General features: G+C 36.0%; 2 protein-coding genes across 3 annotated transcripts in view; one reads left to right on the top strand and one right to left on the bottom strand.

The window, feature by feature from the left end:
* The window catches only part of LOC118010369 (mitogen-activated protein kinase 10-like), a 46672-nt gene extending 43789 nt beyond the window's left edge, over positions 1–2883 (bottom strand). Inside the window, exon 1 of the mRNA XM_035004594.1 lies at positions 2363–2883. Coding sequence (XP_034860485.1) covers positions 2363–2458 — 96 coding nt within the window. The 5' untranslated portion in view covers positions 2459–2883. The remainder of the gene's footprint in view (positions 1–2362) is intronic.
* A 16579-nt stretch (positions 2884–19462) lies between these two features.
* LOC118010368 (mitogen-activated protein kinase 10) lies at positions 19463–108994 on the top strand. 2 transcript variants are annotated; one of them, XM_035004593.1, is made up of 7 exons: positions 19463–19735; positions 76358–76487; positions 80264–80322; positions 81155–81293; positions 82204–82369; positions 94931–95002; positions 108455–108994. In XM_035004593.1, exons 1-7 carry the CDS (start codon positions 19542–19544, stop codon positions 108685–108687), a joined length of 993 nt encoding a protein of 330 aa, XP_034860484.1. In that variant the 5' UTR covers positions 19463–19541; the 3' UTR covers positions 108688–108994. The 2 variants fall into 2 exon arrangements, with proteins under 2 accessions (XP_034860484.1, XP_034860483.1); XM_035004592.1 differs by lacking the exon at positions 94931–95002 and adding an exon at positions 84872–84943.
* Positions 108995–112500: the final 3506 nt, after the last annotated feature.

Genomic DNA, 112500 nt, shown 5'->3' with positions numbered 1-112500 from the left:
TTGTTTAGATTATAGAACACGCCAGAGTTTATTTGCAAAAGTCTTGGCAGTCTTGGCAGAAAATAGATCTTTGAAATTATAGCTTTGCCATGCATTCATAAAGAAAGGTCATTTTACTTTAAATGTATGTTCACATGCAGTAACAAAGGCACTATTTCTAAGGGTATTGCAGAAGGCATAGTTGACCACTGCTTCTAGCATCTTTAGGATCTGTCTCTTCCTAGTTGTGACTTGTATTATACATTTTATAGAGTAATGAATTATCCTTGCCCTGGGGTCAGGATTCCGACCTATTCACTGCAACGTGTCTAGATGTAAAACATGTTTACCCTTGTATAACCAATGATCCCAGTCTAAATGTTAAATACCTGCTTGTTCTTCTGTGCATTAACTGATCCCTTTTCCTAAACCTTCAGGCTCTATCAAATCCTTCCCCTACAATTCACATCTTATGTTGTTACTATCCATTCCCCAGGATGACAATATTGAAATGAGGGAGAAAAAGATCCTAGCCATTTTAGCACCCTAAATCTTATCTTCTTATCCTTCAGAGAAATTTTTCATAAAATGTTATATTTAAAAACTCGCTGATGCTATTCATTAATATGTTGTTATAGATTCTAAACAACTGCCTCTTTTATAGGCAACATAATCACAAGTGAATTACAAATGCAGACTTTATGACTCCAATTAAACTCTGGGCCACCATCCGTTAAAAACAAATTACACCTATTACATTAGATGTAAGAAAAAATAAATACACCACATGATTTGAATGATCAAAATAAATGAGAAGCAACAGTTTCAAATAATTTGTTTGTCTAAAATTTTTATCAACATAACCTACTTTCTTGAAAATCATCCAAAAAAATGTTATACTTACCTTTCACATACATATACATCATACTTTCTCTTACATTTCACTACCTCATTCCACCCCAAGAACATCTTTGAAATTATTTCCCAAGAGTGAGAGACTAAAGATGATTCTATCTTTTACCCTTAAAAATACTAGAGTTTTGTCTTGTAAGAATTGAATCAAGTGACTAAAAATTATAAGCAAAGTGAAATTTCAACATCATTGTAACACTGCCTAAGAGAGCAGATCTTAATAAAATGTCACCAAGGACTATTACACCCCAATTTCCACACTTGAGAGACTCAATTATCACTGGTGTTTTCTCCAAAATTTTTGAATTAGTAAGGATTGGGCTACTATGGAAAGTAGTTTTTTGAATATTATATTTATAAAGTTCTCCCTAATCCTCTCTCCCATCTGTCATCTCTTACTTCTCCAATGAAGGATGAAAGGATAAGAATTATGTCAGTTTGAATTTTGCATCTTGACATGGGCAGGCACACAATGAAACAAAAGGAAGCTGAAACAAAGCAAAACTATGCTCAAGCAAGAATACTTTGGGGTACAAAGAAAGATATGAGAAAACAAGTGAAGAGAGTATTTCAAATAGAATGTTAAAAACCAATTCAACCAAAGTAATTTGAAGTTATTTATGTTAAAAAAATCATTTAGCAGAGTCATTCTAAGAATTTGAGGAGATTTTGATGCTTTGGGGTGAAGATAACATTGCTGATGGTAACATTTAAAAGAGGGACAAAAGGACATTCCCATCAGGAGGCCTATAGAACACACATGGGCAACAACAATAACCCTTTACCTTGGCTCCACACAGAAAAGGAGAAAGGCAAAGACATAAGAAAGAGATTGGACAGAAGATATTGAATGGTTGGAAAGAGAAGAAAAAAAAGTGATGCTTCTGGGAAGATTCCTAAACTCTGCCTAGATTTACAATATGGAGGCTCATCTTACTATGGCAGTGAATTTGGAATAAATCTGAAATACTCTGCATTGGACTACCTAATTTTTCTCATCTAATCCGTGTAAGGTTTCCCGAAGTCACCAATGGCCTGGTAAAAGCTCTATCTGCGAAATGTTTGTAGTGCCCACACTTGACTAATGACAGGCATCTTATCAAGGAAAGAGACGCAAAGCAACTTATTCTCTATTATGATTTCTGCCACTTAGTTTGCCTCAGGAGAGGCTGGGAATTAAACATAAAAAAAGGAGACACTGGAGATGTTAACAATTTAACAAAAACACATGGATGTGTTTCATGGACGGCTAAAGCTTTTTGGACTAAATCATCATCTCTCATGGAAACCCCTGAAAAAGAAAAGCATATAAAATATAGGTGGAAGAAAATAACTCTTAGAGGGGAAGGTAATAACTTTGTGACTTAGGAATCGTATGAAGTCCTTTCTAATTCTCTTGCAGTTTTCACCACTGAGCACCCAGTTACTCTGATTTGTCTGTGGAAGGAAAGTAAATAAGCCTATGCCTTACCGCCTCCACTTCGGCAGGGTCGTACCACACATTGATGTAAGGATGCTGTAAGGCGTCATCCACAGATATCCTTTTTGCTGGGTCAATCACTAGCATCTTTGACAGTAAGTCCCTGGCTTGGCTGGCTGAAACAATGAGTGAGAGAAACAATTAGTAAAATTTTGACTTTGGCAGGAAATTTTGTTGAAGGGGGAGGAAATTAAGAGAACAAAGATAAACTAGTACCTTCCTTCCAAACATCGAGCAACTTTACCAAGTGACTAGGGAAATGTAAAATGAAACAAGGAAATATTTTTTTATTCATCCGATTGAAAAAAATAAAAGATGGTATAATATTTACTAACACCAGGTGAGTTCATTCATGTTGGTGGGAGTGTACATTGATAAATATTTTTACAAGGCAAATTTGGACTATCCATTAAAATTTTAAATGTGAATACCTTATGATCCATCAGTTCCACTTTTAGGTATATAGCCTAGAGAAACAATTGTACATGTTCATGAAAAAAATACAGAAAGGATGTTCACTGCAGCATTGGTTATGGAATAAAAAAATTTTTTAAACAGTCTAAATTTCTATCTAGAAAGCAAAAAAAATGAGCTATGGTACAAATGTACCATGGAATCGTAGTTGGCAGTTTAAAAGAATGAGGTAGATCACATGGACATGTTGTTAAGCAACAAAATGAAGTTGCGAGAATAATCCATAGATCATGATACAATTTGTGTACATCTGCCCCTTCCCAGTAAAATTTCCCTCTCTTCTTATTAATGTATATGTGTATAGAAAAGGTCTGCATGAATAATCAACAAACTGAAAATAATAGTTACCTCTGAGGAGGGGAGAATATATATATCTCATGTAATTAAAAATAAATGTGAAAGAGGGGCGCCTGGGTGGCTCAGTTGGTTAAGCGACTGACTTCAGCTCAGGTCATGATCCTGGAGTCCCTGGATCGAGTCCCTCATCGGGCTCCCTGCTCGGCAGGGAGTCTGCTTCTCCCTCTAACCCTCCCCCTTCTCATGTACTCTCTCTCTCTCATTCTCACACTCTCAAATAAATAAATAAATCTTTAATAAATAAATAGATAGATAGATAAATAAATAAAAATAAATGTGAAAGAATGAAGTTTTTTAAAAAGAAGCAGATAAAGTGGATGTAGATTGCTCATTTTAAAAGCTTTTCTGAGATGGAAAAAGAGGATAAAGCAGTGTCTAGAGAGAGGCAAGGAGATCAGGGGTGATTTTTTGAGGAAGGGAGAGATGATGAAGTCTTTAACAGGAGCAAAAGCTTCAAGGATAGAGAGGAGGGGCCAGATTTGAAAGAATCCATACATCTCAGCAACCATATTGATATGGGTGATCTAGCTCAGTTTTTAAAATACTAAATGTCTACTCTGTGCCAGGGACAGTGTGAGGTGCCAGAGATGCCAAAAACAAAAATTAAATGGTGAAAATCAGTAAGTATAATTATTTCATGACAATGCGAAAAGACACTCAGTTTTCAATCTCTAAAAACATAAAATTTTACAGAAAATACAGTTCCAACCTGATCTGAAAATTTTATGGGGAAAATAACCTATTTGTTCCACAACTCCCCTTAATGGCCCAACAGGGCTATATTTATTCATTTCATTGATTCAGAGATCTCTTTGATTTGTAACTGATTTTATACAGAGAGACACACACACCCACCTCCCACACTCCCATCAAACCCCCATCTTTCTGCTCCTACAAAGTGTAGGGGTTGGAATGGGCTCCTCATCAATAGGGGCATGGACTACAGTAATAGAATTGTTACTCTCTACATTGTTTCTCTCTAAGAAACAATGACCAATACTATTTGAAGGGAACAAAATGAAGAGGAAGAAAAGGTTTCAATTCCTCCTGTCTCATTCTTTTATTTGCAAGTAAACATCTTATGCTCTTTTTAAGTAAAAATAAATTCTTCCCTCTGATTATTCATATAATTCTTTATAATTTACCAGTTTTTATATTAAAATTATCTTAGTTATAAATATATAAACTAGTGTATCATTTGTAAAAATAATAAAATCATAGAGATTGAAAATGGATTAAAAAAATAAATAAAACCAAGAGAGTGGGAATTATGAAGAGTGGTGTTTTATTTAATAGTTTTTCTACAAGTGCTGTCATTATCTCAAATAATTTGATCAGGGCTTTTATCATCCCCATGTTGTTACACTACAGGTGTCTTCATATAAAGGGATTACTTTTGCCTGACATGTCAATTAGCATCATAAAGACATTAAGTTTTTCAAATCTCTATTTGGAGTATTAACTCTTCTTCAATCCGTGTATAGGCAGTGTTGATCTTTTTTTTTTCCCTCTGTCAAAGCATTTTTTATTGTTATGTTAATCACCATACATTACATAATTAGTTTTTGATGTAGTGTTCCATGATTCATCATTTGCGTATAACACCAAGTGCTCCATGCAGTACATGCCCTCTTTAATACCCATCACCAGGCTAACACATCCCCCCACCCCCCTCCCCTCTAGAACCCTCAGTTTGTTTCTCAGAGTTCATAGTCTCTCATGGTTCATCTTCCCCTCCGATTTCCACCCCCTTCATTTTTTCCTTCCTGCTATCTTCTTTTTTTTTTTTTTTAACATATAATGTATTATTTGTTTCAGAGGTACAGGTCTGTGATTCAACAGTCTTACACAATTCAAAGAGCTCACCATAGCACATACCCTCCCCAATGTCTATCACCCAGTCATCCCATGCCTCCCACCCCAACCACTCCAGCAACCCTCAGTTTGTATCCTGAGATTAAGAATTCCTCATATCACTGAGATCATATGATACATGTCTTTCTCTGATTGACTTATTTCGCTCAGCATAATACCCTCCAGTTCCATCCATGTCGTTGGAAATGGCAAGATTTCATTCCTTTTGATGGCTGCATAATATTCCATTGTATATATATATACCACTTCTTCTTTATCCATTCATCTGTCGGTGTACATCTTGGCTCTTTCCATAGTTTGGCTATTGTGGACATTGCTGCTATAAACATTGGGGTGCACGTACCCCTTCGGATCCCTACATTTGTATCTTTGGGGTAAACACCCAGTAGTGCAATTGCTGGATCGTATGGTAGTTCTATTTTCAACTTTTTGAGGAACTTCCATACTGTTTTCCAGAGTGGCTGCACCAGCTTGCATTCCCAACAACAGTGTAGGAGGGTTCCCCTTTCTCTGCATCCCTGCCAACATCTGTTGTTTCCTGACTTGTTAAATTTAGCCATTCTGACTGATGTGAGGTGGTATCTCATTGAGGTTTTGATTTGGATTTCCCTGATGCTGAGTGATGTTGAGCACTTCTTCATGTGTCTGTTAGCCATTTGGATGTCTTCTTCTTCTTCTTCTTTTTTTTTTTTTAATAATGATGCTCACTCCACTGGCTTGTTTTTTTGTTTTTTTAAGATTTTATTTAGTTACTTGACAGAGAGAGACACAGCGAGAGAGGGAACACAAGCAGGGGGAGTGGGAGAGGGAGAAGCAGGGTTCCCGCAGAGCAGAGACCGATGTGGGGCTCGATCCCAGGACGCTGGGATCATGACCTGAGCCAAAGGCAGACGCCCAATGACTGAGCCACCCAGGCGCCCCAATTTGGATGTCTTCTTTGGAAAAACGTCTGTTCATGTCTTCTGCCCATTTCTTGATTGGATCATTTGTTCTTTGGGTGGTGAGTTTGAAAAGTTCTTTATAGATTTTGGATACTAGCCCTTTATCTGACATGTCATTTGAAAATATCTTCTCTCATTCTGTCAGCTGTCTTTTGGTTTTGTTGACTGTTTCTCTTGCTGTGCAAAAGCTTCTTATCTTGATGAAGTCCCAATAGTTCATTTTTGCCCTTGCTTCCCTTGCCTTTGGTGATGTTTCTAGGAAGAGGTTGCTGCGGCTGAGGTCGAAGAAGTTGCTGCCTGTGTTCTCCTTTAGGGTTCTGATGGACTCCTACCTCACATTTAGGTCTTTCAACCATTTTGAGTCTACTTTTGTGTGTGGTGTAAGGAAATGGTCCAGTTTCATTCTTCTGCATGTGGCTGTCCCATTCTCCCAACACCATTTGTTGAAGAGACTGTCTTTTTTCCATTGGACATTCTTTCCTGCTTTGTCGAAGATTAGTTGACCATACAGTTGAGGGTCCCTTTCTGGGTGCTCTATTCTGTTCCATTGATCTATGTGTCTGTTTTTGTGCCAGTACCATATTGTCTTGGTGATGACAGCTTTGTAATAGAGCTGGAAGTCTGGAATTGTGATGCCACCAGCTTTGCTTTGGTTTTTTTTTTTTCAACATTCCTCTGGCTATTTGGGGTCTTTTCTGGTTCCATACAAATTTTAGGATTATTTGTTCCATTTCTTTGAAAAAAGTGGATGGTATTTTGATAGGGATTGCATCAAATGTGTAGATTGCTCTAGGTAGCATTGACATCTTCACAATATTTGTTCTTCCAATCCATGAGCATGGAACGTTTTTCCATTTCTTTGTGTCTTCCTCAATTTCTTTCATGAGTATTTTACAGTTTTCTGAGTACAGATTCTTTGCCTCTTTGGTTAGATTTATTCCTAGGTATCTTATGGTTTTGGGTGCAACTGTAAATGGGATCGAATCCTTAATTTCTCTTTCTTCTGCCTTGTTGTTGGTGTATAGAAATGCAACTGATTTCTGTGCATTGATTTTATATCCTGCCACTTTACTGAATCCCTGTATGAGTTCTAGCAGTTTTGGGGTGGAGTCTTTTGTGTTTTCCACATAAAGTATCATATCATCTGCAAAGAGTGAGAGTTTGACTTCTTCTTTGCCGATGTGGATGCCTTTTATTTCTTTTTGTTGTCTGATTGCTGTGGCTAGGACTTCTAATACTATGTTGAATAGCAATGCTGATAGAGGACATCCCTGCCGTGTTCCTGACCTTAGGGGGAAAGCTCTCAATTTTTCCCCATTCAGAATGATATTCACTGTGGGTTTTTCATAGATGGCTTTTATGATATTGAGGTATGTACCCTGTATCTCTATGCTCTGAAGAGTTTTGATCAAGAAAGAATGCTGTACTTTGTCAAAGGCTTTTTCTGCATCTATTGAGAGAATCATATGGTTCCTGTTCTTTCTTTTGTTAATGTATCACATTGATTGATTTGAGGCTGTTGAACACTGGAGCCCAGGGATAAATCCCACTTGGTCATGGTGAATAATCCTTTTAATGTACTATTGGATCCTATTGGCTAGTATTTTGGTGAGAATTTTTGCATCCATGTTCATCAAGAATATTAGTCTGTAATTCTCCTTTTTGATGGGGTCTTTGTCTGGTTTTGGGATCAAGGTAATGGTGGCCTCATAAAACGAGTTTGGAAGTTTTCCTTCCATTTCTATTTTTTGGAACAGTTTCAGAAGAATAGGTATTAATTCTTCTTTAAATGTTTGGTAGAATTCCCCTGAGAAGCCATCTGGCCCTGGGGTTTTGTTTTTTGGGAGATTTTTGATGACTGCCTCAATTTCCTTAGTGGTTATAGGTCTGTTCAGGTTTTCTATTTCATCCTGGTTCAGTTTTGGTAGCTGATACATCTCTAGGAATGCATCCATTTCTTCCAGATTATCTAATTTGCTGGCATAGTGTTGCTCATAATATGTTCTTATAGTTGTTTGTATTTCTTTGGTGTTGGTTGTGATCTCTCTTCTTTCATTCATGATTTTATTTATTTGGGTCCCTTCTCTTTTCTTTTTGATAAGTCTGGCCAGGGGTTTATCAATCTTATTAATTCTTTCAAAGAACCAGGTCCTAGTTTCATTGATCTGTTCTACTGTTCTTTTGGTTTCTATTTTACTGATTTCTGCTCTGATCTTTATTACTTCTCTTCTCCTGCTGGGTTTAGGCTTTATTTGCTGTTCTTTCTCCAGCTCCTTTAGGTGTAGGGTTAGGTTGTGTATTTTTTTTTTTTAAGATTTTATTGATTTATTTGACAGAGAGAGACACAGTGAGAGAGGGAACACAAGCAGGGGGAATGGGAGAGGGAGAAGCAGGCTTTCTGCTGAGCAGAGAGCCCGATGTGGGGCTCGATCCCAGGACTCTGGGATCACTATCTGAGCAGACAGCAGACGCTTAGCAACTGAGCCACCCAGGCGCCCGTAGTTGTATATTTGAGACCTTTCTTGTTTCTTGAGAAAGGCTTGTATTGCTATATACTTTCCTCTTAGGACTGCCTTTGCTTCATGCCAAAGATTTTGAACAGTTCTGTTTTCATTTTCATTGGTTTCCATGAATTTTTTAAATTCTTAATTTCCTGGTTGACCCATTCGTTCTTTAGTAGGATGCTCTTTAGCCTCCATGTATTTGAGTTCTTTCTGACTTTCCTCTTGTGACTGAGTTCTAGTTTCAAAGCATTATGGTCTGAAAATATGCAGGGAATGATCCCAATCTTTTGGTACCAGGTGAGACCTGATTTGTGACCTAGGATGTGATCTATTCTGGAGTATATTCCATGGGCACTAGAGAAGAATGTGTATTCTGTTGCTTTGGGATGGAATGTTCTGAATATATCTGTGAAGTCCATTTGGTCCAGTGTGTCATTTAAAGTCTTTATTTCCTTGTTGATCTTTTGCTTAGATGATCTGTCCATTTCAGTGAGGGGAGTGTTAAAATCCCCTACTATTATTGTATTGTTGTCGATGTGTTTCTTTGCTTTTGCTATTAACTGGCTTATATAATTGGCTGGGCCCATTAGGGGCATAGATATTTACAATTGTTAGATCTTCTTGTTGGATAGACCCTTTAAGTAGGATATAGTGTCCTTCCTCATCTATTATTATAGTCTTTGGTTTGAAATCTAATTTGTCTGATATAAGGATTGCCATCCCAGTTTTCTTTTGGTGTCCATTAGCATGGTAAATGGTTTTCCACCCCCTCACTTTCAATCTGGGGGTGTCTTTGGGTCTAAAATGAGTCTCTTGCAGACAGCATATCAATGGGTCTTGTTTTTTTATCCAATCTGATACCCTGCATCTTTTGATTGGGGCATATAGCCCATTTACATTCAGGGTAACTATTGAAAGATAGGAATTTAGTGCCACTGTATTGCCTGTAAGGTGACTGTTACTGTATATTGTCTGTGTTCCTTTCTGGTCTGTGTTGGTTTTAGGCTCTCTCTTTGCTTAGAGGACCCCTTTCAATATTTCTTGTAGGGCTGGTTTCGTGTTTGCAAATTCCTTTAGTTTTTGTTTGTCCTGGAAGCTTTTTATTTCTCCTTCTATTTTCAATGACAGCCTAGCTGGATATAGTATTCTTGGCTGCATATTTTTCTCATTTAGTGCTCTGAATATATCCTGCCATTCCTTTCTGGCCTGCCAGGTCTCTGTGGATAGGTCTGTTGCCAATCTAATGTTTCTACTGTTGTAGGTTACGGATATCTTGTCCTGAGCTGCTTTTAGGATTTTCTCTTTGTCTCTGAGACTCGTAAGTTTTACTATTAGATGTCAGGGTGTTGACCTATTTTTATTGATTTTGAGAGGGGTTCTCTGTGCTTCCTGGATTTTCATGCCTGTTTCCTTCCCCAAATTAGGGAAGTTCTCTGCTATAATTTGCTCCATTATACCTTCTGCCCCTCTCTCTCTTTCTTCTTCTTCTCGGATCCCAATTATTCTAATGTTGTTTCGTCTTATGGTATCGCTTATCTCTCGAATTCTGCCCTTGTTATCCAGTAGTTGTTTATCTCTCTTTTTCTCAGCTTCTTTATTTTCCATCATTTCATCTTCTATATTACTGATTCTCTCTTCTGCCTCATTTATTCTAGCAGGTAGCGCCCCCATTTTTTATTGCACCTCATTAATAGCCTTTTTGATTTCTACTTGGTTGGATTTTAGTTCTTTTACTTCTCCAGAGAGGGTTTCTCTAATAACTTCCATATTTTTTTCAAGCCCAGCTAGTATCTTTAAAGTGATGATTCTGAACTCTAGATCTGACATCATACTAATGTCCGTATTCAGTAGGTCCCTGGCAGTCGGTACTACCTCTTGTTCTTTTTGTTGAGGTGATTTTTTCCATCTTGTCATTTTGTGTAGAGGAGAATAGATTAATGAGAGAACAAAATGCTAGCAGAGTAACAATGTCCCCAGAAAATATACTCTAAACAAATCAGAAAAGACCTAAAGCAGTGGAACAAGAAACGGAAAGAGAGAAAAAAGAAAAAGAAAAAAAAGAAAAAGAAAAAGATAAAAACAAAAACAAACAAAACAAAACAACAACAACAACAAAAAACCAGAATGTGATCAAATATGATCAGGCTGGTATATAGATCAGTGCCACACACTAGATTTGGGTGTATTTTGGTCTTTTAGAAGAAAGTGCCTCCCAAAATTTTAAAGAAAGAAAAACTTATATATGTACAAAAATAAGGGTTGATATGATGAAGGGATGGAATATGACTGTAAAGATGGAAATTATAAAAAATTTTATAAAAGGAATTGATAAGAAGTTGTTTGAAAAAAGAAAGAAGAGGATTTAAAAAAAGAAAAAAGAAAAAATAAGGGAGAGAATGTGATCAGGCAGGGGAATAGAAAACACCATATACTAGAGATTTAGGGTATATTTTAATCTGTTAGAAGAAACTATCTCAAAATTTTAAAGAGAGAACAACTTATATATATAAGCCAAAAATATGGGTAATTACTATGAAGAGATAGAATATGACTCTAAAAATGAAAAATAAAAATGTTTTTTTTAAAAAAAGGATTGATAAGATGTTGGTTGAAAAAGGGAAAAAGAAAAATTAAAAAAAAAAAAGACAGTTAAAAAAAATTAACTTTGAAAGACTAAAGAATCATGGTAAAAAAGCCATGAATTCTATGTGCAGTATTCCCCTAGCGCTGGAGTGCTGCCGTTCTCATTGATTGGTAAACTTGGTCTTGGCTGGCTGTTCTCGCTGATCTTCTGGGGAGGGGCCTGTTGCCGTGGTTTCCAAATGTCTCTGCCGGAGGCGGAATTGCCCTACCTTTGCCCCCTCCCGGCTAAGTAATCTGTTCAGGTTTGCTCTCCGGGGCTTTTGTTCCCCAGGAGCTTTCCGTACAGCTTTGGAGGTGGAGAGTGAAAATGGCAGCCTCCCAATCTCCGCCCCGGAGGAGCCGAGAATTCGGGGCCCCGCTTCTCAGTGCGCCCCCAGAGAAAAGCCGTCAGTCACTCCCGTCTCCCCGGTCTCCGGCCGCACTCCGCGCTCGCCCGGCCTGCGACCGCGCGCCTCCACCTCTGGCACCCGACCCCGGGTGGAGTCTCCAAACCCAGCAGATCCCTGCGGTGCACTCCCGCGCAGCTCTTCCCGGAGGAGGAAGGTGAGTCTCCCCGGATCTGCCGCTTGTGGGGTCCCTGCTGGAGGAGCAGGGGCCCGACTGTGCCGCGGATCACGGTTTATGGCCACCCGGAGCTGAGAGCCCGCGCCTGGGCTCCGCCTCTGCAGCCGGCTTCCCTGCTCCGTTACCTGGGAGCTCTGCCACACTCAGGCACCCCCGGTCTTTCTGTGACCCTGAGGGTCCTGAGACCACACTGTCCCGGAGGGTTCCATCCCCCGCTTAGCCACCAGAGTGACGTCCCTCGGCGGAGCAGACTTTTAAAAGTTCCGATTTTGTGCTCCGTGGCTCTATCACTTGCCAGAAGCGGCCGACGGAGGCCCCTCCCCCGCCGTCTATCCTCCCGAATATCACCGCAGATTCACTTCTCCGCACGTCCTACCTTCCAGAAAGTGGTCGCTTTTCTGATGAGAGAGTTGTTGCTCTTCTTTTCTTCGATCTCCTGTTGAGTTTGTAGGTGTTCAGAATGGTTTGATCCCTATCCAGCTGAATTCCTGAGAGGAGACGAAATCCAGGTCTCCTACTCCTCCGCCATCTTGCTCCGCCCCCCCCCCAAGAGAAGGGGATTCTATTAATTCATTTCTCTTGCTTTTTCTAAGCCCTATTCCTATAGCTCACCTTATCGTAAGAAAACCATATTATTGTTCTAAATGACTTTAGCTGACCTAGTGAATGGTTTAGTAAAAAAAAAAAAGCACATGTTTTGGAGTTGAATAAACTTCAATTTATATTAAGTGACATCGCTAATTAATGGTTCCAAGACTGTGAGCCAGTTAACAGCTCTGTATGCCACTTTCCTCACCTGTAGTCAGTGTTAAATACAGTATTTAACAGAATACAAAGTTCACCTTTAGTAAGTAAACAATTAAGACTGCTTCACCTTTCTTTTTCCCCTTGAATTATTGAGAGCTGATGTCATATAAATCATATGAAATATATTTTTATGTCTTTGATGAAAAATATTATACCTACTGCCTGATGTTTGATTCCCAGATTTATTATATAAAGAACTATTGAATATATTCTTCCTGAAGTTAAGTGCTAGAGAAACTTTATCTTTCCTGTGAACTGGTATGATATATTCTATGAGATTAATGTATCAAAACTTGCCACTCATTGTGTTTTGTTGTTGTTGTCATTATTTTTTTCTTTCATCTTGGAAGAATGACACTGTTTTGTGCTCAAGGCAATAGATATTCATAACTTAAGCCTTCTGGTAAAACTGTCATCTCCCAGCCTGCTTTATTTGAGATCTGTTCCTAAACCTGGATTTAATGGTTTTATTGTTCCCGTATCTTTGATGGTGTTCTGCACAAATCAGAATATAAATAATGAATGAAAGAATAAAATGACTTGCTCAAGGTTTTACAGCTGTTACGTACAGAACTAATCCAGGCTTGGTGCTATTTTCAGCTATTTCATTCAAGAGTAACTAAGGAAGCTTAACCTCTTTCTAAACCTTAATGTCTCCTGCTCAGGGACTAACTAGCAGTAACATAGGACAGTCATGCACAAATGAAAATGGAGAGGGAGTACTTGTGGCATATAGCTTATTAAATTTGAGAATAATGCAATCAAGGTTTTGGACACCTACAGGATAAGATCAATAATGTAGGATGTTGTTCTTCTTGAAATTCCATAGCTATAGGCTAGCAGCTAACTGGTGGTGGGGACTCATCACACAAAGCCCTTTCTTACCGGTCTGCAGAACATGAAGTCTTTTCCCAGAACAGATTATATCCAGACTTCCTCTCTAACAAACTGTCTACCAAGCTGCCAGCAGCAATAACGGCTTCTTTTAATTTAGCTTTAAAACTTTTTGGCAGATGGGGGACAGGGAGGAAATTGGTTTGTTTTGAATTTTTGCATAAAAAAATTCTCTTATATCCACATAGAAATAATTATTGATTCATTTAAACACGAGATTAATATTCAGTGGAGGAATGAGTTATTTTAAAAAATAATGTGAATCAATAATGGAATAGACTGTTACAAACTTATAATTATTTTGAACCATATTGATTTTCATAAGTTACCACTGTGGTGATTTATAATTTTTTAATATAATATTACTTATTTATAATTAACATAATTTCTTCTCTGGAAAGAGACTTTCTATTTTGGTGAGCATTTATGAATACCTTTGGGTTTTAGTATAAATTCAATATAAATTGATGATGGAATGTTTATTTTCATGAGCTAATTGAGAGAACGTTAGTTGGATACTATATTATGTCTATGAGAGGGGAAACACTCCCCTGGGAATATGACGTCTGGGCCAGCTAATGAGGTGCTGATACCAAAGAAAGCCACTGTGAAATTTTCGATTCCACATCTTTTGTTTACTTGTTTTGACCTGCATTGTTTCCAGTTTTTGCCTCTCCAACTAGCTCTCTTTAAATGGTGATGTCTCCTGTCTCTTACATCTACTATTTTCTAAAATAGTGCTTCTCTAAGTGTAGAACTTGTTAGAAATATGAACTCTTGGCCTTACCCTAGTCCTATTGAATCAGAAACTTTTCAGTGGGGCTCGGCAATCTATTTTTTTTACGAGCTCCTCAGGTAGTTCTGATCCATTTTAAAACTTCAGAATCTCTACCTCACACTATTGGCCAGTCATGCCCTCCCAATGTGAAAGTTTGGTTCTTCCCTTTTTGGGTTCAGCTCATCAATTCTGTGACCTAAACTAAAAATATGCTAAAACATATAACTGGAGAAAAATCTTTTTAGCATTGATAATTTTTTTATAGTATACTTTTTTTTTTACAAGATTTTATTTATTTATTTGACAGAGAGAGACACAGGGAGAGAGGGAACACAAACAGGGGGAGTGGGAGAAGGAGAAGCAGGCTTCCCGCGGAGCAGGGAGCCTGATGTGGGGCTCGATCCCAGGACCCTGGGATTATGGCTTGAGCCGAAGGCAGACGCTTAACGACTGAGCCACCCAGGTGCCCTTTTTTATCGTATACTTAATGACATACTTTCATAGGAACATTTTATAGGGAAAAGTTTATATTTGAACTTCATAATCATAACAAGGCAGACTACATGGAAATTGAGGATAAAATATACTATATTAAATATGTCTTGAGCTTTTTGAAATTCAGTTTGGATTTGTAAGCTTGGGGCACAGATGAGATCTGGGGGAAGCTTTTCAACACAACATATTTGCTATCAAATTTTTGGTTACAACATCAATCCAAGAAAATTTCCAGTGCTATTCTCTCTGTGTCTTACTGTTTAATGATTAAAATAGCCTTTTCCCATGGGGCGCTTGGGTGGCTCAGTCAGTTAAGCATCCAGCTCTTGATTTTGCCTCAGGTCATGATCTCAGGGTCATAAGATCAAGCCCCACATTGGGCTCCACACTAGGCGTAGATACTGCTTGGAATTCTCTCTCTCCCTCTCCCTCTGCCTCTCCCTGCCCCACTCATGCTCTCTCCCTCTCTCTCCCTCTCAAAAATAAATAAGTAAAAAAAAATAAAATAAAATAGCCTTTTCCCAATTATGTGAGGTACTATCAAGGATGTGTTTTCTAACTTTTAGACTTTGCATAAAGTTACATTCAAAGCTAGGTATAAAGAGGATACTTGAAGAGAAATTTGTGTGTGTGTGTGTATGTGTGTGTGTATGTATGTGTGAATTTGCAAACTTTATAATGATAATTTCAATGTTATTGTGAGAAATTATATGCTTTTAAAATGGAGATAAAAGATCACTAGTAATTTTTATTTTAGAAAATGTGTCAAGTCATTAGATATTTTATTTGAATAGTTTTTTTATTTGTTACTTTTTGACTGGGAATTCTCCTCTTACTGAAAGTTTCCTGCTGGTATAAACTCTATGATTGTTTTAACCATTTCTATCAAACTACCAAGTCCATATATATAGCTTCCCCCCCCAATTGTATGAAAAGTTCTGTTATAGATATGCACTGACAAAAATTACTGGGCACTGCTCAGCAGTGTGAACAATTGCTGAGATGCAATGATATACTTACTCCATTAAAGCACTTGGCCAACTGTTAACCTGTCTCAGTACCGAGACTTTGTAAGTCCTTGAGTCTGGGGCAGTGGGGCTCTTTCAAATACTTGAATCTGAGGTGAGGGGTAATCCTTATCCTAACTAGGACTCTGGTTTCCACTTTGGGTGTGCCATGACCAATGGAATTTGGCAATCCATAAAGACACAAAATGTGTTCCTGATGTATTTGCAGAAATAATCATTTTACTTTTCAAATATGTCAGGCAGAGGTGTAAGTTCCATTTCACAGCCTTCAGGTGATCCTTCCCCTCTATGGTACGGTTCTCAACACACATCAGCATACTTAGAGGGCTTATTGAAACAGATTGTTGTCCTTACCCACAGAGTTTCTGATTCAATAGGTTTGGGATGGGAGTGAGCATCTGCATTTCTAACGGGTTTCCTGGTGATGCTGATGCTCCAGGAAGCACACCATGAGAATGATTGCTTTAATGCTGACTTTCTCAAAGTCAGACTCTCAAATCCTCAAGTCAGAATTACCTGGTTTGACTAGTAATCTTCAGATCATCAGGGCCTATGATGATGGCCTAAATCCTAATCTCCAGGGTGGTGTGATAATGATTTGCCTTTTGTCAAACTCCTCAGGTGCTCCAGGTGTACATTTACACTTGAGAACCAGTTAGAGGGGAGGTCCAGGGATACTGTTAGCCAGAGAAAACACTGATCAAGCCTCCTCTCAAACATTACCAATTTTATACCTGTCAGTTGGCAGCTAGTAGTTGTTTTATACATAGTAAATGAATTAATTTAAAATGAATGAATGCAAGCAATTGGTTGCTATTCCTTTTTGCTTCCAGCACCTTTTCTTTATTCTACTATAGAATATATCATCCATATTTTAACTACTTGTTTACTTGACTGCCTCCATCTAGACAGAGACCTTATCTTTTTCTTGTATCTCCAGTGCCAAACCCAGCATCTGGCACATAATATGTATATTATCAGTATTTGTTAGATTAAATGATTGTAAATGTTGAGTAGAATATCTCTTAGGGTTAGTCTGAAAAAGAGGTTGCGTGAATTGTTAAATTCCCTTGATTTCTCTGAATATACATTAAAATGTTGGAAGAGGAGGGCCAGCCTAGTAGATTCAAGTATAGTATGAAGACTGAGACCACAGCTAGAAAAGCCACAGGCAAGTCTGAAGGAGAGGGTGGTACCAAGATACAGCATGAAGTCAGGGGTCTGGAACATAAAATATCACGTATGTTTGGTATGTATATGCAGTTGAAACAGGTGACATTTCAGAGGTGAAGAGAGTAAGTGGGGGAACGAGAAGTGGATTATGTAGGTTTGATTAAGCTAGTGTGTGCTAGGAATTTTGTGGGTGGTCAGAAATGAGAACATTAAGGGATGTAAAAAAGGATTAGAACACGGCAAATGAAGTCAGGCACTTCATCCATACCAAATTAACCTTGGCAATGAATTCATTGGTAGTCTAGCTCCAGTTACTTTTGTTTGTTTGTTGTTTTTATATTTATTAAATTTTTCAGTTACTTTTTTACCTTTCAAAGTTAGGAAGAAAAAAAAAAGGACTTTTTAATAGGGTTAGTCTGCTGATACACCAAAAAAGCCTAGAGTAGAAATGGACTGTGGCGTGGAGAGAAGTTCCTGATTCTGTGCTTGAAATCAAGGATTGTTTAATACTAATGTTCTTGTTTCTGCTGTAGTCCACACTCATTGTTTAAATTCTAAATCCTGTTATAGTCTCCCTGAATAGATTTACGATGCCCTGTTTTTTTGTGTTTTTGTTTGTTTGTTTTTTAAGATTATATATTTTATTTTGAGAGAGAGAAAGAGAGCATGTGCGTGGTGGGGGAAGGGCCGAAGGAGTCTGAAGTGGACTCCATTGAGCTTGGAGCCCTAGGTGGGGCTCAATCTCTCTACCCTGAGATCACGACCTCAGCAGAAACCAAGAATCCAATGCTCAACCGACTGTGCCACCCAGGCACCCCAATCCTGTTTTTTGATAATCTTGTTTAATTTCGTGTTCCATGCTTTCCGACTATCTCCTGGATTTCAGACCTCTCCTTATTGTACTCATAAATTACCTGAATTTTCAGTCTTCTGTCCAAACAACCTATATTCCTCATCTTTAGTCCATTCTGTTCTTTGAGGTCTGTGTATATTTGTACTGGATTGCTGCCACCATAAGTCTTCTAGTCATAGGCTGGTGCCGGTCATGTGCCTTCCGCTTTAAGTCTGTCATAAGGTCCTTGCACTAGATTCATAGGTTTTGCCACTCACATCCATATAGTACCCACTATACTCTCCTTGTTTATATTACTTGGTGCTGCCTGGTTCCCTTTCCAAGAGCATGTAGGGACAAATTAGTTTGTACTTCTATTTCAGTTTTTTTTTTTTTAAGTATTATTATTTAGAAATGAAATGCCAAAAATTTCTAAGGACAGTGGTTTTATGACCAACCACAGGTTCAGAGCCAAAGGAGGTCTAAATCTTCTTTCAAATTATGTGAGAATCAGATTTTCAGAAGTCAATGTGTATTAAAACCATACAAAGATCCTTTAGTTTAGATTCTGGACTCAGAACACTAAAGGCAGGGTTTTTGTTTTCTTTTGTTTACTAATTAAAGCTTTGGCATAACTTAAAAGTCGTGAGTTATGTAAGAAATTATTCATTGTGTAAGAAATTATTCATGAATGTCCCACTCATTGCAGGACAACCAGCATTGTTTGATAAGCCAACTAAATACAAGCCACATCTCCTACCGTATGGTATACCAAAACATGCCCACAAATCTCCCAGATGTCTAGGAAGAGTTAGTGCCACTTCTAAAGAGAACCATTGATTTAGACTATTCCATTTTCAATTTTGGGGATTGGGAATGAACCCACAGAACATGAGAATGCTCAAAACCTGAGCAAAATCAGCAAAAAGGAGAGGGAATGACCGTTGGGTAGGCATCCACCAGGGTGTGCCACAAGAAACAGGCTAGACAATATTCTATAAGGTCTTTTCTAGCTAGAGAGTTGAAACTATTTAATGTCACAAAATGCGATATAAGTTTGTTTGTATAATCATGGGGATAATGGATATTTACATTACATATATTCATAAATCATGATTCAAAATTTTAAGGACAGATTCTTCAATTGCTAAATATAATAGGTAGAAGAACTTCTCTTAAATATAAAAGATACACAATCAAGATATTTAAATCTAAGCTTGCAAAGAATGAAAAGATGTTATGTGGCATTTTAGAATAATATTAATTTGGGCTAAAATTGTTCAATGTTTAATGTAAGATACTACCATTTTTGGTATTATTGAGAACAAATGAAGTCAACACTATTGAATTCAAATTTACCTAATTAAAAATTAAAACTACACATTATTTTGTATCTCATTTCTTTCTGAGAAAGGGATATAAATAAAATCTCTTATCCTTTCTCATTTGGCTGTTATAATGGATGATCAGGAATCACTTCTGAAGTTTCTAGCATAGTCAATGGGTCCAGTATGTTTGGTAGATATTTGCTTCATAAATAATTAAATGGTTTTAATGAAACATTTCAGAAAAGATTATGTAGATCTAATGTAAGATTATTTTATTATTAATAGTTTTAATACTGAAAACAAATTTTTCTATGTATTTTTCTGAGTTCTTTTACTCTAGATTATCTTACATGGATTAATACATACTTTTTTATATGAAATACATTTATATAATGATAATAGATGACTATGAATTAGTAATCATTAAAAGAACAGGCTTTTCTATATCTTGCTATCATTCTGGTTGTTTGCTTTCTCATGTTTTTGTTGTTCTTTTTGCAGGGATTCGATAAACAAGTGGATGTGTCATATATTGCCAAACATTACAACATGAGCAAAAGCAAAGTTGACAACCAATTCTATAGTGTGGAAGTCGGAGACTCAACCTTCACAGTTCTCAAGCGCTACCAGAATTTGAAGCCTATTGGCTCTGGGGCTCAGGGAATAGTTTGGTAAGTGGAATATATATATTTATTTATTTATTTATTTAAGTATAATTAGCATACAGTGTTTTATTAGTTTCAGGTCTACAACATATTCAACAATTCTGTACATTACTCTGCTCATCGTGATAAGTGTAGTTACCATCCGTCACCAAATGTTATTACAATCTATTCACCCTATTTCCTATGTTGTACTTTTCATCTCTGTGACTTCTTTATTTTATAACTGGAAGTTTGTACTTTTAATCCCCTTTATCTATTTCACCCATTCCCCCCACCCACCTCTCCCCTCTGACAACTACCCGTTTGTTCTCTGTATTTAAGAATCTGGTTTGTGGTTGTTTGTTTCTTTGTTTTGCTTTTTAGATTCCACATGTGAGTAGAATCATATGGTATTTATCTTTCTCTGACTTATTTCACTTGCATTTTTAAAAGGAATAATGCTGTGTATGTCAACTAGCCACAAATACACACACAAACATAAATAAATAGCATGATTTGAGATGGGAAGAATACTTTCTATCAAAGAAAAATAAAATTTCGAGCATTATTTGTAATTCATTACCCATTTACTAAAAACATGTACAACTTTTGCTGGTGACTAGTCTTTCTACTCACCAAAAATGTCCATTACACAACAACCATGGAGAAACAAAACCAGAGGTTTTCTAGCTGTTGCTAATACATTTAGAAAATTGTATTTGGATGTTTTCACAGCAAGAAATGAGGGGATATGTGTTAAGATAACAAGCAAATAGAATTCCCTGCACTCTAAGGAAGTATAAATGATATCTCAAATGTTCCTGTCACTTTTAAAGATCAATATTTAAAATTCAGTTACCTTTTAGAAAAAGTGGTATTTAAAAATGTCTGTTGTATGTTTCCAAAATGGAAAGATTCTGGGCTCCCTTAGTAACCATTAGTTTATGACATTTTTGAGTGGCAATTTGAAATGATGACAAATCAAAACCTGATTACCTGTCATAAAATTCTTGCAAAAGTGATGATATCAAATTGATAAGCATTTATTTTATGTAGTTTTAACTTGCAGTGTAACCACCAAATGTATTTAGTATGAACTTATTAGCATAATAATTTTCAACTTGATGACTCATACCTATAAGTGAAAATTTAGCACCTGCATCATAAATCTGTATATTTACTTATAGAAGATATTTACTTAGTTCAATATATTTATTTATTAATAAATTACTGCTACATTAGTAATGTCCATTTAGAAACATGAACACTTTTAAAGGATGACCTAAGGTGAAATAAACATTATTTAAAAACATTTTATTTACAACTTTTTTTCATTCATTTGATACAATGTAATTTGATGATAGCAATGTGGTAGTAGTAGTGCTCATTATTTTTTTAAACTTTCATTTTATATTTCATAAAAAAGTTTAAAGTCTGGTTCATTTCATTTTTTGTCTTTCTAAGAGTTTTTTTTAGAGCAAAATGGTTCACAGCAATATTGAGAGGAAGGTACAGAGGTTTTCTGTATTCCTCTATATTCCTCCTACCTCCACACATGCATAGCCTCCCCCATCATCAACATCCCCCACAAAAGTGGTACATTTATTATAAATGATGAACCTACATTGATACATCATAATTACCAAAGCCCAGAGTTTACCTTACGATTTATTCTTGGTGTTGTACTTTCTGTGGATTTAGACAAATGTAAAATGATATGTATCCATTATTATAGTATCATACAGAGTATTTCTACTGCCCTAAAAATCCTCTATACTCGACATGTTCATCCCTCCTCTTACTCCCAAATCCTGGCAACCATTGATCTTTTTTTTTTTAAAGATTTTATTTATTTATTTGAGAGAGAGAGTGAGAGAGAGAAAGAGCACAAGAGGGGGGGGCGGGAGAGGGAGAAGCAGACTCCCTGCCTAGCAGGTAGCCCGATGCGGGACTCGATCCCGGGACTCCGGGATCATGACCTGAGCCGAAGGCAGTCGCTTAACCAACTGAGCCACCCAGGCGCCCCAACCATTGATCTTTTTACTGTTTCCATAGATTTTAAAGATTACTTTTATTTATTTATTTATTTATTTATTTATTTATTTATTTATTTATTTATGAGAGGGGGTGGGGAGAGAGAACAAGAGCAGTGGGGAGGAGCAGAGGGAGAAGGAGAAGCAGACTTCCCGCTCACCAGGGAGCCTGAGGCAGGACTCTATTCCAGGACATGGAGATCATGACCCAAGCTCAAGGCAGACACTTAACTGACTGAGCCACCCAGGTGCCCCATTATTGTTTCCATAGATTTGCCTTTTCCAGTATGCTATATTGTTGGATATAATGTAGCCTTTTTAGTTGGCTTTTTTCACTTAGTAATATGCACTTAAGGTTCTTGCACGTCTTTTCATAGATTGATAGCTCATTACTTTTTATCACTGAATATTTCATTGTCTAGTAATGCCACAGTTTATCCATTCACCTACTTTAGGACATTTTGGTTCATTCCAGGTTTTAGTAATTATAAATAAATATCTTGATGCTTTCAATATCCATGTACAGGTTTTTGTGTGGACATAAATTTTAAAGGTTCACTTCATTTTGATAACTGTTTTTTAAAAAACTTTATTATGTTATGTTAATTACCACACATTACAACTTTTTTTTGTTATTATGTTATGTTAACCACCATACATTACATCATTAGTTTTTGATGTAGTGTTCCATGATTCATTGTTTGCGTATAACACCCAGTGCTCCATGAAGAACGTGCCCTCTTTAATACCCATCACCAGGCTAACCCATCCCCAAACCCTCACCCCTCTAGAACCCTCAGTTTGTTTCTCAGAGTCCATAGTCTCTCATGGTTCATCTCCCCCTCCGATTTCCCCCCCTTCATTCTTCCCCTCCTGCTATTTTCTTCTTTTTTTTTTTTAACATATAATGTATTATTTGTTTCAGAGGTATAGGTCTGTGATTCAACAGTCTTGCACAATTCACAGTGCTCACCATAGCACATACCCTCCCCAATGTCTATCACCCAGCCAGCCCATCTCTCCCATCCCCCACCACTCCAGCAACCCTCAGTTTGTTTCCTGAGATTAGGAATTCCTCATATCAATGAGGTCATGTGATACATGTCTTTCTCTAATTGGCTTATTTCACTCAGCATAATACCCTCCAGTTCCATCCACATCGTTACAAATGGCAAGATTACATTCCCTTTGATGGCTGAATAATATTCCATTATATATGTATACCACATCTTCTTTATCCATTCATCTGTCGATGGACATCTGGGCTGTTTCCACAGCTTGGCTATTGTGGATATTGCTGCTATAAACATCGGGGTGTACGTACCCCTTTGGATTCCTACATTTGTATCTTTGGGGTAAATACCCAGTAGTGCAATTGCTGGATCGTATGATAGCTCTATTTTCGACTTTTTGAGGAACCTCCATACTGTTTTCCAGAGTGGCTGCACCAGCTTGCATTCCCACCAACAGTGTAGGAAGGTTCCCCTTTCTCCACATCCCTGTGATCATCTGTCATTTCCTGACTTGTTAATTTTAGCCATTCTGACTGGTGTGAGGTGGTATCTCATTGAGGTTTTGATTTGGATTTCCCTGATGCCAAGTGATGTTGAGCACTTTTTCATGTGTCTGTTGGCCATTTGGATGTCTTCTTTGGAGAAACGTTTGTTCATGTCTTCTGCCCATTTCTTGATTGGATCATTTGTTCTTTGGGTGTTGAGTTTGATAAGTTCTTTATAGGTTTTGGATACTAGCCCTTTATCTGACATATCATTTGCAAATATCTTCTCCCATTCTGTTGGTTGTCTTTTGGTTTTGTTGACTGTTTCTTTTGCTGTGCAAAAGCTTTTTATCTTGATGAAGTCCCAATAGTTCATTTTTGCCCTTGCTTCCCTTGCCTTTGGTGATGTTTCTAGGAAGAAGTTGCTGCGGCTGAGGTCAAAGAGGTTGCTGCCTGTGATCTCCTTTAGGATTTTGATGGACTCCTGTCTCACATTTAGGTCTTTCAACCATTTTGAGTCTATTTTTGTGTGGTGTAAGGAAATGGTCCAGTTTCATTCTTCTGCATATGGCTGTCCAATTTTCCCAACACCATTTGTTGAAGAGACTGTCTTTTTTCCATTGGACATTCTTTCCTGCTTTGTCGAAGATTAGTTGACCATAGATTTGAGGGTCCATTTCTGGGCTCTCTATTCTGTTCCATTGATCTATGTGTCTGTCTTTGTGCCAGTACCATACTGTCTTGATGATGACAGCTTTGTAATAGAGCTTGAAGTCCGGAATTGTGATGCCACCAGCTTTGCTTTTCTTTTTCAACATTCCTCTGGCTATTTGGGGTCTTTTCTGGTTCCATACAAATTTTAGGATTATTTGTTCCATTTCTTTGAAAAAAGTGGATGGTATTTTGATAGGGATTGCATCAAATGTGTAGATTGCTCTAGGTAGCATTGACATCTTCACAATATTTGTTCTTCCAATCCATGAGCATGGAACGTTTTTCCATTTCTTTGTGTCTTCCTCAATTTCTTTCATGAGTATTTTATAGTTTTCTGAGTACAGATTCTTTGCCTCTTTGGTTAGATTTATTCCTAGGTATCTTATGGTTTTGGGTGCAATTGTAAAAGGGATCGACTCCTTAATTTCTCTGTCTTCTGTCTTGTTGTTGGTGTATAGGAATGCCACTGACTTCTGTGCATTGATTTTATATCCTGCCACTTCACTGAATTCCTGTATGAGTTCTAGCAGTTTTGGGGTGGAGTCTTTTGGGTTTTCCACATAAAGTATCATATCATCTGCAAAGAGTGAGAGTTTGACTTCTTCTTTGCCGATTTGGATGCGTTTTATTTCTTTTTGTTGTCTGATTGCTGTGGCTAGGACTTCTAATACTATGTTGAATAGCAGTGCTGATAGAGGACATCCCTGCCGTGTTCCTGACCTTAGGGGGAAAGCTCTCAATTTTTCCCCATTCAGAATGATATTCGCTGTAGGTTTTTCATAGATGGCTTTTATGACATTGAGGTATGTACCCTGTATCTCTATGCTCTGAAGAGTTTCGATCAAGAAAGGATGCTGTACTTTGTCAAATGCTTTTTCTGCATCTTTTGAGAGGATCATATGGTTCCTGTTCTTTCTTTTATTAATGTATTGTATCACATTGATTGATTTGCGGCTGTTGAACACTGGAGCCCAGGGATAAATCCCACTTGGTCATGGTGAATAATCCTTTTAATGTACTATTGGATCCTATTGGCTAGTATTTTGGTGAGAATTTTTGCATCCATGTTCATCAAGGATATTGGTCTGTAATTTTCCTTTTTGATGGGGTCTTTGTCTGGTTTTGGGATCAAGGTAATGGTGGCCTCATAAAACGAGTTTGAAAGTTTTCCTTCCACATTTCTATTTTTTGGAACAGTTTCAGAAGAATAGGTATTAAATCTTCTTTAAATGTTTGGTAGAATTCCCCTGAGAAGAAGAAGTTTTGATAACTGCCTCAATTTCCTTAGTGGTTATAGGTCTGTTCAGGTTTTCTATTTCTTCCTGGTTCAGTTTTGGTAGTTGATACATCTCTAGGAATGCGTCCATTTCTTCCAGATTATCTAATTTGCTGGCATAGAGTTGCTCATAATATGTTCTTATAGTTGTTTGTATTTCTTTGGTGTTGGTTGTGATCTCTCTCCTTTCATTCATGATTTTATTTATTTGGGTCCTTTCTCTTTTCTTTTTGATAAGTCTGGCCAGGGGTTTATCAATCTTATTAATTCTTTCAGAGAACCAGGTCCTAGTTTCATTGATCTGTTCTACTGTTCTTTTGGTTTCTATTTTACTGATTTCTGCTCTGATCTTTATTACTTCTCTTCTCCTGCTGGGTTTAGGCTTTATTTGCTGTTCTTTCTCCAGCTCCTTTAGGTGTAGGGTTAGGTTGTGTATTTTTTTTCTTTAAAGATTTTATTGATTTATTTGACAGAGAGAGACACAGTGAGAGAGGGAACACAAGCAGGGGGAGTGGGAGAGGGAGAAGCAGGCTTTCCACTGAGCAGAGAGCCCGACATGGGGCTCGATCCCAGGACTCTGGGATCATTATCTGAGTGGAAGGCAGACGCCTAGTGACTGAGCCACCCAGGCGCCCGTAGGTTGTGTATTTGAGACCTTTCTTGTTTCTTGAGAAAGGCTTCTTTGCTATATACTTTCCTCTTAGGACTGCCTTTGCTTCATGCCAAAGATTTTGAACAGTTCTGTTTTCATTTTCATTGGTTTCCATGAATTTTTTAAATTCTTCTTTAATTTCCTGGTTGGCCCGTTCGTTCTTTAGTAGGTTGCTCTTTAGCCTCCATGTATTTGAGTTCTTTCCGACTTTCCTCTTGTGACTGAGTTCTAGTTTCAAAGCATTATGGTCTGAAAATATGCAGGGAATGATCCCAATCTTTTGGTACCAGGTGAGACCTGATTTGTGACCTAGGATGTGATCTATTCTGGAGTATATTCCATGGGCACTAGAGAAGAATGTGTATTCTGTTGCTTTGGGATGGAATGTTCTGAATATGTCTGTGAAGTCCATTTGGTCCAGTGTGTCATTTAAAGTCTTTATTTCCTTGTTGATCTTTTGCTTAGATGATCTGTCCATTTCAGTGAGGGGGGTGTTAAAATCCCCTACTATTTTTATATTGTTGTCGATGTGTTTCTTTGCTTTTGTTATTAACTGGCTTATATAACTGGCCGGGCCCATTAGGGGCATAGATATTTACAATTGTTAGATCTTCTTGTTGGATAGACCCTTTAAGTAGGATATAGTGTCCTTCCTCATCTCTTATTATAGTCTTTGGTTTGAAATCTAATTTGTCTGATATAAGGATTGCCATCCCAGCTTTCTTTTGGTGTCCATTAGCATGGTAAATGGTTTTCCACCCCCTCACTTTCAATCTGGGGGTGTCTTTGGGTCTAAAATGAGTCTCTTGCAGACAGCATATCAATGGGTCTTGTTTTTTTATCCAATCTGGTACCCTGCATCTTTTGATTGGGGCATATAGCCCATTTACATTCAGGGTAACTATTGAAAGATAGGAATTTAGTGCCACTGTATTGCCTGTAAGGTGACTGTTACTGTATATTGTCTGTGTTCCTTTCTGGTCTGTGTTGGTTTTAGGCTCTCTCTTTGCTTAGAGGACCCCTTTCAATATTTCTTGTAGGGCTGGTTTCGTGTTTGCAAATTCCTTTAGTTTTTGTTTGTCCTGGAAGCTTTTTATTTCTCCTTCTATTTTCAATGACAGCCTAGCTGGATATAGTATTCTTGGCTGCATATTTTTCTCATTTAGTGCTCTGAATATATCCTGCCATTCCTTTCTGGCCTGCCAGGTCTCTGTGGATAGGTCTGTTGCCAATCTAATGTTTCTACTGTTGTAGGTTACAGATATCTTGTCCCGAGCTGCTTTCAGGATTTTCTCTTTGTCTCTGAGACTCGTAAGTTTTACTATTAGATGTCAGGGTGTTGACCTATTTTTACTGATTTTGAGGGGGGTTCTCTGTGCCTCCTGGGTTTTGATGCCTGTTTCCTTCCCCAAACTAGGGAAGTTCTCTGCTATAATTTGCTCCAATATACCTTCTGCCCCTCTCTCTCTTTCTTCTTCTTCTTCTGGGATCCCAATTATTCTAATATTGTTTCATCTCATGGTATCACTTATCTCTCGAATTCTGCCCTTGTTATCCAGTAGTTATTTATTTCTCTTTTTCTCAGCTTCTTTATTTTCCATCATTTGGTCCTGCATATCACTAATTCTCTCTTCTGCCTCATTTATCCTAGAAGTTAGAGCCTCCATTTTTGATTGCACATCATTAATAGCCTTTTTGATTTCGACTTGGTTAGATTTTAGTTCATTTCTCCAGAAAGGGTTTCTCTAGTAACGTCCATGCTTTTTTCAAGCCCAGCTAGTATCTTTAAAATCGTCATTCTGAACTCTAGTTCCAACATCTTACTAATGTCCATATTGATTAGGTCCCTGGCAGTCTGTACTGGCTCCTATTCTTTTTTTGATGTGATTTTTTTCCATCTTGTCATTTTGTCCAGAGGAGAACAGATGAATGAGAGAACAAAATGCTAACAGGGTAACAATGACCACAGAAAAATATACACGAAACAAATCAGAAGAGACCTGAAACCAGGGGAAAAGAAAGAGAAAGAAAGAAAAAAGAAAAAAAAAAGAAAAAGGTTAAAAAAAAGAATATGATCAAATATGATCAGGTTGGTGCATAGATCAGTGCCACACACTAGATTTTGGGTGTATTTTGGTCTGTTAGAAGAAAGTGCCTCCCAAAATTTTAAAGAAAGAAAAACTTATATATGTACAAAAATAAGGGTAAATACGATGAAGGGATGGAATATGATTGTAAAGATGAAAATTATAAAATAGTTTTGAAAAGGAATTGATAAGATAAGAAGTTGGTTGAAAAAAGAAAGAAGAGGAATTAAGAAAAAAAAATGGAGAGAATGTGATCAGGCAGTAGATGAGAACAAAGACATACACTAGAGATTTAGGGTATATTTTGGTCTGTTAGAAGAAACTGTATCTCAAAATTTTAAAGAGATAACAACTTATATATATATATATATATATACTAAAAATAAAGGTAACTACTATGAAGGGATAGAATATGACTCTAAAAATGAAAAATAAAAAAGATTTTTAAAAAATGGATTGATAAGATGTTGGCTGAAAAAGGGAAAAAGAAAAATTCAAAAAAAAAAAGAAAAGAAAAAAGAATTAAAAAAATTAACTTTGAAAGACTAAAGAATCAGGGGGAAAAAGCCATGAATTCTTTTATTTTTTTTTTTATGTATTAACATACATACATTAATCACCATACATTACATCATTAGTTTTTGATGTAGTGTTCCATGATTCATTCATTGTTTGCATATAACACCCAGTGCTCCATGCAGAATGTGCCCTCTTTAATACCCCTCAGCAGGCTAACCCTTCCTCCCTCCCCCCTCCCTTCTAGAACCCTCAGTTTGTTTTTCAGAGTCCATAGTCTTTCATGGTTCGTCTCCCCCTCTGATTTCCTCCCCTTCATTCTTCCCCTCCTGCTATCTTCTTCTTCTTCTTCTTTTTTTTTTTTTAACATATAATGTATTATTTGCATCAGAGGTGCAGACCTGTGATTCAAAAGTCTTACACAATTCACAGCGCTCACCATAGCACATACCCTCCCCAATGTCTATCACCCAGCCACCCCATCCTTCCCACCCCCCACCACTCCAGCAACCCTCAGTTTGTTTCCTGAGATTAAGAATTCCTCATATCATTGAGGTCATATGATACATGTCTTTCTCTGATTGACTGATTTCACTCAGCATAATACCCTCCAGTTTCGTCCACGTCATGGCAAATGGCAAGATTTCATTCTTTTTGATAGCTGCATAATATTCCATTGTATATGTATACCACGTCTTCTTTATCCATTCATCTGTTGATGGACATCTTGGTTCTTTCCACAGTTTGGCTATTGTGGACATAAAGCCATGAATTCTATGTGCAGTATTCCCCTAGTGCTGGAGTTCTGCCATTCTCATTGATCGGTAAACTTGGTCTTGGCTGGCTGTTCTTGCTGATCTTCTGGGGGAGGGGCCTGTTGCCGTGGTTCCCAAATGTCTTTGCTGGAGGCAGAATTGCCCTGCCCTTGCCAGTCTGGGCTAAGTAATCTGCATGCGTTTGCTCTCGGGAGCTTTTGTTCCCTGCAAGCTTTCTGTACAGCTTTGGAGGATGGGAGTGAAAATGGCAGCCTCCCAATCTCCGCCTCAGAGGAGCTGAGAACTCGGAGCCCCACTCCTCAGTGATCCCCCAGAGAAAAGCAGTCAGTCACTCCCATCTCCCCAGTCTCTGGCTGCACTCCGTGCTCACCCGGCCTGTGACTGAGCATTTCTGTCTCTGGCATATGACCCCGTGTGGAGTCTCCAAACCCAGCAGATCCCTGTGGTGCAGTCCCGTGCTGCTCCTCCCTGGGGAGGAAGGGAGTCTCCCCGGATCTGCCACTTGTTGGGTCCCTGCTGGAAGAGCAGTGGCCCGACTGTGCTGCAGATCATGGTTTATGGCAACCCCAAGCTCAGAGCCCACTCCTTGGCTCTGTCTCTGCAGCCTGCTTCTCTGCTCCAATACCTGGGAGCTCTGCCACACTCAGGCACCCCTGGTCTTTCTGTGACCCCGAGGGTCCTGAGACCACACTGTCCCAGCGAGGGTTCCACCTCCCACTTAGCCACTGGAGCGATGTCCCTCAGTGGAGCCGACTTCTAAAAGTTCAGATTTTGTGCTCCGTGGCTCTATCACTTGCCAGAAGTGGTCAACGGAGGCCCCCTCCCCCGCTGTCTATCCTCCTGAATATCACCTCTGATTCACTTCTCCGCACGTCCTGCCTTCCAGAAAGTGGTCGCTTTTCTGTTCAGAGAGTTGCTGCTATTTTTTCTTCGATCTCCTGTTGAGTTCGTAGTTGTTCAGAATGGTTTGATCCCTATCTAGATGAATTCCTGGGACCAGACAAAATTTAGGTCTCCTACTCCTCCGCCATCTTGCTCCTCCCCCTTGATAACTGGTTTTAAGTTCACTCTCAATGCTTAGTCAATGCAAATGGCAGCAATGCATGGTTGGTGCCCTTCTAAATAATATACTAGCTTTTAAACCTGATTTATCAAATATACCAAAGCCTTTATTGAAATTTACTTAATAATTATCTAATGTCAATCAGTAGTTGCTTTTGCTACTAAAAAATGGAACAGTTTAATATTTTTAACAATGGACCAAACATTTCATTTCAAAGATATTTAAACAGGTAAAGAAATTCTTATTTTTGGTTTTTCTTTATTTATTAGTTATGGTGCAGGTATGAGGTGAACCTCTTCGTGGCACAAAATAATTTCATGGCATGGTAGGCAGAACAATGGTCCCCCAAAGATGTCTAGACTCTAACCCTCCAGAGTCCTTGACTGTATTATTTTATGTGGCAAGAGGGACTCTGTGGATGTGATTAAGGTTAAGGGCCTTAAAATGGGGAGTTTATTCTGAGATATCCAGGAGAGATCAATCTAATCGCATGAAAGGCAGAAGAGTGGGTCAGAAAGATGCAATGGGAAAGAAGAGATAAGAGATTTAAAACATGAGAAAGACTTGCTTTATTGTTGCTAGCTTTGAAGATAGAGGAAGAAGGTCATGAGTCAAGGAATGGGCTATCTTCCAGAAGGTGGGAATGGCTATCAGCTGCCCATCAACAAGAATATAGAGGCTGCATTAGAGTCATGAAACCACAAGGAATTGGAATCTCCCAAGAAACCCAAATGAGCATGAAAACAGATTCTTTTCTAGCACCTCCAGAAAGGAGCGAGTCTGCTAAAATCTTGACTTTAGCTTGGTGAGGCCCATGTAAGGACTTCGGACCTGCAGAACTGTCAGATAATAAATTTGTGTTTTTAAGTAGTTAAGTTTGTGGAGGTTTGTTGTGGCAGCAATACTAATACAGATGGTATAATAAAGATTCTACTGCAGATAAATGCTACAAATCTCCTAGAGCAGCAAAATGAACTATAATGTTTTCAGAGGAAAGAATTTAGGGTGCCTCTGTCAATCCCCTTCAAACTGTGAAACTTCCCTTTTCCTTTCAAACATTTTTTACCCTAGGTAAAATGAGACTAATTGCTAAAGGGGGATAATGTGTGTTTAGGATGGACCAGTATTAATTTGTTTATTAAATATTAGTAATTTTAATTTCCTTTCTACATTACAATATATGTTTATATTTTCTGCATTCTGCTGTATGTCTTTTATACCACGTGGGGAGTGGGAACCCTATTTAGGAGATCATTGTATTTATGAACAACTTTCAAAATGTAATAGAAAATAAGACAAAAAGAAAAAAATTTTGGGGCGCCTGGGTGGCTCAGTCATTAAGCGTCTGCCTTTGGCTCAGGTCATGATCCCAGGATCCTGGGATCAAGCCCCGCATCGGGCTCCCTGCTCAACGGGAAGTCTGCTTCTCCCTCTCCCACTCCCCCTGCTTGTGTTCCCTCTCTCACTGTGTCTCTCTCTGTCAAATAAATAAAATCTTCAAAAAAAAATTATTAAAAAGAAAAAAATTTTATGAAGGAGGAGAGATGGGAAATGGAGAAAGCAGAGGAATTTCTCATTATCTTTCTTTAAGGGAAAATTGTAGAACATATGAAAGTTTTCCTACATCTCTCAGTTCATACTCATTGGGATTGTTTTATTTTCCTTTAAATAAAACTGCCACAGAAAATGAGGACACTAGCGAAAGGAAGCTAATAGATCTTTAATGATTGAAAAATAGAGCCAAAGCAGCATTTTTCTCAAGAAGTTAACAGACTGTACCAGAAACATCTGAAAATCTACTAAAAATTTTGTGATATGTTTTTAGGACATTTTGGGTCTCTATTTCTTCTTGTACAGGGCAGAAATCATCTTAGATCTTTGGTATACTAACTGAGATAGACTTCAATAAATAAAATGTCCTTGAGTAAAATTTTTAATCCAGTTTTACAACAAATTTATCAGCAATTTATCAGTAAGGACACCTGAATTCCAAAATGTTAGCCTTGGAGTTTTTGGGATTATTATTAGTCTTTTGGTTTATAGCTGAGGGAAATAAAGTTAGCAAAGACAAAGATGAAAGGACAGAAATAGGATGGCATATTCCTCTTCCTCATCTTCCAGTTCATGACTCTACTATGTGCACAGACACCACAATTCCAGCACATTCCTTTCTGGACATGAATATGGTTGTCCCTTCCTTGTCCCTCTTTCTCAACCTAGCTTTGAGATATCTTTATTTATCATGACTTAGGCTAATAGTATACTATCTCTCTTGAAGATCTATTCTTGTATGAATTTGTCCTCTCTATCTTCAGCCTTTAATTTAATTTCCTTTTTATTGCCTTTTGTCACTGGTGAGTTTATCCACCTCTCCTGCAGCAAACACACATCCATTCTCAGACATGTTTCTAAAGTCGGGGCACCTGGGTGGCTCAGTCGATAAGTGTCTGCCTTCGGCTCAGGTCGTGATCACAGGGTCCTGGGATCGAGCCCTGCATCAGGCTTCCTGCTCCACAGGAAGCCTGTTTCTCCCTCTCCCACTCCCCCTGCTTGTGTTCCCTCTCTTGCTGTGTCTCTCTCTGTCAAATAAATAAATAAATAATCTTAAAAAAAAAAATAAAATCCACAGACCGTTCCTCTGTTCATGAAAACTCAAATTTGTGTATTTTGAATGTCCCATACAATCCTGAGTATAGTGACTGGGAAAAATTGGAAATTGGGAGTATCTGGGGACCTTGGGCGTGGGAGGCAGACAATCTGAAACAGATGATTCATTTATTTTGCTTTATTTTCTTTAGAACAGGAATAAAACAAAAGGGATGTTTATCATCAATTTTTTTTTTTTTTGCATGTGCCACTACAAAATTTTGTGTGTTTGTGTAATAAGGATTTTGCTTTTCAAGTGCAAATGTTGGCATATTGGTACTTAACGTTTGAAATGGAGTCTCATTTCTACTGTTTCAGTTACCTTAAATTTATTATTGGGTTCTTATACTTTCTTTCCTCTCTTTGGATTGCTTCACTGCTTACTTATTATCAGGGGGAACAAACAGGCGATACTATAATATCTTCAAAAGGAATTAATCACTACTATGCTATTTTTTCATTCACCATGGATGATGGACCAACAATGTCATTACTGAGAATCATTAAATAAAATCTAATGGGAAATATTTTGGAATAAATGGAAATTTTATTCCTACCTCCGAGGAAAAAAAAGAAAAAGATTATCTATTGTAACAGAAAGATACAACGATTGAGCAGGGTCCAAGATGGCAGTGTAGGAAGGCCCTGAACTCACTTCCTCCAATGGACTTCCAAGTCTACACCTACATAAGGATCATTTTCCTCTGGAAAATATCTGAAAACTAGATGAACTGTTCTCTACAGTAAAGGATAAAAGGACCACATCGAGAATGGTAGGAGAGGCAGATACGATCTTGCAAAACCCCACCCCCAGTGCAGCAACACTTAATAAGGAGGGATCTCACCACATAGGCACATCTCCCAGAGGAGCAAAGGGTTGGTGTCCCACACTGGGCACCCTGGCCCATGGGATGTGCACCAGAAAGATGAACCCCCAGAATGTCTGGTTTGGAAAACCAATGAGGCTGATGTCTGGGGATCCCAAAGTGCCATAGGAAACTGAGGTTCACATATTGGAAGGCTCATGTGTGGTCTTGCTCTCCCCAAGATCCAGTGAATAAATGGCAGTTTGAAAAATACCAAGAATATATGTGAGGGAAATTCATTTGCTGCTTTGAGGTGATTGGCTGGAGGGTTGGGGGCAGCTGAGATTCTCCCTGGAGTCAGAGGCACTGACAGATGCCATTGTTATACTCTCCACACCAACTGCTAGCACAAGCAGGTAGGCTTGGACATGGCGTCATGGCTGGAACAGGTTGGGGTAAGAACTTAGAGCACTTGCTGAAACTGGAGAGCACAAGCAGTTGCAACTCTCCCCTGTTCCCTGGCTGGGGTGCACAAGAACAAGCAGTCATGGCATCCTTCCATGTTCTGCCTAAAGACAGTGCGTGCGCTGACAAGGCTCTCTCTTGCTGTATCACTGAAGCCTGCGGGCATGTGTAAACAAGACATTTTCTTCCTGTTTTTCTGAAGCAGGCAGACATACCCCCCCTACTATACTCTTCAGCTGCCTTGCTAGAGCCAGGGGGCATGTGCAATCTACACAGGGGATATCCCTTGATCACCTGACCCTGGTGGCCAAGAGGACTGGAATTCCAGAGCTCCATGGGACTGTAACAACCAGAAAGACAGCTCTTGGCAGGCCACCGCCCACAGGGAGGAACACAGACAGCAGACTGAAACACAACTCCAGTCTTCCTATGAAAAAGGCCTATTTACTTAGCCTGGAGCTTCAGCCTGAAGGACATGTTTCTGGTTTCCCACACATTTGGAGGTCTAGGAGGTGCTCCTAGGGAGCTTAAGCAGGGAGACACCATCCTTGCATACTCCCTTGACCTTACTATAGCTCAGTATGACTTCCCAGAAAGGAGCTCATATACTCTTCTGGAGCCCCCATTGCAATTGTCACCCAGGGGACAGCTCCAGATCTCCTAGTCTGGAGACTAACAGGGATTACAATTGCAGACCCACAGGACTGTATATATTTGCACACTCTAAAGCTGCTGCCTGAGGATTTGGTTTCCAATCAGACTGATATCAGGTGCTAAATGAGATTCTTCCCCTTGGATCACTGACTGAAAACATGGGGGTATATCAAGAATAAATCAGGCAGTTTAGACAATCACAAAGGTTCAAGGGACAACCAAAAGCTAGCGCAAGGTTGAATGAGAAGGATCAAGACTGAAAGAGGTAGCTGTTTTGCCAAGTACATAGAAACACAGAGAGTCAAACAAAATGAGGCAACAGAAATATGTTCTAAATGAAAGAACAAGATAAAAATTCAGAAAAAGACCTAATGATACAGAGATAGGATATACCTGATAAAGAATTCAAAGTAATGGTCATAAAGATGCTCACTGAACTCGGGAAAAGAATGGATGAACATAGTGAGAACTTTAACAAAGAGAGAGAAAACATAAGAAAGTACCAAACAGAAATCACAGAGCTGAAGAATATGACTGAGCTGAAAAATAACCTAGGTGGGGTTCAATAGCAGACTGGATGAAGTTGAAATATGGACCAGCAACTTGGAAGACAAAGCAATAGACTCATCCAGATAGAAGGGCAAAAATAAAAAAAAAATAAATGAAAATAATTTAAGGGACCTCTGGGGCAATATCAAACAGAATAACATTCACATTATAGGGGTCCAGAAGAAGAGAGAGAAAGAGACAGAAAACTTATTTAAAGAAATAATGGCTGAAAACTTCCCTTTCCTGGGGAGGGAAACAGACATCCAGGACCAGGAAGTCCAGAGAATTTCAAATAAAATGAACCCAAAGAGCACCACACCAAGTAATATAATAATTAAATTGCCAACAAGTAAAGGGAGAATCTTAAAAGCATGAAGAGAAAAACAAATTGTTTCATACAAGGGAAACTCCATAAGGCAATCAGCAGATTTCTCAACAGAAACTTTTCAGGCCAGAAGAGAGTGGTACAATATATCCAAAGTGCTGAAAGAAAAAAAAAAAAACACCAAACAACTTTCAACCAAAAATATGCTACCTGGCAAGATTATTATTCAGATTTGAAGGAGAGATAAAGAGTTTTTTAGAGAAGCAAAAACTAAAGGAGTTCACTACTACCAAACTGGTCTTACAAGAAATAGTAAAGGGACCTCTTTAAGCTGAAAAAAGATGGCAAAAATTAATAACAAGAAAACATATGAAAGTGAAAATCTCACTGGAAATGGTAAGAATACAGGAAATGTAGTAGATTAATCACTTCTAAAGCTACTTCAGAAAGTTAAAAGACAAATTAGTAAAATTAACTAAAACTACAATAATTAAGAGACATACACAATAAAAAGATGTAAAATGTGACATCAAAAACAAATTGTCAGGGGAGTAAAAGTGTAGTTTTGGAATGTGTTCAAATTTAAGTTACTATCAACTTAAAAATAGACTGCTATATAAAAAGGATGTTATATGTGAGCCTCCTGGTAACCACAAAGCAAAAACTTAAAGTAAATACACAAAAGAAAATAAGAAAGGAATCTAAACATAACATTAAAGAAATTCATCAAGCCACAGGGAAAAGAGAGAAAGAGAACTACAAAAATGGCCAGAAAACAATAAACAAAATGGCAATAAGCACATACCTATCAGTAATTATTTCAAATGTAAATGGACTGAATTCTCCAATCAAAAGTCAGAGTGGTGGAATGGATCTAAAAAAAGACACACTTAAGGGCGCCTGGGTGGCTCAGTCGGTTAAGTGTTTGTCCTGGGATCAAGCCCTATGTTGAGCTCTCTGTTCAGTGGGGAGCCTGCTTCTCCCCCTCCACCTGCTTGTGCTCTCTCTCTCTGTCAAATAAATAAATAAAATCTTAAAAAGAAAGATTTTTATGCTGCCTATAAGAGACTCACTTCAAATGTAAGGCACACAGACTGAAAATGAAGGGATAGAAAATGATGTTTCATGCAAATGGAAATAAAAAGAAAGCTGGGGTAGCTATACTTTTATCGACAAAATAGACTTTAAAACAGGCCGTAATAAAAGATGAAGAAAGACATTATATAATGATAAAGGGGTCAATCCAACAAGAAGATAAAATAGGTATAAATATATATGCAATATTGGAGCACTAAATATGTAAAGCAAATACTAATGGACCTAAAGGTAGAAATACAATAATAGTGGGGGATTTTAACACTCAACTTATATCAATGGATGGATCATCCAGACAGAAAATCAATAAGGAAACATTGGCCTTAAATGACATATTAGACCAAATGGACTTAACCTATTTATAAAACATTCCACCCAAAAGCAATGGATACATATCCTTCTCAAGTGCATGTGGAACATTCTTGAGAATAGATGACATATTAGGTCACAAAACAAGTTTCACCCCCAATAAGTTCAAGAAGAGTGAAATCATATCAAGCATCTTTTCTGACCACAACAGTATGAAACTAATAGTCAATTACAAGAAGACAACTGGAAAAACTGCAAATATGAAGAGATAAAACAACATGTTACTGAACGACTGTGAGATCATAGAAGAAATTAAAAAATAAATTAAAAATACCTAGAGACAAAAGAAAACAGAAATAAGATATACCAAAATCTAGAGGATGCAGCAAAAACAATTCTAAGAGTTCATAGTATCCACCTAAAGACATGAGAGAAATCTCAAATAAAGAATTTAACTTTTACCTAAAAGAACTAGAAAAAGGAAAACAAATGTAGCCCCAAGTTAATAGAAGGACAGAGATAATAAAGATCAGAGTGGAAATAAATGAAATATAGACTAAGAAGATAATAGAAAAGATCAATGAAACTAAGAACTGGTTCTTTGAAAAGATGAACAAAATTGACAAATTTTTACCCAGATTTATCAAGAAAAAAAGAGAGAGGGCTTAAGTAAATAAAGTCAGAAATGAAAGAGAAAACTCTACCAAAAAATTGAAGAGGTGGGAAACCTTTCAAATTCATTTTACGAGGACGGTATTACCCTGATATCCAAACCAGAGTAGGACACCACAAAAAAAGAAAATTACAGGCCAATATCCTTGATGAACATAGATGGAAAAATCCTCAACAAAATATTAGCAAACTGAATTCAAACAGAGATAGACAAATGTTTCATGACTTCACTTATATGTGAAATTGAAAAAACAAAACAAACAAAGCAAAACCTGGACTCATTGATACCGAGAACAGATTGGTGTTTGCCAGAAGAAAGGAGGGTTGGGGGATGGGCAAAATGGGTAAGGAGGATTAAGAAGTACAGACTTTCAATTATAAAATAAGTAAGTCACGGGGATGTAATATACAGCATGGGGAATATAGTCAATAATATTGTATTAACTTTGTAATATGACAGATGGTAACTGGACTTATTGTGATGACCACTTTGCAATGTACACAAATGTCAAATCAATATGTTGTACACTTGAAACTAACATAATATTGTATGTCAACTATACCTTAATAAATTAAAAAAAAAGAAGAAACAATGATTTTGCTTTTCCATGTGAACAAAGAAGTCCTCTGTACCTTCCTAAGTGGAACATTGTAATCTAGGAGATACTTTTTTAACAACAGTGGTTGGGAGCTAGATGAGCAAATATTTCAGAACATTTTTCCAATCATCAGAAGAGGATCTCATTAGGGTTGTTTCCACTACCCGCTCCAGAACAAGAAAAGAACATAAGAACAAATCAACAGCAGAGAGTTCGCTGTCTTCTCTCACTTCCATCCTACTTTTGCTTGCCAAGCCAAGCAACATTTCTGTTTTCTCTATTTCTTTCTCCAAAGATGATTCAAACTGACAATGAAAGTGGTGGCAAAAGTCAAAACCAAGCTTAAGCAGAGAAGACTTGCCAAGGTTGGTCTGCTCTTTAACTGAAAAGAGTTGATTGTACAGTTTAAATGATAGGAATTAAAACCATATTCTTTCTCTTCTTGGACTTGTTCTCTTTGTCATCTACTTATAATCAACTGATCAGCAGTACCAATCCAATTTTGCAAGGTGATCTTTTACAGGATATTTGTATCAAAGATGAAAGCTTAATACTGACAAAAGCATAGACTTTGTGTGGCTTATTATAAGAACTGTGCCTAGAAAATTAAATATGTAGAAATAAGATGATATATTTTATGTTAACTAAACTTTTATGAATTCCAGTTAGAGCTAGAGGACAGCATTTAATTACAGTTGAAATAATTGTATTGATAAGATGCACTGGAAATAACCCAGTATATTAATTTATCTTAAATTGGATATATATCCATATATTTATATACATAATGAATATATAACCAATATATAATTTATAATATATATGTGTATATATAATACATATGTATTAATCCAATGGATTAATTATCTTAATTTAATATATGCTATTTATATATATATGCGTATACACATACACACAGAAACACACATAATTTCATACATAGAGGTATATATAGTTTTGCTTTTCACAAAAATCTGAAACATCCTTTCTGGTGAATGTCCTTCAGTTAGTGATCTACAGCAATAAGATCCTATGCAGGTAAACAATCTAAGATTTAAGTTGTCAGACATGTTCAACAGAACCTTGGGTGTTCATGTATTCCTGTTTTCTCACCTTCCTTTGATAAGTGGATGTTGGTGAATAGAGTGAGCCTTCCTGGCAGTGTCATTTCATCTTAGTCAAGTTAAGGGTTAGATAGACTAAAGGGAAGTCTAAAATTCCTGTACTAATGGACAGGGAATGAAAACATTCCATAAGTGGGGCACCTAGGTGGCTCAAATGGTTAAGTGTCTGCCTTCCACTCAGGTCATGATCTCCGGGCCCTAGATCAAGCCCCATGTTGGGCTCCCTGCTCAGCGGGAAGTCTGCTTCTCCGTCTTGACCCCCTGTTTCCCCCTACCCCGGCTCATGCTCTCTCTCTCAAATGGATAAATAAAATCTTAAAAAAAAAACATTCCATAAGTAACACTGTGGTTCAGGAAATGAAGTTTGTTACAGCATTTATTTTATCTGGAGGGCCCTTCCTTGGCCCAGCATTTGATGCTGCAGCTATGTTAGCTTGGCACACATGTATAGATACACATGCACTTAAACCTTGTTTATTCCCGGGGCACCTGGGTGGCTCAGTCGTTAAGCGTCCGCCTTCGGCTCAGGTCATGATCTCAGGGTCCTGGGATCGAGCCCCGCATCGGGCTCCCTGCTCAGCAGGAAGCCTGCTTCTCCCTCTCCCGCTCCCTCTGCTTGTGTTCCCTCTCTCGCTGTGTCTCTTTCTGTCAAATAAATAAATAAAATCTAAAAAAACCAAAAAAACAAAAAACAAACCTTGTTTATTCCCAAGTAGGATTTGAAGATGAAAAACATAGATGTGACTTAGCATCCACCCAACATATAAGAAACTTGGGGAATAAGGGATCCCATATACATCAGAGTAGAGTATTGATAATGTGACAAATCAAAACCACTCCCAAAGGAGTCTGAGTTATTGACTGCAGAGCTCCCCATGCCTTAGATAGTGGGGTAGAGAAGGAAAGGCCTTTTCTTTTTGTTGTTTTATTTTTGTTTTTTTTAAATTGTGGAACAGAATTTGGGGCGCCTGGGTGACTCAGTCAGTTAAGCATCTGCCTTCAGCTCAGGTCATGATCCCAGGGTCCTGGAATCGAGTTCCGCATTGGGCTCCCTGCTTAGCAGGGAGTCTGCTTCTCTGTCTCCCTCTGCTGCTCTCCCTGCTTGTGTTCTCTTGCTCATTCTCTCGCTCTCTCTCGAATAAATAAATAAAATCTTTAAAAAAAAAATTGTGGAACACAATTTGAATCTTTGACTTTTCTACTTCTACATAGTACTAGTAGGTAGAATTACTGTGAGTAGGTCAGAGCGCTCATCAAAAACTAAACTGGATACAATGAAGCAACAGAATCAAACACTAAACAAACAAAAATTTGGTTTTTCAAAGACTCGAAAAAATTACTGGTAATAATGCCAAATCAAGTCATATTAGTAAAGCAATCACTGTGCTTGGAAACTTCTTTAAATAATAATAGCCTCTAAGTACTTAAAAATGGTTTATTGTAGGTCCTCTCTTTTTAATGTGCTCATTTTTATTAAGGAAAAAGACACTATTGTGTCCCTACCATATTTAACAGCTTTTCTCATCTTGGTGACAAATTGGAACTATTCCATCCACACACTGATTTAATCATCCTTGAACTAATAGCACAATTTTTTTTTTTTTTCAAAATGGCTGGCAAAGTTTAGGGAATATTTGTAAATAGTACCAGAACAAAAGAGATTGAAACTTGGCAATGTTAGGGTACCTGATGGAAAAATATTCAACATCTGTTTATTGCTAATTATGATTAGGAAGGAAATTAATTAAATAAATTCTTTGAATTCTGTAAAATATTTGCACATTTAAATATTATCGATTCAATTACAGATACTTTAAGAAACCTTATAGTATCATGTTCAGTCTTTTTAGTTATAAATATACTTACACTTCAAGATAATTGGATTTACCATTGTATTTCATCAATGATTGTATTTAACTTCATCTCTAGGACCTTCGTTTACACATCTGTAAAATGGCGATAATATTTATCTCACAGGACTCAAAAAGATAAAATTAGATACAAGAGATTGCCTTAAATCTGGTATTGTCCTGACTTTTAATAGATTCAAGAAAGGTAGTCTTAATGTTACTCTTTTCAACCAGTGGAAAATTGCAAAAGGTCAATTTACATAATTTAGGAAGATGGCTGATTATACCAGCTGCATTATTATCAGAATGTGCATATTATATTCACATTATAGTTCAGAACATGGGATTTAAAAAAATGACTTTACTAGTACTCCATAAGTGAGTCTAGCAAAGAAACATCTGAACTTTTTGTTCCTATCTTGCATTCTGAGCTTCAGTTAACCAAGATTATTTACAAAATTTATACAAGTTTTAAATATTAGTTTTAAAATTTGTAACATGACTGCACAGACCCAGCTAACCATCTTTAAGCACAGACTTTGGATAGAGTTTTGTGGTTATGAGGTTGATGGTATGAAAAGAAATGGGTGAAATCATCCAGAGGATTTCTTAAAGTATCAGACTTCCTGAATAACACAAAAGACACTGGATCAGTGGGTCCCGAATGATGATTTTATTTGGTTTCTGGAAACATCACTCACAGTCCTACTGCAAATTTTTTGAGCTCCTAAAGAACCATTATGCTAAATGATGCAGCTTTAATCACACATTTCCAGTTAGTCCCTGACCAGTGGAGATGATTGCTTTGATCCACATCTGGAATATCAGCATATTTTGTATCCCTGTTTTTTACAATTTAGACCCTTAATTGCAACCTTCTTGATATAAGGAACATTGAGCTTCAAATATTGCCTTTATATTGGTAAGAGGCGTGAAGTTGCCATGGTCCGTATAATAGGACAGAGACTGTATTTTTTCCCCCATATTTTGCCTCTTGGGCCTTTTTGCATGGCACAATCCCCAAATACATACTTCCTGTATTTCTTTTCTTTTTTTTTTAGATTTTATTTATTTATTTGAGAGAGAGAGACAGAGATAGTGAGAGAGAGCACAAGGGGGGAGGAGAGGGAGAAGCAGGCTCCCCACAGAGCAAGGAAACCGACGTGGGGCTCGATCCCAGGACCCTGGGATCATGACCTGAGCTGAAGGCAGATGCTTAACGACTGAGCCACCCAGGCGCCCCTATACTTCCTGTATTTCTTGATTGATGATTAATATTTATGAATATCACGTTTTTTCCTTCATAGAGAAAATGTGGTACTTTGAGAAACTATGGGTAGAAGTTTAATGGCAGAATGCTTACAGGAAAAAAATATTATATATAATCCATATTTCTGTGTAATAACCATTAAGTATGTATGTGTTCATATTTGTAAATATATAGTTGCCAGTGTGATAATTGAAACTGAAGGGTTTGGTAGTTTAAAATCTTAAAAATTGTATTTGATTTTTAGAATGTATTATGGACATTTATTCTGAATCTTGTCATTTTTCAGTAAATTTGTAATTAATATATATCTGTGTAGTAAAAACTGACAGCAAGAGTTTGTAGCCCAGAAGCATTTTTCTTGGCAGAGGGGAAAGATAGTCATTTAAATTTCCATAGACAATTATTTACTTAGAGATGATTGAGTCCTCTCTGTAAATCATGTATTGATAAAAATGCTAATGTCCTTATCAGGAGAAGTAATTAGCAAACACATTTTCTTTCAGTTTCTACTTTAATCCCAAAGATTAAATGGCTAAGTGACACTGATTCTTATTTCTCTTAAGCACCTGTCTTCTAGGGCTTCAATAGATATTTTCATTGCAAAAATAAAATTGGTTTATGGTCTGTGTGCTATTTTTCCAGATGCGTAAATCCTGGTTAATTGCTAGGATTAAAGTGCATCCATGGTTATCTTTTTAAAAAGAAACTATAATTTAAATATAAATACCTAAAGGCTTAATCCTGCACTATCCAATGCATCTTGAAGAGCCAACATTCCTTACAGAAAGGAAGCAAAGTCTTCAGTTAAATTATGCTAAAATAACAGATGGCAATTGCTTTTCCTCAGATTCCAGAAATCATTCTCATTTACTGCTCTATTCTGTCTGTAGGAAAGGTGGCTAAAAACAAACAAACAAACAAGCAAACAAAAAACCAAAAGAAGAGCAGGTAGGTGTTATAAATATTGTAACTAAAAATACTAAGGCTTAGAGGAACTTTTTATAAAGCTCAGAAGGAAGGCACTTGGCCCCTCTCTCCACAGTCATGCTTCTGGCTCATTACAGCATCACATTCTGTTTATAGAGTGAGTTGTCTTGATAATCACGGATTTGAATGCGGGAGCTGAGGACAAAGGAAGACATCTTTTAGTTTAGATATTTGAGTGACAGCCCTATCATTTCCTTGTTCCGCTCTCTACTCCCGGATTTGATAAATTTATTTAAAATATTTGACCTTGTCAAGTGAGTTTCTCTTTACATGTCCAAAGTTATGAATCCAGCATTGAACCATTGCATTTTAAGCTTCTCTGTGTGATGGGGGAGTCTAAATCACTATCAGAGAGGGAATTTAGCCACTTCATTTCACGTGGGGTTTCTTTTATTTAAAGACACCTACTTTAAAGTTCTCTTAGGTATGCTCTTCTTCATCTATATTTACCTTTATTTTTTGTCATTAAAATATTTTCCACAGAAGATTTTAATATGTCCATTCATAAAAATCACGATTTTACTTCCAAACCAGGGAGATACAATGCCAAAAGTATTTAAAATTTGTTTTTCTTTGAGTTCACCTAGGATTGGAAAATATGGTTGGGGAATATGTGCTCTGCACAAGGGCATGTGGATGAAGGATGTGGTGGTTGCCCTCCAGCTTGCCCTCGCCATCCTGCAATGTGCCTGGGAGACCCCTTTACCCAGGGGAGCTGCCTTTTCCTAGTCACACACCAATCACAGGGCTAGTGGCTGATCCAGAATGAATGAATTTTAGATTTCCAGGTGACCAATGAGAGAAACTCAAATGAACTAGCAAAAATGTAAGTTGGAGAATAACTAGTATTGCAAAAATCTAACAAACTTGGAACATTAACTAATTCACTGGCGCGGAAGTTTAAGGTGTCTAAGAAAATGGAAAGAATCGGGGAGCAGAGGAAAATTATAAGCCAAATTGTTGTCACCTTAACATGGTCCCTTTTTCCACCTCCTTTTGCTCCCTGCATCTCCTTATGGGCAGGAGTCTTTCGGGGCCTCCCTGTTTTCTGAGCCTGTCATTCTCCTGCTCGATTACCTTTTTCCTCTTTAGGCTGGAACCGTGAAAATTATTTTCAAAGACAGTCTCAGATGCTCTCTATGTTCTTCCCCTTTGTCCTCTGCAGCTCCCTGTTTTCTAAACCCCCATTCAGATCAGCCCAACCGGCTTGTTTTCTGTGCTGCCGGAAGGCAGAGCTCAGCTTGTGAAATCGCATAATCATGCTGATTTCCTCCATTATAAGTTTATGGGCTTCATCCTCAGCTGGGCCCTTGTTGCTGCTTAGCAGTCCTTTTACTTATGTGTCTCATCAGCTCCCTATCTCATTTCCCATGGTGGCTGTTACAGTCTTTTTACAACCGTCATTGCCAGCTCCCAGCTCCACTTCACCCGCCCCATTTTTTGCAGAAGGCTTTACCTCCTATTTCCTGGAGGAAACAGATGTCCTCAGGCCTGTGAGCTCCCAATTTCCCCTTCCACCTCCTAACTCTGTCTTCTACAGTCTTCTCTGCTTCTCCACAAGGAGCTCCTGGAGAGGGCTTGCCACCCACCTGTGTTCTCAAGTCCATCCCCTCCCTCTGGGACCTATGAGTTTCTCTCAGTCTTGCATCACCTGCCTCTTGTCTTCCAGTACCTTCTCCTCCCATTCTTACGGAAGACTTCCCACTGAATTCTCATGGAAAAAGAAAAGTTATTTAGAATGTTCCTGCCCCTCAAACTACCTCTCTGAGTCTCCCTCATCATCAAAATTCTGAATACGGTAGTCTGACTTTAGTGCCTCTTCATACTATTGAAGAATGAAGTGAGAAATTCTCACTTCATAGACAGTGCCCCAATTCTATCAGCATAACTCTTTGGGTGGAGTAAGATGCTATGGAAAAGGCTACCATGACCCCCTAAATGATTAATCCACTGGCTTCTTTTCATCTCCTATTTTTTACTTCTGTGTAAGTTTGGAAATATTAAGTAACATCAAATTCTTCTTGAATCTGTCTTCTCTTGATTTTCAAGCTGGGAATTTTCAAAATCTGCCCTTTGTTTGGAACTAGATGAACTGGCTGGCACATAAAGTGCACCATAACGTAGTGGTTAAGAATGCAGACTCTGAAACTATTCGACTCTATCCCTGGCTGGGATCCGGGCTCAGTCTTACCAGTGTGTGACCTCAGTAATTTCATCTGAAGACAGGGCTGGTAGAAATATGTATGTACAGAGTTGTTAATTCTAAATGAGTTAATACAATGCCTGGCTTTATTAAAGTCAATACATGTTAGTTTTCTTTAGTGTTACCTGACCTGGATCGTGGCCAGTTTCTAAGGGAGAACTATTTTTTATAGTTCAATGTGCAGAAAGACAGTGAAATAATCTAATCCAAATCTTCTGAAGGCAAGATTGGAATCAAGAGCCTGAGCAGAAGGAGCTAGAGAGGCAGGTACTAATTCCAAATCCTATTGAGAGGGAGATTCTAAGTGAGAGATGGAAGCAGATTTCAAGAACCAGTAAAGAACTGGATCAAAGTGGGGGAAATTTGGGAACAATGGAATGAATCTAGGACATTGTTTACAGAATAAAGTTGTTTACAGAATAAAATTCAGATATTTTAGAATGGCATACTAGTCAATGTTCCGATATGTGCTGGCTGCATTTTTGCTTCTGGTATATATGTGAAGCTATTTCCCCCGACCTGAGATGGTCTTGACCTGTCTGTCATTGTACGTGGGAAATTGCTACTTATTTCAATTTTCAGGTATAAGGTTACCAAATTTGTGAAACCTTAACTCACCTTTCCTACTGCTTAGCAAAAGTAATTACTCTGTCAATGCAGATTGACATAACATGCTTTTTCCCCCTCTCTTTTGGAACTATTTGTATTTTTATTGCTATTTAAGTCTGAGTCTGTTGTTAGATCATGAATCTCCTGGGGACAGAAATCCTGGATAATTCATCCTTATTGTCTCAAGACTTCAAAAATGCCTGGCACATGACAGAAACACCTTAAGTGTTGAATGTTGCATATTAAATCCATCAATACTATAATGTGTATAACTATGTCTGTATGTCCATCTGTCTGTCTACTGTGTATTAAATAAATAATATGTCCCCCTAATTTTGGGAATAATACAGAAATAATCAAAATACTCAAAATAGAGACTAGCATCAGCTCTATGAAATAGATACAAATGCAACTCTTAATGCAATAATTAGAATAATTTTACTTTCTCTAATAATTATGCCTTTAGCTAATCTAAAGAGTGCACTAATAATACCACAATTGATTTTTCAAATTATTTATTAAATGCTGTACCAATTTGTATTTGATCTGATAATACTGAATACCATGGACAAATGGCAAGTTCTAAAAGAACTGTTAAAAAGTACAATTCAAGGACTTGATGCAAAGTCACTAAAAATATTCTTCCATACTTTTGTGTCTAAATGTGAGAGATTATAACATAGTCACTATAAATTAATATTTATGGCATCCATACAGAATGCATTAGGGTTATAAGGTTGGAAAATCAGACATGAATGCCATTGATACAGCTAAAGTCAATGTTTAGAATATATTTATCAGCACGGTACATGTGAGGAACATTACTGGAATAAGGGGAAAATGACTAGGCTTAATAAAGTGAAGAAAATGTAAAATATGGTAGTTGTCTAGATTCATTGTTTATAAACCTGAAATAAAGAAAAGATAAAGAAAAACAAAAAATGTAATCTCATCCCTGAGGTAGCTCATTAATTCATTTTCATTCAATGAATATTTATTGAGTGACTGATTCACATTAGGCAATGTGCTATGTCATAAGGATATAAAACGGGATAGACAGGGTCAAAAATCCTGCCACCTATGTCGTCGAGAGGTGGACATATAAACATATAAATGCCATTGCTTTTCTCGGGCTAACTCCTTCACATCCTTCAATTCGTATACATTAGGATAATTCTGGTGGGTATAATAAATTGACCAAAAAATCCAATAGAGGTTCAAATACAGTAGAAGTTTATTTCTTTTTTTGTCACGTGGGGGAGAGGTAAATAACTGGATAATGGGAAGGTGCCTCTCCATTCAGTGATGTGAGGAGCCAGGCTGATGAAGTCTCTGCCACATTCACTTGTGGCTTCCAAGTTCTCCAAATAGCAGATGGCTTTAAAAGCATGGAGAACCTTTATTAGGCAGTCCCGGAAGTGGTGTGCTTCCCTTCTGCTCACATTTCACTGGCTAGAACTCAGTTATATGGCCACTTCTAACTGTATAGAAGGCTTGAAATGCCATCTAGCTGTGTGGTCAAGATGAGGAGGAGAATAAGATTTGGAGTCTTTGCCCTTGCTACATGTTCATCATTCCCCTGAATCCAGGGTCAGTGCTGCTCTGACATGTTTCTACATTGCCCGGTACTTTCTTTGTCAAATCATCATCACACTAGCTTTACATTTTCTCATTTCCTACTAGATACATACTCCTTACAGGCAGGAACCATCAGACTTGCTCCCAATTGTATTTCTAAAGGTTAGCACAGCTCCTGACACAGAGTAGGCAGTTAATAGATATTTATTGCTGTAAACTCTTCATCTCTTGGTCACTCCCAAATCACTGGAGTCCACGTCTGTGTACACCACCATGGGAATAGCCCTCGTTGTTACCAGTAACCAAATGCCAAAGCTATCAAAGCCTCTTATTTGATTTGGTACTTACTACTTCACTTTGATACTCTTTTCTTTAAGGTTTGCCTCTGAGTTTTTCAATTTCACTTTTTCAATTATTGTGCAGACTCCTTTTCTGTCAAGTTGGCTTTCAAAGGAGAGCTCTTGGGTGTTAAGTGATTGCAATCTCATGGGTACAGGAGAGGATATGTTTTCAAAAGACAGGAAAGCCTGTGTACCTCATCAGAGAGGAAATGCTGGATGCTGGAGGTGGGTGTGTGGAGAGAGAGTAAGAGAGGGGATGGTGACAGAGATACAGAAACACAGAGAAATAGCAAGAAACAGATGACAGATACACAAAAAGAGAGGAAGAGAGGAGTTGGAGATACACAAGGACACAGAGCAGGCAGTTGACAGACACCCAGAGAAAAACAGAGAGAGAGAGAGAGACTGAAGATACCAGAAAGGGAAAGCATATTTGTTAGAGAACAATTTCTGAGAAAGCAGGAAGATCCTAATGGGATTAGCTTTGAAAAGAGGCAATAATTCTCCATGAGAGAGCAAAATTGAGAAAATCTCTTTTTTCTTTTGTTTATAACGAACTGTGTTCGATATATTGTGTAACATTTCTTCACTAATGTTGCTTTACTCTCAAATAGAGGTAGAAATTTGAATGGACAAAGAAGTCTTTTGACTATGCAGCTACATATGAAAAGCCAGTTGAAAGGAAAAAGTAGGACAAATGTTAGAGAAGAGCATTAGTCACTGAACACTTCTTGCAAAATTGACACTTCTGTGTCTTTGTACTTTGAGGAGGATGAAACTCATTGGTCTAAGTGCCTTATCATTGATACCTTTTCTTTTGGTCAATATGGTAATGGGTAGGGAATAGAAATGTAGACTTAGCTACCATGTCCATAACATTACACCTTACCTAATGGTGTTCATAGGTCTTTGTGTCTTTTATATAGCGTATTGTTAGTTTTTAATATTTATTTTCATTTCTTTTGTCCCAAAAGCAAACATGATATTTCTAGATTAGAGACAGAATATTGTTACAGCAGTAACTGCATCAGTTACCCAAGACCCTTCTCCCCTTTTAGGGCTATGTTATCAAGACCAGATGTTATATGTATATGCAAGGGGGTTTTTGTACTACCAAGAAGAAATTGTGAATCTCAGAGGTTTTTTTTAAAAATTATGTTATGTTAATCACCATACATTACATCATTAGTTTTTGATATAGTGTTGCATGATTCATTGTTTGTGTATAACACCCAGTGCTCCATTCAATACATGCCCTCTTTAATACCCATCACCAGGCTAACCCATCCCCCCCACCCCCCTCCCCTCTAGAACCCTCAGTTTGTTTCTCAGAGTCCATAGTCTCTCATGGTTCATCTCCCCCTCTGATTTCCCCCCCTTCATTTTTCCCTTCCTACAATCTTTTTTTTTAACATATAATGTATTAATTTTTTCAGAAGTACAGGTCTGTGATTCAACAGTCTTACACAATTCACAGCGCTCACCATAGCACATACCCTCCCCAATGTCTATCACCCAGCCACCCCATCCCTCCCACCCCCTACCACTCCAGCAACCCTCAGTTTGTTTCCTGAGATTAAGAATTCCTCATATCCATGAGATCATATGATACATGTCTTTCTCTCATTGACTTATTTCGCTCAGCATAATACCCTCCAGTTCCATCCACGTCATTGCAACAAGAAGATCTAACAATTGTAAATATCTATGCCCCTAACATGGGCCCGGCCAATTATATAAGCCAATTAATAACAAAAACAAAGAACATCGACAACAATACAGTAATAGTAGGGGACTTTAACACCCCCCCTCACTGAAATGGACAGATCACCTAAGCAAAAGATCAACAAGGAAATAAAGACTTTATATGACACACTGGACCAAATGGACTTCACAGATATATTCAGAACATTCCATCCCAAAGCAACAGAATACACATTCTTCTCTAGCGCCCATGGAACATTCTCCAGAATAGATCACATCCTAAGTCACAAATCAGGTCTCAACCAGTACCAAAAGATTGGGATCATTCCCTGCATATTTTCAGACCACAATGCTATGAATCTCAGAGTTTTTATAGGAACTGCTACACAGCGGCCAACTTCTCCTTCTGAGAGATTGGGAGAGAGAGACATCAAATATCCCCAGTATGAATAGATCTTCTCTGAGAAGAGAAAGGAAAGATCCCTCTTTTACAATCCTTTGAAAGGTAAACAAATGATTCTGGGTTTCACCTGCTTTGAAATAAACACATTTCTCTCTGGAAGTCTCTATTTATTCACTCTTTAATTCCAAGATTTGTTCTTTCTTTTTTTATTTTTTTTTTTAAGATTTTATTTATTTATTTGAGAGAGAAAAAGAGAGCATTGGGGGGGGTAGCGGCAGAGGGAGAGCGAGAAGCAGGCTCCCCACTGATCAGAGAGCCCAACTGGGGCTCCTTCCCAGAACCCTGGGATCATGACCTGAGCCAAAGGCAGACGCTTAACCAACTGAGCCACCCAGGTGCCCCCAAGATTTGTTCTTTAGCCAGGTTCCAGTTTTCTTTGCTCAGAAAGTCCTTATGATGCAGAAACATTAAAATACCTCTATGAGGTATGTACCATTATTTACATGAATAATATAAAATTCCATCCTTATAAAATAATAGCATTTCTGGAATCAAATAATCTTATAAAATGGCTATTTAAAAATAATTTAAAAATAGTGGTTGTGTCATAAAAACATTTTGTTTTTAACAACTCTCATTTAACTAGAATGCAAGATCTTTTAATATTTTAATTAAATCAGTTTATAAGTACATGTGGTATGACTATATATACATACTTGTTCTGTGTGCATAAATCAAAATAACTCTTTTAAACACACTAACAGGAAAGAGACCAGTAAAAGAGACCTCTTCACAGAAACCTTGCTAACTCCTATTGTATGTGCTCAAAAATATTTATTACCAACTTAAAACTGGAACACAATAATAGCACAAACAATACAGTTGAGATTCAATGTTATTTTCATCCTATTCTCTAACAAGCTTAGCACCTGATAACTATTTTCCTTGGTTATCAAAATGCATGTCAGAAGAACTTAAACTTTTGCCAATATAAGAACTTTAAAAATATGAATGTCTGTTTCTTCATAGTGTAATGATTTGCCTTGAAGTCAGAACCCACACTGACTTCATTCTATTCCATTGGATTTACTTATTTATTTAGCACCTAGTATGTTCTAGGCACCGTCTAGATGCTGAAGCTACTGTCAGGAGCAAAAGTTGATATGGTTCTCCCTCTCTTCCCAAATTTTTTCTAGTAAATAGGATGCAGTTATTGATATGTGTTAAATAAGATATATCCCTAATAAAGATATACAAAGTACAGTGGCTTACACACTTCTCTCTCCCATAAAAGTCTAAGCTGCTGCATAATTCCAGAGGATAAGGCAATTTTGCTTCACAAGGCGATTCAGAAATACAGGCATCTTGACAATGTTATTCTTGCCTACATGCCAAAGTCACTGGGGTCACATTCCAATTTGTGGGAAGAGATAAATGGTAAGTGGGAAGCAAGTAACCTATCTATAAGGATATGACCCAGAGTTGAATATTTCACTTCTGCTTTCATCCATCATCTTGAACTTAATCACAGGGTTACATCTGGCTGCAAGGGAAGCTGGGAAATGTATTTTCTGCTGAATGCCATATGCCTATCTACTAGGGAGGTTCTTATAACAATGAGGAGGAAGAGGATGGATTTTGTGAAAACTTAAGTCCCCGAAATAGTAAGTTTTCAGTTTCTGGATCTGATAACTGATACCTAGTCCCTTTTGTTGTTCATCTGACTTCAACTTGTGGGCCCTGCTTTAATGTAGGTTTTAGTTCTTGATCCCTCTGATCCCTAGCTGTGTCCCAGCCAGCTGCATTATATGGATTAGGGCCAATTGATTCTCAGGAAATGCCGCAAGGTAACATAAGTTATATGATAAATAGATGGATTAGTGTCCTGCTAGTCTGATGCAATTGTCCTGTCTCCTTCAGCCTGTTTTCCCAAAATCTTTCACACTGTCTGGAACACAAGTGGTACTGAAAAAAAATCTTCATTGAATGAATAATGAACAAATGAATGCCATATGTTATAGTAGTGGCTCTGACTTACGTTCTTTTTTCCCCTTTATTTTACTTTTTTTCCAACTTTGGGAATCACGCTAATGGGGACAGAAAGAGAACCAGGCATAGAGCGTTTAATCTTAGCTCTGAATGTTTTCAGGATAAAAGTTATTGTTTGTGTTTCTCTCATCTTCTGTTTTATAGTTACCCAAGATACTTGAGGACAATCATATACTTAAAAGTATTATAAAAAAGAATACAAATGTCATCTTATTGCCTATTTTACAGATAGAAAACTGGGGTCCAGTTTGCCAGTTGTCATATAAGTTATTCATATTACTTTGACTTTCAGTTCATTGTTCTTTTTAGTATTACATTAATTCTGAATTTTTAGGTGCCCTATAACAGATAGATCCAAGGTTCATAATCAGATCAGCTGCCTTTAAATTAAGTGCGTAGTCTTCTTCCTTAGTAGTTCTCAAAGCTTGGTTCCTTGGCTGCAGCAACAGCATTAGACTTTCCTGGGAACTCGATTGAAATGCAAATTCATGCCTCTCACCTCAGACCCAGAAATTCAGAAACTCTGGGGCCCAAGCTCAGCAATGCATGTTTTAGGAAGCCCTCCAGGTGATTCAGGTGCTCACTCAAGTTTCAGAGCCACTGTCTTGTATTGATAGGACAGCACGCAGCATATATTAAGACATTATTTTATATGATGTAGACACCCATAACCAAAGCTACCAATTATGGAATGCCTATGAAGTGCTACTCTGCTAGATGCTGTATGTACCTAGTCTCATTTAATCATCCCAATAGTCTGGAAAAATTATTACTATCTGTGTTTTATAAATGAGAGAATTAAGGCTTAAAGAGGTCAAATTTCAAGCTCCTCCCCCAAAACCACCAAGATTACATAATTTGAAATTGGCAAAGATGAGATTTTTGAACTCCTATTGCCTAACTCCAATGATCATGAGTTTTCCAAAGCACTGCTTTAAAAAACACACTGTATTATAATTTACTCATTGAGAGGTATGAAAAATAAGAATATTTGACATTTGAAAAATAAAGTTTTCAGGACCATGAACTGCTTTCAAATTTCCTCTAGCTATAATGTGTTCATTAAAATGCTGTTTTGAGTTTGAACAGTCTTTTTTTAGTATTGCTGTATATGCAAAACAGTATTCTGCCAGGACAAAAAATGCCAGCTTTCTTTAAGAAATTTGTTTCTGTTTTTACTGTTTGTAGAACTTGGTAGTGGTCTGGTAGAGATAGATGTGTAACCTTCACAATTGTTGTTCCTCACTGAAAGCCCTGCTTGAGAGTTGCCACATGGGCCTTGAGAAATGGACTTCATCCTGAGTGTATCTGAGAGTCTACATGGCCAGAAATCTCCCAGTTTCTCCAAATGTGGGGATATTGGACTCTGGGATAAATTAGATGCTCTGGATCTCGTAGTTCATCATTACCAAGACTCTGGGGGACTAGTTTGACCTGTCTCTCCTCTAACAGTTACTGATGCATGAAGATACCTGGGTATATAGAACATAGATGGTGAAACCTTAATACACATTCTTCTTAACCTTTTATTTGTTTTTTACCTGTGGAGAGACTGAGTCCTAAATAAACATTGCTCCTTAATAATTTGCCTACAGTGGGTAGCTCTGGTTATTGCTAGAAGGAAACTCTGGAGACTGTTGTCAAATCTTCAGATTTTTTTAGAAAAGCAGGATGTATGTATATCTGCTACACACACACACGTGTGTGTGTATATATGTGTTTGTGTGAAATCTAATATTAAAATTTTAGTTATTTTAACATTCTGTAGGCAAAAATCTACATTTGTGGGCTGGTTATATTCATCACATGTTTACTTTGCATTTTCTGTAGACTTTTGGTGCTTAACCTAAAAATTACTCCCTTCAAGTTCATGTATTTCTTTAGCATTATTATCTGAGTTAATCTTATCATCCACCTGAAGTTCCCTTCTTTTTGAGTCACAGCTTATAGATTAAAGACCAAACAATAAAGAAACCTTGATTTAAAAATCTGACTGGGTTGGCACAATGCCATCAGCATATAAACTAGCTGAGTGACCTTAGAGAGATTACTTACAATCTCTGAGCCTTGTTTTCAGTGTCAATACAGGAGCATAAAAAGTGTCCAGCAATATCTTTGGGTGTATAGTAGATAGTTAATTCCTGTATGTTACCCTCTTTAATTCTGACCAAAAAAATTATGAAAAAAATGGATTTCCCCTCAAATCTAAAGGAACTAGCAATATTTTTTCTTTTCTTTTTTACTCCCAGGAAAATAAAATTCTACAAATAATTTTATAGAAACAATGCTATTCAGGGAAATAACTATAAAAAAATAACATATATATCCTTTATTATATTAGTTAATTTTGGGGGTTGGAATCTTTTACATTTTTGTTAACTAGAATGAAAGGAGAAAACAAGTTTTCAGTATCACTACTTTAGGATTGACTATCCTGTGCTCCAAAAGGGTGGGAATGGATATGGATTCTCCAAAAGAATCTGAGTTACCATTTATCGGCAAAATGTATTGAAATTTGGGTCCATTTTTTGATGCTTCAAGGTAGTGACTTAATTTAGAGTCCTAAAACAAAAGAGCAAAGCAGATAATCTAGCTGTATTATCTAGATCATCAAAAGGATGAAATTTGTATTACTCTCTTAATGGTTTATTTGTAATACCTTCGTAATTGAGTTTTGGTTTTTTTCCATGGAAAAATTAAAATCCAGATGGCTAGCTTTTCTTTATCCTTATTCCATGTCAGAAAGTATAATTGATTTAGAATAAAGTAAAAGCTCATTGATGAACAAGAAAATCTGGATGACTTAAATTCACTACTAAAACCTTTTGCCTTGAGGTTCGTCTTGGTCAGTTCAGGTTGCTGTAACAAACTGCCCTAACCTGGCTAGTTTATAGACTACAGAAATTTATCTCTCATAGATCTAGAGACTGGGAGTCTAAGATCAGGTTGCCTGCATGGTCATGTTCTTTCCTGGTGAGAGCCTGTCTCCTAATTCACAGATGGCTCTTTTCTCACTGTGTCCTCACATGGTGGAAGAGGAAGCGAGTTCTCTCGGGACTCTTATAAGACACTAATCCTATTTGTGAGGGTGCCACCCCTATGATCTCCTCTAATCCTAATCACCTCCCAAAGACCCCACTTCCTAGTACCATCACATTAGAGAGTAGGGTTTCAGCATATGAATTTTGGGGGGATACATTCAGTTCATAACAAGATCTGTGGGGAACATACCCTTAGGCAACCTTCAATGAGTCAAATCCTCGTGTGACCCTCTCCTTTTGGGTGCAGATAGAACAGATAATATTCTAGACAAGTATGGCAAGGTGATGTGATAATCACTTCCTTGATTAGGTGAAGTTATAAGACTCTATCTTGTGAGACTGAGTGGGAGATTTTCCTGCTGGCTTTGAAAAAGTAAGCCACCATATTATAAGTGGGCAATGAACATGTGGCCTCAAGGTGTCCTCTTTGAGCTGATAGGAGCCTCTGGCTGACAGCTAGCAAGGAAATAAGGACCTCTATTCTACAACCACAAGACACTAAATTTTTCCAACAACCATGTGAACTCAGAAGAGAACCTGAAGCTCCAGAATGTTCCTTCAGCCTGCCAATAACTTCACTGTAGCCTTTTGAGACCCTGAACAAAGGATTCAGCTGGGCTATGCATGGGCTCCTAACCCACAGAAACTCTGAGATAAGAAATATTTATTGCACTAAGCCATTAAATTTGGGGTAATTTATTATGCTGCCTGTAAGACTAACACAAAGTCATCTCATTTGCCTTCCTCAGGCTTCCTCAGTTACTTCTTATAAGGGGATGAGATTTGGAAATATGTCAATCATACCTATTCCCATGTCTGGAAGATTTGAGGCAACTGCATGTCTAATGGCTACTGATTCATGGACATGTTAGGACTAGAAGTGTTTTTTGCATTGTTAAACTTTGCAGCAATCAGGGAATTCACAACTTATTTTACTTAAATGCACACCGTATAGTTGGGGTGAGGGGAGTCACTTCTTAACACAAAGCATACTGAGACAGAAATAAGCCCTGTTCAGACAGGGTTTTCAAAAAAAAAAAAAAATGCTATGTACCTGGTTTTGTCCTTCCTCTAACAATCGAAGGGTTCTCATTGAAGGTATTTAGATGCGATAATATCTAGATGATTTGATGGTTTAATGACCTGAGACATGTGCTATATTTCTTAGTATCTTGTTCAAGGGATAAGTATCTCATGTTCACCATGGGACTATAATTTTTATAATTTTTTCTAAGATACTAGTATTGGTTTTTGTAAAGAGTATCCTTTTGGTAAGATGGCTTTGTGATTCCTTCAAGTAAATCTTGGTGATTAACAATGCTGAGACTGACTTGTATATTTCAATGTTTCTTTAGAACATGGGACAAAATCTTATAGAATCTGGGTCACAAATATACTGTGTGATTTTGGATAAGTCAGTTGTTTTCCTTAGGCCTCAATTTCCTAATGTTCCTAATGTCTAAATGAAATGAGGGTGTTAGTTCAATGATTAAAAGTCTTTCTAGTTAATTTCTAGCTAAAAATTCAGTAGGCCATTTGCTATTTGTGGAAATGCACAATATGCTTTTTCTTTCCTTTTGAAAATTGCTGCTGACAAGCATAGTGCTTTGCAAAGTATTTATTGTGCATCTGATATAAAGCAGAGTTGGGGAACCTGGGAAATAATTACCAAGTTTCATATCTCCAGCAGCCAAAGTTGTGTGTGTGTGTGTGTGTGTATTATGCAACAGGATAGAGACTAATAGCATCTTGCAAGATTTGATAATTAATTGCTATAAGCTGAAGTTTGAGTTAGACATTTTTAATTTAAAAATTAAAATTGGCCTGACAAAGGACTTTTTCCATTTTGTGACATGAGTATAAGATTCTGACTAGATAAATTAATTGTCTATGAACTCATAATTACATTTCATAATATACATAAGGAGGGAATGGTTATTGAATGAGAGCTAGGGATGTTTAGTTTGGAAAGAGGTTGACTTTTCAGGGAGATGGAAGAGATCTTCAAATATTTGAAGACACCTGTGAGTAAACTTATTTGGTCTGGCTTCAGAGAACATCATAGAATTAATAGGAGTTGGATTTTGGTTCAATTTAGAAAGAACTTTATCAGAGTCAGGGTGATTCATCAATGGTTGTCTTCCTTGTGAAGGTGTAAGCACTTGGTTACTGATAAGTTTTAAACAAAAGCTGGCTGGATGAGTATCTCTTAGAGATGTTGTATTTTACATAGAATTTCTTCATTTGGTGAAATGTTAGGTGAAATGAACTCTTACGTTTTCTTCCCATACTAAGTTTATGTACTTTTTTGTTACCTTGGAGACATTATTTATAACTTATCAATGCTTTCAAGCAGAGAATCTGCTGCTAGAAGGTGGCTATGGTAATCCTATGTTTAGATTAGAATGGGATATCTCCTTAATTTATCTAGCACATTGTCACTAAGGACTACATCTCAGATGGAGTCACAGTGAACATGCCTGGCTCTACACTCAATGTCTGAACCAAAAGTTCTGGCTAGGTATGCTGGATTCATATATGTTAACACCTACAAAATGAGTTTCTTAAAGTTCATACTCTTCTTTAAACACAGAACTGTAGGTACAGGTCTTCATCTGTTCAGGCTGCTATAACAAAGTACCACAGATTTGGTGACTTATAAACAACACAAATTTATTTCTCACAGTTCTCGAGGCTGGGAAGTCTAAGATCAAGGCACCAGCAGATTTAGTATCTGGTGAAGTCTGCTTTCTGATTCACAGACTCTGCCTTCTAGCGTAACCTTACATGGAAGAAAGGGAGAAGAATCTCTCTGGGGCTTCTTTTATAAGAGCACTGATCCAATTTATATGAGGGCTCCGCCTTCATAACCTAATCATTTCCCAAAGGTTCCACCTCCAAATACCATCACATTGAGCATGAAGATTTCAACATATGAAGTTGGGGGTAGATACAAACATTCAGATCACAGGAGCACATTTCTTCGAGAAATGTCAAATAGTTTGTTCTAGCTATTGGTTGACCCTGTAGACTGTTTTAGCTATGGGCATAGGAAATACTATGTTATGAACAGGACACACCTAGGTTTGCTGGGCCTTAAGCTTATAACATTTGGGGAGAACTTCTTGACCTTCTTTTGGAAAAATCACAAATGTAAAATTCATAATGAAAGCAAATTATTTATTTAGAATAGAAATAAATTACATGAGGGGGGTAAGGATAAATACCACATCTTCTTTGTCCATTCATCTGTCAATGGACATCTGGGCTCTTTCCATAATTTGGCTATTGTGGACATTGCTGTTATAAACATTGGGGTGCACGTACTCCTTCGGATCACTACATTTTTATCTTTGGGGTAAATACCCAGTAGTGCAATTGCTGGGTTGTATGGTAGCTCTATTTTCAACTTTTTGAGGAACTTCCATACTGTTTTCCAGAGTGGCTGCACCAGCTTGCATTCCCACCAACAGTGTAGGAGGGTTCCCCTTTCTCTGCATCCTCGCCAACATCTGTCCTTTCCTGACTTGTTAACTTTAGCCATTCTGACCGGTGTGAGGTAGTATCTCATTGAGGTTTTGATTTGGATTTCCCTGATGCTGAGCAATGTTGAGCACTTTTTCATGTGTCTGTTGGCCATTTGAATGTCTTCTTTGGAAAAACGTCTGTTCATGTCTTCTGCCCATTTCTTGATGGGATTATTTGTTCTTTGGGTGTTGAGTTTGATAAGTTCTTTATAGATTTTGGATACTAGCCCTTTATCTGATATGTCATTTGCAAATATCTTCTCCCATTCTGTCGGTTGTCTTTTGGTTTTGTTGACTGTTTCCTTTGCTGGGCTGCATACTCTTTGAACATGTCTTCCTATGACAATGACTTTGTAATATTATTACCTACAGAGAAAATTAAAAGAAAATTTAGTCTCCTATCATGGTTGGTTGAAACTTATCTTTTATTATTGATAGTTTAGAAAATGCTTTTCATCCTCACAATTCATTACTGATACTGTCATATGCATATTTAGAATTATCAAATTGGGGAAAAACTCTTTCTAATTTCTTTTAAGTATGGGCTGCAATAATGGAAAACATTGTTCACAGATTACCTTCTAGCTTCATATATTTCAAACCTTGTTTCTCCACCACTACCTGTGTAGCTACATACTTCCAGTGTCAGGCAGTGTTCCCACAGTGATATATAACTATACCAGTTATATATATATAGTTATATATCACTGTGGCCCTCCACTGGCTCTCCACTCCCTGTCACAAGATTGGGCACCAGGTGAGTGGGCCCAGTGGTAACAATATTCTCGAAAATCATACGTACACCAGGAAAAGTTGCAATGATTTAAATACATAACTTATTGCAAAACATAACCCACTGAAGCAAAATAAATGTATTCCTAACTAAATTTCCCCTTAGTTAGATTCCCAAAAGATCTGTAGCCACTCCAATTCTACCTGATACAAGGGGAAGTGGTGAAAGGGAAGAGGAGTATAGAGACCGTTGCCTTAACCCCAGAAAATCTAAGTACGAACAGCATAAGTCTTGCTCTTTTGAACCTATATAATATGTAAGCTAAAAAGAATTGGAGTTGAGATTAAGATCAGAAATATTAGGGGCAAATTTTTGTTGAACTACATGACAAAATTAATCAGTTTGACTTCATAGTCCTGAAAATGCATTTTTGATCACTATTATATTCCATCTAAGGTTTCAAAAGTCATATTATCTGCGAATCTTCAACAAGATAAATTTATTTGGTTAGATGCATTTTTCCAATCCAAAAAATATATTCTATTTGGGTTTTCTTTTCAGTAGTCATTAAAGGGCAATATAAAATCATTATAAGAATAGCTGCTATACTATTCAATATTTACCTTGATATGCATCAGCAAAAAAATTACAGAAGAATTTTAAGCTTTATCTGAGTATTAAGGATTACATAAATTGATTATTAACTCAGTACAGATTAGAGTACTATCTTATCTTCCGACTAGAGGTAGAACAAAAATGAGGTGACCATCGGAGTTAAGTTCTAGGTTGGTATTCCATTGCATTCATATTTGATAATCTCTTGTGATCTGGTACACTTCAATTTATTTCATTGCTCTTATCAAATATTGTTGGCTCTGTTTTCTAAGTTGGTATTTCAAAGTCTTATTTCATAATTTAAGTGTGGTATTTTGAGAATCAATGTCAGCATTCACGTAAAATGGTATTTGCATTGTCTCATAAATAACATGATTTAAAAATATTTAGTGGCAAGTAGAACACTTTTTAACATTAACATTTTATGTTGTTGCTGACCTATAAACAGGATTTATGCTGAAACAATTGACTAATTGCATTTTTGGCACAACCTGCTGCCAGTAATTTGATCATAAACTCATGGGGCCTATTCCCCCCCCCCCCATTTTCTACCTTAAAACTGCAATAAAGCTATAATTTATGATGTAGACTGGGGAAGAATTATAGTCTTGTTTTAAAGATACAGCAACTAGTGCAGATGCCAAGATAAAATCCTAGCTAAGTAGATATTTCCCTAACTGTACTTTTTAAAACTGATATATTAGTCTTGACATGCAGTTTGGTTTTTTTAATCTTCAAATTCAATACCACATCCTCCAGTGATAATTCTTTTTGTTTATTATGTTCTCTACTTCTTCTTGACTCCTAAACTTTTTTGTATGCCTGTTAGCTAGATAATCAAAACAACCAGATCTTGTTTGTATGCGTTTTCAATTTTTAAAATGAAGCTAAATTATCTCACTTGAAATTTTTGTTTCTAGAGGGAGCAATACATTGAATATTAGTGCCTCATTTTCAATAATTCTTCAATCACACAAAGACCTACAATCTATAATCTGGCATCATTTCTCTGTTCCTGACTACCCTCATGTACTCATTTTCCTTTTTACGCAGTTTAGATGTTGTGCCTCATATTATATCCCCTATAGAAACTGTCAACTCTCATCTCTTCTCTTCCTTCCTGGCAAAATTCAAATGCTGGTTAAATCTAACTCCTTAGCACTAAGATAGATGAATGTGGCTGGAGAAAAACACTCAGTTGTGTTGACTATTCATACCTAATTTCAAGACCAGCAAGATTAAGTGGATTTTATTACTGTTCAGGATCTTGGGCCCATTTATATTTCTACTATTTTAGGTGACAATTTTATCCCTTCACTCATGCATTAAAACTCTAACATCTTTTTCCCCATCCTCTCACTCAGCTGATGATCTTGCTTCCTATTTCATTGCAAAACTAAAAGCCAACAGAATGACGACCATAACTACCTACATACTGGCATCTGAACTCCATTAATCTGCTTTCCCTGCTGATGCTATGTACAGTACTTCATCCTATTTAAACTAATCCCACACTTGCAATTAGATCTCTCTCCATTTTATCACTTCCAGCAATTATCCTCTTTGGCATCCTCCAGATATCCTTAAAAGTAGACCTTCCACTAGCATCTAGTATTTCCTAATTTTTTAACCTAATATTTTCCATTTGTATTTTATTCCTTTATTTTGTATTCCCCAATATGTTGCAGTTTTTTTAGTATAAGAAACTTAACTTGTACCTTGTATCTATCACAATAAATATTAGCAAGTTTTTGCTTAATTTTGTAACATATGACATGATTTGTTAACATTTAAATTCAACCTCCTATGAAGTCTTTTAGTTTATCCAAATAAAAATATCCAATAAGTCAAAATAGAGACATGGTAGAAGCTCAGTAAATTTCTGTTTTTGAGCAAGTAAAGGGATAAACACCCAATCATCTTAAATGAACTTGAGTTTCAAAAATGAGTATTCAAATTAAAAAAGAAATGCACAATAGAATTCCATTTCCCTATAGTGTTAGCAAAAAGGCAAAGAGAATTATTATTCTTAAAATCCTAGGACACAGAATTTAAGTGTTCAAATGATCCCACTTACATATTAGTTATTCTGTCCCAGAATAAGATAATTAATAAAAATACACATGTGCATGTGCACACATGCATATAAACATACACGATGCTGTCATTTTTACCAATGACACAGGAAGAATCTTTGTGACAAGAGAGTTTTTATTTTTATTTTTATTTATTTATTTAATTTATTTTTTTAAAGATTTTATCTATTTATTTGAGACAGAGAGAGTACAAGCAGGGAGGAGAGTCAGAGGGAGAGGGAGAAGCAGGGTCCCCACTCAGCGTGGAGCCCGACATGAGGCTCGATCCCAGGACCCCGAGATCATGACCTGAGCGGAAGGCAGCCGCTTACCTGACTGAGCCACCCAGGTGCCCCGAGAGTTTTTATTTTTAAATAAGTCTTGTACATTCTGACCTTTCCCTAAACTTGGGCTGCATCAAAAAAAAGAGTACATAAATAAATATCTTTTCCATTTGGTTCTTATGAATGTTGGGTGCCTCATGTTTCTAACTGAACACACATAAAAGCACAAAAGCAGGATATAGTGGGAGGGTGTTAAAACCAGTTGGTCAGGAAATCCATTTGGGGTCAGTAAACAGGTTGTTAATGACACCAACCAACAGGAAGAAGGTGGAGAGTACAAGAGGCGAGCATGCATTTGGGGGTAAAATCAATAGTCATATTTGATTGGTGTGGTATTTTTCACTGGCTGGGCAAAGAAATTCCATTGTGTAGTCTCATAGTGCTAATTTTCTATCACTGTGTAAAATTCTCAGGGATATAGGCTATATGAGGAGAATACTATATAGACCAAACTTGTCTGAGCAATCTTCATGTTTGCTTAAAACAAAGAACAACTAGCACCTGCAGAATTTACTAGTCATTTATCTGGTTTTACCATGTTTATCATAGAAATTGGTCTTATCAAGAACAATTTTGTGATTTTTCTATGCTCTTGGTTTTCAGTATTTCTTGGAAGCTCACTTCTTTTTATAAACACAAGGAGTAAAGCTTCAACAGGAGGGAATTGTGCCCCAAATCTCTCATGTGCTAATTTTTTTGTGAGCAAGTCATTTAACCATTCTGTACCTCAGTTTTCTTAGCTCTACTAGTTCACCAAATTTCTATAAAAATACAGCAAGTTAATGTTAATATCTGCGAGAAAATAAATGCAAATTGTAGTTATTATCATGAAGTGACTTTTCTATTATCAGCTTGCTCAGTTATCAAAGTAAATTTTATTTAACTATTTATTGATCAAATATATAAATGAATGAAATGTAAATTAGAAAGTCTGCAAGCTTAATGAAATATTTGCAAATATATGTAATTTTTGTTGGTAATAAAGATAATAAAAAAATGTAAAAAATTCAAATAGTTCCAGGGAAACTGAAGAAAAATTAAGAGACCTCACAGTGTCACAGCCATATGATATCTGTTACATCTTAATTTTTCAAATGTGTGTTAGTAATGAAAATGTTTAACCTTTTATTTTGAAATAATTTCAAAATTGTGGAAATTTTGCAAGAATAGTCAAAATAACTATAACAAGATTATACTGATATTATTTCATATGGTTTTAGTGAGGCTCAAATGAGTTCATATATATAGAGTGTTAAGAACTTTTAGATACAAATGAGTGGGAGAAAAAGTGCTTAGAACTAATAAATATTGATTGTTGTTGTTAAGCTTCAGTTTTGTCACCTGAGCAATGGGGATAATAAGAGTGCCTGTCTTAATAAGATTATTGCGTACATAAAACTTAGAAGCCCAGGGTTTTCCCAGCCTCAGTTAATGACACCTTATGTTACATACATAATAAAACTTCTTACTGGAAGAAACCCAATCCTGGGTTCTAGGATTGCTTGGATAACATTACAATAAGATCAAAATGGCCTTTACAGAGGTTTTTTTTTGTTTGCCTTTTTGGTTTTGTTTTTGACCTAGAGTCAACAGTTACATCAAGTCTTCCCATTTTGGGTTTCCCTAGGTTTCATATCAATAACTATCAATATGAGGGTGATTCTAGTTGATATTTGCTGAAGCAAATCTGGTCAATTATTTGACACTAGGAAAACATTTATTGGTAGAAGAAAGTATAGTTACAATATTGTTTATAGAAAGTGCTAATAAAATTTTGGTAAAAAGAAAATAGCTTATTTATTAATCTCCCATTTTTTACACTGGGGTCTTTGTACTTCAGGGTGGGGGCTGGGCAGGGAGGGGTGTGGGTGCAACAGCTGGGAATACTCAGAGCTCCATGATAACAAGGCAGGTTGTCCTGGAACTCATGTTTCATGTGAAGACTGAAGTGTTGATGGGGAAATGAAATTTTATATTAAAATAAACACGGATATATATATATGGGGTTAAAATATAGATTTTATATGAATTTTAAAGATGATGTATATGACTTCAAAAATATTTAATAGCTATTCGACTCATGTTTGTAGAAATTCAAGACTTATAAATTCACTCTGTTGTACTATTGGGAGTACTTCAATCATCAATGAGTTTACTTGTTTAACAAATACTTATTTAATGTCAACTATATGCCAGACACTACCATACTCTCAAGGGAAAGGTGAGAAAGACTCTCATTACAGCATTATTTATAATCACCAAGACATAAAAATAACCTAAGTGTCCACTGATGGACAAATGGATAAAGAAAATGTGGTGTGTGTGTGTGTGTGTGTATATGTGTGTTTGTGTGTATAATGGAATATTATTCAGCCATAAAAAGAAAGAAATCCTGCCATTTGTGACAACATGAACTTTGAGGGCATTATGCTAAATGAAGTAAGTCAGACAGAGAAAGATAAATAATATAGGATCACACTTATATATGGAATCTAAAGGAAAGAAACTTATAGATACAGAAACAGAAACAGATCAGCAGCTACCAGAGATGGGGTGAGGTAGGGGATTGGGTAAATGTGGTCAAAAGGTATAACTTCCAGTTATAAGATACATAAGTTCTGGGGATGTAATACATAGTATGGTGACTATAGTCAACAATACTGTATTGTGTATTTTAATGTTCCTAAGAGAAAAGATCTCAAAAGTTCTCATCACAAGAAAAAAAATTCTAAATATATGAAGTGATGCATGTTAACTAAGCTTATTGTGGTAACCATTTTGCAATATATACATTTATCAAATAATCATATTGTGCACTTTAATATGTCAATTATATCTCAATAAAACTAGGGAAAAAATGGTGATCAAGACTCATGTGGCTCCTGCCCTCATGGGACTCACAATCAAGCAGTGGGGCAGGTTTGCTGTTGTTATTGTTAAGCTAACTTTATTCTCACAGCAACTCTACGAGGTTCTATTATTTTATTAAGGCTGTGCTACCGAAGACATTTTCCTATAAGTGCTAAAAATAAGCAGGATTCTTAGACACAAAATAATGTGGGCAGGGATAGCCCAATTTAAATATAATAAGAATGTGAGAATGGTCAGGTATAGATTTAGAGAAGCAAGAACTGGTGCAAGGAGACCATTTAAGGGGCAGTCTCTGTAGTACGTTTGACCCATGGTAATGGAAAGGGAGTTTGAGTTAAGTGGATCAATTTGAAAATATACATTGGAGGTAAATACAGTCCTTCTTTATGGATTGAATATGAGGAGATGAGAGGAGAAAAATTGAAATGACTTCTACACTTGAACAAATCATTGTTTAAGTGAAAGATCAGAGGAGGGCAATTTAAGGCTAAGAGAGAAATCAAAAGTTTGTTCAGTTTTGGGCATATTAATTTTCAGATGTTTTTCAGACATAAAATTAGAGGTGTTCAGTAGACAATCGTATATGTGAATTAGGAGCTTTGGGAAAGACATCATAGCTGGAGTTAATATCTTGGCATCCTGTATAACACATCCATTTAAAAATATGATGCTTAGTGTATTTAAACTTTTGTCCTTTAGCTTATATAATGCCCTTTTATTAACATAGTTAAAGCTAAAGTAAACATTGAGCAATAGCAAATACAATTTCATGCAAAAGGCATGTAGGGGATACAAAGCTAAATCCTTCAGGATTTTGGCCATTAAGGAGCACAACTTTGAGGACAGAAAAAGATGCAGTAAAAGTCAGTATGTAATAAGTCTGCTATAATGATGGCACAAACAAACTGCTGCAGAGATAGAACTCAATTTCATAAATATCAGCCCAAATATCAGAGTAGGGGAAGTGAATAAAAAAAAAGATAAATACTATAAAGAAGTCCCGGGGCATAAACAATAGCCAATGTAAATTCTACAAGGACATGTTGGGAGCTATTGGGCACCATTCATAGTGACCAGTACTACACCAGTCGTCAGGATAGTGGAGTGCAGTCCTAAAGCCAGAAACATTGTGCTGGGGCAGGTGTGGAGGAAGAGAGAGTAGGCTCGTAGGTTGGGCAGTGTTTACTCCTATCATCTGTCCTATGTGCGGGAACCATTTGTGACTCCTGTGAGTCACCTAATGGATCTCATCCATTTTGTAGGTGTCAAGAAATAGTCCCAACCCCTGAGCCAAAGGAACATCTTACTGTCTCTAGTTTGTTAACTCTAAACATAGCACGTTCTTACCACAAGGCCAGTTTGAGAGTCAGCTGTATCGGAGTTGAGTTACTGGCAGAAAAAAAAGAGAGGATGCACTTAATAAACTTCCACTCCTTAGCTAAGTCCGACATCATCCAAGTTCTGAAACTTACCTAGGTTGCTGTGCAGATGTTTAAGGAAAATCTTGTTAGATTAAAACTACTAGCTATAAATCACACTTCAAATGTTATTGCCAGGAAATGGCTAAAGGTGGGAGTGTAGCAGTAACTCCAGAAGAGCAGTTCCTTGCTTCTGCCTCTTCCTTCATGTGGGAGTGACATGCAAAAGCCTCTTCAACCAGGACCCCAGTGGTCATGAGCATCAGGGACCTTATTATTTATCTCTAAGTTGGGAAAATTTTGATAGTGAAAGGACACATTGAAATACATTGATGGTCGTAAAAATAGTGCTATTAAAACTGTTTTAAATTAACTTATTCTTAAGAAATAAACTAAAAATACAAATAAGATTTAAAAATTGATTTATATTGCTTACCTAAATATTAAAAATGTAACATAAGAAAAATAATTATTCTTGGTATAGTCTGATGTATTTTAATCTCTGAAACTTCCTAGCCCTATCTGTCTGTAATACAGTTTCACTGGTATTTTTCTGAAGAAGACATTTTTTTAATGTGATTGTATTATTTTTAACTTTTTGTGAAATTTCTAGAAATCTTCAAAATTGTATGCTGTGGTTACTAAATTTGAAATAGTGACACCTTCAGTATAGATCACAATATTTTTATCTAAAATATTCTCAAAAGGTCTTAGGTACCTGGTAAGAACAAATTCTACTAAATTGAAAATATTCTCAATTCTATTTTATTTTTGTAATGCAATATATGAGTGTTTTAGCCCAAGTTTTCTTTTTCTTTTTCTTTTTTCTTTTATTATGTTATGTTAGTCACCATACAATACATCATTAGTTTTTGATGTGGTGATCCATGATCCATTGTTCTCGTATAACACCCAGTGGTCCATACAGTATGTGCCCTCCTTAATACCCATCACCAGGCTAACCCATCCTCCCACACCCCTCCCCTCTAAAACCCTGTTTGTTTCTCAGAGTCCGTAGTCTCTCATGGTTCATCTGTCTCTCTGATTTCCCCCCTTCATTTTTCCCTTCCTTCTCCTAATGTCCTCCATGCTATTCCTTATGTTCCACAAATAAGTGAAACTATATGATAATTAACTTTCTCTGGTTGACTTATTTCACTTAGCATAATCTCCTCCAGTCCCATCCATGTTGATGTAAAAGTTGGGTATTCATCCTTTCTGATTAGCCCAAGTTTTTTTTCACAAAAACTGTTTCTCCCTTTCATTTAGAGTTCCTTTGCTAATAAATAATTGTATAAGACAGAACTTGTCAAGTAGATTGCCCATATTTATGGTCTTTTTAATGGATTGTCACATTTAGATGCTGAAAAATTATAGGCACTTACAATCAGAATATAAATATCCTGAAATAAGGATCTCCTTCAAATCCTATACATAATATGAATATACCCTAAAATTAGGAACTCTATCAAAATATTATCCTCACAAACTAAGGTATTCTAAATCGTATTTATGGAATTTCAAAGCTAAATGTCTTCTCTTTGAGAACTCATTTTTTGGATTTGATTTGTTAGTTCCTTTCTCACTTCAGTTCATTCCAGAGCATTTCAGTGTACTTTTATTTCCCTAAGAACTTCAAGAGCTGAAGTATTGGGATGCTTCATTTACTAAATACCATGATTAAAGATTTCCAAACGATTTTGAAAAAAAAAAGCATCCAAAATTTAGGCTTATTTACAAAGTTGTTCTTCAAACAGAACTATGAAGGCTGCCAAGAAAATGCTGATTGCCTTGCCTTTATTTTTTTGATTTAACATCAGCATTGTCTCCAAAATTAATAATAAAGTGATTCTCACCCTGTATGTATAAAAATATTTACAAATTTTGGTACCTACAAATTTTATTTTTTATTGATATATAACTGACATATAACATGTGAGTTTCAGGTATATGCAAACTATATTTTGATTTGTAGAATGTTGCAATTTATTTGGACCCAATGTGAATTGTTTTTAGTATGATGATATTTTCCAAAATAATTTGTATATGTGTTATTGAAAAAAATAAGTAATGGGTCTCCAGTGTCATTTTTAACTAAAATTATAAGTTTTTACACTATTGTCAAATGTTTCACCTTGAATTTCCATAAACTTTACTTTGAGTTATTGAATTGAATAGAAAATCAAAGTATTACTGAAAAGTACTGATTTTATATTTGAAGCATTTGATAAAATTATGTAAAAATTTAAATGTTTATAAAATCATTTTTCTGTTAATAGAACACATTAATAGTTTTGCTTAACTTTTTGTATCCCACCACAAAAATATCCTTAGAACTGAAAATGAACAAAACTAATTTAGAAAAACAGATATTTGACCTAAATGAAAAGTCATGTTTCATGAGTAATCTGTAAATGCATCTTTTGCAGGCTCATGTATTAAATCACTATGCTTGGGCACAGTCTTCTTGAAATAATTACTGACTTTGAAATAGATACTGATGGTCCTTTAGGAGAACTATTTTCTGGTTTTCATCTGGTTGTGCCCGAGAAAACACAAGAAATGTAAATTCAGTATATAGTATTTTGATTATATATGTGGTCTCAGTTTTCTTTATTTTTGCCAAAAGGGTTTATTGAAAAGTTAAAGAAGCTTTACTTGACACTAAAAAAGTAAATATAGCTTTATGCCACACAGATGGCAAAATCTGCATACCAAGGATATTCTGACTACTCTCTATGTGCTCTCTGTATGCTTTTTAGCAGATTGACCAGCCTTACATATTTCATACCAAGCCAAACTGTAAATTCCCAAGCTTCCAACTTACCCTATCAAATGGCAGCCTGGCAGCTTTGTGGATTCTGTAGGTTAAAACATGGGTATGAACATACATGGGTGGTGAACTGAATGGTCATTAAGGGCAGCAGGGTGGTCATAAGACAATTTGTCAAATAAAATAAGAGCAAGAGAGACAGTTACCTGCATGCACCCTCTAACCCCATCTCACCGAGATGAAGCAGTTCCTCTCTGGGAGGCTTCAGTTTCTTCTCCAGTGCCATCATCCCATTTTGATTTCCAAGAATATGGTTGCCTTATGTCTAGGGCAGTCATCTTCTTTAGGTTCATCTATTTTTGGTGGTGACGAGTATATTTAGCTGGTCCCATATTCTTCATCAGGATGGTAGGTCTTTGTGAAATGTCCCGTCACTAGTTCACTGAAGGGCTGCCAAGCACTAGTTCAGTTTCTAGTGTTTAGACTTTTGATGCTTTGATGCTGTCTTTGAGGGAGGGGCTTCTGAGCCCCTTGCTGCTCCTGTTTCAACTCTGTTGTCCATTGCATGGTTTTGGTTGGAATCTATGTAACTAGGCTTGGTCATCTAGGTTAGTTTGTTGCATAGGTGAAATGTCTTTACTTGATGTTGAGCTCTGAGTGCAGCTACTTTTGTCCGTAATTGGACCCTGGCTTTTGCTTAGAGAAAGATCCAGGTGAACTTCACAGCTTATTGCTGTGTTTGGCCATGAGTTACTGCTTTTCAAATGTTGTATTCCCCAGAAAATACCCTGTGAGATGGTGACTGCACGCAGGAGATTTATTTGGGAGTGTTTTGGGGGTTAACACCTGGGAAAGGACAAGAGGCACAGAGGCAGAAGTTCCGCTGTGATGCAATCTCAAAGGAAGCCTTCGCTGACCCTACTGGGAGTTCTGAAGATGGAATGAGCCTTCCCAGCTGTCCTGCATTGGGATGAGGTGGCCAGGTGTTTATAATCCCAGGTTCATCAGTCATTGAATGAAGGTGCCATGAAGAAAGTGTAGTCTTTGGTTAAGCAGATCTTTTTGGCTGAAATTATACCCAAAGGGGGTTAAGAGCTGAGGGACTATCTGCTGGCAGCACTCCCAGCAGCTGGTATAATAAGTCCTTTATTCCTGAAGGGGAATCTTAGCGATGCAGCACAACACCTATACTTCCCTTTGATTCACCCATGGAACTCTATCACTGGCTTTTTTACCCCCCAACATGCTGAGAACCAATTTGCAGAAAATCAAAAGTCACAAGTGCCTAGGGCCTACAAGAGTTATAATGTATCCCTGAAAACTGGATATGCCTAATTCTAGACTTTCCATTAGGTAATATCATTAATATTTTTATTACTTAAGTCAGTATTGTTAGAATTCTATTGCTTGTAGTCAAAAGCTTCCCCGACAAAATATAAGCAAACCATTACAGCTAAGCAATTCAATAACAAAAGCAACTAATCAAAAAAATCAACTGTTGACTTTTGATGGGGTGATTAAGGAAGGCTTCTACTGAGGAGATGATATTTGGGCTGAATCCTGAATCACAAGATGGAATCAGGTGAGGATGTGGGAAGAGCCTTCCTGGCAGAAGGAGGAATGATTGCAAAAGTCCTGAGGCGGGGATGAGTTTGGCAGGTTCCCCAACACTGTTCTCCATGGTGGAATCAGTGTGTCCATAGCATCTCTAGGGACTGTAATGTTTGGGCACGAAAGTGAGATATTTGAAGGCATTGGGAAGAATTTTTTTTGGTAGCTTTCTACTAAAGTCCAGGCTTTTGGAAAAGGTCAAATGAGAATGTGGGAAAGAGAAAATAAACAATGAAGGGTGCAGCATTTATCCCAGGATGGAATCTGGCCTGTTGGGCTATTGCTTAAGACATTTAAGATCCTGCAATGATAAGGTTTTTGAAGTATTTAAATTTTTATTTTTATTTTTTAATACATAAAGTTCTCATAAGGCCTAGAGATTTTTTAAATTGTTCTTTTGGCCCATAAACGTGTTAATATGATCAAGAATATTTTAAATGTGAAAGGGAAAAGAAACAAGAAAGATTATTAAATGAATAATTACTTAAGAATATTTGTGCAAGAGGTTGTCTGCAATTGCCAGAAGGAAAAAAACAGACGCTGACAAATATGTAGAGAATAAGAGTTGCCTGCAGAGATGTGTGTGTCCCTGTGTGTGTGTTTATATAAATACTTCAATGAAGTAATCTTAACTTTATAACATCATTAAATGACAGGAGCATAACAACAAAAGGCTGTATCTTTCTTTTATAAATAAACCTGGTAGAAGTGGAAGTGAGTTAGTACTTTCTGTCAAGAAATTGTGGAAAATTTTTAGCAAAATTGTTGGGCAGTTGCTGGAAGTTGCTAGAAAATCTTTGTAAAGATTTACTTCTTTTCTGCATGATGATAAAAGAAAAAAAAAAAAAACTACTGAAAGAAAAAAAGTAAGGTGTTCCGAACCAAGACTCTTAAAAAAAAAGATGACTCAAGAGTAATGGAGAACTTTCAGACATGAATTTGTGACTCTATCACACCACTGATGCCAGTTTGTAGATATATTTGCTAAATTGCTGCCAATAATCACTGAGGAATTATAGAAGATTGGGAAAGATTGTAGTGTCATCCAGGGTTCATGGCAGGAGACAGAAACATTTAAAGTAGGCAAAGATTAATACAGTGCTTGCAAAATCATTGGAAGGCCTGGAGAAGTGGCCTCTAGTCTGGGCTTCTTGGAATGACTCGCAGACATGAGAGAGCTGAGTCACCAGGGGACCTCCCACCTCTGAGAGTATCCTAGAACCACTGAGCTTCCAGTTACAATACATGATTGTAACTGAGATTGAGGAATCATAGAGCTGAAACTGTGCGCTTGTTACTACTGTTGTCACTACTCCATGATGCTGGTGACTGGGCCCTGGTACCTGGAATCCACTGTTGCCTTTGCTTCGATCCCTTTTCTCACCCCAGAATTTGAAGAATGAATGACTGCTTGCAGAAGAAAATTTCACATCTCCATGAGACCTTGCTTGCCAACCAAGAAATGGTAGAAGATGACCACCCTCACTTTTGCCTTACAAATCTCTCATAGTTGCATCTACGTAGTAGGACCTTATTGGAGTCCAGAGCACTAGCTGCAAAAGCATCTGGGAATTGTACATTTAACTCCCAAGTCTCTTCCATCCAAGAAGACCTGATACAGGGTGGCAAATGGGAATTCAGTGAGCCAAACCACAGTATTCCATTCAGGTGTAGACAGGCAAACATTCTTAATCCTTTAAAGGAAAGAAAGAGATTATAAGAGACATCTGCTGAGCTTGATATTGGTCTTAATATTGGTTAGAAAAGACACCCTGTGAGCCATTAAGAAAGGATGTAGCAATCACTGGGAATAAGGGTTCATTAAAAATAAATCATACTGGATAACTTATTAAAGTGGTAAGTAATAGAACTATATGGCCATAATGTATCTAGATTTTAACAAGGCATTTGCCCTAAAATTCTATATCATGGGACAAACTTGGGAAATGTGGTCAAGACTGTGACATAGTTGAATGGATTTGTAATTAGTAGAAAGATTAAAAACTGATGATTTGTAGATAAATGTCCAATTGTAGCACATGCCATAGGAATTTCTATTTTATCCTGACCCACATTACACAATGACTCCAACAAGAAGGCTGATTTTAAAAGTAGCAATAGTCATTGTTTATTAAGTGCTTCCTCGAGATGAGGCACTATAGATACATTATTATCTCTTCTACTCATTGCAATAATCTTGACAGGCTGTTATCTCCATTTAAATGTGAGGAAACTAATACCAGAGAGTGTAAGTGGTTTTCCCCTAGCTCCACATCTAGGAAGCAGCAGTGCTGAGATTCATACCTAACATAGCTTCAAGGAAGAGGTAACAGAGGGAGGGAGAAAACCACAACATTTCTGGGAGACACAGGTCAGAACGTGCCAAGAACCCCAGAGCATGGCATTTTCTCAGCCATTCTACATGAAGTTGGAAGCTGGCCCACTCTCCTGCAGGATCTGGCCGGTATCTCAGGGACTCAAATGACACTGACAAACCTTCACTAAAGGCTCCATAAAAAAAACAGATGCTGATTTACTAAATCATGAGAAATGCAATAAATAGTCAAGCTGGCCAAATATAGGTAATATTCCTGCATGCAAAAATCTGAGGGAGAGCATGATCAGAATGTTGACCCCAGAAAATAGAATCAGCCTCATAAGGGTATGCTGGTCAGAAGGCTGTCTACAGTCTCTGCCAATCACAATACAGATGTAAACATCTGCCTGGCTGACTGGATCCCTGGATCTACATGGAAGGACACTTCTTCAATCAGACAGTGCCATAATTTGCCTTTCTGATTCTGTTCTAGGCCCACATGACTGATTGCTATTCTTTCTTTAGATAATTTAATGACTTCAGCTAAGTTGTTTTGGCCTAAAATTTATTCTTTCTTTTTAAGGTGACTGTTTCAATTGATTTCCTAACTTCAGAAGACAAGTTGTATTCCTGTGTTTCCAAATTCACTGTGGTTCTTGGGCACTACTGAAAAGATGTAGGTCCTTTTGACTCTTTCCTTTACCTGTGCTGCCATTGGTAGGTTAACAAGAACAGAAGAATCAGTGCTGACATGAAGAGTTTGAAAGCAGCACAGGTTTTTAAAAAGAGAGTATTTTTAATTAACATAGGCTCACTGTGAGTCAATAGTGTGTGATATTGTTATCAAAGAAGTCAAGACAGACTTAGCTGTATTAACTGTGTCAACAGAGTGAAGGAGCTAGTGAATGAACGAAGAAGTTGACAGCTCTACCCTAATCTTCAGTGACACTCCATGCCTAGACTAGCAATGTTTATTTAGTTCAGGATCCACATTTTCAGATATCAACAGACTGGAACATATTCAGAGGAAACTGACCAGATGGTGATAGGACCTGAAATCACATTCTGACAAATGGTGGTAGGACACTGGTGATATTTAGCTTGAGAAAGAAAAGACTTAGGGGAAAAATAAGAAAAGCCAAGAGGTATTGGGTACTTGCTTATAGATTAGGCCAAGGATTGTTTTTAGTCCCTTAATGGATTTCAGATATTATGCATTTACCATAATGGAAAAGTGGATACTCTTATTTCGAGAGTTACTCTGGTAGGCAGAGAAAGTCAGTAGAAACCACAGAGACAACTTTGCTTATTAGAATGATGACATTTCTAACTCTCAACAACATAATGAGCTGCCTCAATAGTAATATATCATGTTTTTGGAGATGTTCAAGCAGAGACTGGCCAAACATTTTATGGAGATATTTTGGAGGAGAATAAGTATTAAATGGAAGAATTAGTATTAAAAGGAGGCAGGGACCAGATGAACTATAAGACCTTGTCCAAACTTATCCTGCTAGTCTATCATTATCTTACAACACAGTAACCCCTTTTTGATCTTTTAGTTTAGTGGCATGAACACTGAATGGTTAATGCCACTTCCAATTCAGTAGATCAACTGTAGGGGACACTGATTGCTGCATTCCTTCCTGGCAATTAAGACAAAATCCAAAACCATCTGAAGATGTAGGGAAGGGGGTGCAGAAAATCTGTGAATGAGTCATTAGGTATAATGCAAAGAGGAGACTCACTTCCTTATTTGATCCCCAGACCCATGTATTCTGTGTGTGGGAGAAACAGTACTGTATATGGATTTCTTTCCAAAGTATAGTTAATTTTCACTCTCAAATAGTTTGAAAGCTTCAAATGTTAGTAGCATTCATTTCCATCTCTGTATTTAAATGCACTTATTTATGCTTCTAAAAACCCTTTGATTGCATTCCTTATTTTGAGCTTTGTTATTGTTAGTGTGCACACTTCAGCATCAACCAACATGTACATTCATGGCAATGAATGTCATACCTTAAAATCTGGTTCCTGTAAATGGGAAAGAATAATGTTCACTTAATATAACCAAAAGACAATGGAGTTTTATAGCTAGAGAAAACCTAAATATCACATATTATTAGATGAGAAATTCAAGCTCAGAGAGATTAAATGACTTGCCACATTCACGTGGCTGGACCAGTAGAAAGTAGAGCACTTTTCTTTTTTTCTTTTGTCTCCCACTCAAGGAGGCAATTATATGCTGAGGTTTTTTGGCAAGATACTCTTCTTTTTTGCTTTTCCTAGCAAGTAGAATGGTTTGATACTAGTAACTTCTGGATCTTTATTTACAGCCTGATTGGCATGTGACCTGAGGAGGAAGTATCAGAGTAGGATTCCAAAATAGTATTTTCTTTACCCATATCAGTAGGCAGAAATTCTAAGGGCTTCTTTGTTCCTAATTCTGGATTGCTCTTGGATCTCTGCAGTGCTGCGTATGATGCTGTTCTTGACAGAAATGTGGCCATTAAGAAGCTCAGCAGACCCTTTCAGAACCAAACGCATGCCAAGAGAGCTTACCGGGAGCTGGTCCTCATGAAGTGTGTGAACCATAAAAACGTAAGTTGTTTTTTTTAAACCTCTGGCAGTGGGAGGTTGTGAGATTGGAGAAAGAAAATCCATGTGCCAACTTGAATAGGAACGGCTTTCTTTACTTTGTCATTTCTGCCTGTTAAAATTGTTTATCCTTCATATGCTACATTTGATTTCATTGTCCTCATGATAGCTTTCTACTTAAAACTCATCTAAAAACCATATGGTGTAAGAGGGGATAAATTTAATAGATATTTCCTGCTCTGAAATTAACCATATTTGGTTATCTTGCTCCAAATTAACCAGAGAGCTTCATACTTTTTCCAAAGTAATAAAAAGCAAACAAATACAAAGCCAAAAAATATCCTACAGAACACTATATTTCTTTGTAATTTGAATTTAATTATTAGCAGGTGAAAATTTTTATCCCCTTTTTCTTTTAGCTATAGTCTGGCGGTGGCCTTCAGATGTTCACTGTGCTTCAGCATCTTGTTTTTTTGTCAGGTTGGGCCTATGTGCAGGAACATATCTGCAAAGCACATCAGGACAGGATCATCAAGAGCATTTCTCATGGCAACTAAGTGGGGTATACCATTATAGGACTTTCTTCAACTTCAGGGTATAAGCTTCTTCCACGGCAGACAAAGGCTTCTGGAATTCTTTCTATGCTCCCATTCTTAGTAAGGCTACATGAGAGAGAATTCGTTATTTCAATAATAGCTATTATTAATAAAGAATTTATAAATATAGTGCATATAATTTATTACATATAAATATATAATGAAAATCAATGATAAATTATTATAATAAAACTATAACAATAGCTGTCATAACTCCCTGCAAAGTTTTTCTCAAGCATGAAAATCACACAGGATATATGAAATTATCAGTGCAGTTTTATAAACAAGTGAATTTGTCATGAGGCTAACCATCTCTCACTAAGAAGAAGCAAATGTATGTATGAGAGTTTAGTTGGAAGATATTTGAAATACAAATATGTGGATTGTTTCTCCAGTGACAGTGTTTCTCTTTTCCTCTATTATTCCAATGACTTTGTGATTCAGCCATTTGACACATATTTGTTAAATAAATGAAATGTGCCCCATGTATAGATCTGATGCTAAGATTACAGTAGTGGAGATAACAGAGACTAATCCCTGGCCATGTGGAGCTAATGTTGTACTGGGTGAGAGAAAAAGACCATCTGAAAAACAGGCAAATGTAGAGAATGTCAGATAGTGATAAGCACAATTAGGGAAAACAAAGTGAAGAAGGAAAATTATTCTGGTCAGTGCTGGGTGGGTGGGTTTACTTTTTTAAAACAGATTGAGCAGGAAGGGTCTCACTAAAGAGGTAAATTTTATGAAGTATGTACCTATCTCTAATTTGGCCATGCAAAGAACATGGTACTTCTAAAAAAGAATATATAAATGATGGAAAGGATGATTCATAAGAAAAGTCATTTTACTAAAGCAGTTTGTTCTTTCACTATGTTAAATAAAGGCAGGAACGAGATTAACCACATGGCCAATGCAATCTATTTTTAAGATAGCAGAGAAATGAGAAATCCCATGGGCAAAGGAAAATGGATAGATGCAAGCGATGAAGCAACTGTATGGGAAATTTTGATAGCTTGTGTTTTCATATATTTATATTTCCCTGGTCTTCCTTCCAACCCCCATAATGCAATAAATACATTGTAGAGAAATTCCCATGTACTTGGCGAATTTGAGGGAATCATACTCCCTGTTCTTGACTGAAATGTGGAGGTTCACATTTATGATACCTAAAAAGAAGTTCCCAATTGAAAGGATTATCTCTAAGTGGCTTTCTACCTGCTCCCCCCTTTTATGTGTGTATGTCCATGTGCATGTGGTGTATGTCTATGGAAATAAATTTCTGGAACTTGTTAACAGAGAGGAAGTTCACTTAAAACCAAATGTAAGTCCCACATTAGTACTTCTAATACTAAGTAAAAGCAGTCAGAGTGTAGAACTCTGTAAATGCTGTGGAAAGTAAAGTAAAACAGTGAAGTAATCCCAACTAAATCTTTAATAATAGAGAAGAGAATCCATTTAGAAAATGAATGCTTAATTCTAGGAAGTGATAGCTAATGTGATTGTGGGGCCAGGACAAACATTGCTTCACATCTGTATTTTAAGATGCTGGAATAAAGGAACTGAATTAGATTCCTGCATGAAATTGTTGAACCAAAACGGAAATACCTGTGATGCTGTGTTTCTTTCTTTCTTTTTTTTTAATATTTATTTTTTTTATTCTTATGTTAATCCCCATACATTACATCATTAGTTTTAGATGAAGTGTTCCATGATTCATTGTTTGTGCATAACACCCAGTGCTCCATGCAGAATGTGCCCTCCTCAATACCCACCACCAGGCTAACCCATCCTCCCACCCCCCTCCCCTCTAGAACGCTCAGTTTGTCTTTCAGAGTCCATCGTCTCTCATGGTTCATCTACCCCTCCGATTTCCCCTGCTTCACTCCTCCCCTCCCGCTACCACCTTCTTCTTCTTTTTTTTTCCTTAACATATATTGCATTATTTGTTTCAGAGGTACAGATCTGAGATTCAACAGTCTTGCACAATTCACAGCACTTACCAGAGCACATACCCTCCCCAGTGTCTATCACCCAGTCACCCCATCCCTCCAACCCCATGGTTTTCTTAATATCACTATTGCCATATATACATTGTGTGTATATAATATATATGTAAACATATTGCATGGCCTTGTAATTTTTTTTGTCAATAATTCCTCAACAAATGAAAGCTACATGTGGCCTAAAGCATTCCCTAGACTTGACTGCATTTCTCAGATATTTAAAATCACTTCATATGTTTCCATATCACTTACAAAATTTACTAAAATTTATTAATTCATAGTTTAAAGATGTTTAAATCTGAAACTTGTACTTACCCAGTTTTTGTGAAATTGTTGCATCTATCCTGTGAGTAGAAGATTGTTATCCAAATTTTTTATTTTTATTTCCTACTGGCACATTAGTAGAGAATATTTAGCTGAAAGAACATCTTGAGTTTTCTATGTACGCAGTATATTTGGTAATGTGACAGAGTTTTTTTTTTTTTAATTTACTTATGCTAGAAGGTAAACTTCTTTGCTACTTAATATATAAAATAACCAAAGCAGGAAACAAAAAATTTAAGAAACAAAATTTCGATAACTTTTAAAATACATTTTCCACTAAATTTATTATTGATATCATCTAGCATATACCTTTTCCTAACATATCATTATAGCATTAGTTTAAATAATATTTGTGTGTGAAATAGAAGCCAAAAAACTAAAGTAGCAACAGACAAAAAAATCTCAAATTAGAGCACTACCTTGTTCATTTGGAGGAAAAACATGACCTTGCTACATCTTGTTGGGTATTTTGCTGCTGCCCATTTTTCTTACATGGCTTTTCTTCTTTTTTTGCTTATTAATTACATTACAACTCTGTATTCTACCAAGGAGGATCACACTCTAAAGCAATATCTCAATTATATATCTTCTTTGACTCTTCCTTCTGCCTAAGAATTTGAGCTTTTTAATTATATTTAACCTGAAGACATATATCATGTGTCCTTTCTGAATACACTTTTCTATGTTCTGTGAGACAGTTCTAGAAATTTTTTTCCAACTTTTCTATTTCTACCATAACACTAGTGTATGACTTTGAGTTGGGTTAAACACTTGTTTAAATATGCTTTTTGAATAATTTGTTCTCTCCTTTTTTCTTTCTCTCCTTCCTCTGTCTCTTCCACTGTTTCTTTTCCAGATTATTAGTTTATTAAATGTCTTCACACCCCAGAAAACATTGGAGGAATTCCAAGATGTGTAAGTAACAAAACTCATGAAGGAAGAGAGAACACAGCACTCAAAAAACTCAAGGGAAATTGACAAAATCAATGGATGAAATCCCTTGTAGAGATTAAAGGGAGATAAGAGCTAACAGTAAATGAAAGGGATCTGGTGATAGGACAGAAGGTTCTGTTTCTGGTGTTACTTCCTGGAAAGACACTTCTGCATCTTTCTGGCCTTCCGGTGCTTGTGCTTTATTGTCCAATGTTCTTGGTTCAATTAGAGAAGACTTATTATTTATTATGTATTTTTTATTATCAATTGACTCTGTGAGCTTTCTAGGATGAATCTATTCACTTTGAGAAATAAATTATAAGAGGGATATGTTAAAAATCATCTTAAAATCTTTATCTCTGTTTCTGTGGTGCCTTTGATTTTGTGCAAAAATAATCTATCTAAAAGTATAGTGACATTAACAGAGGAGAGGAAGTGGATCCTAGTACGTTGTCTTATTTGACACCGATACATTGCATTTAATAGAAGAGGCTATTCTGATTTTTTTTCTTATTTGTAATCATAATACTCAAGAAAGAACTCAGGGAATTCAGGGAAAAGTGAGGACAAGATGAAGGTAGAAAATATAGGGGCAGGGAGAAAAAAGAAAACATATGGGCAGGAACCACACACTAATAAATGCTGCTTCTGCTAGTCACCTTGTGGTAGAGTTACCATGGCTAACATGTTAATTGAGTCAAAGGTAGAGCTGGGAAGTTTGGAAGACTTACATATTTAGGCGGGGATTCTGACCTCTTTGAAGGACTTCACAGATCTTGTGATTTGGAACTAACCTTGTGGATTTACCTTCCAGTTACTTAGTAATGGAACTGATGGATGCCAACTTGTGTCAGGTGATTCAGATGGAATTAGACCATGAACGAATGTCTTACCTGCTATACCAAATGTTGTGTGGCATCAAGCACCTTCACTCTGCTGGAATTATTCACAGGGTAAGAATACCCTCTCCAGAATTATAATTAAGGTGTTTTTGGAGAAGAGAAAGAGCAATTGTAGGTTATTTTCTTTATGTAGGAAGGGTAGGTTGAATATAATGTACTTCTTCATTTCTTTTAAAGATTTTATTTATTTATTTGACAGAGAGACACACAGTGAGAGAGGGAACACAAGCAGGGGGAGTGGGAGAGGGAGAAGCAGGCTTCCCGCTGAGCAGGGAGCCCGATGCGGGGCTCGATCCCAGGACCCTGGGACCATGACCTGAGCCGAAGGCAGACGCTTAATGACTCAGCCACCCAGGCGCCCCTTCATTTCTTTTAAAATAGAATTAACACAAAGTCCACTAATGTATAGAAGAAAATTTTAGCTACACTGTAGCTGATTTTGTTTGCATTTTGTTTCAGCTCTTTGAGAGTCCACTTCTGAGAAGCCTCATGTTTTCTAGCCCCTTGATTGGCAGAGGTCATATGTGTAGCTGGAATAAGACTGTTCGTTTCCACAGCTTGTTTCTGGCAGCATTAAGACAGCTGCCCTGATCTGCTCTTCTGTCAGGCCTAGAAATGAAAAATAAGCTGAAAGGTTTATGTTGCCACAAGGAAAAACCTAACAGATGACAATAAATGACATGTTATTTATTCTAAAACCTCTTCCCAAGATGATCCTAAATTGTAAAATTCATAGTCCAATTCTCTTCTGGGCTTAAGAAGTTTTTGAAGATATCTTAAAAATATCAAAAAACCATTGTAAACTTCTTTGGGGCAGTAATCATTTGCTTCATATAGGGCTTTGCAGTCAAGGGGGGCCCTCTCTGTACTATTGCAAGACTGCCATATTGATTGAGTAGATAGAAATCATATGTTCCATTTGCTGCTGGCTTTTAATTTCTTCTCTTGTTCCTACCGTCAGGATTTAAAACCAAGTAACATTGTAGTCAAGTCTGATTGTACATTGAAAATCCTCGACTTTGGACTAGCCAGGACGGCAGGCACAAGCTTCATGATGACTCCTTATGTGGTTACACGTTATTATAGAGCCCCCGAGGTTATTCTGGGAATGGGCTACAAGGAGAATGGTAAGGAGGCTTCTGCATAGCAGCCACAGAAACCATGAAGAAAATGTGTATACATTTTAGATGGTCAAGGGCAATGTTCTCTCTCATGTATATGAATATATATTTTTAATAGGGCTGCCAACTTTCATATTCAGAAGGTTTTAAAAAATAATACTAGGAAGAATCACTCATAAAAAATGTGAAGGATATTTCTTAAAGTAAGCTTTACTACAAGAACACTAACATGTTATGGCCAAAAAGAACTGTGGATGGAATCTGATTAAACAGTCAAGCAGGTATTGATTAGCACACATGCTGTAGATTTTGAGACAAATTGCTGTTTGGGTTGGAGCTTAGCTCAAAGTGAGTATGAAAACAGGAAGTAGTCTGTCTGTTACATTTAGCCATTTGGCTTCATGGCTATCTTAGATTGATGGCTCTAGTCCTAGGAAAAGACAAAAAGATGTCATAAGTCCTTTGAGCAAGAATCTTACAAATGCTCAAAGAATAGTCAATTTAGAACAATCCAAATTGTTCAAGTTAGATAAGAGTTTCTTTAATGCTTTAAATTGCTCTGTGAGTAATATTTAGGATAGCAATTACCTAGTAAATTTTTATAAATTCCAAATCATGGAGAAAATATTAAATTTTATATTACTCATTTCATTAAAAAATCTAGTATTCATGAACATTTTAAAAGAAACGAAAGAATCTTCAAAATGTATTACAATTTGATTTTATTAAAGACTTTATAAAACACTTATTAAATGCATTGCCATTTATTATTTTGAAAAGAATACCTCTAACAAGTAATGTAGCATATTAAAAAATATATCTAATAAATTTAAGAATTAAAATAGTTTTAAATTAGGATTGTATATATATGATCAATGTACCTTGCATGGTTATTTTATGTTTTATTCTATTTAATTCCTAGCAGTCTATTTTTATAAATTTTATAAAAATAACTATCTGTGTATTTTTATGTGCAGGTGCTAAAGGGTAACTTTATGAAAATTCCCTGGCCACCAAAGTTTTAAAAAATTTCATTGTGTACTTTCAGATTAGAAGAAGGCCAATACTTCTGTGTATTTGTGCAGAGGAAAGGGAGAAGTCAGCTCTTAGGAAGGTCAGGTTCACTTTGGAGAGCGATGGCAGGATTCTGTTACCTTTTAACTTGGAATAGGCAAATCTAATCCTCTTCCCAAGGTATAATACCACATATAACTTACTTGGAAAAGAAGATATTTGTATACATTTTTCACAGGTTATTTGTAAAAATTCAAAGGGGAACCAATTTAAAAAAATCAAGAAATCAAGGCTCTACAGAGGTCTGGGGGTAGGGTCTGAATTTGCCTATTATGGAGTTACGGATCTTAGCTGCACAAATGCATGTAATTTCTTCCCTTTTCCTTCCCTCACCAGAAAAGGTTGCAAGTTACTGCCTTAGTGTTTTCACTTCTCTAGATCTGTGAAGGTATAACTAGCACCCTTGTGCTGCCCTCTTGCCTATGAGTGGAAGGTTATCATGCAGAAGAACCCGCTTGTTCCTCCATCAGGCATGCCCAGCTGTCCTGTGCACCTACCCCGCCTTCCTTCCCCAAGGAGCATTTCAGCCTAATGTTTTTGCCCCAAAGTTCCCTTGGTCCTTACTAAAAAGCAAGTTGGAAGAGGGTAAAGACTGGTAAGAGAAGGTGAACATGTTTGGTTAACGAGTATGACAATTGAGAAATAAACAAAACAAACAAACAAATAAATAGAACAATTTTTGAACACCTTTCATACTTTTTTTTGCTTTACTCCCAGATGACTCCTTTATACATGTGTTAATTGATCATATCTTTATTCTTGAAATACTTCAAATAGAAACTAAAACTGATGTTTATTTACAAGGATAACTTCTGAAGGAAAAACTAAGTCCTGAACACCAGGGATTCCAATACATCTGCCTTTAAACCACGGTTTCAGCTGTTCCCTAGTTTCTTGGATTTGCTTGCATATACCTTGTTTTGAACCAACCAACCAACTAACCAACCAACCAACCAACCAACCAACCAACCAAACAAACAAACAAAACCAAAGAGAACAAAAGAGTAGTCTCTTGTTGCCCTATTCCACATAACTGAGTGGAATAGAAAATGGAAACAGCCACCCCTCCAGGTTGATTAAAATTATTTTTGCTACATCCAGCAAATGGTCAAAAACCCCTATGTCTTTTAGCCGCAGCCTGCTATGGAAATAATTTTGGTGTAGCTTCTGTGTTTCCATGTCACCGCTTTATGGCACTACAAAGGCAATCTAAGGTACCCATAAAGTAATTTTTAAAAATTAATTTGAGTTCTCATACTAAACATTGTTAATGTCATATTACAGTGCTGGTTTTCATTTGGGGGTGACTTTTGGTGGGAGACAAAAATTGTACCTTCTAATCAAACTGTTCTTTTTCCTCCTCCTTCAGAGATCAATTATCTTAGTTAACTTTACTTTCCTCCCTTTTCTTCACTTCCCTCTCTCCTGTTCTAGTGGATATATGGTCTGTGGGATGCATTATGGGAGAAATGGTTCGCCACAAAATCCTCTTTCCAGGAAGGGACTGTATCCTTGTACCTTTTGCTGCAGCTTTACCTGTTTTGTTCTCTCTCCCTTTAAACACATAATGATTTTACCAGGAGAGTAAAGATAGAAGCAAAAAGTTGGGTAAGTGGTATAATTGTGATTGAAAAACGAAGTGATGATTTATATAATCTGACCAGTACTGAATCTACCTACTGCAATGATTTGTTTTAATTAAAATTTCAATGGGCTTTTTTTCTTTAAATTATTTTCTTGTCTGTAACTCAAAATAGCAATGCTATTTTTTTTTCATAAATAAGAGAGGTCACCAAACCCCAAATTATTAAAATATCTTTATCTTTATAATTAGCAAAAGAAGTCACTATTTGCAAGTATTTTCCATCTTTTTTCTAAAACCATTTTATGCTTCTACAACATTTAGGCATAATAATTTCTCTCCTTGCTGACATCCTAAGCTTCTTTCTAGAGTTTCATTGATTTGAATTACACTTGACACTATCCAGTCTTAAATAGGTCAATATAGCATATCCTCCTTACAACATGAACTTCCACATTTAAAAATCATAATTATTATGCAGATTGCCAGAGATTAGCTGGGTTTAAAATAGGCTTGGAGATATGACTGAGACCCAGATAATTGCTTTTCCAGTGAAATTTAGAATTTGAAGAAGTAGTGTTTATTTGAGTTCTACCACTAAGTCCTGTACTAGATTCCATCAGGAATTTCTTGGAGAGATATCTATGATTTAGAATTATTAAATGAGCTGGCATATTTCTGAAATGACAAAAAGTTCATTCTCTAACAAAGTCACATATTAGTGTTTGTAACATATAGGTAATAAAGTTTACATATTAATAGAGAATATACTTTACACATATAGAAATACCCTGCTAACACACAATCATGCAAATCTATGTACAACAGTTGCCAACTTTAACAGTGATAATGCAAGATTGAGTTCAGTATATTTATTATATGTGAAATTTTTTTAGAAACTGCCAGTAAATATGTGGTCCATAATTCTATTAAATATTGTATCTGATTAATAAGAAAGCTCTATTAAGGAACTCTTTTATTATATAAGAAAGATTATGGTTGTTATTTAGTAGACTCAATGAGAAGTTTATACCACCATGAGCACTCATTTATGTAGGTATTTATTTATTCTGCTGGATATCAGTAAAATATTCTCTAAATTCCAATAGTAAAGCAAGAGTAATGACATCTTCTAGAACTATACTGTCCATTAGGTAGCCACTAACCACATGTGGCTATTCAGTACTTAAATTATGACTAGTCTGAATTGAGATGTATTTTATGTGCAAATGCATACTAGATTTTGAGGATATAAAAAGAAAGCATATAAAATATCTCAATAATTTTTATATTGATATTAAAATGATAATAGTTCATTTTACTTTTATTTTAAATTATTTACATTTTGAGGATAAATTATATATCCAAGGTAGTTGATTTGAACACTATTATAATTCACATTCATATGTAAATGTACTGATTTCATATAAAAGTAGAAGTGTGTGTATGTATGTATGTGTATATGCTTTTTTCTTTGGGGTATAACATATTTCAGACCAAAAAAAAAGGAACTTCTCAATCAGTACTCAAAATGAAGTTGCACAGCTACATCTTTATAATGCACTAGTTAGTGGAAGATAAAAAGTCACAGAATATCTCATTTTCGTGTGGTGTTGTTATAGGTCACTTGTTTCTATGTGCCATGGTTCTCTGAGATCTAATATAGCTCTTCATTTGTCAGGATTACTTTTATCCTATTTTAGCAGTATTAAATTTAAAAGCAAATAAAATTAGAAAAAGCCAAAATACCCTTCAGAAAAAAAGGCAAACAAAAATAATAGCATCATATTGGTAATTCTCTATTCTTCCAATGATTGTTTTCTTGGAGGCCTTTTTTCCCTTTTATTATGGTTTATTTCAGGAAAATATTTGGAACTGAAAGTAAATTGTGCTAAAATCAATACATAGAATATATATCCTTGATAAAAGTGATCCTAGAAATTGAATAAACTGTAACACAAAAATTTAGATTGTGATAAGGATTTGCATTCGGTATTCCTTTATCTCGGTGATGATCATATAAGATAATGGTCTTTGATAGCCTACTGCCATATATGATAATGAGCCTGCATACAAACTTAAAAGTCAATGGAAAAGTTACGTAAAGACATTTATAGTGGAAAACATCTTGCTTAAGTTAAATTTTACTTAAATAGGAGTAAATGATTTCCAGATAAATCATGTTAGAAGAACTGCCATCTTTCCAAAAATGTTTCCATTTATATTTAAATCCTTAGTTCATTTTACTTATAATTAAAATTATAATTTAATGTCTTAAGTCATGACCACATTTAAAAATTAAACTGTAGTATCCCTAATAAAGAATGGATTACATGTACTCAGTGTTTTTGAGTGGAATTGTTTCATTAATCTTTACATGAAGTTATTATAAGTTTATGATTAGAGCTTCCCACCAACAATCGAGAGATCAGAGCATTGAATTAACTTCACTAACCGTGATGATCAGATACAAGTTTCGGGGTTGATGGAGTATTTATGGAGAGAAGAATCATACCAATATTTTAGCATATTTGAAATGATTCCAGCATTTAATGGAAGTAATATCAAAGTGTAACATATGCTAATTGACTTCTTCCAAGATTCTTCAGAGACATAAAAAAAAAAGCAATCATAAGTTCCCTTGACTTTCCCTTGTAATTATTCAGAGTAATTTCTATTAAATTTCTCTGAGGCTGAAAAATTATATGATAATACTCTATCATCATAATCAACATTATTCCTCTCTCCGACAGAACTTTATAATGTTCTCTTTCTTAATCTGAACCTACAGCAAAAATAGTAGAACACCTTGACAAATTGGGAAATTTCATGAAATTATTAGTGATGACTGAAGTTTTAGCTATTTGCCTGCATTAAAACTGTCTTTGCATTTTGAGAAACACTGTGTGGGTTTCTTAGCTATTGATATGATCCAGATGATATCACAGGTTAGTTTCTTGAGTATGAAAGTGTTGGCAAAATACATACATATATATGTATTTGCTTTTCCATTAATTAATTTGCTGATTTTTTAATATCCAAAGGATTATTTATAAAATATTTGTTTTTATTGTGTGAATAGTTTAATTATACAAACATACACTATTACACACTCGATTTTTATTACAGTGTTATGATTAAAACCTATTTCATAGGCTATATTTTGACATATAGTATTACTAAAAATTCTTCGGCCCATGACAAATTTCAAGTTAGCAGTAAATATATGAGGTCCATTATTTTCTTTAGTCCAACGATAATAAAAGAGGTATCAGTCACTTTGCATTTCATTCAGATTTTGTTTCCTTCAACAATAACTTATAGTAAAGTTATGCTTTCTTAGAAGTTGTGTTTTTCTTTAAAGGGATATTTAGTCACTGACTCCCTCCCGCACCCCAAGCCTCAACTAGGGCATGCCATATTCTTGATTACTGAAATTTCATAATACCAGTAGAATTTTCATATAATACAAATTCTTTCCTGAAGCCTACTTCTTTTAGATATGTTCTTTTTACCTTTTTTCTTCCATTCTACTTCAAATGGCAACAGCTTCTTTGAGCAAGCCTGTGAAGTCCTTTATCTAGAGCTCTTGGCCAGAGTTCCCTGGACCTGGGTGATATTAAAAAGAGGCACACTGCATTCATTTGAAATTGCTAGACCTCAAGTATATTATCTCCAGTTAAGGCTGGATCAGACTGCTAAAATAGCCCCTTTTTCTTTTCCCTCTGAAGACATGAGAAATTTCAGTTAGGATGAAAAGTGTATACATATAAACTTGCCAAGGAGCCAAGTTATTAAGGAACAGATAAACGATTTGACAAAAATATGTTTGAATAAATAAAGAAAACATCCTCAAATTTAATAAATGTCATATCTTTTCTAAGCTTGAGCATTAAAATTAGGAATAATCAAAGTAAAGTGAATAAAAATTAGAGGTGTGGATTATTATATCCATCTAATATATTCTCACTCTTTACCTCTTTGAAATAACCATGCTTACTTTCTAATAAACTTTTGCAACTAATACATTACTATAGTCTGAGTCTTTTACCTAATATTAAGGTAATACAGTATTATCTCAAACCATATATGATTTATGACTTTAAATAAAGGTGTGAAGTAAAACTTCAGGCATTCTTTCATACCCATAAGCACTTTGCAGATGATCATTAACATTAAAAAAAATAAGCCTTTTCACCTTTATTTCTTTATACTTGTTTAAGAGAATATATTTCACCATTAATTTGTTTATTACTCTTTTATTATTATTTTGAGAAAATCTCAGTAAGACAGGAATCACTAGAGTGGGAACTCCAGATCGAAGTGATCTAAAAAGATGGAAGGAGGACAGGATTATAAGAGGAAAATCCCTCTCCCGGGAAGTTGAGACTAGGCCAGAGTACACCAGAGGGCGGGATAAGGCATGATGGTCATAAAAGGAGTTCAGAGAGATAGATTGCAAGGGAGCAGCAAACCAAGATGGACTTCCAGGGTGGAACGGAAGGCAAGAAATTGAGGAGCTGGGCCTTGACCCCTTGATGTCTCAGAGAGTAGCTACTGAGCGCTAGCATTCACAAAGCTCCACTAGGACTACCCAGAAGTTCCCTGTCTCCTGGAAATGCATACAGAAAAGTTTAAAAGCATGTTATTTTTCCCTATCCCTCTATAGTTCTGTAGGCAACGTACTGAGTGATTTTTTTTTTTAATTTTTTTTTTTAAGATTTTATTTATTTATCAGAGAGAGACTGAGAGAGAGAGAGCACATGAGAGGGGGGAGGGTCAGAGGGAGAAGCAGACTCCCTGCCGAGCAGGGAGCCCGATGCGGGACTCGATCCAGGAACTCCAGGATCATGACCTGAGCTGAAGGCAGTCGCTTAACCAACTGAGCCACCCAGGCGCCCCTGAGTGATTTTTTTTTGTAAATGAAGTGAAATATTGAGGGGGAAGACTACAAACAATAAAACACATTCTTCAGTCATTACTATGATATTCCACTGAAACTGTCCTGGCCCCAGGTGGCCCTTAGGACAGAGTTCGTGAACAGTGATACCTACTGTGTGCAACACTCTTTCTCCCTTCCGCAGTCCAGTGAAGGTCAAACTTACACTGGAATAGGGCTCCAAGAACTGGCTTCTGGTCCTGTTCTCTTTGGTCATGTGACCCCCCCTAAATTTTAATTTACTTTATAAAATACCTCTTCTCCCTATCTCACAGGATTGCTGTGGTGATAAAACATTAGAATTTTACACACATGCACATACCTATAAATACCCTCAAAGCTAAGAAACAATATTTATGTTATAAAGTTAATTAGTTTGGGGACACTCCAGCCCAAATAACCTTCAAATTGAATTAGATAAATAAAAAAAAAAAAAAGAAAGAAAAGAAAAGAACTAAAAGGCTACCTAGAATAAAAAATTTCTATCAAAGGATGAGAAACAAAAATTATCTGTGAATTAGACAACAGTAAAAAGAAAGAAAAATGAAGTTTGCCACTCACTAAAATATTTCTGGAACCTGATGTACAGAATGAAGTGAAGATACCAACACTGGTAATACTATGAGACATCTGGAGCCGGTGTTTGCTGTTTATTGATCAGAACAATGAAAAGGGAAAGGAAGAGTTTAAAGAAAACACATTTTTCAACATTAGGATTTCTTCGAATTACTTATTTCTATACACTACAGAATTACATGGATTTTGAAAGATGACATTTAAAACATTGGTGCAATAAAAAAATTATTTAGGTCTTTTTTATGGCAAAATATTTTGTAAGTTTATTAGTCTATTGTTTTACTTGTAATTTAATATGAAGCTAAAAGTTTTTACAGCTTTGCTGTAAGTTCCAATGGATTTTTTCTGTTTTGTAAAAAAGCAAATCAGAAATATAAAGTGTTTTAAATAAAGGTTAAAAATTAATAATATAATGACATAGAAGTTCTAAAGCAAGAAAAGCAAGTTGAATGGGTAGCCTCAAGGAGAAAATCTTCCTTTGATTTCCTGGCATTAGAATATGTAACATTCCATAAATGTTATTTTTCTTATTTAGATTTACATGTGCAAAATATATATGTTTCTTTTATAATTCCATTTTTTCCACTGAAGTTTAAAACAATATGCTCTTGTTAAATATCTAAATTTATAACTTTTGAAACAAACTTTCCAAAGAAATGGTGTTACGATGTTAGAAAATCATATGAAATCTTCTTGCTATTGTATTTTGAGGTATGCTTTGAAAGAAAATTTATCAAAGCACATTGTCTGAATCCTATGCCAAGTAAAGATATAGTTAGGTGCGGGAGAAAAGCAATGTGGTCTCACAGTTGTGTTACCAGAGTCACACAATCTCCTAGATTGGGAGACATTTGCCAGGTTGCTAGATAGAAATTCACATAGTCCAAAAAATATTTCACTGTAGGTTACAACCCAAGCCATTGGACAGAAAGTGGAAATAGCAATAGAATGCGTTCTTTATTTAGATTTACGCTGCCAGAGCCTACGTTATATCATTTCTATCTCTTGGCTAGAACAGGAAAAAAGATAACTTAGCATAATTTAATGCCTGACAAACGATACGATGACACTTGAGATTTTCTCACTTAGAAAATTAATCACCATAATTTAGTAACACCAAAACTTACTTAACATCCCTTCTAGGGAAAATGCCTCAGTTTCCGAGTGTCACCATTGCAAACGAATTTCCTTTCTGCCTATGGGGATACTGATGATGGGAGAGAAAATATAATAAATCAGAATCATAAAAACAACCAGAATTCTCATTGGGCAGCATTAATGTACAAAACTCTAACAGAGACCCAAATATTATATCAGGCAGTCTCAGAAAGCATCAAAATCCAGTTTTCAACAGTAATCGAATTTGCTGATTTCTTCTCAGGTCTATGCACGATTAGTATTCATTGGAATATCTTGAAAATCTCATTAAATAATCTAGTCTCCTTGCTAATAAGCCGATATGTATATTAGTTGGGAGAAGGCTTACCACCAACCCCCACCTCCCTGTTCCAACAAGATTTAGTATCAGATTCTTTTATTACCTATTTCCTGTTTTAGTTGTGATGAATAATTCACAAAATCTGGTGCAATGAGTTTATCTTGAGAAATAATCTTGTCTTGAGTATATGAAGATCCATATAAATGTGCATATATTCCATGTTTGTAATTCATAATGATAGAGTGTATTATTTCTAGGCACAAGGCTTAGCACTTTGGTGGTATAAGCATGGAGAGTCTGTAGGAATAATGAATAATGGGTAAGGTTAAATGGGAATGAGAAATTGGAAAGGCTTCTAGGGTATTGTTACTCAGAAAGGTTCTTTAAAATAGAGAAAACAGAATTCATTATATTAATCAGTAGTTCAGATCTAGGGTTTTTATCTCTGCATTATTTTTATGAAAAGCTTTATGATCTATTAAGGCTATTTTGGGTTCGGACATGAAGATACATTTCCAAAAAATGGTTTCCTTTTACTTTGAAATATCTATATCCAGCAGAGCCACACAAAGGAGAACTGGAAGATAGGCCAATTATTCGTACCAATTATTAAACCAACAACTGTCTAGAACTGTTTGAGACTGAAGCAACATAAGGACTAAGATTCCATTTAGATCACCTGTTGTTATTGTCATTGCCATTGTTTAAAGGCATATATGAGGGAGTGAAAGACAAGGGATTTTAGTCTGAAAGATGAAAATTTGTCAGTTTTAGGAAGGGAGTGGCAAAGGATCATAGGCTATATTCACATAAGTTAAGATTATTACTTAGATGAGGAAGCAGGGCAATTGCTTTTTAAATAATGGAAAGAAGTTCCATAGAGACAGCTGTGATCGAATATGTGGAATGCCTTTTTAAATGGTTTTAACAGTGAAAAGATCACCCAATGTACTGTGAGTTTCCCTCATTAGAAAGATCTCTTTATTGCATCTAAATATAATATTAAACAAATGTTAAATAAATAAAACTTTCCAGAATATATTTAATTCCAATATATAATTCATACTTACTATGTACCAGGCAATGTACAAGGATCTTTACCAGGCATAATCCTTTCAAATCTCTTTTAAAAATTTTACATGATAAATACTATTTACCATCCACATTTTAGAGGATGAAGTTTATATTTAGAGAGATGAAGTACCTTGACCAAGGTTATAGAGTTAAAAAGCAATGGGGTTGGTTCTGCAGCAGAAAAAATGAGTATCTGCCAGAGATCATATAGAAGAGACTTTTTTTTTCATTAAATAAAAAACAGAAATAGATGCTTTCTAACTCCCAGATACAAATACTCCCAGATTCTGTTTGTGGCAGAAGCCACCTTTTCCAAGTGTTTGAATGGGTACAGGCAAGAGAAAACCCTGCTTATTGAGTTTTTATCTCCCTGTATTTTTTTGTCTTTGTCTTCCACAATATCTATAAAAATAGATACACTGTAAATAGCAACTTAGACTGGTCACTTTGGACAGTATGATAAGAAAACTTGCAATTCCAAAACAAATGCATTTTCAGAGATCTTTTTTCTTTTTTCCTTTAATCAAAGATTCTCACAATACCAAATCTTGTGAGACAGATATTATCCATAATTACAAATGCATTAATAATAAAGGGATGCACAACTGTTTGCTCTATCTTTCCCTGATATTTTTGCATGTCACATGCTTTCCTAAAATGGAAGCAAAACAAATTTGCTTCTCTTGGTTTGCTTATCACCTTCAAAGCTGTAACCATTTCTTTGCAGTGATCACTCTGTTCAGGTGTTAAGTCATAAGGAAACTTTGAGTGAGATTTTCACATTGGAAAGAATCTCATGAGGAATTCTTTAAGGTCACTGCTAAATTACAAAATGTGATTTGAAGAGTAAGTGGAGCAAAATTAGGGTGTACTGCTATTTTAATGCCTTTTCCTATTTGCTCCCCCTCAACATCCTTTATTCTTCTAGGTTACCTTCCCCCTTAAGAATGACCTATCTCTCTTTCTGACTTTTCAATAGGAACACGTGAGTAACCAAGTATAGTTAAAGAGAGAGATTTTACTTTCTTGCTTCGCCTTTTCCCATTTTGCCCCTCCCTGTGTACCCTCTGCCCTAGCTTACTGGTTTTAAGTTCTGGATGATAACTGGCAATAGCAGAGAAACTATAGTAATTTTACCTTGAATTCCAAGTTTCTTTGGATTCATAGTCTGAGAAGTGTCAGCTCTTTAAATCATGTTCATTTCATGTTGAACCATCCCATTTTGAAAGCCAGTATTTCTTACCATTTTAAAGCAACCATGTTTATAAGAATAAGACAAGGCTTCCTGTTTAGAAACACGCTCCTTTGATGGGAGTCAATGAAACTGGGCCAGCATATTTCAAACATTCATTCTTGAACTGGCATTTCACTTCCAGAAATTTATTCATATTTATAAATAAGAGTAAATGTGTTTTGTAAAAGAAACCCTTTCTTTTGAGGTTGCTGGCAGCTCAGCTTTTTTTTTTTTTTTCAAATATGGTATATGAAAGAATAAAAAAGAAACCATTTGCATGTTTCCCATATTAAGACAATCTAGAATAATTTACAGTACAAAACAGTAGGATTCTAGTAGATGAATGCAAATTAGACCTTTTAAATCAGAAACTAAGTTAATCATTGAATTATAATTGCAAAATGATAGTATCATGCATTAAGTAGCATTGAGTGGCACTGTAAGTTCAGTTGCATAGCAGAGAGGGCCCTGACATTCTTGTGTTCTCCCTATTTCGCTGTTTTAAAACACTAATGATCATGAGACTGGCCTCTGAGCCAGTCAGTGGAAGGTCAGACCATTGCTCTATGGCATGGGTAGCCAAGTGTTTTCACTTATTCGCTGTTCTATTCCTATCTTCTTGTTTATCTTCATTTCATTTTTGTTTTCAGTTGACATGTGGTCAGTAGGGTGCATCATGGGAGAAATGATAAAAGGTGCAGTGCTGTTTCCTGGCACTGATCGTATCCTTCTTAGCAGCCAGTGGTCTCTGTGGGTGTCATTCTCAATCAATTCCCTTTGGTCTCAAACACAACACTGCTGATGGTATATATTCACCGCCTTTAGAGGGGTTCGAAGTGACTCCAGTGTCAAATATTTACAGCTGGCATCGTGGTAGTCTGACCTTGTCTCCTAGCTCGATCTTATGTGGATAATACAAGTATCAAATATGAAATATTCAGCACGCTTTCAAAAGGCCTGCCTTAAAATTCAGTCCTATGAAACTAATAACAGTGCTATGCGCCTCTCTATTTTTTTTTTTTTGAAGGGGTGTAGGTGTTTTAAAATTAAGTTATTTTCATAGCTAGGTAATAAACAAAATATTTCAGTTTTAAGACTGGAGATTTATGCTTTCAAGAAATATTCACTTGACATGGAAATCTTTAATCAGATTTATTTTCACCCTCAAATATGAAATAGGTTTATATTAACACATATTCAGAAAGCATGCATATGAATTTCATTTTTAAATTGACCAACTTCTTTTAAAATTCTTTTTGTCATTTACTTCATTTCTAGGAATAATAGATCCAATTCCTGTTTTTATTTTTTCTACATTATTAACAAGTGCAAAAATTAAAACCTCATTAGTTAATAATGATTATATAAAATATCTGAAAAAACAAATTTCTGTCACTTGAGTAAGTAAAACTGATCTTCTCTTAGGCAGCTAATAGTTAGCAAGTAAAGATTCCACAGGTTCTTCAGTATTAAATAGATACAGACACTGTGTTATTGGTATATGGATATGTAATAATTTATTTTCTTAAGTTAGTTAAATATTCTACACTCAGTCACTTATGAAGATACTATGTCTTCATCATATTAAGGATAAAACCTCTGCTTAAATGACTATGATTTAAAAATAAAATCAAACCTATAATAATGGGGTTTTAATGTATAATTAAAGTAAACCTAATTACTAATATAGTGTATCCTAACCATATTACGATTAGCTATTTGCTTTGGGGAATAATATATTACTTATATGGATATATATATAGTTTCATACATGTACTCTCTGTATGTATTAAAGGACCAGTTTGGGAAATGACTGAGTTAGGCGCTCAATTAATTTTTGTTGAATGAAAGAACTGACCTAAAAAGTTTTATTTAGTAAAAATAAAGTTACATTGTTTTTACTTCTATTCTTTTTTCTACTCTTATTTATGACACATTTATTTTTCAAGTTTTTCTGTCTATATTGCAGTTTTGTCTTCTACATATACATTTTATTAAATAACATCAATAAATTTGCCACATTCATGTTTATGTTAATGGTGTTTCAAAGTCAGTTGGCTTGATAAAAACTAAATTCCTTCAGATTTCTAAGAAACAGGATTTTTTTAATTTCCAAGGAATTTTAAACTTTACTTTGGTCTTTGGACATGAACATGAAACAGTTCTTAAGTTTTGGCTAATTTTATGCATTTGATGAAAATAGACTCAATCTGTTAACTTTGTACTCTGCTTTTTCAGTTCATTGTGGTGACTGAAATGATTATTTGCCACCTCTAAATTAAAATGGTTGATTTTCATTACTTTCCTCTCATTTTCTTTTTAAAAAATCAAATCAGATTTCCACAATGGAGTTATTAAGTACAGATTAATATTTCTTAGAATCCATTTTTGGGGAGAAGTTGATTGGATATCATTTCTTTTTATTTTTTTTTTAAAGATTTTATTTATTTATTTGACAGAGACAGAGACAGCAAGAGCAGGAACACAAGCAGGGGGAGTGGGAGAGGGAGAAGCAGGCTTCCTGCTGAGCTGGGAGCCCGATGTGGGACTCGATCCCAGGACCCTGGGATCATGACCTGAGCCGAAGGCAGTCGCTTAACCAACTGAGCCACCCAGGCGCCCAATTGGATATCATTTCTAACTTGGGTATTAAAATCCCTTGTAAGTAAAGCTTTAGGCTGCTACTAATGTTAAAATCTCATAATAGATGCCCTCTCAATGACTGAGCTTGATATTTTTATATTGAGTTATTTCTGGAGTTCTTATAGGAATACACTTGTAAATTTCTTGAAGGGCAATGCTAATTATTTTCTAAAATGGCTCCTCTGAGTGTAGGATGTGGTCTTTTAATGATTTCAAACATGTTGGTTAAAGTTTAAATCATTCTTTTTCAAGTAAAAAAATTATGAACACTGATTATCATAAGGTTAAACACTTAAAATGCAAGACAGATTATTTTTAAATTCCCTATTATTAGCAATGAGTTCTCTGAAGAGGCAATAAAATTGTATCTAAGTCTATTAGTTAAATAGAACCTTTAAAATGGGGTTAGAGATATATAATATGTATATTATACATCCATACAATACATCATAAGAAGTCATGTTATTTTAACATATCCTCACTTATATGAAGGCATTCTCAAAATAAATGATTGCTAGAAATCCTTGCAATATGTGCTATGCATGTCTTCTTAATATATAAACCAATTCAACAGCAAAACTTAGAATATTAATAAGGCCTTATCCCCTTTATCTATGTCTAAAAAATTTCAACATGTTATTTTTAGCATTGAGAAATTAAGATAGCTAAAAGCAGTTTTTAAAATGTTATATATTTATATGCTACTTAATTAGTAAATGTATTTTTAAGTATATATTAACTGAATTTTTTCAAATCAAATGTTTTTAACTCTACAGAAGAATCAGAACTCAACTATTAAAATACATTTGAGAGATCTAATAAATTTCATCATAGCAGAAATTCTTACTTTAAAAATTGCAAAATATTTTGTATTATCAAGTGAATTAATATTGAATATATAGCTTTTGAAGATCAATAAAGTGAATACGCATTATACTATCACTCAGATTAAAAAATAGAACATTACCAATATCTTTGAGTCTTTTTGTGTCTCCCCAGTCATATCCTTCACTCTCCCCAGAGGTCCTAAATACATATTTTTACAATCTTCTTGACTTTCTTTATATTTTACCACAGGTATATTTATCTCTAAGCAGCATATAGGTTTAGATTTATATGCTTTACATATTGCACAAGACACATTATTTTGCTGCTTGCTTTTTGTTGAAGTTAACATTAAATTTTTGAGATTTGTTCATGTTGATCCATTAGATAGTTCATTCATTTTCATTGCTGTAAAGTATTGCAGTCTCTGAATAGTCCATAGTGAGTTCATTCTCCTATAAATAGACTTTGGAATATATTCAGTTTTTTTGTTTTTGCTTTTGCTTTTATGAACAATGAAGCTATGAATATATATCTCATGGGAGATACATGGGAAAGGAGCACATGGGAAAGGGTTTGGTTTTTTTTAATGATAAATGCCTGGGTGCATAGGGGTGCACATTGAAAACCTGACTATGTAACATCAGATTGATTTCTAGAGTAGCAATATATAAATATAACTTCTACTCCACATTGTCACCAACTCTTGGTATTGTCAGATTTGTTTTTAAATTCATTACTAATCTCTTAGATATAAAATACTATTTCATTGGAGGCTTAATTTATATTTTCTTAACTACAAGGGGGGCTAAGCATCTTTTCTTATGCTTATTGGCCATTAGTATTTTCCCCTTGGTAAAGTTTCTTTTTTAAAAACATTTTTTATTGTATTTTTAAAAAATTCATTAGTAGGAGTTCATTATATATTCTGACACATATTCTTTGTCAGTTTTATGTGTTGCAAATAGCTTCTCCCTGTATTTAGATTATTTTCCCATTTTATTTTATAGTATTTTTTAATTTGGCCATCTTTTTTTTAATAGTGCATGTATTTTTATGTCTTAAGAATCCTTTTATGCCTTTATATTCTCTTGTAATTTTACTATGAATGTTTTAAAGATTAATCTTTTACATTTAAACGTTTAGTTCACTTGGAATTGATTTTTGTGTTTGGTGTTAAAGAGGGATCTAATTTACTTTATTTCAGTTCCATTTATTGACCAGCTTATTTTTTCTTTCTTTTTTTTTTTTTTAAAGATTTTATTTATTTATTCATGAGAAACAGAGAGAGAGAGAGAGAGAAGCAGAGGGAGAAGCAGGCTCCCAAGAAGCAGGGATCCCGATGCGAGACTCGATCCCAGGATCCCGGGATCATGACCTGAGCCGAAGGCGGACGCTTAGCCATCTGATCCACCCAGGCGCCCTAGCTTATTCTTTCTTTAGTGGTCTATAAGTCTTACTGTCATAAGTTTCCACATATTGAGGGAGAAAGTATTAGATTCTGAGCCCTATATTTTGTTTCACTGGTCTGTTTGTCTATATTTATACCACTACTACCCTTTCTTAATACAAATGTATAATGTATACATATATCAGGTAAGGTAAATATCTCACCTTTTTTGCCTTCTTCAGAAGTATCATAGCTATTAGTGAATCATTGCTTTTCCGTAAACATTTTAGAATTGGCTTGCTAAGGGGCGCCTGGGTGGCTCAGTTGTTAAGCGTCTGCCTTCGGCTCAGGTTGTGATCCCGGGGTCCTGGTGTTGAGCCCCGCATCGGGCTCCCTGCTCAGCAGAAAGCCTGTTTCTCCCTCCCCCAAGCCCCTGCTTTGTATTCCCTCTCTCACTGTGTCTCTCTCTGTCAGATAAATAAATAAAATCTTAAAAAAAAAAAAAAAGAATTGGCTTGCTAAGATTCCTATTGGTATTTATACTGGAACTGTATTAAATCCATAGTTCAATATGTGGGACATTGCCTTTTTAATTTGGGTAATTTTATCTTTCTGCACAAAATGATCTTAGCACAAACTAATTTAGGTCATTACTGTACCAATTTAAATATGCTATCTGTGCCCAGTATTTTAGTTCTTTTTCCTTAGCCTCATGAATTGACAATATTATTATAATATTGCATACAGTTAGCGTTTGTTTAGATTCACCTTTATATGAAAGAATTCTATCATTTTCTCAGCTTACCACTACTTCTTGCAATTTGGCCCTTTATTTTAAGATTATTTTTCTTTTTTCAACATTAAAAATCAGGTTTATTTTTCCACATCAACAACAAATTATATGAAAATAAAAATATGAATATAATGTCTCATAATAATATCAAATCAAATCAAATAGACTTGGTTTCCAGTTCTACATGTAAGAAGCTTAGAAGTCATCTCTCCATTCTAACAAGAAGTAAAAAAGCTGAACAGATTGAAAATCATCAACTCTCTTGGATCTGCAAAAGAGGGAAAGACACAGAGAAAGCTACTGCCCCCAACCAAGAGAAACAGGCAAATATAGGGATCCATGTCAAGGGTAGAAATATCTGGACTGTAATTGACAAATTTCTAGAAACTCACTGTGAACAACTCTCAGATTTAAAAACTCCAGGGAGAGCCAGTCATGTGGAACCATGACATGGTTAGATTTACCTCCAGGGACTTGATCAGTTTCCTACAGAAAATACCAGGGAAAAATTGTCTCATTTTTCCCATAGTGGGAAGGGAAAAGGAACCATTTTGAAATATACCAGAACACTCTGTTTTTCTTATTTCTTTTTGTCACCTTTATTAAGTTTTTAATTTTAATTCCAGTATACTTAACATACAGTGTTCTATTAATTTCAGGTGTGCAATAGAGTGATTCAACAATTCTATACATTATTCAGTGCTCTTCTTGATAAGTATACTTTTTAAGTCCCATCAACTATTTCAGCCATCCTCCCTCTCCCTCCCCTCTGGTAACCATCAGTTTGTTTTCTATAAGAATCTGTTTCTTGGTTTGTCTCTCTTTTTTTCCTTTGCTCATTTGTTCTGTTTCTTAAATTCTACATATGAGTGAAATCATATGGTATTTGACTTCCTTTGACTTATTTCGCTTAGCATTATACTCTCTAGCTCCATCCATGTCATTGCAAATGGGAAGATTTCATTCTTCTTATGGCTGAATAATATTCCATTGGATATACCACTTCTTTTTATCCATTCATCTGTTGATGAACATTTGGACTGCTTCCATAATTTGGCTATTGTAAATCGTGCTGCAATACATGGGGTGCATGTATCCATTTGAATTAGTTTTTGTATTCTTTGGATAAATACCCAGTAGTGCAATCACTGGATCATAGGGTGGTTCTATTTTTAACTTTCTGAGGAACCTCCATACTGTGTTCCATAGTGGCTGCACCAGTTTGCATTCCCACCAATAGAGCATGAGAATTCCTGTTTCTTCACTTCTTTGTCAACACTTGTTTCTTGTGTTTTGTTTTAGCCATTCTGACAGGTGTGAGGTGATTTCATTGTAGTTTTGATTTGCATTTCCCTGATGAGTGATGGTGAGCATCTTTTCATGTGTCTGTTGGTCATCTGTATGTCTTCTTCAGAGAAATGTCTGTTCATTTCTTCTGCCCATTTTTAAATTGCTTCTGAGTGTTGAGTGGTATCGGTTCTTTATGTATTTTGGATACTAACCCTTCATCGAATGTTTCATTTACATTTTCTTCCAATGTAGGTTACCTTTTAGTTTTGTTGGTTGTTTCCTTTGCTGTACAGAAACTTTTTATTTTGATGTAGTCCCAATAGTTTATTTTCACTATTATTTCCCTTGCCTCAGGAGATATATCTAGAAAAATACTGCTATGGCTGATGTCAGAGACATTATTGCCAGTGCTCTCTTCTAGGATTGTATTTTTTTTAATTTTTTTTTAATTTAATCTTATTATGTTATGTTAATCACCATACATTACATCATTAGTTTTTGATGTAGTGTTCCATGTTTCATTGTTTGCGTATAACACCCAGTGCTCCATTCAATACGTGCCCTCTTTAATACCCATCACCAGGCTAACCCATCCCCCACCCCCTCCCCTCTAGAACCCTCAGTTTGTTTCTCAGAGTCCATAGTCTCTCATGGTTTGTCTCCCCGTCCGATTTCCCCCCTTCATTTTTCCCTTCCTACTATCTTTTTTTTTAAGATATAATGTATTATTTGTTTCAGAGGTACAGGTCTGTGGTTCATCAGTCTTACACAATTCACAGCGCTTGTTATGGTTTCAGATCTCACATTTAGGTCTTTAGTCCATTTTGAATTTATTTTTGTGTGTGGTATAAAAAAGTGATCAGTTTCATTCTTTTGCATGTAGCTGTCCAGTTTTCTGAACACCATTTGTTGAAGAGACTGTCTTTTCCTCATTGCATATTCTTTCCTCTTTTGTGGAAGATTAATTGACCATAGAATTGTGGGTTTATTTCTGGATTTTCTATTCTGATCCATTGATCTGCTTTGGTACCATACTGCTTTGATTCCTATAGATTTGTAATATAACTTGAAATCTGAGATTGTGATACTTTCAGTTTTGTTTTCATTTTCTTCTTTCTTTCTTTCTTTCTTTCTTTCTTTCTTTCTTTCTTTCTTTCTTCTTTCTTTCTTTCTTTTTAGAGAGAGAGAAGGAGAGGGGCAGAGGGAGAGGGAGAGAGAGAATTTTAAAATCTTAAACTCAATCTCACAACCCTGAGATCATAATTTGAGCCAAAATCAGGAGTTGGGTGCTTAACTGACTGAGCCAGGTGCCCCTGTTTTTCTTTTTCAAGATTGCTTTGGCTATTCAGGGTCTTTTGCAGTTTCATACAAATTTTAGGATTGTTTGTTCCAGTTCTGTGAAAAATGCTATTGGTATTTTGATAGGGATTGCATTAAATCTGTAGATTGCTTTTGGTAATGTGGGCATTTTAACAGTATTTGCTCTTCCAACCGATGTGCATGGAATGTCTTTTCAGTTTCTCTGTGCTGTCTTGAATTTCTTTCATCAATGTTTTATAGTTTTCAGAGTACAGGTCTCTAACCTCTTTGGTTAGACTTTTTTCTAGGTAGTTTATTATTTTTGGTGCAATTGTAAATGGGATTGTTTTCTTAATTTCTCTTTCTGCTGCTCATTGTTAGTGTATGGAAATACAACAGATTTCTGTAGGTTGATTTTTGTATCCTGTGCCTTTACTGAATTCATTTATTACGTCTAGTTTTTTTTGGTGGAGTCTTTCAGGTTTTCTATATATAGTATCTGTCATCTCCAAATAGTGAGTTTTCTTCTTTTTTTACCAGTTTGGATGCCTTTTATTTCTTTTTGTTGTCCGATTGCTGTGGCTAGGACTTCCAGTACTATGTTGAATGAAAGTGGTGAGCATGAACATCCTTGTCTTGTTCCTGACCTTAGGGAAAAGTTCTCAGTTTTTCACCATTGAGGATTATGTTTGCTGTGCATCTTTTTTTTTTTTTTTTGTATAGGGCCTTTATTAAGATGAGATATATTCCATCCAAACCTACTGTGTTGAGGGATTTTATCATGAATGGATGTTGTAATTTGTCAAATGCTTTTTCTGCGCCTATTGAAATGATCATATGGTTTTAATCCTTTCTCTTATTGATGTGATGTATTTTGAGATTATTTTCTTATTCTAAAGAATATCCTTTAAAAGTTCGTTCATAAAAATCTTTGATGATAAAACTTTTTTTTTTCTTTTTGAATGGAGTTCCCTTACTTGACAGATAGTTCTGTTAGATATAGAACTTTAGATTAACATGTTATTTTCTTCCAGCATTTTAAAGATACTATTCTACTGGCTTTTTGTTTACAGTATTCCTGGTGAATAATTAGCTGTCAGTCTAGTAGTCATCTTTGGACATCGTCTGTCCTTTCTCTCTGCTTTCATTTAGGATTTTTTCCTTGGTCTTTGGTTATTTCCTGTTTCTTTACCATGTAACTTGGTGTGGATTTCTTTTTTCTTTCTTTCTTTCTTTCTTTCTTTCTTTCTTTCTTTCTTTCTTTCTTTCTTTCTTTCTTTCTTTCTTTCTTTCTTTTTTCTTTGTTTCTCTCCCTTGGGACTAACTGTGTTTCCCAAATTCCAACCTATCTACAGTTTCTGGAATTTCTCAGTTTTCATTTCTTTGAATATTTTCTCTCTTATTCTTTATATTATCTCCATTATAAAACTGTGGTTGAACTTAAAGTAGACATTCATTTATTCAACAAATATTGTTGAGCACTTACTATGTGCTGGACACTTTTGTTTCCAGGTATTTATCAGTAAACAAAACTGACTGAAACCTTGTCATCATGAAATTTACAATAAAAAGTACTGTATTAGAAGGGATTGTGACTAAGGAATAAGAGGGTTGAAGTGCTAGGATGATGAAACCAGAGAGGGAGAGAAACCATAAGAGACTCAATCTCAGGAAACAAACTGAGGGTTGTTGGATTGGAGGGGGATGGGAGGGATGGGGTGGCTGGGTGATGGACACTGGGAAGGGTATGTACTATGGTGAGCACTGTGAACTGTGTAAGACTGATGAATCACAGACCTGTACCCCTGAAGCAAATAATACATTATATGTTATTTAAAAATTTAAGAAAAAAAAAAAGAGGGTTGAAGTGCTAGGATGGGGGCAGAGATTGTCTCTGTTTGTTTTTTTTAATTTAAACATAAAAAGTTTTGTCAAGTATGCCTCATATGGCATGTTTTCTTGATCTCATATAAACCTGATTGTCCCTTCTTTATCTCCCTTTAATATAGTGTTATGCCCAGAAATGGATTTAATCAAAGCGTCTCAAAGAACAGACTACAGTTTTCCAAAACTCCCCTTAAATAGAATTTTATATTTCTGTTAGTGTTAGTTGTTTTTATTACCTCCTTTGTTTAAAGTCATTGTATTTACCAATTTTAAAAGGACTTTGATATTTTTCAGCTATAAAATACAGATGTCACATTAAATTATCTCCAAGGCCTCTTCCCAGTTTCAAAATGCAGGTAGAGTCAGATCTAGCATTTATGAGGCCAGATTATCATACAGCTTGAGGACGGTATTTTATAAAAACAATAATTTATTTATATTACAAATATCAAATTAGATAGAGTCTTGTAAGGGTTTTGTGCAAATGAGAGGCCCCAAAGATAAACCTTCAATAGCTTAATAAAAATTCTACTGTTGTGACAACATATTTATATATATTGGATTTGCTTATATGTGAAATGTCTCTCCATTTTTTTGCTTTGTAAGGAAATATAGATTACAGTAATAAATAGACTTATAAGACAAAATGGATTGTACTGAGATCTGTACACATCATGCTTCAAATATCAGCCTTTGGATATTCTATGTCCTATAGTATTCCATTCACATCTGCTACCAGTGACCAAATAGCCTTTACTCAAATTGTCAGTTTTAAGTTTTTTAATGTGTTTTGGCTCATAATATTTCTTCTTTCTGTGCTCATTTATAATGAAAATAAATGTTAGTTACTATTATGCATTAAGTCACTTATTCATATTTCATGTTACCAGAGTTTGAGGGGGACTTTTGAGAGAAAATTAACATTTTCAAACAAAAAGAGTAAAAGAATTTTAAAGTAACAAAACAGCTCAAGACATAACTATAAAAAACTGGATCCAGAACTCTGTAATATATATATTTCTATCCTCATCTTTAAAATTGTCCTCAGAAGTAAGAGTTCTTTTGGAGAGCAAATTTTACATAGAGAAATATGGAGTAATTACTGAAATAAATTATCAAATATTTTGAACATTATATTGAATAGCTTTTGTATTCTTTATAAATGTGATAACACACAGGCTGGAATCTCTAAATATTCAGATCCTTACTCAACATAAAAATGATACTTATGAATCATCATTTAAAGCAAATAAATCCTTTTACAAAAATAATTTTAGCCATTCTTTGAAAAAATATGTTCTCAACACATAATCATAAAAATCTAGTTAATATTTGATGTATTTTTAAAAAATATGATCACTGTGGAAATCTGATAATTCAAAAATTCTTTTAAAATATATCACTTTATTGTCTATTTAAAATATTAATAAAATTTATTATCTTATGTGTGAATATGTTGACTGATAAACTAGGAATAGAGTTTCAGAGACATTCTTTAGGGCCCAGGACAAGCATACAATCAATTTTATGGTCAGATGAAAGCAATTTCTACCACATCAATTCCAAACTTGCTCTTTTCCTTACTGGAATCATTGGAACAAGCACTGGACTTCGAGCCAGAAGATATGACTTCTAATTGTGGCTTATATTTGGTTAATTATGATTATAAAGAAAAATCATGTGGTTAACTAAGAATAATTGAATATAGTTGTTCATATTGAGATCCTCTGAACATCTGGAAAAGAAGCACTTTCTACTTAAATATAACTATTCATGTGTACAGGAACAAAGAACTTGAAATGGATCGGTTAAAATAAAGGCACACACTTTTAAAGATGACTATACCACATATTGGCAGTTAGAACATTCAACTACTACATTGACAATAATAAAGATTCTTGTTTTCCCTCTTTTTGTAAACCATTATATCTAGGACCATAGTAGTGTTTCATCTAAAAAGCATTCTGGAAGCACACTGAATGCTTCTATAGACTTTAATTATAATTTGTAAAAAGAAACATTTTGACAGTTCTTGTTTAACAACTTCCAGAATATTTGACTCTCCTTAAACTTCATTGTAAAAATACCATGGAATTATCTTGGGAATGCTATTTTACAAGCAATTAATTTTTTACTGAATAACTTTGTAACTCTAGCTAAATGTAACTAGAATATAAAGTGTGTTGGGAGTATTTTCCAACTTTGCTAAATGACTCCTTTATGGAAAATCTGACAGCTTCTTTGCCCTAATTTTTAGTTTGACATCAGGTCTTCAGAATTTGAAGGAAGGATGACCAATGATTAAATGATGGTTTGGTAGGGCATGATAACCTAACTGTATTAGAGAGTAGACCTCTTTTCATAGTTTATAGTGTAAGCATGGAGATTTATTTAACCTTAATTAGTGTTTTCTATTTAAATATCTCTAAGTAGTTACAGTTTACCTATGTCCATAGTACTAACATAAGTTTTTGTCTAAGAATAACCTTTAATTCTGACCTTTTGTTATCTTCGTTTCTTTATTTCTAATGAGTCTAACTTACTACTATATTCTCAAGCACGTTGTAACTTAGATGAAATTTTATTGAAACATGTTCTTGTTTAATTGTTCCTACTGTTTTGTAAAGGAATATTCTTCAGTTTTTCCCACCCATCCTTCATTTTTTAATATTACACAATCATATATTTTTTAACCTAATAACTAAGAGGCTGTGTAATAATTTAAATTTTATTCAGCAAGATTATAAGGGAGATAGAAGAGGATTTGCAAATTAGCTTGATGTTATCCTTGTTCAATCTTTTATCTACTTGTATTATATATTTATTTTGTTAAATATAGTTAATTTTGTCTTTTGTCAGGACTACTGATCTTTTTAGTCCAATCCTACTGAATAGCTAGGGGTAAAGATTTTACAGATCTCAATTGAGTAATACTATGGTTAGATCCCTGAACTGTTACAAATTACAGTAGCAGAAATGAATTAATTAACACTAAAGGATAGAGTTGTAGAAAAATAAACAATGTAAGAGAGAGCACCGCCTGTGTTATTGTATTTAAGAATAATTTCTAAGGCGTCTATCATTCATTGACACACGGCAAGGAAATCTGTTTGAAATCAACTTCTTCCAGTTGTTTTTTCATTCTCAAGGCTCTGACCTATCAAATATTAATGATAAATGAAAAAATCTCAATCAGGAGTATATCTGTCAAAGATCCTCTGTCAAAGATCCTCAATTTTGGCAGTATCAATTTTCATAGAGAAGTAATACTTTCCTGTAGAATTCCCCATGCTTACTGTACTTTTGAAATACATACACTTGGATGGAAATCTGTTGTCTTAAGTTGAACAACCTATATTTATCCTCATACCTCATTGAAAGCAATATTCAGGAATGCAGGGCATTACTAATAGAAGTAACAAAAATAGGTATGAAATTGTGACTACTTTGATTAACTAGAATTTTTTAAAGTCTTCGATGAAGAATAATGAGTTATTTTATTATCAAAAATTATCCTGATCCCATATTTAATGCATTAGTAACATGAACAGATGAAGTTTCCTAGAGAAAGGGAGAAAAAAATTTTTAAAAGAATTTTTAAAAATGTAAATGAATCTTATAAGGTATTTGTCATTTTTAGAAAATAAATGATTGAGGTAATTTTAGGATAAAACTATTACTTTGTGTCATATTTTTTCTCATTTAAATCACATGGTTATATAGAAGCTTATCTCAATATAAGAAATTCTTCTGCTGTTATTTAAATACCTTTTTATCTTTACAACTCAAGGACTATTTCATGATATCCTATTTTGTTAAGTAATGTTAATTCCCCAAAAGTGCATTTATGCCACAAGTGAATTTAAAATTCCAAGAGGATTCACTGCCTGACAATTCTGGTTTTATATTTTCATCCTTTTTTGCTTATTAAACTCCAATTATGTTGGTGATTGCTCAGGATTTGGAGAAGCAGTTAGTCTCCCAACTAGTGAAAGGCAAGACCTAGTAGATCTGCACTTTTTTTGCCCTTAACTCTTCAATTCTCAGATATTGACCAGTGGAACAAAGTAATTGAGCAACTAGGAACACCATGTCCGGAATTCATGAAGAAATTGCAACCTACAGTAAGAAACTATGTGGAGAATCGGCCCAAGTATGCAGGACTCACCTTCCCCAAGCTCTTTCCAGATTCCCTCTTCCCAGCGGACTCTGAGCACAATAAACTCAAAGGTATGCCCATCAGGGACAATTTCAGAACCACTGTGCGGGTGATGGACTAAACAATGATAGAGTCAACTGATAGAGACACCTCTCTTTAACTTGAACTATCAATTTAAGGAGTAGTTTTTAAAGACTTTATTATTATTATTATTATTATTTTACTAAGAACATGTGGTCAAGGATTTTAGAATTGTGTGGATATTCAGAGGGAAAGATAATAATAAAAGATGTGACAGTGGTATGGGTTAACCTTGTCATGAGGCTTATTTGGAATCTCAAAATTCTTTTGCAGTATAACTCTAAAAGACCAATGTGATACACATTGAAGTCATTGTTCCAATTCTTTTTATTACCTGGAGAATATTTTCAACACAGTTTCTTTGTTGTAAAATCTTGGAGATGCAGGTGTTTGAGTTTTCTTTTATTTGTATTTTATGGAATGTTCAACCACCATTTTTCATTTTAGAGTGACAGATGAGATTTAGTTACACATTTTATATTCAATAGAAATACTTTTATTAATAAGTAGTATTTCTAGTACTATGTCTGTAGTTAAGAACTTCAGTAACAAATCTTAGTTTCTTCACCTACAAAACTTGGCTAAAATGCCTTAGTCATAGGATTAGAGACAAGGGATAAATTCGGCAATGTTTAAATATATACTATAAATAATATTCTATTTCTTATTTTAATTTAGACTTTAGAGAATATTTAGAGAAACTGATTTTGAAACAAATTTAATGTTTTCCCTTGATTGGGCTCAAATGCTGTCCCTCAAAATCTGTGTAAACCTGGACAAATTATCTAATCTATCTATACCTCCTTTCACAAATGAAAGGAGAAAGTGTCTACCTTAGGATCATTGGGAGGATTAACTGAGGAAATATTTTGTCAAGCACTTAGAACAATGCCTGACTCACAGTAAATACTCAGTTGCTGTTAGACATTTTTAAAAAATGTAATAATTATTATTTAAAATGTAACTATATTTATCAAAAGGGAAAAAGGACATATGCTTTTGAAATTTTACCCCAAATGTTCAGTGGGTGATTAACTACAGACTTAACTTATGGTCATAACTTATAGCTAATACAGACTTAAATGAGACAGAGAAACTAAAATGTGGTTCTATCTCCCAGGGTCTTATCATCCCCAGACTTCCATCTCGTGGGTTTTAAGTGTGCAGCATTGTTACTGTGTTCACAACAGTTTTATTGCAGAGTTGGGTTTCTTCCTTCAGTTGACTCCACAGTCAATGGCAACAGACTAAATGATTACCAAATCTGCTGCTTTTAAGATCAACAATGCCTAGAGTGGGAGGAGCAAGATGGCGGAGGAGTAGGAGACCTAAATTTCATCTGGTTCCAGGAATTCAGCTAGATAGGGATCAAACCATTCTGAACACCTACGAACTCAAAAGTAGATCAAAGAAAAGAATAGCAAGAACTCTTTGAACAGAAAATCAACCACTTTCTGGAAGGTAGGACATGCGGAGAAGTGAATCCGAGGCAATATTCGGGAAGATAGACCGCGGGGGAGGGAGCCCCCGTCAGCCACTACTGACAAGTGATAGAGCAGCAGAGCACAAAATTGGAACTTCTAGAAGTCTACTCTGCTAAGGGACGTCACTCCAATGGCTAAGCAGGGGGTGGAACCCTCACTGGGACAGTGTGGTCTCAGGACCCTTGGGGTCACAGGAAGACTGGGGGTGCCTGAGTGCAGCAGAGCTCCCAGGTATCAGAGTGGGGAAGCCGGCTGCAGAAACGGAGCTGAGGAGTGGGCTCTGAGCTTGGGGTTGCCATAAACCGTGATCCGTGGCACAGTCGGGCCACTGCTCTTCCAGCAGGGACACAACAAGTGGCAGATCCGGGGAGACTCCCCTTCCTCCCCCCGGGAGGAGTGGTGCGGGAGTGCACTGCAGGGATCTACTGGGTTTGGAGACTCCACACGGGGTGATGTGCCAGAGATAGAAATGCTCAGTCACAGGCTGGGTGAACATGGAGTGTGGCCAGAGACTGGGGAGATGGGAGTGATTGACTGCTTTTCTCTGGGGGCTCACTGAGGAGCGGGGCCCCAAGTTCTCGGCTCCTCTGAGGCTGAGATTGGGAGGCCGCCATTTTCACTTTCGTCCTCCAAAGCCGTAGGGAAAGCTCGCAGGGAACAAAAGCTCGCGAGAGCAAACCTGAGCAGATTACTTAGCCTGCACCCGGCAAGGGCAGGGCAATTCTGCCTCTGGCAAAGATATGTGGGAACCACGGCAACAGGCCCCTCCCCCAGAAGATCAGCAAGAACAGCCAGCCAAGACCAAGTTTACCGATCAATGAGAATGGCAGAACTCCAGCACTAGGGGAATACTGCACATAGAATTCGTGGCTTTTTTCTCCTGATACTTTAGACTTCCAAAGTTAATTTTTTTAATTTTCTTTTTTTTTCTTTTTTTTTGAATTTCTCTTTTTCCCTTTTTCAACCAATATCTTATCAATCCCTTTTTAAAAAAATCTTTTTATTTTTCATTTTTAGAGTCATGTTCTATCCCTTCATAGTAGTTACCCTTATTTTTGGTATATATATAAATTGTTCTCTCTTTAAAATTTTGGGATACAGTTTCTCCTAACAGACCAAAATATACCCTAAATCTCTAGTGTATGGTTTTGTTCTAGTCTCTTACCTGATCACATTCTCTCCTTTTTTTTTTTAAATCCTCTTCTTTCTTTTTTCAATCAACTTCTTATCAATTACTTTTATAATTTTCATTTTTACACTCATATTCCATCCTTTCATCAAGTTTACCCTTATTTTTGTACATATATAGGCTTTTCTTTCTTTAAAATTTTGGGAGGCACTTTCTTTTTTTTTTTTTAAAGATTTTATTTATTTATTTGAGAGAGAGAGCACATGAGAGGGGGGAGAGTCAGAGGGAGAAGCAGACTCCCTGCCGAGCAGGGAGCCCGATGCGGGGCTCGATCCAGGGACTCCAGGATCATGACCTGAGCCAAAGGCAGTCGCTTAACCAACTGAACCACCCAGGCGCCCATGGGAGGCACTTTCTTCTAACAGACCAAAATACGCCCAAAATCTAGTGTGTGGCACTGATCTATGCACCAACCTGATCATATTTGATCATATTCTGTTTTGTTTGTTTGTTTGTTTGTGTTTTTTTTTTTTATCTTTTCCTTTTTTTTTTCTTCCTTTTTCTTTCTTTCCCATTCTTTTCCCCCAGTTTCAGGTCTCTTCTGATTTGTTTAGTTTATATTTTTCTGGGGTCGTTTTTACCTTGTTAGATTTTGTTCTCTCATTCATCTATTCTCCTCTGGACAAAATGACAAGTTGGAAAAAATCACCTCAAAAAAAGAACAAGAAGCAGTACCGACTGCCAGGGATGTAATCAATACGGACATTTGTAAGATGTTGGAACTAGAGTTCAGAATGACGATTTTAAAGATACTAGCTGGGCTTGAAAAAAGCATGGACGTTACTAGAGAAACCCTTTCTGGAGAACTAAAAGAACTAAAAACTAACCAAGTCGAAATCAAAAAGGCTATTAATGATGTGCAATCAAAAATGGAGGCTCTAACTTCTAGGATAAATGAGGCAGAAGAGAGAATTAGTGATATAAAAGACCAAATGATGGAAAATAAAGAAGCTGAGAAAAAGAGATAAACAACTACTGGATCACGAGGACAGAATTCAAGAGATAAGCGATACCATAAGATGAAACAATATTAGAATAATTGGGATCCCAGAAGAAGAAGAAGAAAGAGAGAGAGGGGCAGAAGGTATATTGGAGCAAATTATAGCAGAGAACTTCCCTAGTTTGGGGAAGGAAACAGGCATCAAAACCCAGGAGGCACAGAGAACCCCCCTCAAAATCA

Source organism: Mirounga leonina, unplaced genomic scaffold, assembly GCF_011800145.1.
Source record: "Mirounga leonina isolate KUSES-001 unplaced genomic scaffold, KU_Mleo_1.0 Mir_129, whole genome shotgun sequence".
In the NCBI taxonomy this organism is placed as follows: Eukaryota; Metazoa; Chordata; class Mammalia; order Carnivora; family Phocidae; genus Mirounga; species Mirounga leonina.
The sequence above is the reverse complement of the archived record's forward strand: the minus strand, read 5'-3'. Positions and strand labels throughout refer to the sequence as shown.

Excerpts from the sequence above, each read along its gene's own strand:
- LOC118010368 (XM_035004593.1), top strand. The coding sequence starts at position 19,542 with ATGTTTTTGTTGTTCTTTTTGCAGGGATTCGATAAACAAGTGGATGTG. Across the intron at positions 19,736-76,357 it reads GGGGCTCAGGGAATAGTTTG|TGCTGCGTATGATGCTGTTC; the intron begins GTAAGTGGAATA and ends GGATCTCTGCAG. Across the intron at positions 81,294-82,203 it reads CTGCTGGAATTATTCACAGG|GATTTAAAACCAAGTAACAT; the intron begins GTAAGAATACCC and ends TCCTACCGTCAG.